The sequence below is a fragment of the Polypterus senegalus genome, chromosome 16 (genome assembly GCF_016835505.1).
Source record: "Polypterus senegalus isolate Bchr_013 chromosome 16, ASM1683550v1, whole genome shotgun sequence".
Lineage (NCBI taxonomy): Eukaryota > Metazoa > Chordata > Cladistia > Polypteriformes > Polypteridae > Polypterus > Polypterus senegalus.
The window spans coordinates 31732477-31855895 of record NC_053169.1 but is presented as its reverse complement, the minus strand read 5'-3'; the positions used below and the strand labels follow the sequence as shown (position 1 = coordinate 31855895).

The window sequence follows — 123419 nt, the reverse complement described above, 5'->3', positions numbered from 1 at the left end:
GGTATCCGGAAAGTATTCACAGCGCATCACTTTTTCCACATTTTGTTATGTTACAGCCTTATTCCAAAATGGATTAAATTCATTTTTTACCTCAGAATTCTACACACAACACCCCATAATGACAACATGAAAAAAATGTACTTGAGATTTTTTGCAAATTTATTAAAAATAAAAAAATTGAGAAAGCACATGTACATAAGTATTCACACCCTTTGCCATGAAGCTCCAAATTGAGCTCAGGTTCATCCTGTTTCCCATGATCATCCTTGAGATGTTTCTGCAGCTTCATTGGAGTCCACCTGTGGTAAATTCAGTTGATTGGACGTGATTTGGAAAGGCACACACCTGTCTATAGAAGGTCCCACAGTTGACAGTTCATGTCAGAGCACAAACCAAGCATGGAGTCAAAGGAATTGTCTAACAACAACAGTGTTTATTTATATAGCACATTTTCATACAAACAGTAGCTCAAAGTGCTTTACATAATGAAGAATAGAAAAATAAAAGACACAGTAAGAAAAATAAAATAAGTCAACATTAATTAGCATAGAATAAGAGTAAGGTCCGATGGCCAGGGTGGACAGAAAAAACAAAACTCCAGACGGCTGGAGAGAAAAAATAAAATCTGTAGGGATTCCAGACCATGAGACCGCCCAGTCCCCTCTGGGCATTCTACCTAACATAAATGAAACAGTCCTCTTTGGATTTAGGGTTCTCACGGAAGGACTTGATGATGATGATGGTCACGTAGACTTCTGCCTTTTAATCCATCCCATCATTGTTGGAGCATCATGATGCTTTGAGTAGACGGTGGTGGCAAAAAAAAAACGAGAGAGTAGGGGTCAGTACGGATTTTAGAGCCACCATGAATAGTTTTTATGATGAATTGAACATACAGAGTATCAGGATTAAGTTAAAGTGAAGTTATGAGAAGGCCATGTTAAAGTTATGTGTTTTCAGCAGTGTTTTAAAGTGCTCTACTGTATCAGCCTGGTGAATTCCTATTGGCAGGCTATTCCAGATTTTAGGTGCATAACAGCAGAAGGCCGCCTCACCACTTCTTTTAAGTTTTGTTCTTGGAATTCTAAGGAGACACTCATTTGAGGATCTGAGGTTACGATCTGGAATATAACGTGTCAGACATATAGATATTTAAGATGGGGCGAGATTATTTAAGGCCTTATAAACCATAAGCAGAATTTTAAAGTCAATCCTGAATGACACAGGTAACCAGTGTAGTGACAACAAAACTGGAGAGATGTGCTCGGATTTTCTTTTCCCAGTTAGGATTCTAGCAGCTGCATTCTGCACTCGCTGCAAACGATTTATATCTTTTTTGGGTAGTCCTGAGAGGAGTGCGTTACAGTAATCTAGTCGACTGAAAACAAACGCGTGATCTAATTTCTCAGCATCTTTCAGTGATATAAGAGGTCTAACTTTAGCTATGTTTCTTAAGTGAAAAAATGCTGTCCTAATGATCTGATTAATATGCGATTTAAAATTCAGATTACAGTCAACAAAATTATCTGGTCTGATGAAACAAAGATTGAACTCTTTGGTGTGAATGGCAGGCGTCACGTTTGGAGGAAACCAGGCACCGCTGATCACCAGGCCAATACCATCCCTAAAGTGAAGCATGGTGGTGGCAGCATCATGCTGTGGGGATGTTTTTCAGCGGCAGGAACTGGGAGACTAGTCAGGATAAAGGGAAAGATGACTGTAGCAATGTACAGAGACCTCCTGGATGAAAACCTGCTCCAGAGCGCTCTTGACCTCAGACTGGGGCGATGGTTCATCTTTCAGCAGGACAACGACCCTAAGCACACAGCCAAGATATCAAAGGAGTGGCTTCAGGACAACTCTGTGAATGTTCTTGAGTGGCCCAGCCAGAGCCCAGACTTGAATCCGATTGAACATCTCTGGAGAGATCTTAAAATGGCTGTGCACCGACGCTTCTCATCCAACCTGATGGATCTTGAGAGGTGCTGCAAAGAGGAATGGGCGAAACTGGCCAAGGATAGGTGTGCCAAGCTTGTGGCATCATATTCAAATAGACTTGAGGCTGTAATTGCTGCCAAAGGTGCATCGACAAAGTATTGAGCAAAGGCTGTGAATACTTATGTACATGTGATTTCTCAGTTTTTTTATTTTTAATAAATTTTCAAAAACCTCAAGCCTTTTCACGTTGTCATTATGGGGTGTTGTGTATAGAATTCTGAGGAAAAAAATGAATTTAATCCATTTTGGAATAAGGCTGTAACATAACAAAATGTGGAAAAAGTGATGCGCTGTATATGCAGTATATAAAAAAGAATGGATTCTGTTGCCATCTAGTGGTGAGACTAATTCAGTCAGCTGTAAGGTGAGGAAGCAAAACGTCTTTTCATATAGAGAGAGCAAAAAGAAGACATGATTTAAAAAAATTGCATTTAAATCTGATGTTGAAATCTGTTTGTTTACAATCTGCAGCATTTATAGTTTGGTTTACAACTGCAGTTTTTCTTTATTTTAGTGATAGTCTCATGACAGGATGCCATCAATCAAATAGTACCGGTACAAGGGCAGTGGGATCTCATTTAAATGAAACTCATGCATAGAGATGAAAATGTTGGGTGTATTTTGAGTTTTGCTCCATATTCGCTGTTAAAGGCCGCATTTAGTTTTATTTCCTGTTATGTTATTATTTTATTCTATTTTAACTGTTTTATAATATGAGAAAATTAGTTTACACAAACTTTCTGCTTGTTCAGTCAATAGCTGAAATGTTGCTGAATGAAATTGTGGGTGATAACTCCAACAATGAGGATTTGTGTGACAATGATGTTTAGTGTATGCTTTGTATGTGTGTGTGTGTGTTTGCACTGCAATGGACTGATGCCTTGTCCAGGGAATTTCTTTGCCCTGATCTCTTGCTTGTTCCCCACAACTCTGCTCAGGATAAATCAGTTAGATGGATGGTGATGTTTAGTGTGTACTTGTGAGTGTGTGTGTTCACCCTGTGATGGACTGTCTAGTGATTATTTCTTCCTTGATCCGTGATCTTTGTAGGATAGGCTCCAGTGTCCTTACAGCCTTGCTCAGGATAAATGAATTTTTAAAATGAATGGATGGATAGGTGGATGGCCTACCTGATCTGCAGAAAGGGTTGCTTCATCCTGGGTCATTTCAGGAAGGCCTGTCTTGTTTCATTTTCTCTTCCCAGGAGGCAGGTATAACTCGATGCTGGAAGTTATAGCCAAAGCAATAAATGGAGGTTTAGTTGTTACTCAATTAAGAGCTGGATTATACTCCTCTGAAGGCTAAACCTTTTTTCCTGCAGTAGAATGCATGGACTCTGTGAGCTCAACCGGTTCTCTCTTATAATTTCTGCGTTGTGCTGAGGATTAGTCATCTGCAGATAAAAGACTTAAGATTGTTCTCATTAGTAAACAATATACCAATGTTTCATGAAAAACTGTTTGAAGATCCAATGGGACAGGGGACATGGTACATTGTGTTGCATTGATTGTCCCATTATTAGTATATGAAGTATTGGGCCAATCATTTTTGTTTGGGCACCCCTAAGTGACGTTAAAACAAATGCATTTGTGCACAAAATTTCAGCAACATGTGCTCAATCAGACCTGCACTCGGTGGTCAACAGGCACAGTGAAACAATTAATTAATTTGTAATCCTTTAGTAAGGCACTGTATGAGATCATCAACAAAATGATTGCCTCTGTCTTAAGGAATCTAAACTGGAATCCCAAAGTGGGGAATGATTGATTTTAATAGTGTCTCTGCTACAGCAGCTCCATCATGTCTCCTTATGGGGCATTGCTTTCGCCCACCTAGAAGACATGTCCACTTCTCCCAGGACGTAAGAGAAAAACCCATGATGGGTGGCATTTGTGTAAAATTCAATATTCAGATGCCTTAAAGGGCATATAGGTGGAGAAGCAGATAGCCCCTTCTTTTGTTTATTCCCAGGATTTAAACCATTTGTAAAAGTGATGGCCTCAGACACATTGACATAGCTAACAAACCTTTTCCTTTCATAAAGTCCTTTAAATTATTTAAGTAATAATACATTTCCGCCTTATAAATAAAAGCTTTAAACAGTCTTTCAAATATTTTAGCAGGATATAAATGTATAGCAAATAAGCATAAAACCTTCCTGTATCTAACTTATGAAAAATGAACATTCCATTTTTATTATATCTACCCAAACACAACTGTAATTTTCCATAGTAACTGATTAGGATGGGCTCTTCCATACATCGAAATTATTTTGTTTCACATTATAAAAAAAAGTGACAAAAAGAGATGATGGAAAAAAGAAACCAATGTAACATCTTACATATATTTCAATATCTGGACAGTACACACCAACACACTGGAGTCCGTTCACCTAACCTGCATGTCTTTGGAATATGGAAGGAAACAAATGCAGACAAGGGAAAAACATGCAAACATGGGCACAGGTTGTGTGAACTAATGACTTTTGTCAGAAATATCTTTACAGTGAAGCACGGAAGGGATGATATTGTTATAAACAGATTAAGAACTGGTCACTGTGGGTTAAATGACAATCTAAAATGAATTAGGAAAATATCAGATGGGAACTGAGAGGAACGTTTACAACGGAATCTGTCGTATATATCTTATTGCAATCAAAAAACTATGAAATAAAGAGAACCTGGCTGAAAAAGCAGTTAATGTCTTCAGGTATCCAAGACCTAAGTTTAAAAAATATATTAGAAACATAAAAAAAGAGAAGAGTTATGCGATAGCAGCATTTTTAAATGGTCGGCATTATATGAACAGACAGAAGGCATATTAACACCTCCAGGACAGAAGATGGCAGTAATGCACCACAGAGTGTAAAGACTGCCAATGAAGAGGAGACGACGTAGTTGTTGTTGGATTTATTCCGGCAGCCGTGGACATGAAAAGCGCGTTTAAATGGAACGTGCGCGCCTCGTTAGTTTATGCCATAGGCATTTGGACAATGTTTGGATCAATGGTGTACCTTAATTACGGTAAAAAGTGGAATACCGATGAAGGGAAGAGATCACCATTTGGTAATTGTTTATTGTCATTTTGACTATGAGTAAATGGTTTTGTATTTTATTGCTAATGTTACGACTAACACTGTGTGGAGAAAATGACTGGGCAGAACTTCTTAAAGGCTCGTCTCGTTGTTTGTTTCAGTTCTTCACGCTTTACGAAAACTGAACTACAAAGCGTCTGTTGAGGTACAAATGCACAAGTCATTCCGCGGAAGCGTCGGGATTCAATGGGGATGACTTTTCAAATGTCTTGATCATTACCGCATGGCGGCCAAGGACAGGTTCACATTCTCTTATTAACCCCGATCGGAGAAAAGTGACGCCCGTTAGCGAACCGCCTGCTGATTAATGGTTGGGTCTTTGCTGCCCATTTTTCCACTGACCTTTTCATTAAAATGGTGTTCTTGGCAGCACGTAGCACAGGCTGCAATTTTATACTGATAAAATGGTTTTGGTTACGAAGTTATTTTTATTTGCATTCATAAAAACACCAAAAATAACGAGGGCGTTTCAATCATGTCACATTTAAGCACAAAATAAAAAAGTATATGTGGATGGCCCGTCGTGTGTACAGTTTTTGCGTCCATGTGAATTGTCCAGCAGTAGTCCGTCATCAGACTGACATCTCAACGTCCCAAGTGCCTTCCGTCCATGTCCTGATGGAATCCTTCACTCACCGCTCCGAGATTTTCATGGAAAAATTCCAAATGTAAATCAAAAAAGTTAACTTTGATACTCGTGTAGCAACCCAATTCCATAAATGTATCATTTTAGTTTTTCACAATTTCAAAATGTAATTTAGCCACAGACAAACCCAGAAACTTTCCGCACAAACCAGAGGGGCTCCCATCTTTTGATAAGGATTTGACAAACCGGTTGGTTAAACCAAGCCTTTTAGGTAGGGGTATTAGCAGCACTTTATCTGGGCCCATCAAGTTAGTTCTGAGGATATTTCTGGCACCAAGCTGTAGCGTTTTTACCAGCTAGTCATTCCTTCTGAACCCGATGTCAATTCTTGGTCCTCCTGCCACACTTGCACAGCAAACGTGGGATTTTCATACTGCATCTGCCCTGACTGCACATCACTGTGTTCAGTTCCTGCTGCATTCTGATATTATCAAATAAAATACAGTAACTGTATACTTTGATATTTTCTAATATTAAGGTATGTGTTTAAGTTCAAATTACCATTAAAATATTATTTAAATAATTACTGTGTGCAGACCTTAAAAAAGATATACTTGACAGGTAAAAAGTGTATTTGGTGAAAAAATGTTATATGATGGAGAAAAATGATTTTCATTTTTGAATTCCCCAAAGTATATAAAAATCACATGGAATAATGCAAACAGTTTTTCCAGTGTATAGCTGTGGTAGGGGAGTTAGGCAAGCACTGCTGCCTTGCAGTGCGGAGATCATGGAGTTGTGTCCTCAGTCCTCCCCATGTGGAGTGTGCAAAGTGCTTTGAGTAGTGAGGACATTACTATATAAATGTAAAGAATTATTATTATTAAGAGAGCCAGTCACAATCATTTGGAGTTGCTGATGTCAAATACAAAATTTATGCCATTTGTAACTGTAGCTCAACAGAAAATATCTGATGTGTTTAATCACATTTTAAAATGAGTGATGTTATAAGATACTAGCTGTCAACCCGCGACTCTGCCCGTGTCGTAGTGAAACAGGACAAACTTTAAAAATCAATAAACAAACAGGTATCGCTAGGTAAGCAGAGGTAAGGTACACTCCAAAACGTGGCGAGAGGTGGACCGACTCAAATGGAGGCTGGCTCATGAGTGAGGAGGGCCCTGACAGGCTCCCTACTCCTGATGTCGTGATTCACCTTCCCTCGGCCCGCAGCCTCTGTCTTTGATTAGCGCGAATACATCGCTCCTGCTAGCGAACTATGACACTTAGCGCAATGAGAGAAGTCGCAAAATCAACTGGAATGTTCAAGCAAATCTCTCTATTATATATAAAAAAAATGGATGGAGTCTAGGGAGACGAGATGTGATCTTATTGAAAGACAATTTGACGTCCCGCAAGACAAGGCAGTGAGACAACATTTAAAACAAGTTAACGGACATCTAACCTAGCAGTTGTTGGATTGCTTTTGGCAGACACGCATCATGTGCTCCCAGCTCTTAAAACAACGACAAGCAGAACACACACCTCGCCAGCAGCTGATCCAACGGCATCTCCTTAGCGTGCGTTCAGCCTCCCCCCCTTCACAACATATACGTCCTGCGAGAAAGAGATTTAACCACTCCCGGGGCAGGAAATAAAGGACAAGTATTGTTTTTACAAAAGTTTTAAAATAAAAGTGAAAATAATGCATATGTAATAATTCCCATGAAAGTAACAATCTCTTTAAATTGTATATCTGGTAAACCAAACCCGGGGGTGGGCAAGCGAAGCAAGCAGGGGGCAGAGCCCCCTAGTTATGGAAAAAAACCCAATCTAAATCTGTTAAGTAGTTCTCTCGTGAAAAGCGAACAGACCTACAGAAATTGGATTTTATATGTATATATATAGATTTTTAAATTGAGCATTATCTCATGATAGGACATAAAAATGTTTATAGGACATCTTAGTTGTATTAGGCTGAATGGTCTTGTCTTGTTTGTCAAATTTCTTATGTTTTTACATCTTACAGTAATCAATACATTTATGTTATAAATTTAAGTTGCCCAGTGCAGCATTTGAGGTGTTCGGAGTCTGTTCTGGCAGCAGTGGGCTCAAGGCAGAATTACATTCCTTGAAGTGCCATCCACTGCCACATTCACCTTCACCTTCATATATGTGCTGAGTTATTTTAGGACAGTTTTTAGAGTTGCACGTCAGCCTTATTTTTCAAGCTGTGAATAATAAATGACTGACAGTGCAGTGTAACAATACAGTCCTCCCTCATTGCACCTAATGAAATGATTTTATATAGCAACTTTAACAAATTATAAAGCATTTTTAAATCATGCAAGAATGAAATTTAAAGCAAGAATATAAAAGGTGCGTTGGATTTGTGAATTGGTATACTCGGATCCTAATAGAAAATATGTTTGTACAGTTGCAAAACATATTTTTTTTTTCACACATGTGCAAACAGATCAGAATTGCATGTGTACCCTGAGATGATTGCCAGCTACAATAAATGCACAGCATACATGTATATACTATATAAAATGTCAAATAAAGTACATTTTTCATCAATAAGCATCCTCTTTTTCAAAAGTGATTTTAGAAAGTTGTAATCCTTTATTTTGCCATTGGTACTTTAATACATTTCAGGATACTGACCCAGTTTTATATTGCACAGCTAGTGTTTTAAAAACAGGCATATTTTCTATCTCTTGGTGGATTACACTGCCTTATTTCAATAAAGGGAAATATGTTTGGGTCCTGTGGTGGACTGGTACCCTGGCACCTGGTGTGTGTTACCACACTCTAGAACCCTGAAATGGAGTAAGACTGTGTGAATGTGTTATTTTTCCTGTTGACTGATTTATTCTCTAAATGCATGAAATTACTGATTATTAAAATTACTGTCCATCTTCTTGTCACATTGCTTAATTGCTTAACATCACTTTTTTATATCTAGGAGAAGACAAAGAAAATCATTTCAGCAAAAATAAAAGTTGGCAGTAGATCAACTGTAGGCATTGGAATTGCATTGCAGTACAGTCTGTCTCGCTGTAAAGCTGAATTCAACATGTATGCAGTTGTTGTCCTGCAGTTATCTTTTTTTATATCACAGGTTAATGCCCAAAACCTCTGCCAGAAGATGCCCGACAGCAATCTGTCCAGTAATTATTTTCAAATAAAATGGGATAACTAGAGGCAGACTGAGTATTAACTGAGTTGCTATAACCAACGTTACATTACACAACTTGTAGTCAGAGGGGATGTTAAACTTGACAACAGCAGTTGCTGATCTCATCACCTGAGTATGTCAGATTACACAACAAAAAATTGCAGGGCAAGTCAAGTTGCACGACAAGGTGACCACTTTCCAGCACAGTTTCACATTTCAAAAGTGTCACTAGTTTGCCCCTTTTTTTGACAGCCAATGATGGTTAGTGTTAACACTTTACAAATATGGTGAGTTCAGCTGCAAACTCTGCCCTTTTTTTCTTTTTATCCATTCTGTCATATTAAGTGAAGCATACGACTTCAGACAGAAAAGTCTCAATCCTGTTTGCAAGGTCCAAAACCTCCACGTTCCTTATGCCTCATTGCTGCATTATATATACGGTACTTCTGGCTGAGTGCTTATTGGTTGGCAGCCCTCACATGCACAAATGTGTATAATTTAGAGGAAGCAAAAATATCTTTGTTGGATTAGCAAGTGGTTTATTTACAACACATTTCTGCCCTGGAACCAAATACAGTTTAATTTTATGAGCCTCTTCAGCATGAGTGCCCCATTCATAAATGAAAAAAATCTAACATCTGTCTGTGTGTGTGTGTGTGTGTGTATATATATATATATATATATATATATATATATACTGTGTATATATACAGTACAGGCCAAAAGTTTGGACACACCTCCTCATTCAATGTGTTTTCTTTATTTTCATGACCATTTACATTGGTAGATTCTCACTGAAGGCATCAAAACTATGAATGAACACATGTGGAGTTATGTACTTAACAAAAAGGCGAAATAACTGAAAACATGTTTTATATTCTAGTTTCTTCAAAATAGCCACCCTTTGCTCTGATTACTGCTTTGCACACTCTTGGCATTCTCTCGATGAGCTTCAACAGGTAGTCACCTGAAATGGTTTTCACTTCACAGGAGTGCCTTATAAGGGTTATTTAGTGGAATTTCTTGCTTTATCAATGGGGTTGGGACCAGCAGTTGTGTTGTGCAGAAGTCAGGTTATTTGGACGATCATTTATGTTTCAACAGGACAATGACCCCAAACACACCTCCAGGCTGTGTAAGGGCTATTTGACCAAGAAGGAGAGTGAAGGAGTGCTGTAAATGGTCATGAAAACAAAGAAAACACATTGAATGAGGAGGTGTGTCCAAACTTTTGGCCTGTAATGTATGTGTATATATATATATATATATATATATATATATATATATACTGTGTGTGTGTAATAATATAAATATATAATAATATAAATATATATATATATATATATATATATATACTGCATATATATATATATATGTATATGTATGTCCGCTTTTCACAAGAACAGTACTTAACGGATTTACATCGGGCTTTTTTGTATAATTTGCTTGAACATTACGTTTGATTTTGGGATTTCTGTCATCGCACTCAGTATCATAGTTTGCTTACAGGAGTGATTTATTTGCGTGAATCCGAGAGAGAGGCTGCAGGCTGAGGGTAGGGGGAAGCGTGATGTCAGGAGTGGGGAGCTAGTCTGGGCCCTCCTTACTCACGCGTCAGCCTTGGAGCATACCTTGCCTCCACCTAAGCTAGCGAAAGAGAGAATTACTTGACAGATTTAGATCAGGTTTCTTTTTCTATAATTTGCTTGAATATTCCAGTTGATTTTGTGACTTCTCTCATTGTACTGAGTATCATAGTTCGCTTGCAGGAGCGATATATTCGTGCTAATCCGAGACAGAGGCTGCGGGCTGAAGGGAGGGGGAAGTGTGACGTAAGGAGTCGGGAGCCGAGCAGGGCAGGGCAGGGCAGGACCGGGCCCTCCTAACTCACGTGCCAGCCTCCGTGCAAATTGGTCTATGTCTGGCCATGTTTTGGAGTGTACCTTGCCTCCGCAATACCTGTTTGTTTGTTGATTTTTAAAGTTTGTCCTGTTTCACTACTATGCGGGCGAAGCCGCGAGGGGCAGCTAGTATAAAATATAATATAAAATGGTACATGATAGGAACATTTAAAGGTGATTTTTATGATCAGCAGGCCAAAATCTATAAGACACATCCTAATCAGGTCCATAAGCAATTTCATGCTGGCTTTAATATGTTGAGCAGTAGTCATATGCCCTATAATAGCTATAACTTCTTTCTAGTTGTAGTGCTCTTACATGTTCTGATGTCTAAATGGAGCATTTTTATTTAGAGAAGTTTTTAAAGTGTGTCATTGTTGGCACCAAACAGGTCCACTAGGAAGAAGATGCAAATGTAAAGGGAAAGTCAGAAGCACATTCAGACAATATTTTAATAGTAATCTGGCTGTAAGGGTCTCAGCTTTAGCTACTTGGGTCAGTAGTTTCTTCCAGGTTATCATGACCCATTACATTGAGTGGCTCATCGATTTTAGTTTTGCTTGCACATCACCTTAATTTTTGTCAGTGTCTTGAATTACATTATTCACCATTTAAAAGATTTCTGGAAGACTAGCTCTTATTTATTTCTTTGTGATTTTTCAAGAGCAGGATTGGGTCCACATATGGCCTATGCTCATCAGGTGCTTAAGCCTCTTCTTTTTATCCCTTTAGATCTGATAAAACTGGATGCTGTTTACTGCACAATCTCTAGTGTTTGCTGCCTTTCAGTTCAATGACTACTGCAGATGTCTTTCTAAGATGCTGTCAAGTTTAGTTTGCTTGCCTGCATATTCATTCTGTTTTTACTAATCATGACTTTTTCTCATACTTTAGATATGGAAGCTGAAGATTCAGATAATGTGAAAGTGATGAAAATATCGCCTAACATTGTGGTGACCGCAACATACAAGGAAAATTCTGTACCATTTACAAGCAGAATTGCCAAGTACCTGAAATCATTTGGAAACAGTGCTGAAGACGATGTCTCTGAAAAGTGAAGACCTTTTCAAGTTGTACTGTATGTAAAGGAGCCAGACTCTATTGTGTTGTTCAATTATTTATGAATAATATTCAGATAAACTCACATTGTTGTATATAACAGTCCTTTCAGTTTGATCAGCTTTTTACAAAAGACAACTGCATATAATAAAACTATGAATTTTAAATGTTCTTTGCAGTTTAAGTCAGAAAGCTCATGGGGTCTTGTGGAGAGCAGCAGGACCTTGGCAGTACCAGCAGCTCAGTGGTGACATTGATGTTTATTCCTTCAGAAGAATTAATATGCAGAAGAGGTAATTCAGAACTGTGACCAATCAATGGGATTTTAATGACATGATGAATATGATTGACAGCTGTCACTTTTTGGAATCATTTGTATATTAGACACGCTCATTTACTTAAACCATCAGAACAAGGCATATGCACTTTAGGAATCTTTAGGCTTTATCTGTAGATGTACATTGCTTGGTGTAATGCCCAGAACCCTTGCAACAGTTTTAGCTTTTCAAAAAATGCTACAGCTGAATGTACACTACCAGCCAAAAGTATGGCCACATCCTGAAATTTTCCTGCTTTCTTTTCTTTTTATATCAAGATACCATTAAATTGGTTTAAAGATATAGGCAAGACAGTACTACTATGGCTAGAAATGACTGATCTTTAATCAATTATTCATATATGACTGCAAAGCCCATTTTTCAGGAGCCATTACATCTGTGTCGTAATGGTCAACTTCCTTAGCTTATCCTAAATTTATTAGTTTGACATGCTAAATTGGTTATTAGAGAAACCTATATAATTGCATTAGGACTGCCGAAACCTGTTATTCTGTTCACTTGCTTTTGAAGGTACTGCTATTCCTAAAGTTCAGTTCTGGGTTCAGAAATGGCCAAAATGAAACAGATTTATACAAAGGCGTAAGTTACTGCCTGGATCTAGCGAGTATAGAAAAAGGGGGGAACAGCTTATATGGACAATTGCACAAGTGTATAAGTACAGTACATCAGAGTCTGTAGTTTAAGAATCAGACACTTTACAGGTCCTCTGTTGGCTTCTTCCTTAAATACACGCCAAGTACCAGTGTCATCTGCAACAGAGCAAAGATAATTCCAGAATGCTGACCATAATATGCTTTTCCAGTCTTGTACTTGTTTAACCTTTACTTTTTTTAGTCGGTTTCGGAAATGGCTTTTTCTTTGAAGCTCTGCCTCTAAGGCCACTTTCTGCCCATTGTCTGTAGTCACTTTGACCAGGGGCCAGGATTTATCTAGTTAGGACCTGACCCTGAAGATTGAACGGATGACAAAGATATATTAACTCTACTTTGGCTGGGTCATCCTTTACCTAATTTAAGTTCCATGGATTCTTGCCGACAATGCCATTCACCTGGAATAATGATTGCAATTGTGTCACCCCTTTTTAAATGGATGCCATTTCCACATAAAACAGTTTATGTATAAATATCAGCCACTGCTTTTAGACTAGGTTCACTTCTAACAAATGTGATTCACTGCTGATGAACTGTAGTTTTGCTCATTTTTTTTATAGGCAGAAATAATTTGTTCCACCATAAGCCCTTATTGTAGACATTCCTTTTTATACATTATTTCTTTGAGGTTTTATGTTTTTTTTTTTAATAAGTTTATTTCTGATTCATCCAAGGCCTACTTCCTCTCTGTAGGAGACATTTCATTTAAACTTGAAATACATAAAATGCCCTTAACAAGTCTTAAAGAAAGCAGCAAAATTAACAGATACACTCAGACAAGAAACAAGTATATTCAGTGAAAAAAGGGTAACTGGATAAATGCATATTCAAGCAAATAATCAAAGAAATACTAAGGAATAAAAGTATTAAAAAATATACCTTTCTAATTCTTTTTTAAAACAGTAACATGGCACCTGATACAGAATTCAAGGCTGGTGTTTAATGTGGGAATCTTTTATTTTCAGTTTTTACAACTTCTGAAATGTTTACTGTCAAGTGCAATCCTAAAAAAAGGATTTTTAACTGAAGTTTTGACATGGTGTAAAATCACCAAGGAAAGACATAGAATTCTAGTTCCTTTTAAAACAGTAAATTATAAAAGTGCTGTACAATAATCCTTAACAGTAACAACTAATGGCAACAAAGAAATCAACCGTGCCTAGCACTGTGAAAAAGAATGAAACTTCCAGGAAATCGAGGATGCTGCTGTGGACCTGAGGAGCGGGGCACAACAAGATAAACTTTAACATAACCAGACGTTCCTCCAGTAAATTCTTTATAAAGGAGTTCAGTTTAGAAAAGGAAGGATTAGGTTTATTTTATAGGTTTATGGGGTCATTACTGTCACATGATGAGGAGGAGGAGGTTAGGAGCACACACTGAAGTGAAATTCCTACTTACATGTACATGCTTATGAACATGCAACACGTCACGACTCTACATTGGCATAATTAATTTTAAACAGTTATTAATGTAAGAGCCAAATCCTTCAATTTAATGTTAATGCTAAATTTACTTTAGTTTTTACTTAGTTTGAACTTGAATATAATGTAGCTCTAGCCATAAACAATGGAAGGTTCTGTTCCACTCCCTACAGCTTAAAGGTAACTGAATGTTCATAATGTTAGTGACACTAGTGTAACTCTTACAGTGAAGTTAGACAGCTAGAAAGAAACACGAACTGTCAGTCAGATAGGTATTAAGGGCATATAGTTTTCTGACTATACAGTATATGTATGTGCGTTAAATTAGATAACATTCAGATACCTTAAGGAGTGAAACATAGATACTTGAGCTTCAGGAGTAACAAAGACAAGAAGTTCCCTTTTTTGTGTGCATTACCAACTTTTTTGTTTGTTTCTAATTTCACTAAAATCTTTGAACAAAGATACTTTGAATGTGGAGTTTTTTCTTGAACAGCAAGTCATACTATTGCTGGAATACCTTTCTGGTAACTACATTTGAATTATTTTGAACTACTTGGAAATTCTCAACAAAAACAGTTACACTTAATATTAAAAAAATAATAATTTGTGAAGAATTGTTTCTTAATAACTGGAATAGATGCATTTACTTGACCTATTCACAATTTCCAGGTCACAACCCTGCTAAGTGTGCCTTTAGAAACAATATGTTGTGGTACGCCGGGAATGGGGCATTTTGAATGCTGCACTTCACAGCAGTAGTGAACTTAGTCCAGTTCTTAAAGCAGTGATCTGCAGCTCATATTCTAGTTCACCACACGAGGGCGTGTTTCTTCCAAAAATTTACAGATTTCGTTTCAAAGTCAAGAGCAGGAGTGCAATGGTATAAATATACGTTGCTTCTTCGACAGGCATCTAAACAAAGTTTTTTAGGGTTGTTTTTCACACATTGATAAAGCACAATTGAAATTCTCAACTAACTTGCAATATGTTGTCACCATGATTATGATTAGAATATACCGGCCTTGCCTCAAAACTGCAGTTGGTTACTTTACCTGGAATATCTCTTTAAAAGTCGTACTCACTGCTGTGAGCAAATGCAATGCTTAAAACATTCAATTATGCAGGATTACTTTTAATTATATGCAGAAGATACAATGAACAAAGAATAAAAATCCAAAGTAAATCTTTTTTACACAAGTTTACCTCCTGCTGATGTTTATCAAAGTGTTTCACAGTCAGGGATAGTTAAGAAATAATAACAATAAAAGCAAATGATTTAAGTTAGTTAAAGCTTGTATAGACTACACAGATAATACTTATTTGTCTTCTTTACCCATTTCAAATTACTTCAAAAGAATCTTGACCTAGGCTTATACTTCATACGGCCATTATAATGACATATACGGAGTGCAATGAAATTCTTACTTGCATGTGCTAATTCACATGCAACACATCGCCAATGTCTTGTTGTGCAATGATTAGCAAGTAAGATTACCTTACCTCAAAGGTTCTGTCTTGAATTAACATAATAAGGGTGTTAATCAATTTAATTTATGTTTTACGTTTAGAAAAGGAAAAAGCATGACAGCAGGAGAGTGGTGGCCAGAAGGGATGGCACAGGTTTTAAGTAACTGGCTCTCAGCTCTCATCAAGATGAGACTAAAGAAGAAAGTCTGTATTTCAAACCTCGCTGAGTCCAACCAAGCACCTAAAAACGTATCTTTTTAAAAAGACATTTTGTTAAAGTATTTCATTGATTCTTCTGTTTTATTATTATTATTATTTTTTTTTTTTACTCTGTAGCACTTTGAGATGGCTAAAATATAAAGTGCATTACAAATAAAATGTATTATTATTATTAAAATCGGGAAAAAGAACTGTTAGATGCTAACACAAAGGAGAGTTAAGCACTGGTAAGTACCTCTCAGGATCCCAGTAATCTGAAAGAGGTACTTATACAGTAAATCGAGACGGATCCTGCAATTAAAAGGGGGACACCAGTAGTTTGAAAGGCGTTAACAACCTTGATGGACATAAGAGGTTCATCTTAAGTTATATTTGCCAAAACAGGAGTAGTAGGGTGTTGTACCGTGTTAGCCGTAATAGATGCAATGATGAGTCAAGCAAAATGGCCCCTTTTATTGGCTAACTGATCAGATTACAATCTATAAGATTTCAAGGAAATTTAGGCCCCTTCATTCATGCAAAGTTGCCTGAAGAAGGCACCTAAGCTGCCTCGAAAACTTGCATATTGTAATCTATTCAGTTAGCCAATAAAAAGTATCATTTTGCTTGACTTCTCATTCCAATCCAGCAGGCACTTCAAGATGGATATGATATAAAAGGAAGGGATGCAAACCTGTCTCTCACACTGTCTTTGCTACAGGGGTCATAGCTTTTCTAGCAGAAGTGACAGTAAGGCTGAAATTGGGATATATTCAGATTTTCTACCCATCAAAAACTAGATTAGAGGATTTTCTCGCTTTCTTCAGAACTATCTGACAGTCAATGTAGGTCAGGAATTTCAGGGTCATTGGCCTGGGCGACGAGGTGTTCCTGTCAGGAGTTTAAACTCTGTGACACCTTTCTACCACTGTGAATATCAGAAAAACTGTGGATCACATTTTTTAAAGAAATTGGATGACATCTTCACCCTGTCTTCCCTGTTTAACCTTACTATGTGAAAAGTATTGCTACTTCTTCAGTGTTTGAAGTCCTTTATTTTTTCAGGTAGCGACTTCATTTTTTGGCTGAAGATCTTGGATTTTGCTAACATACGTTTTCTCCTGTTTCAGCAAGTTGATCAGTTCTTTGGTCCTTTTCCTCTGACCCTCTTTTAATTAAGTGCTAAATCTTGGAGGCTTTGAATCTAATGTGTTAAACTTTGTATTTCACTTTACCTAATCGGCCAAATTTTGAACCCCATGGCATCATTATGAAAGGATTACGAGTACAGGTCTGAAATGCTTATAAAAATGACATAGAATTATTTTCAAAACAGTATGTACAGTGCTTAAATTTGAATTCTTAACCTTTAATTAATTTGTGAGTCTTATATTTTATTTGTAACAACTTACCAAGTATTACACTACCATGTATCCCTATGAAGTTTTACAGTGAAATATAATTGTCCAGGAATGACGTTCCTTTTATAATCTATAGAGTGGATTCAAAGAGTATTCAGATCCCTTCACTTGCTGCACACTTTTATTGTGTTGTAGATTTAATTTTAAATGGGTAGATCTGTCATTTTTGCTCATCAGTTCAAACTCAGTAACCCATAATAACAATCTGAAAAGATGTTTCCAGAAAGGTTTGCAATTTTAATAAAAATCAAAAACTGAAATCTCTCATTCATATGAGTATTCAGACCTTTGATTCAGTACTTTGTTGAAGCCCTTTGGTAGCATTTACAGCTTTGAGTCTTCTTGGTTAAGTCTCTAAAAGCCTTACATACCTGGATTTGGGCAGTGTATCCCATTCTTCCGGGCAGGTCCTCTCAAGCTTTGTTAGACTGGATGGGAAGTGTCTGTAAATCTCTGCCATCTTCAGGTCGCTCCACAGATGTTCTAAAGGGATAAAGTCTGGGCCTTGGCTGAGCCACTCAAGACAGTCGGAGACGTGTCCCAAAGCCACTCCCGTGTTGTCTTGGCTGTATTCTTCGGGTCAAGATCCAAAGCAGACCCCCTCATCTGTTAAACAAGGTGGTGGGGGTGCGATGGCTTGGGCATGTATGGCTGCCACAGATACTGGCAAACTTGTCTTCATTGATGAAGGAACTGCTGACGGCGGTAGCACAGTGAATTCTGAAGTTTATAGAAACATCTGCTCAAGTTCCAGTAAAAGCTTCCAAGCTCACTGGATGGCACTTCACCCTACAAGAAGGTAATGATCCAAATATACTGCTAAGGCAACACAGGAGTTTTTCAAAGCTAAAAAACTGAAAAATCTTGAAAGGCCAAGTTGGTCACCTGAACACATCTTCCATATGTTGAAGAGAGAACTTAAGGGACAAGCCCCCAAAACAAGCAGGTGCTGAAGATGGCTGCATTAGAAGCTTGGCAGAGCATCACCAGAGAAGATCCTCAGCACTTGGTGAGGTCTAAGAATGGCAGACGTCAAGCAGACTTTGCATGCAAGGTATGTGTGACAAAGTCATAAATACGAAGGCTTTAATAGACATGCCATTATTGTGTCACAGACATTATGGTGCCCTGAAATTAGGAGGGGGGTGGGCATGTACAAAAAGTGTTGTCATTTCTACATGGTGATACCGCAAATACGTCTGCAGTTTGCACTTTAATCACATGTGAATTGTTTTGAGTTTTAGTTTTAAACTGTGGAGAAGAGTGTTAATTGTCTTTGTTCCAAACATTATGGAGGGCACTATAGATTTGAACTATTCATCAAGTATTCTTTCAAAAATTTGGTGTTTAAGAAACACGAACTGCAATTGGCCTTAAGACCTTGTCACTCACATGCACATTGGAGGTAGCACAGGGGCTCAAAAGATGGTAGCCCCATGTCAAACCAGTGGATGACAGAGTGCAGTAATCCTTTCTCTAGTCCCTGCAGACTAAACATGGGACATCCTGCCTGGACTCGATGACGTCACTTCCAGTCCCCAGCCTGATGACATCCCCTGTCTGACTTTAAAAACCGACATTTTCCTTCTGCCAATCAGTTCTGTTTTGGACTCGTATCTGTAAACAGCCTTGAATTTATATTTCTTTTGCCTTCAGGGCAGCCATACTTCAAGTATACAGGAAGCTGCCCCAAACCTTTTTCTGTGTCAAGGCGTATTCTTTCCACACCCTCTAAAACCATCAACTACCAATAATACAAAAAACGTTGCTTTTTCATGTGAATTAGAATCTAGTATCTGGGAAAATAATTTGAGCCACCAGAAGTTGTGATAGATGGTCCGCAGCTCAACCCGGCTGGGATGCCCACAGAGTGAAAGGATGCGGGAAGACCACCTCTTTGGGACACTATTTCCCCCAAGACGCTAGATGGCAGCTTCCCTGGACTGCAGCAGTGCCCTGGATTCCTGCAGGGCACTATGGGACATGTAGTTTAATACCACAGCCCTGCTGGGTACCATGGGTGCCACCAGGGGACGCTTCAAAAGAACCTGGAGAGTCACGTTTCACCTATAGCCTGGAAGTACTACCCAGTCACGGGGACGAAAGCCCAGATGTACTTCCAGGCAGAAGAAAACTTGAGTTCTCCTTCTGACCCGGAAGTGCTAGCAAGTCACATGAACGGAAGAACAGAAGCACTTCCAGGTCAATGACTATGAAAAGGACTGCTGAAGATCCAGCAAGCGAGCCTGAGTGGGGAGGAGAGGAGAGGAGAGGAGAGGAGATGAGAGATTTGTGTTTTGTACTTATTGCCTGTTTACTGTGGCTGTGGTGCTTGGGTAGTACTATTGGAGAAGAAAAGAATTAAAAATACTTCTTTGTGCTTTTAACCTGTGTCCTGTGTGTCTGTCTGTTGGGTTTAAAGGGGCAACTGCGACCCTTAGCGTTGACAAAGCCTATATGGGCATAGTTTGTGAACTACACCAGGGGTCCCCAGCTCCAGTCCTGGAAGGCCCCAATGGCTGCATGTTTTCATTCTAACCTTTTTCTTAATCAGTGAGCTGTTTTTGCTGCTAATTAACTTCTTTTGAATTATTTTAATTGACTTTTTATTTAAGATTTGTTCCCCTGAATGTTTTCATCATTCCTCTGAATTGCTTCATTTGTTTCCTTCAATGACACCCAAACAGAAATGAAATGTGAAGTGAGTGAGCCAACAGAAGACCACCTAAGTCAGGCCCTCAAACTCCTACCAATTTCAGTTGCTTAATGAGGCGCCGAGTCTTGTTGTTAATTAAACTCGTTCTTTAATCCCATGGCTTGTTGCTGCTCTTGTTGTGCAATAGCAGACATCTCTGACATTATGGATTTTCTCTTTCCTAAGAGCACTGTTAAAATGTTTTGTGGACCTCAGCAGATCACCATTCCTGAGACCTTGACCTTTCTTTATTTTCAGATATTGTATGATGGATACAGTTTGCTGGTCTTGTTTTGGCTCATTTTATATCTCATTATTGTTTGGCTACTAATTAAGGAAAATGAAACAATTATGGGGGCAGCACGTTGGCACAGTTGTAGCGCTGCTGCCTCGCAGTTAGGAGACCCGGGTTCGCTTCCTGGGTCCTCCCTGCGTGGAGTTTGCATGTTCTCCCTGTGTCTGCGTGGGTTTCCTCCGGGCGCTCCGGTTTTTTTCCCAAAGACCTGCAGATTAGGTGGATTGGTGATTCCAAATTGGCCCTAGTGTGTGCTTGGTGTGTGGGTGAGTTTGTGTGTGTCCTGCAGTGGGTTGGCACCCTACCCAGGATTGGTTCCTGCCTTGTGCCCTGTGTTGGCTGGGATTGGCTCCAGCAGAACCTGTGACCCTGTGTTCGGATTCAGCGGGTTGGAAAATGGATGGATGGAAACAATTAAGGGGTTTGAGTCTTCTAGAGCAAATCAAATAAAATTTGTAGCCACTGTGGCCCTCCAGAATCGGAGTTGGGGACCCCTGAACTACACAATACTGTAAAACGCTACTAAAATGCATGTATTTTATGCACTCTACTAATATGTATAATTGCATTCTATTATCACTGTGTGACTTGTTGCTGCAGTAAACAAAATGTGATATCTTTCATGAAATAAATAAACAAAAAAAAAAAAAAAAACAGTTAACCAAGTCCATAAACATGTTCCGCAATGCATGCATTTTCTACCTTGCACGGTAATGCCAAAATATCATAAGATATCATGAGTATTTCTGGCCTCTGAAAAGGTTACCAACACAGAATACACAAAGGAGAAGAAGAATAGAATTTTTAATTTGAATTTAGCCCCTGTTCTCTGATTCCTGTTCCTGTCATGTCTTAGGCATTTGTACCCTTTCAATATCTCAGGTAGTTTCCACTGGTGGAATGTAAGCCAGGACTTACTTAAATGCCAATGAGTTCAACATCAATAAATGGTGACATTTCCTAAAGTAAGAAATGTGCGATGATGTGGTGCAGATGAACTTAAGATAAGAATTGTTCCTCATGTTAAAAAAATAACTCTAAGTCCTTTGTTCAATAATTAGGAGGAAGAAAACAACAATTATAGAATGCACAATTTTTTGGCATTTTAAGTCTATCCATTCACCTTCCGCGACTCTAACAGGCAAATGCAGTTGTAGGAAATGGACAGACAGATGGATGTGTGGACAAGTCAAATCATACTGAAACATTTCTAAATTCTGTGCTTCCACTTCCAAGGCCACAGACGTTCCTCAGTTAATTTAAAAATATTCACACCACTTCACTTTCTACACCATTGGTTCTCAAACTGTGGGGCGGGCCCCCCTAGGGGTAACAAAAAGGGGGGCGCAAAGATGTGAAAAAAAGAAAACAAGAATTAAAGATATGAAAAACACATCTATTGAAACCTAAACAAATTAACTTAAACTACATTCTGTTAAGAGAAAAATAAATACAGAGTTAGATAAATGTCGATAATAAAATATATAAATGTAATAAAATATACATCTATGATATATTATTAATTAAAAAAGAACAAATAGATATTAGTGGGCTCCTTTCAAAAAAATGTTAGGGAGGCTCGATTAAAACTGTTATGAAAACTCGGGTCACAAATACTTAAAGGTTGAGAAACGCTGTTCGGCACACTTTTATTGATATACAACTTTATTAATCTCCAAGGGAAACTTGTCTTTTCATATAACCTTTGGGGGTCAGAGTGCAGGGTCAGCCACTGTACAGCGCCCCGGAGTAATCATCAGGTTAAAGGCCTTACTCAACAGAGTAGGATCCCTTTTGGCACTAATGGGATTTGAACAGGCATCCTTCCAGATACCAGTGCAGCTCCTTAGCCACAGAGCAGTGTGTTGTTGATTTCATTTTAAATTTATAAATATGCCATTTTTTTGCCCATTGGTCCACATTCAGTAACCCATAATGACAAAATGAGAACGTGCTTCCAGAAAACCTTACTAATTTATTAAAAATCAAAGACTGAAATCTCTCATTCATATAAGTATTCAGACTCTTTGCTGTGGCGTCCTGTTTGCTTTCATTCTCTCTGAGATATGACTAGAATGTGATTGTGGAGTCCACCTGTGGCAAGCCAGCTCGACTGGACATCAAATCCTGCTAGTGACACTGAGGGACCCTGAGTAAGTCACTTGACCTGTCTGTGCTCCAATTGGAAAACCAAAAGAAATGTAACCAATTGTATCATAAATGTTTTAATTCGCCTTGGATAAAGGCGGCATGCGAAATAAGGTAATGTAATTTCTCTACATGTGACATACCGACCCTATAAACCTAAACAATGATTTCCAAAATTCTAGGGTTCTTGATGCGGAACCAAATTACCGATGGCACTCTGTTTGATCAAAGTGCCCTGATACAATAATATTAGATTGTAAAGGGGCATGGGGGGGTCTTCATAAAACTTCAAGTGCTGTGCTACACTGCTACAGGAAAGGCTAGGTAGGTACCCCTTGAAACTTCAGGCACCGCGATACAATAACATTCGATCAAAGTGCAGTTGCCCCCCTGTGAAGTTTCAAGTGACACAGGTGTAGTACAGTATACTGGTACTCAACAATACGTTAAGATGAATACCGGCCCACCTCAAGTATTCAATTACAGCCAATTTTACAGATTATGGGTCATTCTCACTTCTAATTAATCTATTTTTTTAGCAATAAAGTAATGCACTGTAGCCAAAAAAAAACAAAACACTTCTTTAATGTACAAAAAGTTACTGGACCATATCAAATTAGGGTCTTCAATGGCTGGAAACAAACAAAATTGAGTTTGTAGATTGTAAGATACTGCAATTCTGTCAACATGTTTTGTATTTTTTCTTTTATATTGCCTGGTGGTAATAGATATTAACTCGAGCAAATTAAAGGAGGGATTGCTTTTAAGAACATTTGAACAATTTTGACAAAGTAAGTCCAACAAGCTTTTCAATCCCTATTCATTCAGCATGTATAAAATATCCCATGAATGAAGATCTGAAGGTCCCCAAAGTGCTGCTTTTTTAAATAACTCATGTAATATTTCAAATGTAATGTGTTCCTTTTGCAGAAGCTACAACAATTGTATTTGGACTTGTAGGTGTTCAAGTGATATTATAATACAAGCGAGAGTTCTGAACACTTCGTCAAAGGGGATGGGTAGCTGTGTAGTGGTGTACAGTCCGATTTTGGTACAGAAAGGTGTCACCACTCTCTGCTCTAATACTTATGGAGAACACTCTTTACAAACATCTAACATGTCAGAGGAGTCAATACAGAACGTGTCACAATGGAAACCCAAGAGGGTATGTCAACACTTCCTCCCCGTTACCACAGATGGTCTTTCCCTAGTGATATTTGTTGCGAAGGCTGATCAGCCATACATGTCATAAGTGACAGTTATGATGGTCACAGCTGACCATAGTCAGCTACACAACAGTGTACAACTGGGTGAACACAATGGCTTTACTGGTGAGTCGTGCTTCCCAAATTCTCAGGCTGACATAGAGAATGTTTGGTTTGTTTTCAGCTGAAACAAATGAATCGATGCAGTTGTTAGTTATATACTCAGCAAAAAAAGAAACGTCCTCTGACTTTCAACCGTTTTTACTTTCAGTAAACTTAATGTGTAAATATTTGTATGAACACTAAAAGAGTCAACACCATAAGACAAACTAAAAATGTTTCACAATGTGTCCCTGAATGAAGGGAGGCTCAAAATCAAAAGTACCAGTCAGTATGTGGTGTGGCCACCAGCTGCTTGAAGTACTGCAGTGCATCTCCTCCTCATGGACTGGACCAGATTTGTCAGTTCTTGCTGTGAGATGTTACCTCACTCTTCCACCAAGGCACCTGCAAGTTTCTGGACATTTCTGGGGGGAATGGCCCTAGCCATCGATCCAAATCGATCCCGCTCCAGGGTACAGGCCTCGGTGTAACGCTCATTCCTTCGACGATAAACACAATCCGTCCATCACCCTGGTGAGACAAAACCGTGACTCATCAGTGAAGAGCACTTTTTGCCACTCCTGTCTGCTCCAGCGAAGGTGGGTTTGTGCCCATAGGCGGCGTTGTTGCTGGTGATGTCTGGTAAGGACCTGCCTTACAACAGGCCTACAAGCCCTCAGTCCAGCCTCTCTCAGCCTATTGCGGACAGTCTGAGTACTGATTGAGGGATTGTGTGTTCTTGGTGTGACTCGGGCAGTTGTTGTGGCCATCCTGTACCTGTCACGCAGGTGTGATATTCGGATGTACCGATCCTGTGCAGGTGTTGTTATACGTGGTCCTCCACTGCGAGGATGATCAGCTGCCCTTCCTGTCTCCCTGTAGCGCTGTCTTAGGCGTCTCACAGTGCGGATATGGCAATTTATTGCCCTAGCCACATCAGCAGTCCTCATGCCTCCCTGCAGCATGCCTAATACACGTTCATGCAGATGAGGAGGGACCCTGGGCATCTTTCTTTGGGTGTTTTTCACAGTCGGTAGACAAGTCTCTTTAGTGTCCTGCGTTTTTAGAACGGTGACCTTAAATGCCTACTTTCTGTAAGCTGTTACGGTCTTAACGACCATTCCACAGGTACTGTACATGTTAATTAATTGATTATGGTTAATTGAACATGCATGGAAAACATTGTTTAAACTCTTTACAATGAAGATCTGTAAAGTTATTTGGATTTTTAAAACATTATTGTTAAAATACACAGTCCTGAAAAAGGAACGTTTCTTTTTTTTGCTGAGTATATTTATGTTCAAAAATATAATATTTAATGCTTTTTTTCCACTCTAATTTATATCAGGCTGATCATCTCTGTTTCTGCAGATTTTCATTAAAATGACATTCATTTTTAATGTTTTTCTTGCTGGTAATCAAATTCCTAATTGGACAAGAAGGCTCATTTTAGATTTCTTTCTACTGTCTCACAGTTAATAGTAAGACGTGACTTCAGTTCTTCCTGTAGTTGGAGTCTCTTACCTTCTGTACTTTGATTTTTGCGACTTTATAAAACTCATTTGTCAAGGCCTTTCTTTGTTCTTACTAACTAGAAGTCAATTACACAGAAATCACATTTAACAAGGGAGATAACAACTAACACCGCTCTGCAAAAAATATTTTTCTCTTTCCTATCAGAAATTTCAGTGTTCTTTGTAGATATTAGGGTGTTGAATCCAAATGTGGTAACATTTTTTGTATTATTGGTAGCTGATGGTTTTAGAGGGTGTGGATAGAATACGCCTTGACACAGAAAAAGGTTTGGGGAAAAGCTTCACATCCAGTTTTTGAGACCTGAAGGCTTAAAATGAAAAAAATAAACAAAACACTATTTTAGTGAAAAATATATTTTTAAAATGAATTATTTAGACTTGAAAAAATAATAATTGTTTTAAATATAAATAAAGCTTGAAAGAAATAGTCAGATGGTAGCTTTTCCCTCTTACAATCCTCTGAAGGGGTTCCATGGTGGAATGACCATTGGAAATCTGCTAAGCGCGACTCACTCCACCATCACTGTAACGTATCTACATTTGAGCAATGTCCTGGTGCAGCCCAAACTGTGCCCATGTTCATGGGAAAAAAATCCCAATGAGAGTGTAAGAAATTCATTTTTAAGGACATATTGCAACCAAGTGCTAGGTAAGAAGAGAGACGTCCCTCACTTCATTCCTTTTAGTTTTCTTTTACCTTTGCATTCAGCTTGGATTTTGTAATTTGTGTCCTTGAACAGCTTCCAGATTTGAGGTCCAGTGAAGATGCCTTCTTTTTTTGTCCGCACTTCCTTTTATTGTCTATCTACCCCTGGCTTTGTTAAAAAAAAAACCCCCAAAAACAAACAGTAACTTTTGTCTCAGTAAAGGAAGGCTGTGTGTCCTTTGCCTCTTTGCTTACCTGGTCAAGACAATGGCTGGATAAACCCGTCCTTGCCTATGTCTGTAAAAACCATTTATGCAACAAATCTGCCCCTTCTGGAAAATAAAAAGGCATCTTTCTAATCTTTTAAATATAAATTCCTGTCTGTTTTGAAGAAATAAAAAAAATTCTGATTTAGAGCAAACAAATTGTAACAAACGCTTTACTTTGGGTTGTATCCATCTACACTAACATTAAGAATGAATAGAACAGTCATTTTTCAGCTCAAAATATACTTTTAAAATATTATTAACAGTTAGTCAGTCATTATCCAACCCGCTATATCCTAACACAGGGGTCCGCTGGAGCCAATCCCAGCCAGCACATGGCGCAAGGCAGGAACAAATTCCCAGGCAGGGTGCCAGCCCACTGCAGGGCACACAAATACACACACCAGGGACAATTTCTGATCATCAATGCACCTAACCTGCATGTCTTTGGACTGTGGGAGGAAACCCACGCAGACACAGGAAGGACATGCAAACTCCACGCAGGGAGGACCTGGGAAGCGAACCAGAGTCTCCTAACTGCAAGGCAGCAGGGCTACCCAATGCACCACCGTGCCACCCCTATTATGAGCATGAGATATAATAATAATACATTTTATTTATATAGCCCCTTTCCCATGCTCAAGGCACTTACAGAATATAAGAAAGAACGGTAGGGTATACAGTATGTAATGGTACAAAACAAATCAAAAATAAAGAAGATCATGACAGTGTATTCAGAGAAAAAAAGCCTAACAGACAACAGAATTGATAGTCTAACACACACACACAGTTATATGAGCATCTTGACAGAGAGGTAAACTGAGAGAAGGGGAATGAAGTCAAGAAGAGCTAAAAGCCTTCCTGAACAGATGAGTTTTGAATTGTTTTTTAAAAGAATTCATGGAGTCGGCTGACCTGATTAATTTCGGTAGGTCATTCCAGAGTCTGGGCACTATACAGCTGAAGGCCCTGCTGTCACCCATGGAGTGTAGATTAGTGTGGGGCACAACAAGATTGTCAGAATCAGAGGACCTTAGTGAGCGGGCAGGCGGGCAGTGATGGAGAAGGTTACTGATGTAGTTTGGCATGAGGTTATTTAAGGCTTTGTAGGTTATTAGTAGGATTTTATATTTGATTCTGTAAGACACAGGGAGCCAGTGAAGACGGAGCAGGATGGGTGTGATGTGCTCGCTGCTGCTGGTCCGAGTAAGAACTCTTGCAGCTGAGTTTTGAATCAACTGGAGCTGTGATATAAGATTAGATAGGGCGCCTGCCAGCAGTGAGTTACAATAATCAATGCAGGATATGATAAAAGCATGGACAAGTTTCTCAGCATTAGAAAACGAGAGGAAGGAGCGAACACGGGATATGTTACGGAGGTGAAAGTGAGAAAGTTTCTTAATGTGATTTATGTGGGTGGAATAAGAAAGGGAGGAATCAAAAATGACACCAAGAATCTTTACAGTAGAGGGAGGTCTGATGAGACCACCGCCAAGATGGACTGGGAAGGAGCTCATTTTATTAAGCTGAACTTTAGTTCCAATTTGCAAGAGTTCGGTTTTGTGAATGTAACTTATTTTGAAAAAAACTGACAATTTTTTTTTTTCAAAATGTTGCTTTTCTCTATATCTAATATCTAACTGAAATGTTTTGTAGTAAAGAAATTTCAATTTTAAAATTGGATTCAGCCCACCTATATAAAGTCCACCAATTTGTTTTGCACGGGATGATTTTGGAGCAGACCAGCGTTAACCAGCCTCACTGATGCTTTCGTTTGTCTCCAGGTGTGTCCATCATTAGGTCTCAAAAAAATCCTTTGAAAAAAGTTGAGGGAATAAGGGGTTTAACTCCCTCGAACATTTTGTTCATTTTCTTTGTGAAACAGAAAATACGAGGGGGAGTCAAACTAAAGTTAGAAAATGGAATGAACCTTAACAAACTGATCATGTCATTTCTCAATGTAGTCTCCACACTTCTCAACGGACTTGAGACACCTGCCCGTGAAGTGCCAGGATTCCAGCAGAGTAAAAGGTTTTGTCTTGTCCTTGCCACCACTCGTGCATTGTTTTCTTCATGCCATCATCTGTCTTGAATTGACGTCCACCCAGATGTTCGTTTAGCGGTGCACAAAGGTGGAAATCACACAGTGCCAAATCTGGCGAATAAGGAGGATGTGGCAATACCTCAAAGTTCAGTTTCTCCAGAGAAGTCTTGGTTGTTCTTAGCAGATTGTGGGTGGGCGGACATTGTCCTGCAGCAAAAGGACTCCTTGAGACAGCAGTCCCCGCCGCTTGGATCGAATATCAGGCTTCACATTGGTCTCCTGCAAGTCACAGTAACATGCACTAGTGACCGTAGGACCCCTCAGCATGTAGTATTCGACAATAACTTGGGTGCACAAGTGGTTTGCGAGGACAAGACAAAACCTTTTATTCTCCTGGAATCCAGGCATTTCCAGGCAAGTGGCCCAAGTGCATTGAGAAGAGTGGAGACTACAAGGAGAAATGACATTTTCAGTTTTGTTAAGGTTTGTTCCATTTTCTAACTTTAGCTTGATTCCCACTCATATAAATATCTGATTATTAGCAAAACAAATTAGGAATATGATTGAAATGTCAACTTACACCCACTGCAGCCCTCCTAGAATGGAGCTGAGTACCCCTGAGCTACGCTGTTACCAAGTCTTCATTTCTAATATTAATGCTGCACAAGAAACATCACGTTAAAATGATCTGGATCTTATGTCCCGGCCTTTTTAAAGAAGCTCTGTATTTCTCTCTGTTTTTCTTTTCCTAAAAGCCAAATTTCCCCTGGGGACAAATAAAGTTGTATCTATCAATGTAAAAATAAAAATCCAACATCTGTGTTGTTTCTGTCTTGACAAAAAAAAAATCAGGTTTTATTTATTCCAATAAAATATTTTCTTAGAATGCTATTGATTTATTTTCTATTTTGCATGAACTGTACAAGTCCATATAATATTTGCAAGGAGAAACTGAATATAGCAGCTATAGCAGTTGAATGGAACTGGAAGTTTATTCTGAAAGTGATATTTTGTGCAGTGTATAGCAGGTCAGTATGCAGAACTGCAATTGCTCCCTTTTGACACCATGCACATACTTTTACTTTGTCACATTGGACAAACATTTATGACTCATATTAAAATGCCACCTCTTTTCTCCAACTCAGTCTGTTTTTTTCACCTGCAGAGAAAGTTGTTTCCAAGACAAGAGAAGAGAAATGATGAACATCCACCGGTAATGTGCTTTTTGTGCTTGTCCCTTATCAATTTATATTAACAGGTTAGTAATTTTGGCTAAATGGAGAATGAATGTGAAAGAAAAAGATTGAGTTCATTTTGCAAGAAATTCACACCTTCTGCAGTCCCTTGTGGTACTGCGTGTCAGAGGTCCATGGTGGGTCTGGCTTGGGGCAGGTTTTTAAAAATTGTGTGGCTCAGACATACTAGAGCAGGTGAACACGAGCAAGGAAAGACATGAGAGCTCTTAATAAGGGTATTGGCTGGTTGGTTATTCACATGCACAATCATCCCTCATTAACACTCTGCGGCTCACTCACAGAACTATAAAAGGTCTGAGTAGGTCAGGGAAAAGGGAGAAAGAAAAGAAGAGAGGAAATTGAGGAGAAGAGAGTGTGAGAGCAGAATCAGGTGGCCGATGCATTGAAAGGGAAAGGTGGAGTGAAGAGAATGGCATCCCAGGGGTGAACCGACCCGATTGTGGTCTCTGGGGGTCTTGTACAGAGTGAAAATGGTGGCAGGAAGAGGAAGCTGGGCTTGGTTAGGTCTCATTGAGTACTGAAAGAGGTGGCTGGTATGAAAGCCGGATTGAGGACTGAATCCGTCTGTGTCTCAGTCTGGCTGAGAGGCCTTAAGGATGAGCTGGGAAGACAAGAGTGTGAGAGAGAGAGACACACTGGGGACAAGAAAAGGGAATTGATTCTGACTCTGAACTGATTCCTGTTTTTAACTATCATGTTTATTTATTTATTTGTTTTTTAACTTCCTCATGACACTGTAGTTTTTTGGATCATTATTCACTGAAGATTTTTCTGAATGCACTGCACTTTTGGACACTAATTTTTGTTTTTTAATAAACACGCACTTTGCAGCTTTGTACATTTGAACTTGTTGCTGTGTCCTCACTTGCCTGAATCCATCTTTGACTGCCAACTAATGATGCTCCGGTAAACCAGTGATGTCCACGGATGTGGGCATTGACCATCACATCCCTCTGGGCTTCATGCCTGCTGCTTTTGTAGGATCTGTCACCTAAAAAACTCAATCTTATGTTGGTTAACTGGCAGGAGACAAACAGGATAAATAAGAGGAAAATGCGCCACACGGAGTGAGGTCATCAGTGTAGCCCCTCAGGGGTCCAATTGAGTCCAGCTGCATTCAGGACAGTTTTAGGCCTCGGACAGATTCAGTGACATGAGACATTCTGAGGCCTGTAATATGACGCCCCTGTCAGCTGCATCTCTTTTGACTCCACCCACTTTTCACGCCCCCATCCCCATATTAGCGATACACTTTTGTGCTACTATTATAGTAACGGTAGCAAACTGAACGTGTGTGCAAAAAATATTTATTATAAATAAAAAAAGCTTCACTGGAATAATCTGTCGTGCTAATGTGATAACCGACTCTTCATACCTGCTGCAATGTCGTCAGCCATCAACAAATGGGTACGCAAAGCCACCCAGCTAACAGAGAGGGTCTTAGCTGGTCGACTCAAACGACTATTTTATACCTCTTCATGCATCATTCCTCTGGACATAAACACTGCCACAATTAATGCATCGTTAATATAAATATTAAAATTGTGTACACCAATAATAATACAGTACTAATGATATAACACAGAGAGGAGGACCACAAAGGCAGTACTCTAAACAGCTCCTAAATGTCCGGCGCATATTATTACATATTTTGACTGTTTACACAAATTATATGATTCATTCAATTCAGGGTCTATAAGAATATGTTGTGCTAATCGTAGCTGAGTGCAGCATATAATTTATTCTTCTTCATCTTCTTCCTCCTTAGCATTTTCAATTTTTATATGGGGTCAGCCTTCTGATTACCAGTGTCGATCCTCAGCCACAGAGCCACTACTCCACTGAGTGCAGCATATAACTAACATATTAAAAGGTGTAGTCTATGAATGAGACATAGCAAATGAAGATATAAAACGTATACTATAAAATACAAAATGTTAAGATTTTTTGTTTCTAATATATGACATCAAAACAACTGCTACGGATGCAGAAATGAGAGGCCTTGATAGTTTAAAAGTTTAAGAAATGCTGAATACACGTTTGAGTGCAGGAACTAAAGGGAATTGAAGTCATCATGAGGGGTGTGCAGGTTAGGTGGTTTGGCGATTCTAAACTGGCCCTAGTGTGTGCTTGGTGTGTGGGTGTGTTTGTGTGTGTCCTGCGGTGGGTTGGCACCCTGCCCAGGATTGTTTCCTGCCTTGTGCCCTGTGTTGGCTGGGATTGGCTCCAGCAGACCCCCGTGACCCTATTCGGTTTCAGCGGGTTAGATAATGGATGGATGGATGGATGGATGAGGGGTGTTAAATATAGTCGTCAGTTCACCGGCAAAACAGGGGAAGGGGGCACCAATTTATGGACCTCATAGTGTCTGAAGTGCTCGGATCTGTCTGAGGCCTAAAACAGTCCTGACTGCAGCTGAACACTTCTCCAGGGGTCTTTTTTTTTTCTGATTTACATAATAACTAGGGGGCTCCGCCCCCTGCTTGCTTCACTCGCCCACCCCCGTGTTTGGTTTACTGGATATACAATTTAAAGAGATTGTTATTTTCATGGGAATTGTTACATATGCATTATTTTCACTTTTATTTTAAAAACTTTTGTAAAAACAATACTTGTCCCTTTATTTCCGGCCCCGGGTGGGGTTACATCTCTTTTATGCAGGACGTATAGCGCTGCTCGCGTTGTGAAGGAGGGGCGGCTGAACACACACTAAGGAGATGCCGTTGGATCATCTGCTGTCTTTCTGCTGCTGGCGAGCTGCCTGTTCTGCTTGTCGCATGTCGTTGTTTTAAGAGCTGGGAGCACGTGATGCTTGTGTGGCCAAAGCAATCCAAAAACTGCTAGGTTAAATGTCTGTGGACTTGTTTTAAATGATGGCTCACTGCCTTGTATTACGTGATGTCGTAAAAACAATGATTGTCCTTTATTTCCGGTCCCGGGCGTGGTTAAATGTCTTTCTCACAGGACGTAGAGTATAACGCTGCTTGTGTTGTGAAAGGTGGGCAGAGTCGATCATTTTAAAGCCTGTACAGCCGCTGCACTTTTTGCCACTTCGTGTCTCTGCTGCTCGCGTTATAATCGCTCCTCTGTGATCATAAATATACACCTGACCGAACTGTGTTTGTTTTGTAATGAAACTTGTCGTTGCTTTAACTGTTGCGGGACCTCTCATAGCGTATGGTCCATTATTGTGTAAATCTACGTTTTGTGAATTGAATGATGCGATGGCGAAAAGACTTTGCTTTCTGCTCTTTGCCTTTTATTTCTGGCCTCGCTTTGTCCTGCTATTTTTTCAATTACACACGGTCCTGATGATTAATTTCCTTTTGTTTGCGCTAATGCAATCTTTACTATCTTTTGTTTGATACTGTAGTGACTGACATAATAAAGTGTCACAAAAGTTTTATTTGAGCAGTCGCCGACTTCCTAACCCCAAACACAACTTTCTAGCACCCTCTCCAACCCCTCCTCCCCCAGGTCTCACCCCCCCTTACTGCATCAATCAATGCCCCGCTATCAGTCTTCCGTGCTGTACTCCTCCCTCCCTCAATCGGACCTAACAGTCACTTAAAACCAAAAAAGGCTTCAACCTGGCTGGGATGCTACAATACTTTCGAATTTTACTGCTTTCATATTCTTTACCTTTCTCTGCATGTGTATTGCGCCATTGTTTGTTTGAGTCTTTCAAATTCTACTGCCTTCATAATCTCTTATCTGCTTTTTTTTTCTCTACAACGCTTTTGGGTCTCTTTTCCCCGCGCTGCTCTTTCTTCTTTGCTTAGTCATTGATGTTTAATCTAGAACGTATTGTCCTTATATCAACAACAACAACATTTATTTATATAGCACATTTTCATACAAACAGTAGCTCAAAGTGCTTTAACATATTAAAGAATAGAAAAATGAAAGACACAATTATAAAACAAAATAAATCAACATTAATTAACATCGAATAAGAGTAAGGTTCAATGGCCAGGGGGGACAGAAAAACAAAAAACTCCAGACGGATGGAGAAAAAATAAAATCTGTAGGGATTCCAGACCATGAGACCGCCCAGTCATTCTACCTAACATAAATGAAACAGTCCTCTTTGGATTTAGGATTCTCACGGAAGGGCTTGATGATGATGATGGTCACATAGACTTCTGCCTTGTAATCCGTCCATCATTGTTGGAGCATCATGAAGCTTTGAGTAGGTGGTGGTGGTACAGGCCACCACCACAAAGAAACCGGAAAAAGAAACAGAAAAGAGAGTAGGGGTCAGTATGGATTTTAGAGCCACCATGAATAGTTATTTTGAGGAAATTGAACATATAGAGTATCAGGATTAAGTTAAATTAAGATTAAATTGAAGTTATAAAAAGGCCATGTTAAAGTAATGTGTTTTCAGCAGTGTTTTAAAGTGCTCTACTGTATCAGCCTGGCGAATTCCTATTGGCAGGCTATTCCAGATGCTTCATATGTGCTGAGAGCACAGGATCTGTGTGTGCTATGTGCTTTTACACGACTGAGTGTTTTGCTGGTTGTGCTCTCATGTTTGATATTGTTTGTGTCTCGCGGGTCTTTTAAGTGACTTCCGAGAAGATCACGTCTCGTTGCCCTGCTTTTCCTTTCCAGAATTTTTTTTTATAATAGAGACACATAGAAGTTGGTATAGTTAGTAAACTTGCAGATGACACTAAAATTGTAGGAATAGCAGACACTGAGAAGGTAGCTACAACAATTCTAATAGACTTGGGCAAGCTTTAGAACTGAGTGAACACTTAGAAAAAACAGTTTAACGTAGAAAAGTGCAAAGTGCTACGCATGTGCAAAATTAGCCTCAGTTATAAATAGAAGATGGGGGACACTGTCCTAAAGGAAACAACCTCTGAAAAGGATTCATGGGTTTATGTTAACATCCATCCATCCATTATCCAACCCGCTATATATCCTATCTACAGGGTCACGGGGGTCTGCTGGAGCCAATCCCAGCCAACACAGGGCACAAGGCAGGAAATAAACCCTGGGCAGGGCGCCAGCCCACCGCAGTTTATATTAACACAACATTTTTATCATCTGAGCAAAGTGCAAAGTGATTAAAAAGGCAAATAAAAGGTTATATAATAAAAACTACTGAATGTAGATCGGTTGCATTATGTTTAAACTATATAATGTACTAGAAAAGCCATTTCTGGAGTGTTGTGTGCAGTTCTGGTCTCCACGCTCCAAGAAAGTCATAGCAGCTGTGCAGAAAAGAACAACCATGTGCTCCCCAGAACTTTAGGGCATGTCATACTGTGACAGACTCAGAGAATTACACCTGTTTAGTCTCAAGCAGTGGAGACTGCATGGGGACTTCATACCAGGTCTTCAAATTTACCAAAGGCATCAATAAAGTAGATCAAGCAGAATTCTTTCAGCCTAAAGATGAATCACATATTCAAGGACACCAGTGGAAATTAGTGTGATGTGTATTTATGACTCAGGCCAGGAAGTACTTCCCTAGACAAAGAGCTGTGGAAATCTGGAACAAACTACCAAGACATGTATTTGGGGCAGCAATATTGACATCTTTTAAGAAATATTTGGAATAGATATTGCGACAGCTTAGCTATCAATTAACAAACAAGCCTTATGGACTGAATGGTCTCCTCTTGTTTGTCAAATTCCTTATCATCTTATGCTCCACTGGCACTGGAAGAGAGCTCATATAAATTTTCAATAGGTGCAGGAGGCATTTCCACAAGTTTTGAAAGTTAAGGTATTTAACTAATTAATTCTAGGTTATACTTCTTCTTAAATAGATAAACTAGCAAAATACCCGCGCTTTGCAGCGACGAAGTACTGCCTTAAAATTTTTATTAAGAAGAAAATTAAACCTTTTTAAACTGAGGGAAAATATACCAATAATTATTTGTTAAGGATCTCTTTGTATACCACATTGTGAGTTCGGCCCTCCGGTTGTAATATGACCAAGCTGTGCGCTGAGCTTACTCTTGAGCATGCAACGTACAGTTGGCCATGTGAACAGTAATCTTGTTTCAAATCTCACAGCTTGGATTGCTGCTGTCATAATCTGTTTGAGTTTCATGGTTTGTTTCAATTCCGACAGTATTTGTAGGACTTGTGTTGAAGTGACATTCGGCATCTGTCAAGTATATAACTGGTTTCATCGATAACTTCACATCCAGCTTTTGAGAGTTTAAACATTCATAAACATCAAAGTGTCCACTACTGAAATCGTCACCTGTGAGTCTAAGATGTTTAAGAGGCATTGGCGGTTGTCGAAAGGTGTAAAATATTTGGCCATTTCGGTACACTTGAAAGCGACAACCAAACAATTCAACGGCAGCCATCAACTCACATGCAGAACCATAGGTGAAGGGCTTAAGCATTTCACTCTTCTAGTGCTCCTGTGTGGTATAATTATCTCCTGTACCGTCATCAGTCCACATCTTGAACCTGTCCCAGTCATTCAATACATAAGACACAATGTTCCTCCGGATATCAAGAGTGAGCCTGATATGGCCGTGCAATATGTAACACAGAGAATGGAAAAGGCAGGCAGCATCTCCGGGCATGGAAACCACTCGGTAAAGTGACAGTTCTTTGATCGATGGTGATCACCTCGATAGACATGTTAATGGGGGTACGGTTGGAATGATAAAGGAAATGGGTACCTGAACAATGTAAAGTAAGTCTAAAATACCTACACAATAACTATAATCATAATAAATGAACTATAAAACAGCGGAGAAGCCGTGGATTAAATTAAAAGTCTGTAGTTATCAGCAGGGAGACGTGAATCCCGTGGCGAAGCAAGGAAGGGAATGTAGAGACTGGAGCGACGGATGGCCTTATATAGGCAGGCAGCCAACAACGTGGGTGGTGTTGGGATGGGGGACCCAAAGCCGCCTCACACGGTGGCCGAGCTGCAGGCTATGGACGTATATATGTACATAAGTAGGATTCAGTTAGCGTTGGGAACCCACATACCAAATTTCTTGAAGATGGGCCCATAAGTAACAAAGACCGTTGAAAAGTTCAATATGGCGGCCGACAGTGGCATCATACCACCGAAATAATTACCAAATTTCAGCCTTCTACCTACACGGGAAGTTGGAGAATTAGTGACATTGGAAACTTCAATATGGCGGCCGACCGTAGGCGTCATAACACCGAAATAAGTACGTTCATCGGTTTTGGTTAGCGCAAGGAAGCCGCCTACCAAATTTTGTGAAGATGAGGTCAGCCTTCTACCTACACGGGAAGTTGGAAAAATTAGTGACGTTGGAAAGTTCAATATGGCGGCCGACAGTGGCGTCAAAACATAGAAATAAGTATGTACATCGGTTTTGGTTAGCGCAGGGAAGCCGCCTACCAAATTTCATGAAGATGGGGCTATAAATAAGAAAGTTCACCATGGCGGACGTTGTCGACCGTTATGACCGTTATGTGTAGAATTTCGAAATGAAACCTCCTTAACTTTTGTAAGTAAGCTGTAAGGAATAAGCCTGCAAAATTTCAGCCTTCTACCTACACGGGAAGTTGGAGAATTAGTGATGAGTGAGTGAGTGAGTGAGTGAGTCAGTGAGGGCTTTGCCTTTTATTAGTATAGATAGATAGATAGATAGATAGATAGATACTTTATTAATCCCCAGGGGAAATTCACATAATCCAGCAGCACTATACTGATACAAAAACAATATTAAATTAAAGAGTAATAAAAATGCAGGTAAAACAGACAATAACTTTGAATAATGTTAGCATTTACACCCCCGGGTGGAACTGAAGAGTCGCATAGTGTGGGGGAGGAACGATCTCCTCAGTCTGTCAGTGGAGCAGGACAGTGACAAAAGTCTGTCACTGAAGCTACTCCTCTGCCTGGAGATGATACTGTTAAGTGGATGCATTGGATTCTCCATGATTGAGAGGAGCCTGCTCAGCGCCCATCGACTCTGCTACAGATTTTAAACTGTCCAGCTTCATTCCTACAATTGAGCCTGCCTTCCTAACAAGTTTGTCCAGGCGTGAGACATCCTTCTTCTTTATGCTGCCTTCCCAGCACACCACCGCGTAGAAGAGGGCACTCGCCACAACCGTCTGGTAAAACATCTGCAGCATCTTATTACAGTTGTTCAAGGACGCCAGTCTTCTAAGGAAGTATAGTCGGCTCTGACCTTTCTTACACAGAGCATCAGTATTGGCAGTCCAGTCCAGTTTATCATCCAGCTGCACTCCCAGGTATTTATAGGTCTGCACCCTCTGCACACAGTCTCCTCTGATGATCACAGGGTCCATGAGGGGCCTGGGTCTCCTAAAATCCACCACCAGTTCCTTGGTTTTGTTGGTTTTCAGATGTAGGTGGTTTGAATCACACCATTTAACAAACTCCTTGATTAGGTTCCTGTACTCCTTCTCCTGCCCACTCCTGATGCAGCCCACGATAGCAGTGTCGTCAGCGAACTTCTGCACGTGGCAGGACTCCAAATCGTATTGGAAGTCTGATGTATATAGGCTACAGGACCGGAGAAAGTACAGTCCACTTTGGCGCTCCTGTGTTGTTGACCACAATATCAGACCTGCAGTTCCAAAGACGCACATACTGAGGTCTTTCTGTAAGATAGTCCACGATCCGTGCCACTAGGTGTGAATCTACTCCCATCTCTGTCGGCTTGTCCCTAAGGAGCAGAGGTTGGATGGTGTTGAAGGCGCTAGAGAAATCCAAAGACATAATTCTTACAGCACCACTGCCCCTGTTCAAGTCGAAGAGGGATCGGTGTAGCATATAGATGATGGCCTCCTCCGTCCCCACCTTCTCCTGGTATGCGAACTGCAGAGGATCGAGGGTGCAGCGGACCTGTGGCCTCAGGTGGTGAAGCAGCAGTCGCTCCATGGTCTTCATCACATGTGACGTCAGAGCAACAGGTCTGAAGTCATTCAGCTCACTAGGACGTGATACCTTTGGGACTGGGATGATACAAGATGTTTTCCAAAGCCTCGGGACTCTCCCCTGTTCCAGGCTCAGGCTGTTAGGGACTCCCCACTTCCAGCACACAGGCCTTCAGCAGTCGTGGCGATACTCCACCTGGACCTGCTGCTTTGCTGGCACAAAGTCTCCTCAGCTCTCTGCTCACTTGCGCTGCTGTAATTGTGGGTGGGGATGTCTCTCCTATGCCGGTATCAGCAGAAGGGTGGTTGGAGGATGCAGTAATCCGAGGTGAGAGTGGGTTAGGGCGGTCAAACCTGTTAAAGAAGTTGTTCATTTGGTTTGCTCTCTCCACGTCTCTCTCGATGGTGGCACCCTGCTTCGAGCTGCAGCCAGTGATGATGTTCATCCCATCCCACACTTCCTTTATGCTGTTATTCTGCAACTTCTGCTCCAGCTTTCTCCTGTACTTGAACTTTATTATGGACCCCTTACTTCATACTGAAGTATTCTACCTCTCTGTAATAATATGAAAATATACGTAATACTTCTAATCACGATGCAATGACAGCACTGCTGCCTCTCAGTAAGGAGACCTGGATTTGTGTCTTGGGCCCTCCCTGCGTGGGCTCCCCCCGTGTCTGCGTGGGTTTCCTCTGTGTGCTCTGGTTTCCTCCCACAGTCCAAAGACATGCAGGTTAGGTGGACTGGTGGTCCTAAATTGGGCCTACTGTGTGTGTGTGTGAGTGTATGTGTGTGCGTTTCTCTATGTGTGTGTTTGTATGATTGCCCTCTGATGGACTGGCCAGGGTTTGTTCCTGCTTTGCACTCTTTGCTAACTGGGATAGGCTCCAGCACCCATGTGACCAGGACAAAGCGGTTTAGAAAATGACTGACTGAATATTTCTAATCAATAACATTTTGCAAATTCCCAGAAGGGTCAGGTTTTTCAAACTACCAGGTTTTTATATTTTATTTAAATTCTATCCTTTGAAATATATTCAGCTAAAAACAAATTGAGCCATATAAATACACAACAACAACAACAACAACAATTATTTATATTGCAGCACATTTTCATGCAAATGATGTAGCTCAAAGTGCTTTATAAGATGAAGAAAGAAAAGTTTATAAAAAATATAATAAGGAAAATAAGATTAGGCAATACTAAATAACAAAGAATAAAGTAAGGCCCAATGGCCGGGAGGACAGAAAAAACAAACAAACAAAAAAAAATAAAACTCCAGAGGACTGGAGAAAAAAAAAAAACAAAATCTGCAGGGGTTCAGAGGCCACGAGACCACCCTGTCCCCACTGGGTACATAGTGTTAAACATTATGTTTATTTTTGTTTCACATTTTTTATAACTTTGTTTCATACTTTTTCCTTGATTTTCTTTTCCATATTATGGTTTGGACTTGAGTAGAGAGTAGAATAGTGGTGCAGTGGTAGCACTACTGCCTCACAGTAAGGACTCCATGGATTGTGTCCCAGGTCCTCCCTGTGTGGGATTTGTATGTTCTTCCTGTGTCTCCATGGGTTTCTTCCAAGTGCTCTGACTTCTCCCACAGTCCAAAGACATGCAGGTCAGGTGAATTGATGTTATTAAATTGGCCCTAGTGTGTGTCGGATGTGTGTTTGTCCTCCGATGGTCTTGCTCCCTGTCCAGAGTTTGTTCCTGCCTTGGGCCCTCTGCTAGATGGGATAGGCACCAGCCCCTCCCATGAGCCTGGCCTGGATTAAGCAGGTTAGAAAATGATATGACTTGAGTAATATCTCATTTTGATAACAGATTTTCATCTAAATCTTTGTTTAATAATACAGTATTATAACATCTTCCTGTGATGCCATTTTGTTCCTGTTTCTACAATGTTGCTGAGAAGGGTCTAGCTGCAGACCTCTGCAGCTCTGTGATTGAGGAGCTCTACTGAACAGCCAATGGGATTGCACTTCTGTGTCACATGGTTTACACTGTAGACATAGTTCTAGTAGGCAACATGTCCACTACAAGACATGCCTACTTAATAGTTGTCATTGTACATCATGAGATAACCCTCCCAATGCCCAATTCTTAACCGGTGTATAAGGATATTTTATAATAATGAAGCGTGAGGTACTAATAAAAAGGATGTGTTGAGAAAAGCACAAATGACACAGCATGTTATTGACATGTAATGCAAATGCCGGTAAATGTCATCTGAAGTGCGCAATATGATTGACTCCTCAGTGGAGCAGCTCTGGAGGCCTGCAGCCTGATTCTACTGAAGTTGCTAAGCTGAGATACCAAGACGTGCATGACATCAGAGGTATATAGGTATAAAGATTAGCATCAGTACTTTACATCTACATTTCTTTCCTTAGTGGACACTTTTATCCAAAGTGACTTACAAAAGAGGTCAACACAATTGATTAAACATCAGTCTGGTGGATTGTGAGGGAACAAGTGTTACAGGACAAGGTTACAAAATTGATCTCCACAAGTGAAGAGCTCAGAACAACATACAACCAAGTTACAATCTCTAAGCTAGACAAAGCTAACAGATATAAATTCATGAAACATTCAGCCAGGAGCTACACATGAAAATAGTATGGACTGATACAGACTAACTGTGGCATCACCAGACACCATTCAACAGTAGACCTGAGTGGTCAAGAAAGAGCATGGAACCTCACAAGAGTCTCCATATATTCATAGGAGCTGACTAATTGACTACTCTGTAGGCAGGCATCAAGGATCTGGACTTAATACATGGTGCTACAAGGAGCCAATGTAGTGATCTAAAGAGAGGAGTGACGCGTATCCACCACATGGGTACTCCCATTTATCTGAGTTTGTGGACAGAATCCTTAACAGTGACGTGAGCATTTTATTTATAAGACTTTCTGGGTATGGCTTAAACCTTTGCTTTCCTTTGACTTTGATTTTGGAATCTACATTGGCTTGACGACAAACCAGTTTTGAGTTTTCTGGTCAACGAACCCTGCTAGGCTTTTACCTACGTTTCACCTCTGGATCCTTTCTCATTAAAGACTGGCTTATCTTGTCTGTAGCAGTGCACATTAAAATTATGAAGAAATGGTTTAAATACCCTGGAATAAATGAGCATCAGTTGCTGCAAGTACTTCCAAGCAGGTATGCATTGCCCATCTTATTGAAATTACAAATAAAGCAATGAAATGTTTACAGATGATTTGTTATTTGTTATTTCAGACAGAGTGTTTACCAATTTGCTTTGTCCCTTGCAGAAAGATAATGACTACATAGCCTAAGTTGTTTTATGGCAGCCACTTACAGTTTAGGGACGAATGATACAGAGGTGTTATGTGCCGAAAATATTTACCTTCCATCTAAAATTAGGAGATAATGACGTTTTTCTTCTTATTGCTTCCCAACTGAGATCGTTTGCTCATATATTGTCTGATGAGCTTCATACTTTCTCAAGCCCTTGCATCCATATTATACCCCTAAACCTGGCTCTCTCTAGAGTGACAAAACATTGATCTATGAGTGGAATTATGGTTAAAAGCAAATGGCACTGATTTTTCTGGTAAATCCATTTCAACAGCAGTAATCACAATAATTATACATCCCCTAAATTCAAGCATTTTCATATTTTGTAAAACAGAGAATAAAATAGTCATTAACATCCTTAAAACTCAATAGATGTTTTTGCAAATTCACGCATCTTTGATATTCTCCCGCTTTTGAAGTTAGTGGCCTTTCACAGGCATATTAGGAGCAGAATTTATAGTGATTACCAGAAGCTGAACTATAGCTTAGCTGACTATTTTTGCAAATGATTAAGAAAAGATTAATATTTTTTCTGGCAGTAGAACAGTATTCATAGAAACTAAGAATGCTTACATGGTTGGGTATGTTTCAGATTGCCACAGAGGACGATTGCTGTAAGCTGAGTCGCGTTCCCCAAGAGCAGATGGGCGATGTCACACACCCCTGCGAAGGCCAGCACCGTCACACTAGTGACAAGTCCACTGAAGATGAGCCCTGCAGGAAAGGTTAGGTTAGAATGCACAATTTCTGAACAAGCAATACAGAACAAAGTTAAAGGATGAATTTGGTATTTTTCAAGTTGAAGTAATTTCTTCACAGTCATGGTATATAGTAATTTGCCATATGAAACTGCATTCTAAAGTGAAGCATATTTTATAAATTTACAAAAATGACTAGCCTGCTCTTGCATTTCATAATGGAGCTAATATTACTGAGAAATGATCCGAGTGATTTTAAAAGGAAGAAAGCAAAAAAGCAAAACATGTTTGTGAGAGTCCGCCATTTTAATAGGGGACTGGTTGTGCACTTCACTGTTTGTCTTTGTGCCAGAATGTGTAAGGGGTCTATGGAAAGATTAGCGGGCCAGAGAAGGAGCAGGGTATTTTTAAAAACAGTACAGCTCAGATCTCGTGAGTGGGGGCATTGCCTGGTTAGTCATTCACATGCTGGAGAGCAATCAGCACAGCTATCCAGCATTGGTACTCCATAGACTGTTCAGTGTACCTACACTACTGGCCATTTTTGAACCCAAAACTGAACTTTCAGATTGCCAGTACCTTGCAACTCAAGTGAACAGAATAACAGGTTTCAGCAGTGCTAATGAAGTTACAAAGGGTTCTCTAATAACGGAGTAACGTGTAAACATGACTAATTAAGGATAAGCTAAAGAAGTTTACCATTAGGAGATGAAGGAGTTGCTCCTGAAAATGGGGCTTTGCATCCATATGCGAAGAATAAATTAAAAATTTGTCATTTTTAGCAGTAACCACTATTAGAAACACTAGTAATGCCTTGGCTATATTTTGTAATCAGTTTAATGGGATATTGATAATAAAAGGTATCAATTTCTATCAAAAATATGAAAATTAAATGGTGACCCCAAATTTTTGAATGGTAGTGTACAGCCACAGGAATAGTAAAGATCTGAGTTAGGAAAGGAAAGTGCAGATTCAGATTGTAAACGAATGGAAGAAAAAAATGAAACAGTGAAGAAAAGGGAGAGAATGAAAAAAGCTGAGGAGGAAAGAACTGAGTAGAAGAAAGCAGAATAGGGTTGGAGCCAGAGCTGATGGACAGAGGTGAGTAGTTGGGGAAGCCCCACAGAGGAACAGAGGCAGATGCATTCTAGGGACTCTTGGACACTCTTGGAGGTGGCAGGTTGAGGGAGTCCGTCTTGGAGCGTCCTGATTGGTTGGCTGGGACAGGAATCGTTAATGTGGTCTGTATTTGCCAATGTCTCTGCCCTGCTTAGCATGCCTGATGTGATGGGTGAGCAGGATGAGACGAGAAGAAGAAGCACAGGAAAACGAGCTGAAAGAATGGTGATGCTGGCTCTGATTTTACTCCTCTTTTAACTATTTATGGCAGTTTTCTTATTTATTGGATTTTAATTTACTCACCCCAATGCAATATTTTTATGCATTATTTATTAATGACTCTTGATGCACTGCATTTTATTTTTAGACATTGTGATTGTTTGCATAAAGGTAATTTGCACTCTTTGCACAATTAACTGTTGTGCCCTCATTCACCCTGGTTAATCCTCGGTTATGACTAGCAATGTCCTGGAAAATGGTCGAGGTCCATGGCTGCAGGCACCTGGGGAATCACAGCAAACCTTAGGACCAGGGGTGTGGATTCATTTCCAAATGTTATCACCAAGTGCCATCATTGACATATTCGAATGTTGAAGCCCAGATGTGAATTGATGTTCACGTTCTGTAGATAACTAGGCAATGATAATCAAAAAAAGTCAGACTTACTGTTGTTCACATTCTTTAACTATAAAGAAGCTTATTTTGTTATTTATCAAAGATATTGCCTGCTGCTATCGGTATTTTAATGTATGCTTGTGCTTCTGTGGCCTAGCAAGAGAAAAATTGACCATGTACCTAACATGCAATCAAGGGACAAGAACTGAACAAACGTTATAGGTACACATTTAGTGCTAATCTGGTTCACGCCTGGTAAGTGTAGCACAGATGTTTTAAGTAGTAATGCAGAGTTGTCATTCCTGCCTCACAATGCCAGGTTCTGCATGGAGTTTGTATGTTCTCTGTATATTAACAGATTGATTGGCTTTAGCGAGTGTCAGTGAGTTTACTCATTTATAAGTGTTGATCTCAGTTCTTTTATTACCATATTCTTGGCAAGAGCAACTCATCAGGCAATAAAAAATTTCATAGCCGTATTTGGCACTTGAATCTGCATCACACACGCTGGCCTTTTTTTCATTTTCAGAGTATTTTTTTTTATCATGCCATGGATTTTGTGACATGCAGGTCTAAGGCTTTTATTAAAAAAAGAGTGCAGTGTCATTAGTTCAGTTTAGATTTATTGCTGTTTGTACAAAGTACAATGAAACTCTTTACATGCAAGTGACTCTCATGTGTCTGTTGATCTGTAGGCTACATAAAATAACAACACAGAATGTAACAGGAGAAAAATAGGTGCTGTTTAGGTAAAAGTTATAATATCATTCGAATGCACATCTGTCTGTTGTTACGAGCCATGGCAGAACATAACAGCTCTAACCACAATAATAATAAGTTTTATTTATGTAGCACCTTTCATACAATCAAGGACACTTTACAATTCAACAAAAACACATTAACAAGACAGTAGAAGTTACATAAAAGAAAATGAATAATACTCAATGAAACGATGTGTTTTTAACAGGAATTTAAAATGAATAATAGAGTGAAGACTGCGAGGAAGAGCATTCCAAATTTTAGGGGTCATCATTCTGAAAGTTCTGCCACCCATAGTTGCTAACCTGTATTCACGTACAGTGAGTAAGTTAGTGTCAATACACGGGTAGGAGTGTAAGGAAGCAGTAGCTCAGAGAGATAATGAGGGGCTAAACCATGAAGAGCTTTAAAGGTGATGAGAATAATTTTATATTTGATTCTTGAAGAAACTGGTAACCAATGCAAATCATAGAGGACAGGAGTGATGTGAGCAGATTTTTTAGTGTGTGTAAGTAAATGAGCAGCAGAATTTGGAACGTACTGTAATTTATTGATATATTTAGTTGGGAGGCCATAAAACAATGCATTAAAATAGTCCAGACGGGTAGTGATGAAAAGATGAATTAGTGTTTCAATATCTTTCACACTGAGGAAAGAATGCAGATGAGCAATGCTGCGGAGATCAAAAAAAGTGGTCTGTACTATTGAGCTAATGTGTGGCTGGAAAGTAAGGTGCTAATCAAAGATGACACCCAAATTACAGATTGATGCTGAGGGTTCAACTAGGATGCCATCGACATCAATTTTTAGCCCAACAAGGGTAGAGAGGACAGATTTGGTACCAACCAATTAGACTTCTGTTTTATCAAGATCAAGCCGTAAAAAAATGACCTGCCATCCAATGATTGAGTTCCCAGATACAATCAGTCAGTACAACTAGTGCAGATGTTTCAGTTGGATAAACATTTATATAAAGCTGTGCGTCATCAGCATAGGGGTCGTTCAACAGAATTACAGAAGCAAAAGTAGGCTAATAAACAGAATACAGCTTGATGAAGTCTGGAGGATATTGTCATAACTGTACCCACAATGGCTGCTGTGAGCAGATAAGCATACTTCAGAAACACAGAAGGCACTTTTGAATGGCAACTTTTGCTATTTCTAAGTAGACGTATTCAGTAAAATTTAAGGCTTTGAGTGCGCTCCTTATTTTTTAAAATGAATAAAGTATGCTTCACTTTAGAATGTGGTTTCATGTGGCTGTTTAATATAATACCATGATTGTGAAGAAATAACTTCAAAAACACCAAACGTATTCTTGAAGCAATTAGTTGATCAAAGGTTTTTGTTGCTTTACAGAATACAGTAACTGGCTTTAGTAGATTCATTTTATCTGCTTTGAATATTGTTATGACTTATTTGTTTTATTTATTATTATTACATTATTTTTACAGTATGGCCACTGTGGCTTCTTGGAATCTTGTACTGGAATAAGTGGATTTAAGAAATGGATGAATAAATGAATGAAAGGAGTTTGTTATAATGATCAGTATGTATATTTGACACAATATGTCACAATGTATATTCTTCACAAAACTGTGAATAAATATATAAAATAACTGTATAAAAATCAAGATTTTATACTTGAAATATTTAGTAGTACTACTAAATACTACTACTTTTATAGTCACTTTTCTGCTGTTATGCCCGTGGACCATATATTTTAATGATGGATCTGGAAGTTGAATTCATATCAGCTACTATTCATTTTGCTACAGATTCCATATGTACAGTTGTAGCTCCTGTGGATGTCCTTCTGACAAGCAACCCATATTGTAAAGTCAAAAAGAGACAAGTGAGTAACTAATGGAGACTGTACCAGTCAGCAAACTTTATATGATGAAGTTTTCCTGATTTTCTGTCTGTCCTGCTTGTGATTCTTACAGTGTGTGAGTAAGGAGGGACCAGGTGAGCTCTCTTGGACTCGTCAACAGCCTCGGTTGTGTAAGCAGACATGGGGCTCAGGTGAAACAGAGCAGACTGGAGGGACGTCTCTTACTCTTGGAGAGCAGGCAGAAAATATCAAGGAGACTACTGTACAAGGTAAGCCTCACTTACAGAGGGGTAGAAAATTGCTAAAAAACATCCTGGAAGCATAATAATGCAGCTGGTTTTGCCCCCAGACAATTTGTTTATCGACTAGCTTATTCTAGTATCCTTTTTTCGTGACGCATACAATATCAGCTTCATATAAGGATCACCCTAGGAATCCAGCATAGCCATGGACAAGCCAACTGACTATTACAGTAATATTAGCAGTTGGATGTTGGGAAATCTCCTGTAACTCAGTAACAGCAAAGTGGAACTGTTTTTGCTGGCTTGCCACAACAACAAAAAAATCATGCATGAACTTGGCCTCCAAGGTTTTTGCCTATTTATTTATTTATTTACCTTTATTTAACCAGTCAAAACAGATTAAGAACATGTTTCTTATTTACAACTGTGGCCTGGAAGGCTCATTCAGAAATGAATGAACACATTGCAAACAGTTTAAATGCTTAAATGCAGTGTTAAGTGATCAAGCAACCAGAGCAAATTATTACTGCTCAAAGTACAGCAGCATAAATTGTTATTGAATAGTACATTACATATTATATATTGTATTACATGAGTATATTGCACATTACCAATATAGCTTATTGCACATGTTCAATTAAAAATGATCTCAGACTGAGGAGATTTAGAGTTCAGAAAGTTTATGGCAGATGGGAAAAAGCTATTTTTTAGTCTGTTTGTGCGTACATGGATTGACCTAAAGCATCTTCCTGACGGGAGGAGCTCAAAGAAAATTTCCAGGATGAGTTTTGTCCTTGAGAATGTTTTTAGCCCTTCTCACGCAGCGAGTCTTATACAAGATCTGAAACGTAGAAAAAAAACTAAACATTTCAAACTTGGCCATAAAGAAGGGCAATCATCACCTTGTCTCACAATCATAAATATTCTTTTTTTTTTTTGAACAGCCATCATGTTGAACTCTCTACTGATGCCCATTCAGTTTGAACATTCTAATGAACCATGAACACCTAATTCTGCTTTACTGTGTTGGAAATTTCCATTCATGCTTCCATTTATTATCTACACCTGCTTTGTCCCTTTCATTGCCACAGGGGCTGGGGCTTGTCACAGTTTTAGACCTTTTGCTCCCCCTTCAGAGGTCACACTCATTGAACAAACCCACACTTACTCACATTGGTCCACATTAATGTTGCAAATTAATCTGATATACATGTCTTTAGGATGTGAGGAGAAAATTTGAGTACCTGGAGAAAAATCACAAGACACAAGGAAATTGGGCAAACTCTGCAAATAAAAAAAACAGAAAGAGGGTTCAAACAAGGACCTCTGTCACTACGCTGCCCCACATTCTGAGCCTGGCTTTCACAATTGCTATGATACAAATTATGTTTTGTTGCGTCTTTGCTTAATTTTCTTTTTTGTTGGCTAATTATTTGCTGTATTATATGAACTCAATTCTGTGCTTAAAAAGCTTAGTTGCTCAATTCATTTTGATCTGAACATCTATATATTGTCTTTCACATTTTCTTATGATTAATATGATTACTGTATGAATACATACCATACAATACAATAAAGTGTCTTGTAATTTTGTTTGCATCAAGAGGTTGCTTGTTATGATGAAAAATGAAAATTATAAAAGACTGACTCACTTTGTAATTCTGTTATTTGCTTTTTTAAGGGGTTGTCCCTCGCTAAGAAATGCACTATATGACATTAAGATTGATTGATGGAGACATTCTTTCTAATCTATGTGTCAAGAATGAGAAATACTCAACAGTATGTGCATTATTTGTTAAAAATACAAAGACGTACATTGTTGTCTTGCTAAACAGAAATGGATTTGTTCTCCACATCTTCCATATTTATACATTATTACTGTATATGACTCAGTTTTCCCACTTGTTTCTTTAAATAATTAAGCAGCTGGTTAACAAAAGCTTTCAATTTAACAAAGACAGTAAAACCATAATATTTGTAATGTTGTGATGGTGTTATGATATATATGATGATGTTGTATATTGTTGTTTAATTGTGTTTACCTTCTTTTGTGTATGGATGTAACACCGAGAGGAATTCCTAGCAACTGCATTTCATGGAAATAAAGTTTAAGTTCATATGTGTTCAGAAATGTTAATTAAAACTGCCTTCATGATCCCAAAAGTAAATAATCTCAAATACCAGTGAGAGTTTTTTGTGATTACAGAAACTTCTCTATTGAAAAGTCACATGTAAAATGTTTTATCATTTCATTTTTAGATCAAAATTGGAATAATCCATACTGGATGAAGTGTTGGGGTCTCCAGGGAGATTCCCTTTAATTGCAATTATACAAATAAAACAAAAAATGCAACAGAAATTAACAAAATTGTTCCCTGGTTGTTAACAATCATGGACGAGTTGTTCCTCTGGGCAGTCATGCTCTCACATTCGTGTCTACATTCTTCTGATTGGTCTTTTTCTTTTATGCCCGACGACCTGTCATAATCAGGTTTCAGAGGGTTGCTTCTTCAGTCTATGACTAGAAGTGGTAGAGAGGTTAGCACTTTCTATTTGTCTCTCAGTTTATGCCATGAGCTGAGCCTTCTACATGATCCCGTAACGTGCTTGTGTGGGCAGCATTCATTATTACAATAATACATAATAAATATTGATTAGAAAGTTGCCAATGTAATGGTGCTATAAAGGTAAATTTCTTGTATTTGTTTTTTGAAATTTATAAAATAAAGCCACTATGCCACTGTAGTAGACATTGGGCTAGAAATGTTTGACTGTAAAACTTAAGGTTGTGAGTTCAATCACACCATAGCTGCTTTGCCTCAGCTCCAATGATACAAATGTACTGAAAACAATTTGACTACTGTGATTTGTTAAGATGCTTTGAGTAAATTCATACTTTCATTCATTTTCCATCCTCACGTAGTACCTTTCTGCACGGTGATGCAGTGATTAGTAGTGACACCTCACAGATCTATAATCCTGGGTTGGAATCTCATACCTGCTTGTTGTCTTGTGGATTTTCCTCTGTATATGCAGGTCTTTTACCCACATCCCCACAAATCTACCAGTTAGGTGATTTATTGATTCGAAACTGGCCCTTTTCAGGACTGCTTTCCTCCCTTCTGCCCAGTGCTGCTGAAAGAGGCCCCTGGCCCTCATGACCATTGATTGGATTAAGTGGATTTGAAAGTGTTATCCAGTTACTTAATGCTAAATATGCTATGCTTTTAATGGTATGTTATTTGATGTTATTTAATTTTCTGTTGGCTAAATCAATTCATGACCATAAATATATAGTGGCAAGCAAAAAAGTATTCAATCCCCTTGAATGTCATCATAATTTTCTGCATGACAAAAGATTTACACAAATTCACATTTACTAGATGATAGGAACTCACTTCAGAGTGGGAAAGCAGAAGGCCCTGATGGTTACCCTGCTGAATTTTATAAAAAAATTTTCAAATAAGTTAGGTCCCCTTTTAATAGCAACATTTACAGAAGCTAGAGACAATAAAATTCTACCTCAAACTTTTAGCCAAGCATTAATTACCCTGTTTCCGAAGCAAAAATATGGACTTATTACAATGTGCATCATACAGACCAATCTCACTTCTGTATAACGATGTTAAGATACTCTCCAAAGTCCTTGCAAGTAGGATTGAGAAAGTTCTTCCTTCGATAATATCACAAAACCAAACTGGATTTATTAAAGGTAGGCACTTAGCTTCCAGTATTCGTTGCCTGTTTAATATAATATATTCACCCACAAAGTCAAACACCCCGGAGATATTATTATCGTTGAACACAGAAACGCATTTGATATGGTTGAATGGAACTACCTTATCATCAAACTGGAAAAACTTGGGTTTGGCCCGAAAATATATACTTGGATTAAACTGCTATACACCAGTCGAAAAGCTTCAGTTTGTATTAACAAAATTATTTCAGACTAATTCAAACTAGAACATGGTACTATAAAAGGATGCCCCTTGTCACCACTGCTTTTAGCAATTGCCATAGAGCCACTGGCAGTTCACTGTCAAAATGCTTATGAGATAAAGGGGATTATCAGAGAAGGACTTGAACAGAAAATTTCACTATATGCAGATAATATGGTACTATATATATATATCAAATCCACAAAATACTGTGCCTGCAATCCTAACAGCACTAACATATTTTCAAAAGATTTCCAGTCACAGAATTAATTTGAATAAAAGTGTTCTCTTTCCGGTGAACTTTCCAGCACACAGTATTAGATTGAACACCTTCCCTTTTATCATTGCAGATCAGTTTAAATACCTAGGGGTAAACATCACAAGTAAACATAAAGCTCTTTATCAACAAAATTGATAAGCTTCTTTTTCTGTTTCAAAGCATTCCCATATAATGTACCTTAACAAATCATTTTTTAAGAAGTTAGATTCAATCATAACCTCATTTATTTGGAATTCAAAACATTCACGCATCCAAAGTAAACATAAAGCTCTTAATCAACAAAATGTTGCTGTCTGCTTGGAAAAAACATAAGCAAGATTTGCATAAATGGTCCACCCTTCGTCTCACTTTAGCTGGAACAATTAACATTGTCAAGAAAAATATCCTTCCTAAGCTTCTTTTTCTATTTCAAAGCATTCCAATATACATCAACAAATCATTTTTAAGAAGTTAGATTCAATCATAACTTAATTTATTTGGAATTCAAAACATCCAGGCATCCAAATGGCGACCCTACAAAGACCTAAGGCAGAAGGTTTTGTGGCTCTACCTAACTTTCAGTTTTATTATTGGGCGGCAAACATACAAGCCATAAAAACCTGGACAATGACACAAATAGATGAACACACACAGGCCTGGTCCACAATAGAAATAAAATCCTGCAGCACTTCTTTATTTTCCTTGCTTTGCACCCCACTAAATATGAGTTATCGTCAATATACTAATAACCCAATTGTGCTTCATTCACTCAGAATATAGAACCAATGTAGGAAGTACTTCAAGAAAGAGAAGTTTTTATCTGTAGCACCTCTGCACGATAACCACCTTTTTCTACCCTCTCAAACGTACACAGTTTTTAATGTTTGGAAAAAATACGGGATTAAAATCACTTAGAGATTTGTACATAGATAACATCTTTGCATCCTGTGAACAATTACACTCCAATTTTAACTTTCCATCAACACAATTCTTCCACTACTTCCAAATTAGAAACTTTGATAAACAAAATCTGCCCAAGTTTCCTCACTTCCCACCTACTTCTAAAAAATATTGATCAGTCTTGAGGATTCAGATAGCATTTCTGTAATAAATAAAATCATTTTAAAGTCCCTTCCTTTCAAAGATCTTAGAGCACAGTGGGAAAATGATCTCTTATCAACATTTCAGAAAAGGAGTGGAAGGCAGCCACAGAATTCATTTGAGCTCCATATGCGCAGAGCAAAAGTCATTCAACTTAAAATCTTTTATCAAGCACATCTGTCTCATTTAAAATTGTCCATGCTGTTTCCAGGGCAAGATCCAACCTGTGAACGTTGCAATTGAGTTCCAGCCTCACTGGGCCACATGTTTTGGGTGTTTTGGGGATTTTTTCTCCTTCAGTTAAATATCTACAGAAAATGGTCTGTTTTGACTTTGAAAATGTATTGTTACAGCACAAGAGTTTGCATTAATAATGCTGAATGGATAAATATGTGTACAAATCTTCTGTTCACACTGAAATGTATGATTACTTTCAAGGGGATTGCATACTTTTGCACGCCACTGTAAGTTCAACTAGAAACACGTGGACCTCTGGTCCTCCTAAGAACAAGGTTCCAGTCCCAGTAGCTTACGAGTACAGTAGGCTGCAGTCATGGGATTCTGAGGCTGTCATACTTCTTACTCTTATCACATAATTGGCTTCTGCAATATGCTTCACATTCAGAAGATATTGCTGCTTTCCTTTTCCTCTTTTCCGTGTCACCTTCTCAATCAGTTTGCCTATGCAGTTTGCTGTAACAAAGTCGCAAACCCCAACAACCTAATCTATTAAGGTTACACATTATTTGCTTTACTAGTGTGCTATCATGTCATTCATTTTCAATTAAGGCTATGATCAAGGTTCTAGCCCTGATGGTTTGCAAGTAACTGCATGAGAGACAGGCACAATCTCTTTAGCATTTTATATACTGTAAGTAGTTTAAGATCAGTTTGAGAATATTATTCTTGGTTATGATAAATTGATTAATACAAGTAGTTCTAAATAAATGTCTTCTAGAATGCAGTGTACAGGTGATGACCCCTTTGGAAGTGCTATCAGAATGCGGCGGCAACTCTGAAGGCAAACAACAGCAGGTATGAGCTGGAACAGGTGTTTTTAATATCTTTTTTCAATATAGGATAAACAAGTTCAGTATTAAAGTAATTAATTAGAATATCTTCAATTGTCAATTATAATGAAATAGCCAGTGCAGAAATGGAAAGTTATACAGAGTTGTACTATTCATTTATGAACATTACAGCATTGATATCTCTCTCAGGTTATTGAGGAGGAGTTATCTGAGCCCAAGAAGATTACTAACTACTGGCAAGACATGTGTGGAAGGTTGAAGAATGTTCTGCATCAGAAGGACAAACACATAGAGCGGTACTTTAATATTTCTAAATATATGCAAGCCCATGATACACATGATATGCATGCATTGCACGAGTCACATTCCCCCAAATACAATGTAAGTAGCGATTCGGTATATTAAAGTTAAAGTTGTATGTTTGGCAGTCTGCAGGTTCACACAGCCAGATTGCCTTCCTTGTGGAATTTACTTGTTCTCTTCCTTCCTCCTTGAATTTCCTCCCATAGCTCAAAGACACTCTTAGCTGTGCAGCCCCTTATAATGAATAGGCAACTCATGAATTCCAATATAGCGAAACTGAAAGAAATGTACATTTCATTTTATTTTATTTTTGTGCAGGCTTTATATTAAAAATGAAAGACTTGGAGCAAAACTGAGAAAGCAGGAATCGGAAATAAAACAGCTCCTGAGAGAAATTTCAAAATTTGCATCGGTAAGACCTAGTTGTTCATCCCATTAACTTTTTATATAGTGAACCTACAAATAAATAAAAAAATGTAGACTGGTAAAACCTGTCAATGTTGATTACAGCAATCTCAAAAAAATAAAATAAGAAATGATTGTGGAGGTTTTGGGTCCAAATTAATGAATGCTCTGTGTTATATGAATTTTGGTTTGGAGTTATTCAGTTGATTTATTCAAGTCCTACAAATTACCCTTTTCTGGTAGTTTTCAGTTTTGCACAAATAATCTGCAAATATGTTATGTGGAAGCTATAAAGAACATTTAGTAGTAATGGATATGTAGTGAAATTTATGAAAACAAAATAATCCTAGCACAACATAATCGTACACCTGCGATATTATTCAAAACTGTATGCTTCATTTTTAAGGTGACTGGATTTTCAGTGTATATTATAATAGGATTTTTCTGTCTACTTTTACTTCTACTTCAGTACATTTTAAAATACAAATAGTTACTTTAATTCTGGTAAGTGTTGCTAGACTTACAGTATCTACTACTTCAATAACTAGGACTCGGCAAGTTAACGTGTTATTATCGCGTTAACGCATTAATTAATTAACGCCGGCAATTATGTTATCACGTGTTAACGCAGCTTTTTTATTATTATTGTTATTATTATTATGAAAGCCTCAGTCTCGCTAGCAATTGATAGAGATCAGTCATCTTCTTGTTACAGCGCTTTTCAATACGTTTTGGCTAGAAGGAAAGTTAGCTTTGTTAATTGAAGGAAAGTTAGCTTTGTTAATTGAAGGAAAGTTAGCTTTGTTAATTTGACCTCGATTCCCTGCGTATGCATGAGTAGCAAAGAGCTTCTAAAATGGCATGTGGAGAAATACCAAAGTGAATGCTCAAAGCAAAATAATCCGTGGATGACTTTTTTCGTAATATCGGATTTGTCGGACTCCGATTTTGATGCAAATGATCTGGTAATTGTGGTGCTGAAGACGTTCATGTATCTGATGCACCTATGGCAACGTTTGCCTGGGAGGACAGACCATATTGGATCTCACTGCAATTGCCATCCCTGCGCACCTGAGTCACAAAGACAGCCAGGTAGCCAGCCCACTGTGCAAACAGACGTTTGTGAAACCTTTGCTTCGTGCACTTTTCAGGAAACTGAGTTTTTTAGAAAAAATATTAGCCCTCAAAGAGTTGCTACTGAACATAGACTGTTTATGCTGCTGCCTAATAAAAGAAAATGTTTCTGCTGGTATCTGTTCAGATAAAAAAGAAAACAGATTTAGAAATGTTATCCTGCTGTTGCTCGGAAGATGTTCCATAAAACATTCCCGTGGGTATCTCTGGCAAATGTTTATATGACCTCAAATTGCAAGGGTGGTTTAGCTGTGTTTGACGAAGGATTTCAAATGGTTAAAAAATATCTATCAGATAAATGTTACATATATTCTGACACTTGCCTGACTCGCCATGCAAAAAAATACTCCACGGTCCAAGTGTCTTCATTTTTAAAGATTTTAGTGAAATTCAAAGCAAACAGTTCACACGCAAAAAAGGGAAAAAAGTTGATAGTACACGCAAAAAAAAAAAAAAAGAGGAACTTATGATATTCTGCTTAAATATCTAGGTGCATATATATATATACATATATATATATATATATATATATATATATATATATATATATATATATATATATATATATATATATATATATATATATATATATATATATATATATATATGTAACAGAATAAGATGCTTCTCGCACCCTTACACCCTCAGACACCACGTCAGACACCAGATAAAAGTCCAATAATTATTTATTATAATAATAATTGTGCACAAAGCACGCTCCTCTCCACAATTCTCCAATAACAATGAACAATCCTCCACTCCCAGACGCTTAGCCACCCTGCCTCCCAACTCAGCTCATCGTCTGGGAGCTCCCATAGTCCTTTTATGTTCCCTGACCCGGAGGTGTCCTGCCCGGCGGGACACCCAGGAGGACCAGAGGAGGGCTTGTACCTCCTCCAGACCGTAAAATTTGTGCACGGGCTGAAGGGGCATCCGTCCTGGTTACGCTGGTGGCCTCAGGTAGGGGCATGGAAGCCCAGCCCTGTAGGGGCCCGTGGCCACCGCCAGTCCACAATAAATTTTTAAATTCAGGTCGGCGCCCCACTTCCAGACCATCATCTGCCACATCCGGCCGAGGCAGGAGCCCGGCTGGGATGCCCAGGAGGACCAGAGGAGGGCCTGTACCTCCACCAGACCACGAGCCCTGCTGGTCTTCTGGGGACCTCCATGGCAAGGAGGGCTGTCCGCCCTGGTTGCGTTGGTGGCCTCAGGTAGGGGGCATGGAAGCCCAGCCCTGTAGGGGCCCGTGGCCGCCACCAGGCGGCGCCCCGCTGCCTGAACAGCCCTGGAACCCAGCACTTCCGCCACACCAGGAAGTGCTGGGGAAGACGACAGGGGACACCCGGACGGCTTCCGGGTGCGCAGCCGGCACTTCCGCCACACAAGAGCGTGTCTGCGGAGGAGTGCCGGGAAGCAGCTGGAGCCCATCTGGGTTCCCATAAAAGGGGCTGCCTCCCAGCAGTCGGGGTGAGAGTCGGGAGGAAGGAAGACAAAGCTGGCGAGAGGACAGGAGGCGGCCAGAAAAGGACTGTGTGGCCTGGACTTTGGGGGATCGGTGCTGGAGGCACTGGGGTGTGACTGCACGGTAGACTATTGTAAATATTAGTGTAAATTAACAGTGTGTTGGGTGAAAATAAAGATGTCCGTCTGTCTGTGTCCAGGCCGGCATTCACAATATATATATATATTTTTATATATATCTGATCGTTCATGTTTCTTTCTAGTTGTCTAACTTCAATCTATGGGCTATTCTGTCACACAGAGTTAAGAATATGAACATTCCAAATCTTAACTTATAGAAACTATGACTGAATCTTCCATTATCTATGTTAAGCTATGTTATATTCAACTTCAAGCTAAGCAGACTAAAGAAAATGTACTATTAACATTAATTTAAAAGACCTGGCCCTTACAGGTACAATTCCAGCCATCCATCCATTATCCAACCCGCTATATCAGAACTACAGGGTCACGGGGGTCTGCTGGAGCCAATCCCAGCCAACACAGGGCGCAAGGCAAGAAATAAACCCTGGGCAAGGCACCAGCCCACCACAGGGCACACACACACACACCAGGGACAATTTGGAATCACCAATGCACCTAACCTGCATGTCTTTGGACTGTGGGAGGGAACCGGAGCACCCGGAGGAAACCCACACAGACACGGGGAGAACATGCAAACTCCACGCATGGAGGACCTGGGAAGTGAACACGGGTCTCCTAACTGCGAGGCAGCAGCGCTACCCACTGCGCCACCATGCCGCCCCAGGTACAATTCCATGATTTAAAATAATACTATGTCCAATTAAGGACGAATGACCCTTATAGCTGATAAAGTCTTGAAAGTGAAGGCTGACAATGTGAATGAAATTTCCTCAATGGCCGTTCCACAGAAACCGCTAAACTTTGCAATCAAAAATATAGTATTGCATATATTTATTTGTATTGTATGTTTCATTGTCAATATGGAATTATTATTTTTATATATTTTTATGTACTTTTTTATTATATTTTTGATTGTGTTCTGTGACTTTAAATGTGCCGCCATGTTCTGTGCTTTGTGGCTGGACTTCATTGCCACGGGGTCCTCCTCCTGGCTTTATACTGAGCCAAGAAGGAGAGATTCAGCAACAGAACACTGAAGTCGTTTGGAGTTTTTGTGATTATTGTCATTTCTTTGTTATTGCTGATTTTTTGATCTTTAAGCTCTATATATTGGATTCTGTTTACTGGATTTGTATGCTGGGCCTTGTTTATCTGGACTGCCTTTTGGCAGCTGCTTTTTTGTCTTTTGTATTTCTATTTTTTTTTTTTGGAAAATAAACCCACTCATTTATAATTTTCTTTTTGACCTTGCTATTCACAAGGTGGGGATTTCAGTCATCCTCCTCTTGTAGGGTTTTGGATACATTTTTGGGCTGGCGATTAAGCCTGTTGTGGTGAGACTGTTTCCAGGCAGGTTAACAAGGCCTGGCTAGGGAAGTCTTTTGGAGGCCTTACACCCATTTTTGTTACATTTTAGGCTCTATTTCATGACTCTGGTTGTCTCTCTTCTGACTTCCAGAAAGCCTCCATTCTCCTTAGGGACTATATAATGATGCCCCAAAATGTGCTAAAAGAGGAGACTGTCTCTCATTGAACTCCCCACGACCAAATGAATGGCTCCATGTCTACCGATCTATCATGGCCTTTTTTAAGCACTCCTCTTTATTGACCATTTTGGGACTGTTCAATGTTTCTAATCTGTTTTATCTCCTACTAGATATTGGCAGCTGTATGCATCCACTCATCTGTTCATTTATTTCAATTTTGTTGCAGTTCCAGTCTTCATCTAGAATTGAGACTACTTGTCATGTGCTCTATTTAACTCTTTCAGGGCTGATGTCAACTTCTGTCAAAAGGAGGAGTTGACGATGGTAATCGACTATAAACCAACTGTTATGTTTTAGTTGGACTCTCGTTGCTAGAAGTAAAGTTAGCTTCATTGGTTTGACCGAGATTTCCTGTACTTGTGTGAGTAGTAAGGCGCAAACAAGAGCAAACATGGCACTGACATAATGGCGAGAGATCAAAGCGAATGCGTAAAGCAAAACACTCCGTGGACGAAGCTTTGCCTATTATCTCTGATCTGGATTATATGACTTGTCGGATTCCAATTCTGATACAAGTGATCGAAAACGAGTGTGAGGTTCCAGCTTCAGCTGACTGGTCCCCAGCTAATCGTGGTGGTGCTAAACAGGTTCATGTAGCTTACACGCCTATGGCAATGTTCACCAGGAGGACTGCCACTTAACAATGGGAAGAGGTAGAAACCAGATTGCAATGCACTGCGACCGTGACCCCTGCTGCTGCTGCCCCAGCCACGCGAAGACAGCCTGGCAGTAAGCCTACTGCACATTCTTGGCAAACCGGCAGCCGCAGCATGCAGCAACAGATGTTTTATGTTGATTTCTGTGTGAAACCATTGCTTTTTTTTTTGGAAAAAATATTGAGCCCTCAAAGAGTTAACTGGTGCATTTTGCTTTTTAACAGTGTCATTTTCTGTATGTAAAGATTTCTGTGGTAGATTGCAATGGATAAAAGCATCTTCTAAATAAAAACATAAATATATTTTGATGAATTTCTTTTAAAAAGGAAAAGAGAGAGCTAGAAAGCAGATTACAGAGGATAATTGACCCAAAAGAATATTTGAAGAGCACAGTGGAAGACTTGTTTAAGAATAACAATGAAGTAATAAAGGAGGTAAGAAGTCATTTGTATTATTCTATGTGTGAGTGTACATTTCAGGGCTGTAATGTGAAGTCATGCGGGTCATGTCCAGCCCAGCCCAAAAATGATATCCTGGGGTCTTCAGATATTTAAATGAGCTCTCCTATGAATTCTAGCCACTGTTTAGTAACATGTATGAAGTTTGTTTTTAAGATTCCAACATTTTTACCTGTCTCATTAGGAGAACCATCAGCTTTCACACCAACTAACCTTTCTCATTCCAGTCCTAATTTTTGCATGCATGCACTGACTTCAGTAAATAAATCCTTAGCGGTTGTTTGTCCCTTTCACTGACTGCGTAAAAGTCTTTCGTTATTCCTTTTACAACAATCAGCAGCTGTGTTGTGTCACTGACATCACGACTCTCATCTAAGGGCAAGAAGAAGTCATCATTTTCCACCATGCATTTCAGCTGTAGTAGCAGATTTTCTGCAATTTCCTCAATCCGTCTTGTAGCCATTTGCTGTGAGAGGGACAGATGTTCAAAGAGGATTACCGCCCAGAGAACAATTTCACCATCAAAAAATTCTTAGCTTCATTTGGCAATTTTGTGAGCTGATATATATCTGGTTTTTACTGTTTGATTCTTTGCTGTATGAAGCTTTGTAAAATGTACTCACTGTTTTTGCTGTTTAGCTAACAAGTCCTCTTCAGACCTCACCTTCTCCTCTTCAGATATCTTTCCATATTTTTCGGTGTGCTTGTTCTCGATGTGATGGCTCAAGTTGTAGTCTTGAAATGCAGCAAGGTGCTCTTTGATTATGAAACAGATTGCTTTACCACTAACCTCTGTGAAAAAATACTTAGGAGTCCAGGATGTGTGGAATGATCTGTTTCCTGCATCAACTTTTCATTTTTTACCACTCATATCTTCCTTTATTCAATGTAACATGAACAATCATCCCTTTCGCTAATGCAATCTCCCGCATTTTCCCATACTTGTCAATTCTGAGTTGTGTCTGCACGGTCACATCTAGCTGTGATGCTGACTGACACAGCCAGGTAAGTATTACCATCTGCACCCTCTACGGGTCAGACAGAACTAGACCATGGACTATATTCGGCCCGCAGACCATACAATGCCCAAGTCTGCTGTATTGGCCTAAATTTTGTGGGCAACTACCTATTTCACCTATGTGAGGCTTTTGGTCATCCCATTTCTAAGCCATGGGCATTAATATGGAGTTGCTCCCAATTTGTAGCTTTAACAACTGTTCTGGTAGGGCTTTTCACAACATTCTGCAGTTTGTCTGTAAGAATTTGTGGCCGTTCGGCCAATAGAGCACCAGTGAGGTCTGATACTGATGTTGAATGAGAAGATTAGTTAGGCTGAGGTCAGTGCTCTGTGCAGGCCACCTGAGATCCTTCTTGGATTTTTGGACTTGGCTTTGTATACAGGGGTACAGTACTGCAGGAGCAAGCCTTCTCCAAACTGTTGCTACAAAGATGGGAGTGTACAATTGTCAAAAATGTCTTTTCCTGCTGTAGTATTAACAGTACCCTTCACTAGAACCAAGAAGCCTAGCCCAAATCTGGAAAATAGCCCTCGACTATTATCTCTCCTCCACCACACTTTACAGTGGGAACTATTCAGTTTGGAAGGTAGCATTCTCCTGGCATCCACCAAACTTTCAGACTTCCAAAAAGCAAAGTATGATCACTCCAGAGATCACATTTCCACTGCTCCAGAGTACAATGGTGACTGGTTTTAGCCTACTTCAGCCATACTCCACTTCAGCTGACTTTTGGCATTGCACATAATGATCTTAGGCGTATTTGCAGCTGCTTGGCCATGGAAAACCATCTCATGAATGTCCTGATGCAAAGTTCTTGTGCTGACGTTACTTCCAGATAACTCTTTTTGTGAGTGATATGACAGAGGATAGATGATTTTTACATACTTTGCATTTCAACACTTGGTGGTCTAACTCTGTGAGTTTGCATGGTCTGCCCCTTCGTGGCTGAGCTGTTGTTTCTTCTAGAAGCTTCCCTTTCACAAAGTAGCACTTATAGTTGACTAAGCAAATCTTGCAGAGTGGAAATTTCATGTACTATTTTGTTGCGAAGGTTGCATCTCAATGAGCTCATCATTTTGACTCAAATCTACTGCCAATGTTTGTCACTGGATATGTATTTCATGGCCATATGCTTGATTAAATGCACCTATTAACAAACATCTGAACTCAGTCATTTGAGGGGTGTCCACATTGTTTTGGCCATATAATGTACCTTTCTTGAGTGAGTGTTAACACTAGCATTACCAGAGCCTACGAAAAAACTCGTAGATCTGTCCCACCTTAAATCGCTACTTAAATCTGTCCGCACCTCTCCCAGCATCTTTTGTCCTGTTAATGTGCAGATTAAAGGGACTGTTTTTAAAGTGATCATCCATTTCAGGTTTTATTTTGTGCTATTTTTTGACTGATATAAGGGTGGATGTCTTAATAATAATAACAATACATTTATATGGTGCTGTATTACATATTCATCAGTGTGTCCCATGGTGGAGAGATATCTGTTTAGACTAAACAGGTTCAGAAAATAACACAACATAACAATAAATTACTGAATTTAAAATCTTTAGATATAAATTATATTAACTTTCGATGTTTCTCTTCTGTTATTCCAAACCATAATATCTATGGATTCTTGATGAAAGAAACCTGGCGTGCATAGTAGAAATATGATCTTAAACACCAAAGGCTGTAAGTGTTTATGGGAATGATAGTCAACTGTAGATGGAGTTTATATTTTTCAAAAAATTGCATTATCAAGACTAATTGATCTTTTCTGAATATTCCAGATTGTAGAGCAGAAGCTATTTGAGCAGAGGCAGCATCTTGACCAAATAGAAAAAAAGCATGGCTGCAAGTGTGCTGAAATAAAAAATATATTGGATCAGAAACACAGGTAGGTTACTTATCATCAGTTCTCCTGCCCATTGATATTCTATAGACTATGAATATAGTTGATTACTATGTTGATTTAAAATACTGTATATATCAGCAGCTTTAGCCAGACTTGAAGCTCGACCATACAATAATTTACTGAATTTAATGGCAAAATATTAAATGCAGGAGTAGCGGTCTGTCAGATGGGGACTCTTAAATCATGGGAAAAACAGCTTAAACCAGAATGAAACAAGAGGTTGTACTGCAGCCAGCCACTCTTCCATACAGCATTTAGTAGAATCAATAAACTTGATTCTGTTTAGTCAGTGAGTCAGTAAGACAAGAACATGACCTCCTCATCTCTCCATTAAAGAACAGTATGAGTGTAATGGCCCCAGTCAGCACCGAAATCGAACCAACAGAAAATCCCATTGAATTTCCCAAAACATTTTTATTTCAGGGTCACAACAAGAGCTTCAGACTCCACTCATAGAAAGTATCCGACAGAGACATACATTTCAAACTTATCCAAATTGATCTTTTCTCAGTAAATTAATATGTAAGTATATTCACTAACAAAAAATCTGTAGTCATTTTGCTTATTCTCACGACTCACGTCTCACGGCACCTTATTCAAAATTCTGCACAAAAGGATTTTATTCAGTCATTGTGTTAAGTCTTGTGGAATTTAAAAGCATTATAACTGTCTGTTGTACTGCAGTGAACAAGAGGTGTTTCTTACATACACCCGATTAAGTTATACAGAAGAAACATTGTATCTTAAACTTTATTTTTAGATAGATAGATAGATAGACACTATATAATAGATAGATAGATAGATAGATAGATAGATAGATAGATAGATAGACACTATATAATAGATAGATAGACAGATAGATGGATAGATAGATAGATAGATAGATAGATAGATAGATAGATAGACACTATATAATAGATATATAGACAGATAGATAGATAGATAGATAGATAGATAGATAGATATACTCAGCAAAAAAAGAAACGTCCTCTGACTTTCAACTGTTTTTACTTTCAGTAAACTTAATGTGTAAATATTTGTATGAACACTAAAAGAGTCAACACCATAAGACATAAACTAAAAATGTTTCACAATGTGTCCCTGAATGAAGGAAGGCTCAAAATCAAAAGTACCAGTCAGTATCTGGTGTGGCCACCAGCTGCTTGAAGTACTGCAGTGCATCTCCTCCTCATGGACTGGACCAGATTTGTCAGGTCTTGCTGTGAGATGTTACCCCACTCTTCCACCAAGGCACCTGCACGTTCCTGGACATTTCTGGGGAGAATGGCCCTAGCCCTCACCCTGCGATCCAACAGGTCCCAGATGTGCTCAATGAGATTGAGATCCGGGATCTTCCACTGCGAGGATGATCAGCTGTCCTTACTGTCTCCCTGTAGCGCTGTCTTAGGCGTCTCACAGTGCGGACATGGCAATTTATTGCCCTAGCCACATCAGCAGTCCTCATGCCTCCCTGCAGCATGCCTAATGCACGTTCACGCAGATAAGGAGGGACCCTGGACATCTTTCTTTGGGTGTTTTTCACAGTCGGTAGACAAGTCTCTTTAGTGTCCTGCGTTTTTAGAACTGTGACCTTAAATGGCTACTTTCTGTAAGCTGTTACGGTCTTAACGACCATTCCACAGGTGCATGTTAATTAATTGATTATGGTTAATTGAACATGCATGGAAAACATTGTTTAAACCCTTTACAATGAAGATCTGTCAAGTTATTTGGATTTTTAAAACATTATTGTTGAAATACACAGTCCTGAAAAAAGAATGTTTCTTTTTTTGCTGAGTATAGATAGATAGATAGATAGATAGATAGATAGATAGATAGATAGATAGATAGATAGATAGATAGATAGATAGATAGATACTTTATTAATCCCAAGGGAAAATTCACAAATTGAACTGGAAGTTTAGCAGTCTACCTGTATGAAAGTTGCAACAGTATGGAAAATGCTAATAAAACAAAAACGATTGATTTGTAAATTGTATTCACCCTTTACTATATTGAAAATCCTACACTTACACATTATTTAATGTTTTACCTTGGAAATTAAATTGTTATTTTCAAAATATACACTCATGTTAAATCTGATAACTGGAACATACTACAAAAAAGTTGGACGAGTCAAGTGCTTACCCCTGTTTCCACATTCTCAGTCAGAGACCGTCAGGACTATAGGCTGGCCAATCGAGTAGCCCACACACTCTCTGCTTACGCAGCCATGCACTTGTACTCTGGACAGAATGTGGTTTGCCATTGTCCTGCTGGAAAATACAGGTATGTCCCTGGAAAAGACTGAGTCTGGATGGAAGGATGGATATGTTGCGGCAAAGTTTATACATAACTTTCTGCATTAAAGGTTCCCTCACAGATTAGCAAGTTACCCAATGCCTGGACGCTAACACACCCCCATACTAATACGGCATACACAGCACAACTGGCTTTTTGACTTGATGCTGGTAACTGCTTAAATGGTCCTTTACCTCTTTATCCTGAAAAGCACAACTGCTGAAATACTATTTGAAATATTGACTCGTTGGGCCATAAAATGCGATTCTGCTGTGCTACTTTAAATTTTTTAGAAAATGTTGCAAGCATCAATTTCTGGATAAATGTACATAATCAAAAATACTGCAGTTATTAAGTTTAACATGAAATACCTTGTCTAAAAATCAAAGTCAGTTTACAAATCACTGCTTTTTTTGTTTTTATTAGCATTTTCCATAGTGTCCCAACCCTTTAATAACCGGGGTTGTTTAAACTGTATATAAATGAGACCCCCAAAAATCTGTTTAATTCATCATGTGGGATCATAAATATGGTGTAGAGTGGGGTCTTAATCTAAAATGCTGTCAGTTTGGTAAAGAATGATACAGTACATTTAAAATTCAATTTAACATTTCAGCATAGACCAAAACTATAAAACAAGCTGTATATCCTATTTGCAAGAGGAATATAAAGTACACATGTGGAATATTAAATAAGTATGTTTTGTTTGCAATGTTTGCATAAAGCTAATGTGCAATAACAAAGGACTTTTTAAGTCAACAATCATAACAAAACAAGTCCAAAAAGAAGTTTCATCATCCTCAAATTTGGATTTAGAGTTGGAAATGTTTTTGTGATTTCCTTTCTTCTTGTTTACAGACATCATATTAAATTAATTCATGAGAAGGACAAGGACATAAAACAACTTCATAAAAAAATACTGAGGCTCTCTTTGGTAAGACCTTTTTTTTCCTTTTGCAAATAAATTAAATATTACCCCTGAAAATGTTAGAATCTTTCAGACGTTTTATTGCATGTCATGCTTCAGTGGCCAGATTGCTAGATTATTTATTGTTTCTGCAGTACTAAAGTAAAAGGCTCATTCTGTGTGTTTGTTCCTAAAAGGTAACTAAAGAGTTACAATGCAAACTTCAGATGGCAAAGAAGTTGGCAAAATTCCATCACAAAAAGTTTAGAGAGGTACTCAAAAAGAACAAACAACTGATGAAAGAAGTAAGTAACCAGCCCCACACAGAACCTATATTGTTAAAAAATAATGTATACAGGCATACAGTGTATTTCAGCTATGACTCCATTATAATACAAAAAGCTGTATATACCAGGGTGCCAGCCAATTGCAGGGTGAGCACATATATACAGACTAGGGCCAACTTAACAACAGCAGGAGCAGTTTACCTAACCTGGATGTATTTGGACTGCGGGAGGAAACCACATAGACCTGGGGAGAACATGCAAGCTTTACAGAGGGAGCAGAGGGTTTTACAAAGGGTCATGGGGTCCAGTGGCTGTGGAGCACCTTTTGGTGAAGAAAGATTCACTGATCTTGACTTTGCTGATAATATTGGAGTCAGTGGAGGCTCAGATCAGGGCTCTCGAGAGACTGAGTGAGGAGTCTGAGTGACTGGGCTTGTGAGTGTCCTGGATAAAAACCGAGATCCAGGCTTTTAGTGACCTCTTGGGCATGGCCATCAGCAGTGTGTCTGTCTGCGGAGAGAGTGCCGACCAAGGTGAGAGGTTTACTTTGTAGCAACATTCAGTGCACTGATGACACTTCCTATGAAGTCAGTAGATGGATTGGCCAAGCATGGAGGGTCATGAGGTCACTGGAAAGGGGTGTGTGGCACTCCTGATATCTTTGCAAAAGAATGAAGGTCTAAGTCTTTAGAGTTCTACTGCTCCTCATTTTGCTTTATGGTTCTGAGACATGGATGCTATCCTGTGACCTGACACGAAGACTGGACTCTTTTGGTACTGTGTCTCTTTGGAGAATCCTTGGGTACTACTGGTTTGACTTTGTGTTGAATGAGCAGTTGCTTGTGGAGTCCCGAATGAGGCACATTACCTGCATTGTCAGGCAGTGTCAGTTATGGCACTATAGCCATGTAGCACGATTACCCAAGAGTGATCCGGCTTGCAGGATCCCCATTGTTGAGTACCCGAGTGACTGGACCAGGCCAAGGATATTCCCACGTATTACCTGGCAGTGGCAGATGGATGGTCATTTCCAGAGTCTGGGACTTTACTGTGTGTCTGCCTGGGGAGTTGCCAACCACAATCCTGAGCTGTTTCGTTGTGTGGCAACACGCTGTACAAGTTGATGCTCCCCAGACTGACCTGACCTTTCTGTAATACAATATAAAATATATTAATAGTAGGAGGAGCTTTAAAATACTGGAATAGCCATAAAGTAGTTACCAACTAAAATTTGTTAACTAGTTTTGGCATTCATAAATATTTACATTTAATGCAAAACCTGTATTTAATTTGATAGAAATGTGGATTTATCCAGTGTAGCAACAAATGGAGGGAATGTTATAATCTTGAGGGGATTTCAGCATAGGGTTTATAAAGGATGATATCACCATGGACTACGTGATCTACTGTATCTTAAAATGGGCATATTCCAAATTTTTGTCTTTGACATTTTTTCTCCAGTAACTGAAAAATACTGTTTAAAATCAACATTTAAAATAAATGTTGACACATTATTAGTACTGCCGAATTAGTGAATTCAAGATACAGTATTTTCTAATTTAAACAAACTTTCTGAAACTGTTTTCATAAGAACATGCTTTTAACATCTGTTTTGTCAGAGAATCCCTTTGTTAGGTTTGTAACATTTGCTGTTGTAATATTTATATTTGCATCATTATCTAGTAAAAAGTAATATTTAATGGACTATTCTAATTGATCCAATTTTTTTTTTTTTTTTCTTTATTTTATTAATTTTATTGCAATCCATACAAAGCAATCAAGTTTTTACAAAAAGAAAAATTGAGTTAAAGAACAGATCGATCCCCACCCCAAACAGTGTAAAATTTAAGGCTTGTAAACATACCTAAATTAATAAATTCTCTGTTCTTCATGAACTTATTTTAAAATATTACTGATTAGATCCTGCCATGTTTTGAAAAAAGTCTGTACAGATCCTCTAACTGAGTATTTCATTTTTTCCAACTTCAAATAATATAACACATCGGTTTCCCACTGACTTAAAAGAGGAGAGTTTGGGTTCTTCCAGTTTATCAGAATAAGTCTGCGTGCCAAAAGTGTAGTGAATGCAATCACAATTTGTTTGTCTTTCTCCACCTTAATTGATCCACTTTTTAAATGTCAGAAAACCCTGGTGCTTTCATTTTCCAAATCTTGCCCTCCTTTTTTTTGCATTTCCTTGACTGTTAATTTCCTGTCTGAAATCAAACATATTAGTTTTGCATTAATCAGTTGTTTCAGAACTGATATAAAACAGCCTTTGTGGTGCTGTTCTTAAGGTAACGTTTATGACTGCTCAGACTTTGTTATTGCAGCCTGTGTATTAATCCAGAATTAGAATTTTTTTTTTTGATCAATTTTTACAATAAATAGGATTGAGAACAAGTCGAACCCCACCCCTGAGAGAGAGAGAGAGCGCATGGCCAACGGTGTAAAACTTAAAGCTTGTAAGCCTACCTAAATTGATGAGTTTGACAGGCCAATAGAGATGAATGGAGAAGAAAAAGAAATGCGGAAATAATTGCTTCCTCGGTGCTTTGAGAGCTTATTCTAAAATATTATTAATTAGATCCTGCCATGTTTTGAAAAAAATCTGTACAGATCCTCTAACTGAGTATTTGATTTTTCCAATTTCAAATAGTATAAAACATCAGTTTCCCACTGACTTAAAATAGGAGAGTTAGGATTCTTCCAGTTTAGCAAAATAAGTCTGCGTGCCAAAAGTGTAGTGAATGCAATCACAGTTTGTTTGTCCTTCTCCACTTTACACCCATCTGGAAGAACCCCAAACACAGCTGTTAATGGGTTAGGAGGGATTGTGAGACCAAGGCTTGCAGAATTAGAATATTAATGTAGAACTCAATGGACTCTTCATCAGTCAGTTATTAGAATCTACACCGTATTCAATCCCCTTTACTTTTTTCACATTTTGGCACGCTGCAAACTTATGCTAAAATAATTTAAACTGATTTACTTCCTCAAACATCAAACAACAGTCATTACCCCAATATGAAAAAGCTAAAACAGTACTTTAGAAGTTTTAGCAAATTATTTCAAAATGAAAAACCTGAAATATCATATTGACACAAGTATTCAGATCTTCTGCTTAGTACTTCATTGAAGCCCCTTTTGGCAGCTATTACAGCATGTGTCTTCTTGGGTCTGACATGATTAAGTTTCACATACCTGGGTTTGTGGATTTTTTGCCGTTCTTCTCTGCAGATCCTCTCAAGCCCTGTCGGGTTGGAAGGAGACCGGTGTTGGACAACCATTTTCAGGTCCCACCAAAGATGTTTGATTGGATTCAAGTCTGGGCTCCAGCTGGGCAACTTAAGAACATTCCCAGAGTTGTCCCTAAGCCACTCCTGTGCGGTCTTTCCTTTGTGCCTAGGTTCATTGATTGCCCTGTTGGAAGGAAAACCTTTGGCCCAGCCTGAGGTTCAGAGCAATGTGGAACTTGTTTCCATTAAGGATATCTAAGTACTTTGCTCTGTTCAGCTTGACCTTGACTAGCAACCCAGTTCCTGCCTCTGAAAAGCAATGGCATAGTGTGATGCTGCCACCACCATGTGTCACTGCTGGAATGGTATTGCACATGAGCAATGCCTGGTTTTCTCCAAATACAACACTCTATATTTCTTGGTTTCATCACACCAGAGAATCTTGTTTGTCAAAGTCTGAAAGTCCTTAAGGTACCTTTTTTTAATTGAGCGTCCACATTTCTGTCATGTCACTCTTATCATAGAGCAAAGATTGATGGAGGGTTGCAGAGATGGTTGTCCTTCTGGAAGTTTCTCCCATTTTAACAAAGGTCCTCTGGAGCTCAGCCAGAGTGATTATCATTTTTTTTTGCTCATCTCTCTTACCAGGGCCCTTCCCCTACAATTACTCGGTTTGGCCAGCTCTAGGATGAGTCATGGTTCCAAAATGTCTTCAATTTAAGAATTGTGTTGGTCACTGTCCTCATAGGAACCTTTAATACTCCCAGATCTGCCCCTATGCTCTGCAGTCAGTTCCTTCAGCCTCATGTCTTGGTTTTTGCTCTGACACACATCGTCAGTTGTGGGGCCTCATATAGGCAGGCGTGTGCCTTTTCTATTCATGTTCAGTCAATTGAATTGACTACAGGTGAACTCCAAACAAGGGATAAAAGCATCTCAGCGATGACTAATAGAATGGGATACGCCTGAGCCAAATTTCAAGTGTCAAGGGTCTGTGTCAGTGTGAAATTTCAGTTTTAATTTAAATACATTTGCAAAAATGTCTAAAATCCTGTTTTTGCTTTGTCATTCTGATATTTGGAGTGCTGTTTGACGATGGGAAAATGAATGTAAATGGTTTTAGGACAAAGGCTGCAGCATGACAAAATGTAAAACAAAAGTGAAGGGGTGTGAATACTTTCTGAATATAATGTACACTTTAAAAGAAGTAAAGTGGTAAATATAAGCAAACACATTAAACTAAACTCAAAATTGTTGCCACATTTCTAAAAAAACAAATGGCTAATTTATTTCCAGTTGGTCTAATAAGAAATAGCTAAACACAGTAATTACATGTTTAATTAAGCTATAAATAAAGACAGCCGATTTATACATTGGTTGAAAGAAACACCAAAAGACATGTGAGTCTCTCAAACTTTATTCTGAAATCCCTTGTATTGTACTTTCAATATATCTAATCACATTATGATTAACCTAAAATTAAATATTATTGCCAGAAAGAAAAAGAAGCCATGGATGAGAAGAATAATGAAGAATCTTATTATCCTACTATTTCTGAGATGAAGGAAGACCCTGGTATGTCATGCCACCCTAACTTGACTAGAGGGCTGTTTAAATCAGTCTGCTGAGGTGATCATTTATGACTGGTTTTGTCTTTTAGACCTTAAGCTGGTGTGTGACAAATACAATCTTCTGGATATTTTTGGAGATGGGCGCTATAGTCAGGTTATGCGTGCTAACCGAAAGTCAGATGATGCTGCAGTAAGTGAATTCCTATTTTTTTCCAGTGCTGTTAATATTTAGCATGTTCATCTTTTTTGGAACATTGAATATCATGTACTGAGAAAATGTGTCATTTTATAGAGAGCTGACCAAGCCTAGTAAAGGTGAAACTTTCTGATCCTCCTTCAATTCTGTCTTTGCTGTAGGTTGCCATTAAAATGATTGCACTGCTTCCAGACAGCATGTGGTTAGAAGTGGTAAGTACATTTCAAGACATTTCATTGAATTTTTGTATTAGATCTTAAACTTTTACTAGGGATCTAGCCCATTATGGACCTCTAGAAGAGTGTGAAAAATGACACATTTCTATTACAACAGAGAATTTTTAGATTTTAATCATTTAAATTGAAGTCACATATATTAATATTTCAAATACTTGATGCAACTATTCTTGGTTTATTATGTACGTACCTCATGTAATAAATCTTTAAATTTCTTATGAATACACTGAATCAGGGCAGCATATGCTAATTTGGACTTCTTTTTGTTACCAAATTTTAATGAAGGAAAATGCGTATTACAGCAAATCAAACATAACCATGAAAATATCAACACATGCAATTCAAGATTAAGGCCCCTGGGTGACTTGGCTCCTTAACCGAGTGTTGCTCATACTTTTAACAATACAGCAGGAAGACACCACGTCATTTAACACAGCAGGGGATTTTATTTTATTTCATTACAAGGTTTGATGACTTCATTGGCATCGCCATGGGTTTGGGGGATGGGAGTCACCATGGCATTTTGGAGTTCACCCTTGGTCATTGCGACTTGTGGATACTCAACTGTTTCATCAAGTGGGGCGAGGGGATTGGTGAAAAGGCCCCTTGCCTTCACTGGCCCCAGAACGCCCTGATGGTATACATAAAAAAAACACCCTTCCCCATACCCCACTTCCCCTCATCCCCATAATCATAGAAGAAAAAAGACACAGCGGCTCACATAAAAAAAAAAATAAAAACAGAAAACAAAGCTATGTGGACATTAAGTCAACACTCTCATCCAAGAGATCTTAAACAACTTGTATATAGGATTGCCATTAGGAAGTATCTGAGCCAGGCGCACCATTGATGCTAGCAGCAGACAGCCCAAGAACCCATAGGGTTGCAGACATGGGATTTTCAGAAATAAAAAAATAGCGAGTCAGGAGATTTACAACTTATAGCTAAGGCTGAATTTCTAGAAATTTTACCAAAAAACAGTCTTGGCTGGTTAGAGCAAAATGAAAGACCAATGGGGAGTGAAATACAGGCATGCTGATAATTGGGATTTGTAGAAGAAAAATGGTCTTACAATGATCCCGAATTGACTGGATGGGCAAGGGCTTAAAGGCCTTTGTGTAAAAAAGTGTTATTAAAATAGAAACATTTCATCTTAGTGGATAGAGAAAGACAGGGAGTTAAATGAGGATGAGATGACAGCGGCTGCGGTGGGCTGGGGTTTGTTTCCTGCCTTGCGTCCTGTGTTGGCTGGGATTGGCTCCAGCAGACCCCCGTGACCCTGTAGTTAGGATATAGCTGCCGCCTCACAGTTAGGAGACCCAGGTTCGCTTCTCGGGTCCTCCCTGAGTGGAGTTTGCATGTTCTCCCCGTGTCTGCGTGGGTTTCCTCCTGGTGCTCCGGTTTCCTCCCACAGTCCAAAGACATGCAGGTTAGGTGCATTGGTGATTCTAAATTGTCCCTGGTGTGTGTGTGTGTGCCCTGCAGTGGGCTGGCACCCTGCCCTGGGGTTTGTTTCCTGCCTTGCGTCCTGTGTTGGCTCCAGCAGACCCCCGTGACCCTGTAGTTAGGATATAGCGGAATGGATGGATGTATGGATGACTGCAGAGAAGACAAAGAAATACCACAAGACGTGATTGAAAACTGCTGTGTTTATTTACATTTACATTTACTTATTTGGTTGACACCTCTATTCAAGGCAACTTACAAAATTTGCAATACAATTGGTTACATTACTTATGGTTTTCCAATTGGAGCACAGGCAGGTCAAGTGACTTGCTCAGGGTCTCACAGTACCAGTAGTGAGATTTGAACCCACAGCCTTAACAGTTTTGAGTCTGATTCCTAACCTGACTATTCCTTTTGTGTATTCCTCTTAAACTACTTTCATTTTCTAGTCATTTATAATTCATTTAGTTCATTTTGACTTTCAACATCACCAAACAACAATTCACAACATTATTGTGGTAAATGGTTTTGAGTTTTCCTCACATCAGCTTTTCTCATCTTTTGTTATCAGCCAAACGAAGAAAAGCAAGTTCCCTATGAGGTGGGCCTCCTGCTGCAGGTTTGTGCTGAACCAAAGTGCCAAAATATTGTTCAGATGTTGGACTACATCATAACAACCACATTCAGCTTCATTATAATGGAACGACCAGAGTCTTACATTAACTTGAGTGACTTCATGAGTGATGAAATGGGACCCATGAAAGAAGAACAAGTACGAGGTGTCATCCGTCAGGTTGTGGAGGCAGTTCTGCACTGTCATTCTCGGGGGGTATTTCACAATGACATTAGGCCAGGAAACATCCTTTATGAGCCTGTAACTGGCCAGATAAAACTGATTGATTTTGACTCTGGGGATGTACTACAGGAGAACATGCATTATACATTTCCTCCTGGTAAGTTATAGGGTGTTGTTAAGCAGATATGTTTGGCCATGGGTGCTTGGAGATACATCTGCAATGATTATCTTTATAACTGTAGGGGCACCTGAATGCTATCCCCCAGAGTGGAAATTCTACAAGAAATACAAAGCAGAACCAGCCACGGTGTGGTCACTGGGTAAAATGATGTTTCAGATGTTATCTGGGATTATAGAATTTGATGATGAAAAGGAATCTATCATGAATAGGTTGAACTCTATATCCCCAGTCTCCAAAGGTCAGAGTCCCATAAATAAGCATTTAAAGAACATTTTTACTACCACAAAATTTGTCAATCACTGCTTTTTCTTCTTTGAGCAGAAGCCATGGATCTAATTTTGAAATGTCTCAGCATACATCCCAAAGATCGCCCCTTTCTTAAGGACATCCAGATGCACTCCTGGCTCCAAGAGCCAGACAAGGCCATTAATTACTCATATTATGTGTAAGAGTTGGTAGGTATGTGCAGAACAGTGGAATCGGCGAGTGCCAATGCAGATATGCAGGTGGGTTCCAACACTAGCTATTCTTGGAGATTAATACAAAAATGAGTTCATCACCCTTTTAAAGACCATTGAATGTGGGCGATTGTATTTTTAAAGTCAGGTAAGAATTTTCAAATTTCAGTTATGCAAATTGATACAAGATGGAGGCAGATAACACCACATGGGTGTGGAGAATCCAAATATAATCTACGTTTAACTCCGTATGCCACCTTACTCACTGTTGTCCTGCTCAGGAGGTACTCAGTTAAAGAATCAGGTACCCTCTTCAAGTAAATAGTTGTAGTAGAACACTATTTATGTGGGATGAAATGGCTCTTCTGTAAATTGCTGATTAATAAGTAGGCTTTATTTAATGCAGAAATAGATTATTTTTTATTTTGACATTTTTGGTGTGCACCGAACAAAGCTAGGCAAAACTCTCAGAAAGCTAAACCTGAAAAAAGAATGCTGAATGAAAACACAAACACTTAAAATTGATTGTTCGTAAATTGTCCTGCTTGTAAATATTCCTTTGTAAGTTACCCGGTTTTTAATGGAGTAACCTAAGCTCATGTCAGGCGCTCAGATGATGGGAAGCCTAGAGTAGGGTTAAGGAAAACCCCTCCTGATGTGCCATAATGGCATGGTTTCATTTCAACCAGTTTTCTATTGGATTTGATGACTTGATCCTGGTTTTGTCCTGCCATGTAATAAATGACTGCCACAGTATATTTTAATTTCTTGGGAATATCAACCAGATGTTCTGTGGACCAGAGTGGATGGAATACTCTTAATCCACGACATTTCCCTCATTTGTTTGTAAAGAATGAAATAAGTTGTCTCATGATAAACAGAGGTGCACAAGGTACCAAGTTAGCTGTTTGGCTGTTAGTTATCTTTATGTTTACACCTCTGTTAGCAAAAAAAAAGCAAAAAGCTACCATTAAGGACTCAAAAGCTTTTTAAGATAGTGACTCAAAATGGAGCATAAACTGGAAAATACTTACCAACGTTATGAAAAACTAAGCTAAAAAATTCAGCTAACATCATAGACGGGCCTCATGTGAGTAAGTCAATTTGATTTTAAACCTTCAGCCACTGGGGTACTTTACAACTAAATTGCCTTCAGGAAGTATTCAGACCCTACACTTTTTTCCATTTTGTTTCATATCTTGCAGCCTTGTGCTAAATCATTTAAATTATTTTTTTCCCTCATCAAGCAACTTTAAAACTTGAGAATGACAATTTCAAAAACAAGGGAAAAAACAGAAGTTTGTGCAAATTTACTAAAAACAACAAAACTGAAATGGTGTCTTCTTGAATGTTAAGTGACATGCTCTGTACTCTTGGATTTAGGCATTTGAAACACCTTACTTATCTTGAAAGATACCCAGAGTTGTTTTATGTCCACTGATAGTCAGGACCCTGGTTTTACGTCTCGAAAATAGATAATGTTTTGCCATTCTATTCTGCAGATTATCCAAAGCTGTGTCAGGTTGGATGAAGTCTGTCAGTGGATGGCTATTTTCAGGTCCCACCAGAGATTTTTGATTAGGTTCAAGTCCGGGCTCTACCTGGGCAACTTAAGGACATTCCAAGAGTGGTCCCTAAGCCACTCCTGTGCTGTCTTTCCTTTGTGCTTAATTAAGTAATTGATCTCTGTACCTTCCTCAACTCTTGTCTAGTCTGCTATTCCTAAAAATACAATAGCATGATGCTGCCATTACTATGCTTGACAGATGGACATGATCTTGGTTTCATCAAACCAGAGAAACTTATTTTTCAGTCAGGGAGTCTTTTAGGTGCCTTTTTACAAACCCAAAGTGCATTTGAACTTATTATTTATCGAGGAGAAACTTCTGTCTAGTCATAGTCCAGATTGGTGGAATGTACTGGTCGTTGTCCTTGTGGAAGTTTCTCCCATCCATTCAGAGGATCTCTGGAATTCATCTAAAAGAACTTTTGGGTTCTTGGTCACCTCTCTTACCAAGGTCTTTCTTCCCCAATTTCTCAGTTTGGCCGTGAAGCCAGCTCTAGGAAGAGACAATTTTGATCCATACTTACTCCATTTAAGAATTATGGAAGCCACTATGCTCTTGGGAACCTTCAGTGCTGCAGGAATTTTGTATAGACGTCCTTAGGTTTCTGTCTTGAAATAATCCATATTGCCAGCTGTGGGACCTTCTAGAAACATGTGTACCTTTCCTAATAATCAATAATTCCTAATCATGTCCAATCAATTAAAGTGTAGATACATCTCAATCGTGGTCAACAGAATAAGATACAGTGGTGCCAAATTTCAAGTGTCATAACAAAGGGTCTGAATATTGGCGTCATTGTGATTTTTCAGTTTTTTAATACTTTTGCAAGAGTTCATACAATCCCATGTTTGCTTTTCACTCTGGTGTATTGAGTGTTTCTTGATGTTGGAAAAATGAAATGCAAATAATTTTACCACAAGGCTGCATATCAGTCATACATAGCAAAATGTAAAAAAGTGAAGGAGTCAGAATTTATTGTATACCTGGGCAAGAGAGTCCATTTTCCATTAATCTTATGGAATTTTCCAAATGCTAACAAAATCTTAAAATTGTTGTGAGCAGCATCATTGAGTTACAACTTAACTCTTTCTACCATGTCTATATTTTTTAAAAGAAATTTAGCATTGTGTACTTCTTAAACACTCTTAGATAGTGATTGTAAATTAAATCTATACAAAGTTAACAAAGGAAAAAAATGTAAAGATTATTCCTTGCTGAAAAAGAAGAGAAGGTAAGATACTTAATGTTTTGGCTGTGAAGCCTTCACAGATGTGCCATCTGTTGGAAAGTCAGAGGTAGATCTACTGGATGGACACACAAATGCACAGAAACACATATACTTGTCCTTTTATTAAGGTGGATAAGATGATTTCTGTCTGTTTGGCAGGTGCTCGATGTTGGATGTGTTCAGTGTTAGTGTTTGCAATGCTGTGTGTCCATCCGGTTGCTATGTCTCTGTTACATTCCATTTGGTACAGGATTCGTAAAAGCAGTGCCAATGTTTGTGATGCAACTTCTTTGGATAACAGAGACATAGCAACCAGACAAACTCAAAGACACTTATCCTTTTATTAAGGTGGATTATTTTTCTTGTTGACGCTACAAACCCTAATGCCTGTTCTTTCCCAACCCTTCCTTATTGTGTTCTGTGAGCATCTTGGCAGCAAATAGTAAGCTTATTTCATTTCTTGTTTCTATAAGCAACCTGTGTATCTGTGAAGATCTAAGCAGGTTCTAGTATCTATTGTTTATTTGTCTGACATCTTTATCTAAGACAACTTGAAATATCAGCATACATTTTAACTGTTTACAGATATATTTTGCAGTTGTAGAGCAGGCAGGTTATGCATAAGGTTCACAGTGAGGCAGAGACAAAAATTAATCATGTAGCCTTATTTAATAAAATCTTAATAGCGATTACACCACACTTCCTAGGAAGCAATCCATCCATCCATTTTCCAGACCTTTTGTGTTTCTCGCAGACAATGTACATGTGGGCTCAAGGTAGGAAAAAGCCCTTCATCATTAGAGACGCTCAGACTCCCCTCTCACTTGTTCATGCTGAGACTCTTTAGAATCTTCAGTGAATCTTGGATGCACATTGCATTGGACAAAAAAGATTTTGCTTCTTGAACACTCATGAGTATTTTATGGATATTGGCCTCCTGATCACAAGAATCACCATTACACTTTCCTATCACGTACTGCTCTGTTGCAATTCACCTGTACAGTGCAACAATTACAACTGTAACCTCTAAATGTAGGGGCACTGCAGCTGGGATATATAAAGTACTTCTGTTTCACTTACGAATGGACTGCTGAACTGCAGAGTCTCATTACATTTGAAAGAACTTGCTGGTTTGTAAGTGTTCAATACCAGCACTGTAAAATATGGCACATAAACCACTTGTTGATCCAACAAAGATAATTTTGCCTCCTCTTCATGTACTGTAAAACATGGACAGATAATAAACTTTGTGAAAGTTATGAACAAGGAAAGTGAAGGATTTTGATATCTGAGAGTCGTTTCCACAAATAACTGATGTCAAGATAAAGGAAGACATTATCTGTTAGTCCAAAGTCTGAGGCATCTTCAATGTCAAGCAGCTTGAAGATCTACTAGTAGGGAGAGAGGAAATTGCATGGAAGGCATTCAAAGATGATGGTGAGAATTTGTAACTACAGAGCACCAAACTACATCCATTTGGTTGGCAACATGCCTCAAGCTTATACGACCATGAAGTGCAACATGTTGCTGGAAATTCATTTTCTGCATTCACATTTGGACTTACTTCCTGTTAATCTTCATGCATTCAGTGACGAGAATGGAGAAAGCTTTCACCAGGACACTGCAACAATGGAAAAGTGGCACCAGGACAAGTGAAATCCATCAGTACTGGTAAACAATAAACTGTACGTACAAAAAATAAGCAAAACGATTTTAACTTAATTGAATGAATGAAATGTGCATGCATCATTTAGAGATGAAAACATGCTAACTTCAATAAAACTTCGTTCCATGTTTCCCCAAATTTAGATGTAATACAGCCAATCTGAGATGATATTGAATCACAAAAACCTTTTCCAGAAGAAACACTTTCAAAAAACTTTGTTGTCCAGTGGAAACTGAAGAAAAACAGAGTACTTAAAAAAAACTCTTGTAGATATCGGAAATGTGAAAAAACCCCACTGACACAGTAACCAAACTATAATTTAAACTTTGATTCTGGGATCAGTGAGGCAGCAGCACTACTGTATCTAAATAAATAATACACGTACATTGCTAATGATTTTGCCCATAGTTGTATCATGCAGTTCTTTCCAAGTAACATTACATTTAAAACTAAATATGTATTTGGCAATACAATCTACAATACTGTTTCTAATGTGTAACTAGTGTTATGAGAGAATGTGATCCACTTTTGGAGGAGGTTACATCTGCTGTTTTTTTATGGACCATAAAGGTGAGTTCCTGCTGTGACAGATAGTTTGATGATAGTCTGAACGCATTTCTTCATAATGTCAGTAACGAAGAAAGCAGCCGTAAAACAATAACTTATTTATTGTCATTTTGGGTGTGTACTTTATTCAAGATGACTTACGACATCAGGGCGTAGCATGATTTGTGTATATAGATTTTTTTTTTTTACAGTTAAGTATCTTACTTGGACACTACTTGAGTCAGGGGCCAGTACTGAATGACGACCTAGTCATTTAATGTTTAGTTTCGTAGTCACTAAGCAACACTGCCTTTCTTAGAATAATATTACTGATATTTTAATATCCTGTAATGTTTTCAAGCACCTAATATCATTTAACAATCATACAGTGCATCCAGAAAGTATTCACAGCGCATCACTTTTTCCACATTTTGTTATGTTACAGCCTTATTCCAAAATGGATTAAATTCATTTTTTTCCTCAGAATTCTACACACAACACCCCATAATGACAACGTGAAAAAAGTTTACTTGAGATTTTTGCAAATTTATTAAAAATAAAAAAACTGAGAAATCACATGTACATAAGTATTCACAGCCTTTGCTCAATACTTTGTCGACGCACCTTTGGCAGCAATTGCAGCCTTGAGTCTTTTTGAATATGATGCCACAAGCTTGGCACACCTATCCTTGGCCAGTTTCGCCCATTCCTCTTTGCAGCACCTCTCAAGCTCCATCAGGTTGGATGGGAAGCGTCGGTACACAGCCATTTTAAGATCTCTCCAGAGATGTTCAATCAGATTCAAGTCTGGGCTCTGGCTGGGCCACTCAAGGACATTCACAGAGTTGTCCTGAAGCCACTCCTTTGATATCTTGGCTGTGTGCTTAGGGTCGTTGTCCTGCTGAAAGATAAACCGTCGCCCCAGTCTGAGGTCAAGAGCGCTCTGGAGCAGGTTTTCATCCAGGATGTCTCTGTACATTGCTGCAGTCATCTTTCCGTTTATCCTAACTAGTCTCCCAGTTCCTGCCGCTGAAAAACATCCCCACAGCATGATGCTGCCACCACCATGCTTCACTGTAGGGATGGTATTGGCCTGGTGATGAGCGGTGCCTGGCTTCCTCCAAACGTGATGCCTGGCATTCACACCAAAGAGTTCAATCTTTGTCTCATCAGACCAGAGAATTTTGTTGCTCATGGTCTGAGAGTCCTTCAGGTGCCTTTTGGCAAACTCCAGACGGGCTGCCATGTGCCTTTTACTAAGGAGTGGCTTCCGTCTGGCCACTCTACCATACAAGCCTGATTGGTGGATTGCTGCAGAGATGGTTGTCCTTCTGGAAGGTTCTCCTCTCTCCACAGAGGACCTCTGACAGAGTGACCATCGGGTTCTTGGTCACCTCCCTGACTAAGGCCCTTCTCCCCCGATCGCTCAGTTTAGATGGCCGGCCAGCTCTAGGAAGGGTCCTGGTGGTTTCGAACTTCTTCCGCTTACGGATGATGAAGGCCAATGTGCTCATTGGGACCTTCAAAGCAGCAGAAATTTTTCTGTAACCTTCCCCAGATTTGTGCCTCGAGACAATCCTGTCTCGGAGGTCTACAGACAATTCCTTTGACTTCATGCTTGGTTTGGGCTCTGACATGAACTGTCAACTGTGGGACCTTCTATAGACAGGTGTGTGCCTTTCCAAATCATGTCCAATCAACTGAATTTACCACAGGTGGATCCAATGAAGCTGCAGAAACATCTCAAGGATGATCACGGGAAACAGGATGCACCTGAGCTCAATTTGGAGCTTCATGGCAAAGGCTGTGAATACTTATGTACATGTGCTTTCTCAATTTTTTTATTTTTAATAAATTTGCACAAATCTCAAGTAAACTTTTATCACATTGTCATTATGGGGTGTTGTGTGTAGAATTCTGAGGAAAAAAATGAATTAAATCCATTTTGGAATAAGGCTGTAACATAACAAAATGTGGAAAAAGTGATGCGCTGTGAATACGTTCCGAATGCACTATATATCTTACAAATACTAGTTTTCTTATTCAGTTTTACTAGTAAGTAGTAAAATAAATGTATTAACAAATGGTAGTACCCTATAGCCCTAAAGTTATAATGACCCCTCAAAATGAAAAAAAAAAAAACCAACAAATTACATGGAAATTAATATGCTAAAAATGTCAAGCTATTTAATCCTTTCAAGATTTTGTACAGAGATTTAAGTGTAAGGTACTTTAGCATGCTGTATTCTGAGAAGCCTGTAATTTAACACACAGTTTTTAGTACTTGAAGCTTTAATTATTTTTAGTAACGAACAAAGATGGCACAATAAAAACTTAAGTCCAAATGTAGATGCCAGTTGACCCTATTATGAGGTGATTTCTTCCACACCCATAATTACCAGAATAATATTTTTTTCATGCTATTCAACACTATCTAGTGCAATTCTCATTTTGTATATTTCATTTAATATGGACTAAATACGTCTATGGATTTACAAATGAATGATGGAACATCACACAAGTATATAGAAGTCAACTGAATGCAGAAATTGAGCACATATGAAGGTTCAGAACATGGCAGCCTGATGTGATGCATTCACTTGACAGCCCCATTGCTATAAGCCAACATAAATACATTATAAAAAGTTAAGTGGAGTTATATAAGAGGGGTTGTGGTTGCAGGTATGAAAACCCCATTTACAGTGGATACAGTAATTATGTAGACCCCTTCAACTTTCTGCACTCTTTATTATGTTGGAGATTTAATTTTAAATGGATAGAATTGTCATTTTTGTCCATCAATCTACACTCAGTACCCCATAATGGTAAAGTGAAAACATGTTTTCAGAAAGGATTACAAATTTATTAAATATCAAAAACTGAAATCTCTCTCTCATTTATATCTGTATTGAGACCCTTAATTCTGTACTTTGTAGAAGCTAAATTGACAGAAATTACAGCTTCATTATTAAATAGGAAATGTCTGTAAATTGCCACTTTCAGGGCTCTCCATGGATGTTCTATGAGGTTTAAGTGTGGGCCACTCAAGGACAGTGTGACGTGTGTCATGAAGCCACTCAAGCATTGTCTTGTCTGTATGCTTTGGGTCATTGTCCTGTTGAAAGTTGAACCATTGCCTCAATCTGAGGTCACATGCACTTTGAAGCAGATTTTCTTAAAGGAACTCTTTGTATTTGGCTTCATTCTTCCTCTCCTCAATTCTGACCAGTCTCTGTGTCTCTACCGCTGAGAAGCATCAAAGCCAAATCTGCGAGGCTGCAGGAGAGTTTTTATCCCCAAGCTGTTAGACTCCTTAACACCAGGCTGCCCCCTGGGACCTTCCACACGGCCTCAACCACCACTAAAAACAGAACTTTTATACATGAAAACCACTATCCAGCTAAGAACTGAAAATCTCATACTGACCTCTAAGGATTTATGAAACATTCTGACCTGTCATTGTTTACACACGTCTTAAACAACTATTATCATACACTGATAATTTCTGTATTATCTATATCTATTATTTATTATTTATTTACTTATTATATTACATATCTTACACATCAATATTGCTGCTACTTGTTTGTCCTATCTTTGCACAATGTCTTGTCTTGTTTGTGTTTTAATTATAAATTTAAAAATTTTTATTCTATTTTTAATTTACTATTTGCACATCATGTTGTTACACTGTGGACCCTGAGCTTCGCAATTTCGTCTATCTGTATACTTGTATATGGTTGAGATGACAATAAAGTTCACTTTGACTTTGACTTTGACTTGACTTGAACATGATGCAGCCACCATCATGCTTCACCATAGGGATAGTATTAGACAGGTGATGAGGAGTGCTTTGTCTTCACAAGACATAGTGCTTGGAGTCCTGCCAAAGGAGATACAATTTTTGTCTCTTCGGACCCAAGAATTGTTCTCCTCATGCCCTCAGATTTCTTGAAATTGTCTTATGCCTTTTACTGCAAACTAGCTTCCATTTAGCCACTCTATTATTAATGCTGGATTGATGGAGTGTTGCTGAGTTGGTTGTCCTTTCAGCAATTTTGTCTAAGCAGAGGACCTCTGAAGCCCTGTTAGAGTGACCACTGGGTTCTTGGTCACCTGTCTGACAAAGGACATTCTTGCCCAATAACTCAGCTTCGGCAGACAGCCAAATCTAAGAAGTCCTGGTGGTTCTGAACTCCCCACACTGCTCCTGGAGCACTTAAAGCTTTAGAAATGGTTTTGTTACCTTGCCCTGATCTATGCTATGCCTCACAGCAATTTGATCACAGAGGTCTACTGAGAGACTTTCATGGCTTTGCGTTTGTCCTCACATGGAGTATGAATTGTTGGTCCTTATATACACAGGTGTGTGTTTTTCTAAATGATGTCCAATCAGTTCATTTTGCCTCAGGTGGACTCAAGTGAAGTTCTTAGACACATCTCAAGGAGAGGTAAACAGGGTGTCTATGATTTGGAGCGCCATAGCAAAAATTCTGAATAGTTACATGAATAGGAAATTTCAATTTTTGGTTTTTAATAAACTTTGTAGATACTACAGGGGCTTGACAAGCATCCCAGCCAGAAGATGGGATGGTCCCTTACCCAGACGGGAGGCTTCTAATAGGCAAAACAGGCATCCTGGCTGGGGAAGTGAAAGGGATCAGACCCAAAAAGGATGGACGGACAGCCCACCAGAATGGGAAGGTGTCTCTGGGAACTGTTTACTCCCCCAGCACATTATATGGCAGCCACCCTGGATAGTGGTGTCCAGTATGAACCAGTAGGGTATGCTGGAAAGTGTTGTCCTGCAACACAGTCCTGCTGGAGGCCCTGGGTGCCACAACTGAGTGCCACAGGGAAATGTGTCACTTGAAATGGGATTTCTGTATGACCTGGAAGTACTTCCATCGGGCAGTGGCCCGATAATAAAAGAGTCTGATTGTTAATAATAGGGACTGCACTCCCTTTGTCCAGGTGAGTCAGAGCTGGGAGGAACAAAGGACACGCTCAACTGGAGGAGGGCAGTGCAGTGGTAAAGAGTTGGAAGGAAAGAGATTTTTGTGTGTTGGAGAGAGAAACCTGTGCTTTTGTACTACTTTTGTGGTACTGTGGAAGGAATATGGGTGAACAAACCATCCTTTATTTGCACCGGAACTCTTTGTATGTTCAAGTTTGGGGGTTTGGGCTGTTGACGCCCTGGTTTCCATCACAACTTGCACTTTTCACTTTTTCATTATGGGTAATTGAGTGTATACTGATTGGCAGAAATGGCAAATGTATTTATTTAAAAATAAATCCACAACACAATAAAGTGTGCAAAAGCTGAAGGGGTCTAAACAGTTTCTAAATCTACTGTATTCCTTTCAGTGTGAGTGTGTGGATATGCAGGCATGGTGCTGGTGATGCATGTTGCAGAAAAATATTTCAAAGAGTGAAGTGATGTTCCCATCAGGTTTGAAGACTGAGATAAAATGACTAGAGAAATCTTTTATACTCTTCAATGGGAAGGAGAAGGAGTGGATGTACTCAGGTTTGGATTTCTGTTTTTCTCAGTGGTTGGATCAGACATTCACCATTCTACTGTCGCCCATCATTTAGGCTTCCAAGGCTTCCTTTAATTTAGCCTCCATACTCTCAAAAGAGTGATCACACCCTGGACAACATTGAGCGTCTATAGAAAGTCGTCATACCCTTTACAACAACAACAACAACAACAACATTTATTTATATAGCATATTTTCATACAAAAAAAAATGTAGCTCAAAGTGCTTTACAAAATGAAGAATAGAAAAATAGAAGACACAATAAAAAATAAAAACAAGTCAACATTAATTAGCATAGTATAAGTAAGGTCCGATGGCCAGAGTGGACAGAAAAAACAAACAAAAAAAAAACTCCAGACGGCTGGAGAAAAAAATAAAATCTGCAGGGATTCCAGACCAAGAGACCGCCCAGTCCCCTCTGGGCAGAAATAGTTACTTTATATGGCATACAGCCTGAAATCAAAAACCATGCTCACAAGAACTTTACCAGTTTTATTTACAAATGTTGCCTTGCAAGATCAAACTATTGGAAAAAAAGTGACCTGCTCAGAAAATTAATTAAGAAATGAAAAACAAGAATGACGGGATTGGAAAAATCATCATTCCCCTGATTTACGTAATACTTAGTAGAGTCACCCTATGCTGTAATTACAGTCATCAGTCTTTTTGGATATGTATCTACTAGCTTTGCACATCTAGATTGGGGAATGTTTGTCCATTGTTCCTTGCACAATTGTTTGTGTTCAAGTCAAATCCCGTGATGAGTGGTGATGGACTGGTCTCTTCAAGTCCATCCACAGATTTGTTTTACTGGATTTAAGTCGGGGCTGTGATCTGGCCACTCATGGACATTCACCATCCCATCCTTAAGCCACTGTGTTGTTCTTTTGGTAGTATGTTTAGGATCATTGTCCTGCTGGAAGGGGAATGACCTACTCATTTTCAGCTGTATAGCAGAGGGATGAAGGTTTTTCTCAAGAATTTGGGTGCACTTGACAGCATCTATTTTCCCTTCCTGATCCTGAACAATCGCCCAGTCCCTGCTGAAGAGAACCACCCCAACAATATAATGCTGCCACCACCATACTTCACAGTAGGTATGGTGTGTTTTGGATGGTGTGCTGTTTTACTTTTCGCCAAACATAGCACTTGGAGTTCAATCCAAAAGGGTACATTTTTGCCTTCATCTGACCATAGCACCTTTTTCCACATGGCAGCAGAATTTCCCAGGTGTGTTTTGCATAGATTGTAGCAGTTTCTCAGAAAATATTTATTTGTTCATACAGCCTTGCTTTATGTAAAGATTAAGAGATTGTTGTCACATGCACAGATCAACCGGCCCCAGCCATGAAGCCTTGTAAGTCCTTCAATGTCACCTTTGGCCTCTTGGTAGCCTCTCTGCTTAATGCCCTTCTAGCTCAGTCATCCAGTTTGGAAGGATGACCTGACCTAGGCAACGTTTGGTGGAGCCATACACTTTCTACTACTTAATGATGCTCTGAACAGTACTCAGAATAATAGTTAAATCCTTTGAAATCTTTTGTTGCCTGCTCCGAACTTGTGTCTTTCTTACAACTTTACCTCGGATGCCTTTGGACAGCACTACTAGTAGTGAAATCTTCAAGAGACAGCTGGTTTTATTCTGAGGTAATCAAAACCACTACGAATGATATGAGGTGGGGCAGTTATCCTAGTGTGTGATCTGGCAGCTGATTGGTGGCATCTGATTAAGTTTAAAATGGTACATTCTAAGGGTATGATCACTTCACCAAACCAGGTGCTTCATTAATTGATTTTTAGTAATTGTTCAAAATGTTGGACTGTTATTGTCACTATTAATAGACCATGAGGATTATAATGTGTACATACAGCTAAAGAATTGAGACTTCATTTTTTTTTATTTTCCAGGGTGTATATATTTTCACAGGCTATGATGACTTTCTCTAGGTACTGTATACAGGCTGTGAAAAACATGTACTAAATTGTCATTTTTTTAGTTGAACCCAGCTACTTGGTCATTCTTCTATTTGCTTTTAGAAGAACCTGGATTTGTCATTTTTTTAGTTGAACCCAGCTACTTGGTCATTCTTCTATTTGCTTTTAGAAGAACCTGGATTCATCAGGACATTCTGGATTCATCACCAAGGTGTGGGACATGCTTCACAATCATACTGGGCCTCATTGAGACCAATGTGTCTCACAGTAGTTGCATGTTTGCTGATTGTGGATGTCTCACTATAATGACTTATTCTATTTCATCTCATGGAGGTTTCATTTAATTTGCATCTGACAAATGAGGAATACACTACATGATGGCAAATAGACAGACATGCTCTTGGAAACATTACAGGACTTTTCTGTCCAAGGAACATGCTGAGATACTATTGAAAGTGCCTTTTGCACATAGACTGTACCATGAAGGGGTGTACCTACTTATATTAAATAGACAAATGTGAGCCATAAAAACAGGGCTCACACCATTACACTGCCACCACCAGTCTGCATTGTTAACACTCATTTGGTTCCAACAGTGCATGGGGGGTTTCTTCATAATCTGGCCCTCCTTGTAATAAGACTCAGCAGAAAATACAAGGCATCTGACTGGATGATGTTTTTCTAATCCTCCATTGTCCAGTGTTTGTATTGCCTAATCCACTGATACTGCACCTTTCTTGTTTTGCACCAACTACGACTGCAAGTCAGTTGTTATGCACCATTTGGAAAATGTAAGACAAGCTGTGCATTCCAGCACGTCAATTTCAGCACTTCTTTTCCAAGTCTGTTGAAAGGCTGAGAGTAACACCTAAATTACTCCCATCTAAACCTCATGAGCCCCTTTCAGCACAATACATTTAATGGCTGCATTCTAGTATTGTGAATGTTGGATGAGCCTGTATTAGATTCAGTCCCATTCCTGAAACGGCTGGAAAACTCTTGTGCACAAAAATTCCAGAAGGGTGACTGCTTCTGCTGCTTCTGATACATTTATGCTGGTGCATCAGGTCATTACTGGTATGTAATGTTGTTCCAAGACACTAAAATCTTTACTCCACTCATTCTCCCTCTCATTTATACATACCTGTAATGTCTCTGTTTAACACACATTTGATTATGTGGCTGAACAATTAATGTCGTCAGAGAATTGGGGTACATAATATTGTGGCCCTTCATCCTAATCCTGTGCTTAGGATATTTTTATAACTCACAAAGTGCATGGTGTGATAAATTCAAACCACTGTCTCTGAAAATGTGAGAATAAACATGAAGTTGACATTAAATTTGACCCAAATATTTGGAATTTATAATACTACAAGGCAAATTTCTTAACTACTCAGCAGTATGGTGATTTGTAAAGTGGATGACAATTTTGTGCCAAAAATGTGAATGCAAATGACTGTAGCTCTGTACACAGGAGAATACATTTGGACTTGACCTTGAACGTTATGCAAATAATTGGGTATCATACTCTTTAAAACACATAATGTATTTCTCACTGATATGGCAATCTTTAAAGTGAAGGACAATTTTGTGCCCAAGGGGAAATGCAAACCACTGTACTCTATACACATGAGAATAAACTTGAACTTGACCTTGATACAACTTATTTTAGCTTCATACTTTGTAAAGCAAATTCTTTAATTCTTGGCAATACATTAATGTTTAAAGTGCCAAAGGTGTTAATGTGACAAAGTTGAAGAATGACTTAGTGTAAAATATTTTTCATGCTAGAAACACTAGATAAGAACTGCCTGTGAATAAATCCTTCAGAATTCTTTGGTTCGCCAATGACCCGTATTATTGACCTCCTAAGCATATGAACATGTAAGGCAAAAAACTTCCAAGTCAGTGCAAACTTCAAACAAAATGCTTATTTTCTCATTTTTTATTTTCTAATATTCTGCTGATACAGTATGTTATTTGCAGTAGTGTGTCTTATCTTTTTCTACACTAAACATAGGGGATTCATCCAGGAGGTCCCTGGTGCTTAAGCCATCTCAGGTAAGCAGATGTTAATTCTGATTCAAAAAATGAAAAGAAAGGCACAATTGTATACATTGTAGGCAATGCCTTTTCAATCAAGGTCCGAGTTTGACTGTGTCTAAAATATGCCTCTGCAATGCTGGTACAGTGTAGCATTATGGGCATTATGCTGAGTACTGCAGGATTAGCAAGTCAAACATGTTTCCTAAAGTATTGTTTGTAACATTGTCATCTGATGATATAAATCTTTTCTCAGCATATCTGAAAGGCTGTACATAAATTTATTAACATGGTGTCTTTGAAACAAAACTAATGAAATATAAATGTAAAATATATATATACATTTGTCTTTGTTATCTTGTAATAATAATATGTACTGACCATATGTTTTGATCACTTTGAACTGGTATATTAGAACCTTCTTTCTTTTGTTTGATTGGCTCATTAAAATCATCATTGAAGATTTCTGAAACACTCACTGGACACCACTGGATGCAGCAGGAAATTCACATTTACTATTTGTCAGCAGTTTTCTGCCACAAACTATGCCCTCCAGGTGAGAACAACACATTTGCCTTATAGTTGACTATCTGAAAGATTTCTGGTTCCTGTCCATTAAAGACCATAATGTGAATGCACAAGAGCTGCTGGCTTTACATCAACATTTATTTCTGTTGCACATTTTATACAAAGCATGTAGCTCAAAGTGCTTTACAAGATTTCAGAAAAAAAACCAATTTCAATTAGATAAAAAAATAAAAATAACATAGATTTTGAAGGTTTTAAATACTTGAATGGGATCATCTGCCTAGCATCCATATACAGTATCTGTCCATCGTTTCTTCTTCTAACTCACCATGCACTTTTGATAGTTGGGGTGTATCTGACTTGGACACATACTCCTTGGAACTGTATTCTTTTTGAATTGCAGCTCATAATTGAACCTGTACATACAGTATCCCTTCCTGATATATCTTCAGAGATATTAAAACAAGAAATATGGTACAAATGAAACTTTAAAGTGCAGCTTATACTCCTAAATATACTTACAGCGTAATATATACCCACATACATACAGCTGAAGTGAAGTCATTGGAACAAATCTCTTTGAAAGTCCGACAGGCTTTATACCCACACTTTCCACTGTCCAATACATGTATGGATAAGTACGAGTTAAGCACACTCAGTGAGCTAGTTGCAGGTTCTGCTGGCCAATGCTTTGTATAGATTAGGTTCTCTAGGACACCAATAGAGCACACGCCTTCATTATACACACCTGCTCTAATCAGTAAAAGCCTTTATGGTCCCCATCTGAAAGATATGTTTGCTTGGCTTCAGTAGCAAATGAATATATGTATGCTAAATAGCTTCACAAATCAGGGTATTGTATACAGTGCATCCGGAAAGTATTCACAGCGCATCACTTTTTCCACATTTTGTTATGTTACAGCCTTATTTCAAAATGGATTTAATTCATTTTTTTCCTCAGAATTCTACACACAACACCCCATAATGACAATGTGAAAAAAGTTTACTTGAGGTTTTTGCAAATTTATTAAGAATAAAAAAGCTGAGAAAGCACATGTACATAAGTATTCACAGCCTTTGCCATGAAGCTCAAAATTGAGCTCATGTACCTCCTGTTTCCCCTGATCATCCTTGAGATGTTTCTGCAGCTTCATTGGAGTCCACCTGTGGTAAATTCAGTTGATTGGACATGATTTGGAAAGGCACACACCTGTCTATAGAAGGTCCTACAGTTGACAGTTCATGTCAGAGCACAAACCAAGCATGAAGTCAAAGGAATTGTCTGTAGACCTCCGAGACAGGATTGTCTCGAGGCACAAATCTGGGAAAGGTTACAGAAAAATTTCTGCTGCTTTGAAGGTCCCAATGAGCATAGTGGCTTGGATCATCCGTAAGTGGAAGAAGTTCAAAACCAACAGGACTCTTCCTAGAGCAGGCTGGCCATCTAAACTGAGCGATCAGGGGAGAAGGGCCTTAGTCAGGGAGGTGACCAAGAACCCGATGGTCACTCTGTCAGAGCTCCAGAGGTCCTCTGTGGAGAGAGGAGAACCTTCCACAAGGACAACCATCTCTGCAGCAATCCACCAATCAGGCCTGTATGGTAGAGTGGCCAGACGGAAGCCACTCATTAGTAAAAGGCACAAGGCAGCCCACCTGGAGTTTGCCAAAAGGCACCTGAAGGACTCTCAGACCATGAGAAACAAAATTCTCTGATGAGACAAAGATTGAACACTTTGGTGTGAATGCCAGGTGTCACGTTTGGAGGAAACCAGGCCCCGCTCATCACCAGGCCAATACCATCCCTACAGTGAAGCATGGTGGTGGCAGCATCATGCTGTGGGGATGTTTTTCAGTGGCAGGAACTGGGAGACTAGTCAGGATAAAGGGAAAGATGACTGCAGCAATGTACAGAGACATCCTGGATGAAAACCTGCTCCAGAGCGCTCTTGACCTCAGACTGGGGCGACGGTTCATCTTTCAGCAGGACAATGACCCTAAGTACACAGCCAAGATATCAAAGGAGTGGCTTCAGGACAACTCTGTGAATGTCCTTGAATGGCCCAGCCAGAGCCCAGACTTGAATCTGATTGAACATCTCTGGAGAGATCTTAAAATGGCTGTGCACCGACGCTTCCCATCCAACCTGATGGAACTTGAGAGGTGCTGCAAAGAGAAATGGGCAAAACTGGCCAAGGATAGGTGTGCCAAGCTTGTGGCATCATATTCAAAAAACTTGAGGCTGTAATTGCTGCCAAAGGTGCATCGACAAAGTATTAAGCAAAGGCTGTGAATACGTATGTACATGGGATTTCTCTGTTTTTTTATTTTTAATAAATTTGCAAAAACCTCAAGTAAACTTTTTTCACGTTGTTATTATGGGGTGTTGTGTGTAGAATTCTGAGGAAAAAAATGAATTTCATCCATTTTGGAATAAGGCTGTAACATAACAAAATGTGGAAAAAGTGATGCGCTGTGAATACTTTCTGGATGCAGTGTAGTTATTTCATAAGTTTGGTTACAAGGGAGCTGGTGTTTATCTCTTCAGCACCATGCAGAAGGTGAGAATAAACCCAATGTAGGCCAGCAGCCCATTATTAAAGCACAGTCAACGGTTTAGATTTACCAAGTAACCTAAACTTTGCAGGGAGCACATGCTCCTTTTTATGTTGTAGACTAATGGTAGCCACAAGCACACCACACAAAACTTCAAAACTGGAGGTGGAGAAACAAAAGAACTGGAACATTAGAGGAAAATGGTACATCGCTAGACTTTTAGCGTTGGTTTAGCTTGGAACATGTAAGCAGCAGTATAGTTAAAAAGCATATTTTCAACCTACACCATCCAAAGAACTCTAGAAGTCTCTAGTCCAGTGGTTCTCAAACTGTGGGGCGGACCCCTCCCAGGGGGACGCAAAGTAACAAAAAGGGGGGGCACGAAGATTTGAAAAAAAGAAAACAAGAATCTGCTAAAACCAAAACAAATTAACAAGCTATATTCTGATACTAGAAAAATAAATATAGAGTTAGATAAATGTCGATAAAAGTTAAGTAGGTATATTAAAATATGCATCTATGATATATCATTAATTAAAAAAGAACAAATTGGTATTAGTGGGCTCCTTTCAAAAAAATGTTAGGGGGGCGCAATTAAAACTTATGAAAACTCAGGTCGCAAATAGGTTGAGAAATGCTGCTGTAGTCCAACAGGAACACAGCAAGTTTTTTTATCTTTGGTTGAAGGTCTTTCCTCTTCATCTGGACACAGGCAAAAGGTCCACAAGGGTGATGGCTTAAGGACTTCCAAAAAGAAAGCAAGGTGTGGTTGCTGGTCCTTTTATAATCTTATTTAAATATTACTTGAATATTTGTAATACAATTCAATTTACATCCCTTCCTTTCTCTCTCAGTTAGTAGAATATTCCAGGATGTTCTTGGCTATGTGAGAGACTCTATGCCTGATCTTTAGCTCTGATCTTGTTTTTCTCTTGATTGTTTAACTTCAAATTGAAGTATCAGGCGTGCTAATTGATAATGTTCTTGACATAGTAAATTCGTCACTAGATACTGGGGTCTTCCCAGACTGTCTTAAGACTGCTGTAGTTAAACCCCTACTTAAGAAACATAATCTTGACCCCTCGGCTCTTGAAAATTTTAGACCCATCTCTAACTTGCCCTTCTTAAGTAAAGTTCTAGAGAAGGCAGTCATTATGCAGTTAAATGACCACCTAAATAAACATGCTATTCTTGATAAATTTCAGTCAGGTTTTAGAACAAATCACAGCACAGAAACTGCACTCGTTAAAGTAGTAAATGACTTGCGGTAAATGCAGACAGAGGCCATTTATCTGTTCTCATCCTCTTAGATCTGAGTGCTGCATTTGACACCATTGATCACAACATTCTTAGAAATCGCCTTAGTCAATGGGTGGGCCTCTCTGGCAGTGTCTTAAATTGGTTTGAATCCTACCTGACAGGGAGAAAATATTTTGTTAGTTGTGGGAATTACAACTCAAGACACATGATATCCAATATGGTGTTCCACAAGGCTCTATCCTGGGTCCGCTGTTATTCTCAATCTACATGCTTCCGTTAGGTCAGATTATCTCAGTGCACAACGTGAGTTACCACAGCTATGCTGATGACACACAGCTGTACTTATCTATAGCACCTGATGACCCCGATTCTATTGATTCACTAACACAATGTCTGACTAGTATCTCAGAATGGATGAATAGTAACTTTCTCAAGTTAAATAAAGAGAAAACTGAAATTTTAGTGATCAGCAATAATGGATACAATGAGGCTATTAGAAATAAACTGGATACATTAGGATTAAAAGTCAAGACGGAGGTAAAAAGCTTAGGGGTGATTGTTGACTGTAATCTGAATTTTAAATCACATATTAATCAGATCATTAGGACAGCATTTTTCACTTAAGAAACATAAGTAAAGTTAGACCTCTTTATCACTGAAAGATGCTGAGAAATTAGTTCACGCGTTTGTTTTCAGTCGACTAGATTACTGTAACGCACTCCTCTCAGGACTACCCAAAAGATATAAATCGTTTGCAACGAGTGCAGAATGCAGCTGCTAGAATCCTAACTAGGAAAAGAAAATCAGAACACATTACTCCAGTTTTGATGTCACTACACTGGTTACCTGTGTCATTCAGGATTGACTTTAAAATTCTGCTTATGGTTTATAAAGCCTTAAATAATCTCCCCATCTTATATATCGGAATGTCTGACACCTTATATTCCAAATCGTAACCTCAGATCCTCAAATGAGTTTCTCCTTAGAATTCCAAGAACAAAACTTAAAAGAAGTGGTGAGGCGGCCTTCTGCTGTTATGCACTTAAAATCTGGAATAGCCTGCCAATAGGAATTCGCCAGGCTGATACAGTAGAGCACTTTAAAACACTGCTGAAAACACATTACTTTAACATGGCCTTTTTATAACTTCATTTTAATCGTAATTTAACTTAATCCTGATACTCTGTATGTTCAATTCATCATAACAACTATTCATGGTGGCTCTAAAATCGGTACTGACCCCTACTCTCTTCTGTTTCTTTTTCCGGTTTCTTTGTGGTGGTGGCCTGCGCCACCACCACCTACTCAAAGCATCATGATGCTCCAACAATGATGGACGGATTAAAAGGAAGAAGTCTACGTGACCATCATCATCATCAAGCCCTTCCGTGAGAACCCTAAATCCAAAGAGGACTGTTTCATTTATGTTAGGTAGAAGGACTGGGCGGTATCATGGTCTGGAATCCCTACAGATTTTATTTTTTCTCCAGCCGTCTGGAGTTTTTGTTTTTCTGTCCCCTGGCCATTGAACCTTACTCTTATTCGATGTTAATGTTGATTTATTTTTTATAATTATGTCTTTCATTTTTCTATTCTTTAATATGTAAAGCACTTTGAGCTACTGTTTGTATGAAAATGTGCTATATAAATAAATGTTGTTGTTGTTGTTGTTTGTTTCACAGACATATACTGTAATAGCTTATATTCTCAGTACAGGCTAAAATACTTTTGTACGATTATGTGTATGTAAACTAAATCTATGTGAAAATACATAAAAATAGCACAAAGCAATATGTATATGTTTAAACATGTGAAGCATAAATTGCAGTGTTATAACCAATAATTCTGGTTACTTTTGTTGCACAATTGATGTATTTGGGGTGGAGGAAAACCAGAATTCCTGGAGAAAAAATCATGCAGTTATGGGAAGAACAGTGAAACTCTGTCTTGACATGGATTAATGAGTGTTTATTTTTTATTTTATTGTTATTTTTGTTGTCTTTGTATTTATGTTTGTCAATTGTACTTATTATTTGCTTATTGTGTACCATTCCTTTAAATGTTTTTTATGCTCCTTGTGGACTGAACCCCAGGAGGTGGGGATACTCTGATATCATGACTCCCTCTGACTATAGTAGTCTGCTGGGAAGACTCCGAAGCCACAGATCATTCATTTATAGTGGAGTTTATGCAAGTATTGTGTTCTGTTTGAATTCACTAATTCATTGATTACTCTTCTAGTTTGTGGATCTGAACTTGTTTGCTGTGGATTGCCTTTTAGGTAAATCCTTTTTGCCTTTTTGCTCTGTTTAGCATTTTTACCTTATCGACTGTTTTATTTTTTTATTTGTTAATAAATTGTTCATTAGTAAAGATTCATTGTTTGCCCTTTTTTTATACAAGCTGAGGGTTTACAGCCATCCCTCCCATTGTGGGTTTTTTGTTAACATTTGTTCTTTTTTTTTTTTAACAATATTTTTTTATTTTAGAGGCGTAATCCATGTTTTGGGCCTGCAAAGCCTTAGGCACACCAGTAGAGCTAGGATTAAACCCACTGAGGGTGAAACATTTTCCAGGCAGGCAAAGGAGATCTGCCCTGGCCAGTGAAGCTTTTTGGAACCGTCATATACCTTTTGCCATGTGGAAGGGTCCACTTCATAACACACCTAGGTAGTGCCTGGGCTAGATTTTCAATCCAGGACTTTTCTGCCTAGCAATGGAGTCATATTAGCTTCTTGAGTTTCACCATTAATGTTACTTTAGAAGCACTGTGTGAAAAGGAATTAATTAGCTATGATTAGCTTAATGATTTTTTCTCTCCATCTTATCAGCTGGGATCACAAACCCTGCCAATCCTATATGTATTTTTTATTAGTCAAGCATTAACAATAAACACCTAACTCAAATGCTCCTGATAATCAAGCACTTTTCAACTCATCTACTCATCGTTTTATGACAATTAGTGCCAGCTTAGTGTATGCAATTAAATCTGACTAAATTTCTGCATTTGTTAAATACTCTTACATGCCCCTGGTAGAGATATTCTGCTTTTCTTTGCACAGATTAATTAAATGATAAATCTCTGCTCTTGAAACACACAACAAATATACTGCTATTAGTGAAAAACAATTATCCAATTACAATTAATTCCTCAGACCTAGAATTGACTTTAACAGGGTGAAGGTTTTGTGAATAGTTTTTTGTTACAATTCATTAAATACCGTTTAATTTGCAATGCAATAAGCACCTACTGCAGTAGCCATGTCTGTCTGTCTGTCTGTTTGAAACAATGCAGCTCCCAGTGGACCCATTTTGCTGAACTTTGGCTCACTTATTCTTCAAGGAAATTTGTCACGACTGCTCAATTTTCATTGATGTATCTTTAATACGGTACAAAGTACACATGATGTCCTATAGTAAGTTGACAGTTGCTCATGATGGTAGAACACTAAAACACCTGCAGTTGTGTGTGCTGAAACAAATACATCTCACTGCAGAACTCAGGCTGGGGTTAAATGTACAGTAGGTGTGGCTGGATGTTAGATGTTAATTTATTCAGTTTGCTAATAATGATTATTCAATATGGTAGTAGTGATATTGCTTAATTATTTATCACCTAAGGAGGAAATACTGTCACTTACTGCACCAGAACACAGCGGTTAGTCTCAGTATTTGCTAACAGTCTGCTTCTTCCTCTGCCCCATTCCATGCCCATCTCTGTAGCTATGCAGCATTTTACATGAACCTCAGCCATGGCAGGTCATTTCTCCTCTTCCTTGTAATCAAAAACAGTAAGTGACTGGATGCTCACATCTGTAAAAGTAAAAAAAAATAAAACAAACTTAACTTATGTTGAAACATGTGAAAAAATGCATAATGACACTCACCCTCCATCAACTAACATCAGCACATGTAGCAAACACAATAGTGATAACAAACTCTTTCACGAAGTGACTGGAAAATTTCAAATGCTCCAACTATCAAACCAGCTAACGCAGTCACTGAATACACCTGAATATGCCGTGCGTACAGTTTCCTACTTGCATCAGTTTGCTTAGTAACTAAATACACAATACACAAAGGAGCTGGGGACTGTCCTTACAGCATCTAAAGCATAGTAGGATCCACACCAGGGCATCACTAGAGGCCATTCTTGGAGACACTCGAGCACATATTCACCATCACTAATGCCATGTCAGTTTTTAAAGTTAGAAATGAACATACAGTAACATCAGTATTATTATTAATAATTGTTATGCTGTACATGCTACTGAAATTGTAATAATAACAGTATTTCATCTTCAGACCTGCTTAATCTAAATCAGGATTGCAGATGGCTGGTAGCACTGGTGTGCAAGACAAGAAACAACCCAGGACAGGTCAGTAATCCCTCAGGTGGGTCCTGGATCTGTTGCTCGGTCTCCGGCCAGTGGAATGTGCCCAGGGCAGTCTAGGGAGAGCCAATCGGGTGTATACATACAAGTATGTCATGTTGCCACAATGTTATTACGTTACAACTCAACTAGCTCCTGTTGGTTGTTGTAGCAATGACTCTACTCTGTGGCTCTCCCAAATCACTGAGCCTCACCATGTCGCAAAGTGTCGCCCCTGTCACCCTAAGAAGAAATCTCATTGCTCCTGCTTTTATTCACAATTCTGTTGTTTCGCTTATTGGGAAGTCTCTGTCATTTGTCAGTTGGTATGGGAGTAACAATTTGGATTCTTTCCCAGCTATGAAACAGTAGACAAGCTCTTCAACCTGCTGATGAATAGGTGTATGATTACCTAGTCTACATCCATCCATCCATCCATTATCCAACCCACTATATCCTAACACAGGGTCACAGGTGTCTGCTGGAGCCAATCCCAGCCAACACAGGGCGCAAGGCAGGAAACAAACCCCAGGCAGGCCACCAGGCCACTGCAGGGTGCACACACACACACACACACACACACACACGCACACACATGCACACACACACACACACACACACACACACACACACCCACGCACACACACACACTAGGGATAATTTAGAATCGCCAATCCACCTAACCTGCATGTCTTTGGACTGTGGGAGGAAACCGAAGCACTCGGAGGAAACCCATGCAGACACGGGGAGAACATGCAAACTCCACGCAGGGAGGACCCGGAAAGCGAACCCGGGTCTCCTAACTGCGAGGCAGAAGCGCTACCCACTGCCACCATTCCGCCCCCTAGTCTACATGTGTTTTGTATATTAGGAAAAAATATATGACCATGTCCCTCAGCTTGTGTTGTTGGAGGTGCTGCATGAATATGGGATAACAGGGTCACTCTGACGTGCTACTCATTCCCTATATAATTGCAGCACTTGGCTTTAAGTGCAATTTGTTCACTGTGGGTGTTGGGCTCCATTAAGGCTGTATCTTGTCTCCAGAACTCCTGTTTGTGGCTTACATGGATAGGTTATCAAGGTGAATCAAACTAAGGAGGTGAAGGTGTCTTGAATGGTGACTGAACACTGAGGATCTTTGGTGCAGCTGAAGTCAGTAACCAGTTTTTTGGTTTTGCTTATGTTAAGTTGCAGACAATTATCTTTGCCTCAAGAAAACAAAGTTCTCCCTCTGACAGATACCCCCTCTCTCATCTCCCTTGTCAATATACCTTATTAGTGCAGAATTATCATCAAATTTCAGCAATTGACATGACATGATGTTTTATTTATAATCCAAGATGTATAGGATGAAGAGAAAAAGTAGACAGAACTGTTCCTTGTGGTGCTGCAGCGTTGCACACATCCATAACAGAGACACAGTCCTTGAGCCTCACAATTTACAGTCTGGTATCCGGGACACCATAGGCTAATCCACCTGTATATCTCTGAACATACCCTTAAACAGAGATAGCTGGATGGTATTGAAGGCACTTGAGAAATCAAAAAACATAATCCTCACAATGCTGCTAGCTTTGTCCAGATGGGAATAAACCTTGTAGAGCTGGTAGATGATTGCATCTTCCAATCCAATCTTTGTCCTATTGGCAAACTGCATTAAATCCAAGTGGTCTTTCACGAGAGGACTCATATAGTTCAGGAAAAGCCTCTTGGAGCTCATTATGATCTGGGACATACTGGAAACCAAAAGGATATATGCACAAATATATGAGTAACTTATGAAAAATGAACTCTCATGTGCTGTATTTAGATTAAGAAAATTATTACCGTATATACTTACGTATAAGTCGGGTCTTGAAACCCAAAAAATTGATCATAAAATCAGACCCTAACTTGCCCGTTCAAAAATCTTTTTGCCTCCTCCAATCTCACATAAGTTTTTCAGATCCATTGAATTTTTTTGCAGCGGTGCAGTTGCCAATTTCTTTCGCTACTTCAACAATGTTTAATTTAAAACCAGCTTCATATTTTCTTTTGATCGAACGCTCCATCTTAGATAAGGGATGCTCTTACAATAAAGGTGTGTGAGGGTGTGAGATACAAAAAACACAAATCAGTGCAAACGTTGCATCGGAATAATTTGGGTATTACTGTGTGGTCACGTAGGCACAATACATAGAATAAAAAGGCAGTGTGCTCCGTGGTTACTCTCTCAGGTGGGCGTTAGCATATCATAATCTCCTGGACCAATAGCGTGAGTTTTCCTGCATTCGACTTATACGACCGACATTATAACATACCAGAAATCTTACGGTAAAATCAAGCCCTGACTTATCCGTGGGAGAACTTATCCGTGAGTGTATACGGTAATTCAGTGCAATATTTTATGTGGCTTTAAGTTAAGCAAACATTCAGCAGCATTTGTGCTAGTTCCTATATGACAGTTGTGTGCAGTGGTAATCTGTGGTACTACTTTTACCCCTGGCAGAAATAATTCATCCCCATAACATAAGATCACCACATACTCTTTCCACTTCTTAATGACTGATTTAACAGGACTTCAAGGAATAGTCAGTGACGTGGATATTTTCTACTATCCTTCCCGACTTGTGCCTTTTGATTTCCTTTTCAAGTAGATGCTTGCAATTTCTAAAATCAACTGAATAAACCAATGATTATTTAGTTTTGTCATAATAAGAAGGGTGAATTATCCGGGTTTTTTTTGTTTTATATTTGTAATTAATTTATTCCACTTTACAAAGATCTGCTTTCACTTTGGCGTTAAAGGCATTTTCTGTTGCTTTAGTTTCAAAAAGGAAGAGAAAAGCCAAGCAAAATGACGCCTTTTATTGGCTAACTAAAAAGATTACAATATGCAAGCTTTCAAGACAACTCAGGCCTCTTCTTCAGGCAATCTTGCATATAAAGCTTGCATATTGTAATCTTTTTAGTTAGCCAATAAAAGGCGTCATTTTGCTTGGCTTTTCTCTACATTCATAATGGCTAACACGGTACAACACCCTTGTATTTCAAAAAGGTTAAAGTAAATCTACTGTGATTCAATGTTTTAAATCAATAAAATATGAAGATTTCCAAGGTGTAAATATTTTTTATAGGCACTGGAGTAAGGTGCGAATATCAGACAATATTCACATATTAAAATACTACCTAATGTTTTTGAAAGTAAGAATTCTTAGTTTAGATTAGATGCTTCTAATTCTTGTATAAGATTATAAGCAGGCCAGCTGTGCAGAGGCGTTCTTTGAATATGCAGGCAGGTTGGTATACTCTGAAGGGATCTGGCCAAGTAGCCACACAGTTACCTCAGATGAGTGGTTGTGCTTTAAAATGATAAATCTCCAGGAAATCGGCTGTGTTAAGTAAAGAAATAGGAATGGAAACCAAACAAAGCATCTTTCAGTTGACCTCAATTCTTAATTATTGTATGATTAATATAAGACTGAATTCTGGATCAAGAAATTAAATACTAAATAAAAACAAATAACTAAAACTATTCAGAGCAATTCAAATATTTAAGTCTTGGTTATCAACCTAGAGTGATCTTAGGCACCCAAATAAAGCTGTCGAGATTATATTTTTTCCTTTGTTATACTGTACCTTGCCTTTTTTGTTATAGTTCTTTAAGAAAAATGAAAATTCTTGGTCTCTTTAATGAAAGTGCAAAAAATATTTTTATACTTTTTACAATTTGAACAGATGTTTACTAAAGTAACAGCAGATGGCACCAAATGCTAAGGTCATTGTGTTTTGCAATTTACAACCAAGTGAAAGTTGGAGACCTGTTTGTTTTATTTGCATAGGCACTCAGTAATCCAACCAGGAAACTCCTTCTAAATGAGGTAAATTGCATCCCACTCAGTGAAACACACAATGTGGCTGTCATTTTACAAGATGTCCTAACTGCAATATGTAGAATTTCATTCCATAAGTTTCAAATGTTAATTGACTGTACACTACTGTTGAGGAGATCTTTCCTTCTCAACCCGGCAGTGACTGTGTCAGCTTAAGGCAGCATTGCACTTACAATATGAGAACTTCAAGGAAGGTTCCTTTCAAATGTTGTCTTTGCACTCTTGAGCTCTTAACTTTCCATTTACTAAAATATACAAAATGATTTCCATCTTGCATAATTAGACTCCTGCAGGGAATGAGTAGCACGTCAGAGTGACCCTGTTATCCCATATTCATGCAGCACCTCCAACAACACAAGCTGAGGGACATGGTCATATATTTTTTCCTAATATACAAAACACATGTAGACTAGGGGGCGGAATGGTGGCAGTGGGTAGCGCTTCTGCCTCACAGTTAGGAGACCCGGGTTCGCTTTCCAGGTCCTCCCTGCGTGGAGTTTGCATGTTCTCCCCGTGTCTGCGTGGGTTTCCTCCCACAGTCCAAAGACACGCAGGTTAGGTGCACTGGCGATTCTAAATTGTCCCTAGTGTGTGTGTGTGTGCGTGTGTGTGTGCACCCTGCAGTGGCCTGGTGCCCTGCCTGGGGTTTGTTTCCTGCCTTGCACCCTGTGTTGACTGGGATTGGCTCCAGCAGACCCCTGCGACCCTGTAGTTAGGATTTAGCAGGTTGGATAATGGATGGGTGGATGGATAAATAGACTCTGGATACTACCACATACTGTGATATTCAGCATTCTCAGCTAAAAATGGACTAATTTTTGTTTGTTCTTGTTACTTTATATGAAGAAGGACTTATACATTCCACCATTTGACTGGGTAACTCCAGACTGGAGCCTGATCCACCAAAAGCCTTATTTTAAGAAAAAGGCTCTCTGCCAGATTAATCCACATTGGCCATATTATTAAGGTAGTATTGGCTTTGTAACTACACTTCAGGATGTCTGGTGGTCTCTCTACTGTTGTGGAGTTTCAACATAAGTGGGAACTCCAAGGCCGATATTTGTCTCAGTGGTAAAGAAGGTCCCGTCAGTGTAATTTTGCATTCCACAAAGGGAGTGTAGCTGTTATTGGCAGTTATACATCTTGCAATATAGAAAGTCTGCACATTGACAAAGGTGTATGGGACAAAAGTGGGCAGAGAAAAGTACATGATGACAAATGCATACATGGGAAAATTTGTATGGTGCCAAAGTGCTCAATAATGTTTCAGTATTTAAGATAAGGAAAACTCCCATTGGTCATAATGGTATCCTTCAATAAGGGCATGTAAATAAAGGCGAGCTTCAAAAGGGCGACCTCAATTGGGTGCAGTGAATAAAGGCAAACGCAACAAAATTATTACAGAAAATTTATTAGATAAAGGCAATGATTGAACGTATAAAAAGGCAAAAGCAAGAATATTAAAACATCCAGTTAATTAATGCATGAACTTCTAACAAACTATTTCTGGAACAAATCCAGTCCTATATTCAGTGCATTTCCAGATGTGTTTCCCGTTGATAGTTTTCTCCTTTCTGAATGTGTAGCCTTCGACTACGAGTAGATCTGCACCTTTGTTGCTCTTCACATATTCCAGAGCCATTTGAACTAAATTATCCACGAACGCCTTTATTCGCCGCGCCCAATTGAGGTCGCCCTTTTGAAGCTCGCCTTTTTGTGTGCACCCTTATTGAATAAAGCCGGTAAAAATATATATTTACGGTAAAGTAAACGTACCTTGAACACAATTTATCAATTACATATATAGTACACATGTAAATACCATTTCAGTCATTCTATATAAACCACTTGTGAATTGTGATTTAACTGCTGAAAATGTAAGATATTATTTTTCAAAAAAAAAAAATTTATATGAAAACAGATGATGTGGCAAAACAAAGTTTATAATTTGAGGAGAAACACTGTGCATATACAGAGATAAAACACAAAAGCATCAAAATAAAAGCTTTACTGTACTGTGCAATTTACTGCACCACTTTATGTGCAATTCATGGCAAAAAGTCAAAAAACGGCACCCATCCTCATTTCAGTTTTCACTGTTGCAGACAGTGATTAGGATGAAAATGTCTTAATTTGGACACCACTAGCTCTAGTGTGATGTCCCTACATTGATGGATTAAAGGCCAGAAGTCCACATGACCGTCATCATCAGATTCTTCCATGACAACCCTGAATACCATGAGGACTGATTGAGGTCATTTATGTTAGGTAGCATGCCTAGAGGGGGCTTGGCGGTCTCGTGGCCTGGAACCCCTGCAGATTTTATTTTTTCTCCAGCCATCGGAAGTTTTTGTTTGTTTTTCTGCCCTCCCTGGCCATCGGACATTACTTTTTTCTATGTTAATTAGTGTTCCCTTATCCTAATTTTTATTTACTTTGTCTTTTTTCTCTTTCTTCATCCTGTAAAGCACTTTGAGCTACATAATTTGTATGAAAATGCGCTATATAAATAAATGTTGTTGTTGTGGTGGCACGGTGACACAGTGGGTAGCACTGCTGCCTCGCAGTGGAGTTTGCATGTTCTCCCCGTGTCTGCATGGGTTTCCTCTCACAGTCCAAAGACAAGCAGGTTAGGTGCATTGCCGATTCTCAATTGTCCCTAGGGTGTGCTTGGTGTGTGTGTGCCCTGCGGTGGGTTGGTGCTCTACCCGGGTTTGTTTCCTGCTTTGTGCCCTGTGTTGGCTGGGATTGGCTCCAGCAGACTCCCACGACTCTGTAGTTAGGATATAGGGGGTTGGATAATGGATGGATGGATGTTGTTGTTGTTGTAGATAGTATCCACCAGCCCTTAGAAAACAGTTGGCACATCATCACAAGGTGAAAAACCTTTTTATTATTTTTGTATGTGTCCACTAAATTAAATTCCTGCATTATTCTCCGGAGTGCCTGTCCTAAAGGGAAAAACTAACACATTAGCTGCACCAATCAGAATACATTTGCATTCTGGCAAACATGAATTGTTAGTATCAAGCAGAAAAGCTGGTGTCACTGTGTGCTTTTTTCCTTAGTTATTTTGTCCCTCTGTGCTTTAGTAGTATCACCAAGAAATCTGTACATGGTTGGACCAGTACCACAGAAAAAATAATCATGAATTAAAACTTCCCTGTTACTAGAGTCTACGTGGGAGAATATGCCATGCTGTCAAATAACGTGGCATCTCAAAGAACTATTATACTCCTCAAACACATCTTTAAAAGCTATTTGAGCAATATAAGATTTAGAAGGCATTTTAAAAGGCTACTTTGGTGCATTACATTCCCAGAGCTTGAAACAGGTCCAAAGCCAAGTCCTATTTCTGAAATGTTTGAGTGGATCTCAACATGGCAAGTGCAGATGACTGGTGAGATAGCAGATCAGCAGCATTTGAAGGTGTGATAAAGTTTGGAGGAGTCATTCTTAAGTCAGTTTGTTACTTTGCAGGGAGCCACCACACCTTTGCAAAGCCACAGTTTAAGTCAAGTCAAGACAGACGCTACAACTTTCTGAAGTGTCTGAGGTTTTCTAGTAGGAAAAACTGATAAAGCACAAGGAGGTATTACAGTAGTTGAACCGTGAGAATGTAAAGGAATTAAGCAATTTTAACAATCGAAGGAGATGGGAATAGCCAGTGCTATAATACACAGATAAAGTTTTTAAGTAATACTTGGGGGACACCTAAACCAAAAATCTTAATGTAGTTAAAACGTAACACAAAGATAAAGAACTGTGGCTCCAGTGTAGACAACCACATTTAATTAGCTGTGGTATGGCTTAAGCTAAGTAACAGCAGACAACCATCAAAGTTGTTTTCTGATGCTCACTTTTTCCAATACATCATTTTTATTGGATTTTTACCAGGATAGGTGGAGCCGAAGGAGGAATTTGCTCCTGTTTTTCTTACGCCTCCCTCAGACTATGTGGGGGTGACCACCCTGGTTCCTTTGGTGGCCACGGGTGCAGGGCTTTGAAGCTCAACCCTGTAGGGGCCCATGGTCACCGCCAGGGGGCACCCCAATACCTTGAGGACCCTGAACCTCAGCACTTCTGCCACACCCAGAAGTACTGGGGGGGAAAGAAGAGCAGGGACACCCGGAGTGCTTCCGGGGATTCAGGCGGCACTTCCGCCACACTGGGGAGTGTTGGTGTGAGATTGCCGGAACACACCTGGAGCACATCCGGCTGCTTATTAAAGGGGCCGCCTCCCATCGTGTGAGGACTTGAGTTGAGTGGAAGCAGGACGAGGTCTCTGGAGGAGACAAGGAGGCGGTCTGAAGAAGTAAGGCGTTGTGTTTGTAGCCAGGTCTTTGGGGACTTTTGGGGACTGTGGAGCACTTTTGTAAATATGACTTTGTATAATAAACGTGTGTGGGGTGATTACAATGTGCCTGCCTGTCTGTGTCCAAGCCAAGCTCCACAGTCCCTACTGAGTACCCCACAAAGCCAGGATGGGCTACTTCAGAGCTGCTCTATCACATCCGGGGGAGTTACTGTATGTTTCAGCTAGAGTTGGTGCCCTGGCACTAGTTTAATTTTTCTTTCATCTGTTGTTGGTCCTCAAATATTGGATTCCACTTAGCATTTTTTCTTTGCTCTGGACTGCCCTTTTGGGCAAACAATGCTGTGTTATTTTTGCCTTTTTGCTCTATTTCCTTTACCAATAAATATTTCTTTATTTATAAAGATATTTGTATTGAACATATTACTCAAGTCAGAGGTGTTATTGTGGGACATTTTGGTGTTTTTTGGGACATTTAAAGCTATATTAGGAACTTTGATTTCACTGCTACATCTTAGGCCTTTGCAGGCCAAAGCCTGCCTGTGGAGGTTGGGGGATGGCTGCCTGCAGTTAGGCGGCATCTGGGGAAGTTGATGAAGATCCTGCCCTGCTTTGTGGGTCTTAAATAAGGCCTCACACCCTTTTGCCATGTTTGTGATGCTTTTCACAACAAATACATTGAATTGAATATTTAAGAGTTTTGTTTCTGCATTTTTTTTTCACTTTTTTTTGCTCTACTCATTGCTTTGTCACAATAAGTAGAAGAAAAGTTTTTTTATAACAATACAGTCCAGTTATACCTGGCTGTTTAGCAGATCAGGAAGTTCGCAACTGATCTCCTAAGGTGGTTGTCTGCTAGGTAAGTTGGAACAAGATCAGTGACCCATTTTGAATGTGTTTGTGTGAGTGTGTGTGTGTGTGTGTGTGTGTGTTTAATAATGTGTTTCCTACTCTCTGATGCAGTCAAACAGGCTGAAATAGCTAGTTGTAAATTTTAGGTGTTACTGTCATCCCTTTTATCCTGCCTCTTGAAACAGCTTTCAGTCGCTGTATGAAAGTGAAATTAAAGGGAACTGAAATTATGTTTTTCATTGATAATTAAACACTGGAAAAATGCATGAATGTGTTTTATAATTTACTACTTCATCTTCTTTTTCTGCTTCATTTTGAGAACATTCTTATTCAAATACAAACAGTCTTTAACAGGGCACAAGTCCCCATAGTTAAAATGAAGAGTATACATAAAGCACATATATTTTGATGTTTGAGACAACCAGTGCTCCTTTGAAGAAAGACAAAATCTAAGCACACATGTGACAAGGCCATTTCATTTTATGTGGAAAGGTTGGAAATTATTTTGTTAAACATTTTTCTTGTATTATCTTCTGATAGTTTCTCTTGAAGGTATTATTTAGTGCTATAGTTTATGTAAAATGTACAGCCATTTAAGGGCACCTTAGACTAAAAGTAATTCTTTATCAGGCTCCATGTAACAAATGTTGTTTGATGTTATCATTCCAACTGTTCAAATGCAATAATGTTCACATCAATTGGTATTGTCAAACTAAAGAGTGAAACATTTGTGTTATCTTCCATCCATCCATCATCCAACCCACCATATCCTAACTACAAGGTCATGGGGGTCTGCTGGAGCCAATCCCAGCCAACACAGGGCACAAGGCAGGAAACAAGCCCTGGGCTAGGCGCCAGTCCACTGCAGGGCACACACACACATCCACACTCTAGGGACAATTTAGAGTCGCCAACGCACCTAACCTGCATGTCTTTGGACTGTGGGAGGAAACCCGAGTACCTGGAGGAAGCCCACGCAGACACAAGGAGAACATGCAAACTCCACTCAGGGAGGACCTGGGATTGTGTTATCTTATTAGACTATTTAGCATAATCTTATATAATACCATAGAGTGCCCTGGTGGGATTGGACAGCCATCTGCAATTAGTCTCCAGTGCTGAGATTTTGCTTATCTTTGAGACATAACTGACTGTAGACCCTGAGAGGTTCATTTTCTCTAAGTGTGTTGTGGACTGCAGTTTATGTTTTCCTCTCCTCCATTATCAATTGGCCATATTTTAACTACAGTACATTAATAACGTACATGTATTTTTAGGATCCATTTATATTAATCAGTTAGAAATTGCTTTGTTTTACAGTATGTTAACTTATTATGTATGTCTACATGAGTTTTTGCTGAATTTGTAATTTAAATTGTAACTCTTATCTTGTGACAGCACTTTAAGCCTGTGCGTTATACATAAATATACCTTTTATTATTTCTGGTATCTATTCCATTGTTATTTGGGATCATTTATAGGAGTTTTTTTCTTCCAGAAATCTACAACACACGCCGACCCCACACACACATACAATATTTAAAACAGATATGCAGTATACTGTATACACAGTATTAACAAGCTCCTCCTCGAACCGCCACCTTATCGTGGTGGAGGGTTTTGCATGTCCCAATGATCCTAGGAACTCTGTTGTCCAGGGCTTTATGCCTCTGGTAGGGTCACCCAAGGCAAACTGGTCCTAGGTGAGGGATGAGACAAAGAGCGGTTCAACCAAACCGGTCACCGGGGCCCCCCTCTGGAGCCAGGCCTGGAGTAGGGGTTCGATAGTGAGCACCTGGTGGCTGGGCCTGCACCCATGGGGCTCGGCCGGGCACAGCCCAAAGAGGCAACGTGGGTCCCCCTTCCCATGGGCTCACCACCTGTAGGTGGGGCCAAGGAGGTCGGGTGCAGTGTGAGTTGGGTGGTGGCCGAAGGTAGGGACCTTAGCGGTCCGATCCTCGGCTACAGAACCTGGCTCTTGGGACGTGGACTGTCACTTCTCTGAAGGGTAAGGAGCCTGAGCTAGTGCACGAGGTAGAGAGGTTCTGGCTGGATATAGTCAGGCTCACCTCGACGCACAGCTTGGACTCTGGAACCAATCTCCTTGAGAGGGGCTGGACTTTCTACCACTCTGGAGTTGCCCCCAGTGAGAGGTGCTGAGCAGGTGTGGGCATACTTATTGCCCCCCGACTTGGAGCCTGTTCATTGGGGTTACCCCGGTGGACGAGAGGGTGGCCTCCCTCCACCTTCGAGTTGGGGGACGGCTCCTAACTGTTGTTTGTGCGTATGCGCCGAATGGCAGTTTGGAGCACCCACCCTTTTTAGAGTCCCTGGAGGGGGTGCTAGAGGGCATACCTTTTGGGGACTCCCTCGCACTGCTGGGAGACTTCAATGCTCACGTGGGCAATGACAGTGAGACCTGGAAGGGCGTGATTGGGAGGAATGGCCCCCCCGATCTGAACCTGAGCGGTGTTTTGTTATTGGACTTCTGTGCTCATCACGGATTGTCCATAACGAACACCATGTTCAAGCATAGGGGTGTTCATATGTGCACTTGGCACCAGGACACCCTAGGCCTTAGTTCGATGATCAACTTTGTGGTCGTGTCGTTGGACTTGTGGCCACATGCCTTGGACACTCGGGTGAAGAAAGGGGTGGAGCTGTCAACTGATCATCACAGTGTTGAGTTGGCTTCGATGGTGGGGGAGGATGTCGGTCAGGCCCAGTAGGCACAAACGTGTTTTGAGGGTCTGCTGGGAACGTCTAGCAGAGTCCCCTGTCAGAAGTAGCTTCAACTCACACCTCCGGCAGAACTTCGACCACGTCCCGAGAGAGGTGGGGGACATCGAGTCTGAATGGGCCATGTTCCATGCCTCTATTGTTGAGGCGGCTATCCGGAACTGTGGCCGTAAGGTGGTCGGTGCCTGTCATGGCGGCAAACCCCCAACCTGTTGGTGGACACCGGCGATGAGTAATGCCGTCAAGCTGAAGAAGGAGTCCTACCGGACCCTTTTGTCCTGTGGGACTCTAGAGGCAGCTAATAGGTACCAACAGGGCAAGCAGAATGCGGCTTTGGTGGTTGCTGAGGCAAAAACTCGGGCGTGGGAGGAGTTTGGGGAGGCCATGGAGAACGACTTTCGGACGGCTTCAAGGAGACTCTGGTCCACTGTCCGGCGTCTCAGGAGGGGGAAGCAGTGCAGTGTCAACACCGTATATGGAGCGGATGGTGCGCTGCTGACCTCAACTTGGGACATTGTGGGTCGGTGGGGGGAGTACTTCGAAGACCTCCTCAATCCCACTAACATGCCTTCCAATGAGGAAGCAGAGTCTGGGGACTCTGAGGTGGGCTCTCCCATCTCTGGGACTGAGGTCACCGAGTTGGTCAAAAAACTCTTTGGTGGTAGGGCCCCGAGGGTGGATGAGATACGCCCGGAGTTCTTCAAGGCTCTGGATGTTGTAGGACTGTCTTGGTTGACACGTCTCTGCAACATCGCATGGACATCGGGGATAGTGCCTCTGTAAAGGCCATGTCTCATTACACAACTTTTTCATCCGTTTTCAGTTGTTCCTGTCACTGTCTTCCATCCACCCCGATTTTGTCATAAGTCGGAGGGATGGACGTGTTTCATGTGAAAGCTGACAACCAATGAGCCTAAAATGCAACTAATGCAGCTACAAGGAATAAGGAACATGAGAGTTTTGGATCTCACAAACAGAAGAGAGACTTACTGTCTTGTAATCTGTGTCTTACGTACAGTATGTACCTCGACAGATAGGAGAAATAGAAAAAAGCCAACGCTTGCAGTACTTTGGAAATATAAAACTGTGCTTCAGAGTCATCACAGAGTTGTCTAATTTGACATACCCTGCAATTTGTAGTCATGTAATTTGATTGCTCACAAGATGAGATCAGCAACTGCAGTTGTGAAGCTTGACATCGCCTCCAACTAGAAATTTTGGAATTTCTAGTTTAACATCAATTTAAGGAATATATACGTTTTGAGTTAAGGTAACTCTTCTCACTAGTTGTGAGACATATTTTTGCAAGTTAATTAGAGCATTCAAATAAGAATTTTACTGAACATAACACATGTGACAATAACAGCAGTATAAACTTATTATTTCAATATCTCTTTGTTGTTCCATATTAAGTATACTGTATATTTGTATTTTATTCCAATATACAATATGGACTAAGCCCTGGACACAGACAGGAAGACATGGCAAATTCACCACCACACGTTTATTTACAATACTAATATTTACAGTTATTAAAGTGCACACAACCCACTTTCCCCAAAGTCCAGGCCCTTCTCACACTGCCTTTTCTCCTTCAGATCGCCTCCACTCTCTTCTCCTGCTTAGTCCTTTCCTCACCTGACTCCAGCCCTGAATGAAGGGAGGCGGCCCCTTTTATAATCACCCAGATGTGCTCCAGGTGGGTTCCGGCAATCTTCCACGGACACACCCCCGTGTGGCGGAAGTGCTGGCTGCATCCCCGGTAGCTCTCCGGGTATCCCTGCTCCTCTCCCCCCAGCACTTCCTGGTGTGGCGGAAGTGCTGAGGTCCAGGGCTCCAAAGGCATGGGGGCGCCCCCTGGCGGTGACCACGGGCCCCTACAGGGTTGAGCTTCAAAGCTCTGTACCTGTGGTCCCCATAGCAACCAGGGTGGCTGCCACCACGTGGTCTGAGATGGACGCACGCCCTCTTCCGGTCCTTCAAGGCGTCCCGGCCGGGTTGTCGCCCCAGGCATCTGCGACAACAAGCAGAGCAATTTCAGAAAATTTTCTCCATTAAGTTTATATTCTTTTTATCTTTTGGACATTGCAGTGTTTTCAGCTGTGAGAACCCTATTAAGATCATCAGGCTGTTTTGTTTAGGAAACTTGTGAATTGTCCCTATATAAGACAATTTCCAAGTAATTTTTACAGTTACATCAATGACAGGAATCAAACTGTACAGGAAGTCAGTCCATCTTAGGGCACTCACACCTGGCCAGTTTAGAAACAGAAGTGTACTTAAGACAAGCACAGAGATACAAAATAATAAAAAAAACTAAGTGAAAAAGCTAAAATAATGTAGCAAGATCACATTTTAATATGCAAGTAAAAAGTTGAGTCATATTAGGTTTATTCTCAATTGTGTGTCAGCTACAATGGAATTTGATCATTAGCATACTGTATTTACATATTCACCAACCACTTTATTATGTTTACCTTGCTAGTTAGACCCTTTTTTGCCTTCAGAACTGCCGTAATTCTTCATGGCATAGATTCATATTGACATGATAGCATCACGCAGTTGCTGCAGATTTGTTGGCTACACATCCATGATACAAATCTCCTTTTCCACCATGATACAAAGGTGCTCTATTGGATTGAAATCTGGTAACTGTGGACACCATTTGAATACAGTGAACTGATTGTTCTGTTCAACAAACCAGTTTGAGACGATTTGAGCTCTGTGACATGATGCGTTATTCTGCTGGAAATAGTCTTTAGAAGATGGGTGCACTGCAGTCATAAAGGGATGGACATGGTCAGAAACAATACTCAGGTAGGCTATGGTATTTAAACGATGCTCAATTGGTACCAAAGGGCTCAAGGTGCGGTAAGAAAATATCCTCTGCACCATCACACCACCACCACCAGCCTGAACTGTTGACGCCAAATTCTGACCCTACCATCTGAATGTCGTAGCTCAAATCAAGGCTTATCAGACTAGACAGTATTTTTCCAGTCTTCTTCAGCCTGCGTAAATTGTGGCATCAGTTGCCTCTTCTTAGCTGAAAGGAGTGGCACTCGGTATGGTCTCCTGCTGCTTTAGTACATTTGCTTCAAGGTTTGATGTGTTGTGCATTCAGAGATGCTCTTCTGCATACATCGGCTGTAATTAGTGGTTATTTGAGTTATTGTTGCCTTTTATCAGTTTGAACCAGTCTGGCCATTCTCCTCTGACCTCTTGCTTCAACAATGCATTTTCGCCTTGCAGACCATTCTCTGTAAACCCTAGAGATGGTTGTGTGTGAAAATCCCAATAGATCACCAGTTTCTGAAATACTCAGACCAGCCTGTCTGGCACCAGTAATGTTTAAAGTCACTTAAATCACCTTTTTTTCTCCATTCTGATTCTTGGTTTGAAATTTAGCAGGTTGTCCTTACAATGTTTACAGACTGAAATGCATTGAGCTGCTGCCATGTGATTGGCTGATTATATATTTGTGTACCTAATAAAGTGTCCTGCAAGTGTCTGTGTGTGTGTGTGTATGTATATATATATATACGTAACATGATTGTCAATGTAATTGTTTTGTCACTGTTGTGAGTGATGAGTGTTGCTGTCATATATATATATATATGTATATATATATATATATACACACACACACACATATAAACATATATATATACATATCCATACATATATACAAATACACATATACACACATACATATACATACAGACACATATATACACACAAATACATATATATATACACACACACACATATATATATAAACATATATATACATACATATTTGTGAATTTCCCCTTGGGATTAATAAAGTATCTATCTATCTATCTATCTATCTATATCTACATATATACACACACACACACATATATACAGTCTTTGGGGTGCGAGCAACTGTTGCAGGGGGGGCCAGAATCCATGAAGTAAGAAAAATGAAAAACATTATTTGTACAAAATCTTAATTTATTTATCCATTCCTAAATAATTAAATGGGCAGGCTATTTCGTATCAGTGCAATACGCTGTTTGTTAAAACGGATGACTCCCGCTCTTACGTGCAAGTCTGCGTGGATATTATGAACTATCGTTTCTGTTCAAGTTCTATTTAAATTTTAAATAGAAGGAGTTTTTATTTAGTCGAGAGAATATTATTCCGGAATAAATCAACTCAAACCTTAAATAACTTATAATATTTTGCTCTCCATAAAAATATATCCTGTCTAAATTATACAAGTTAGAAATAAAGTAAACGTCAAAAGAACAGACATTCAAATTTCATTACTCTTATATCCTGTCAAAATTATATAAATTCAAATATGAACATGGTGCATAACAAAACCTGGAAATATAAATAAAATGTGTTCTTTTCAGCAATAACAAATCAAATCATTCAGTTGTCTTTGCTCATATGTCATTTTAGAGCTGGACGCCTGGCATCTTTTTTTGGCCACAAGTTCGTTTCTGTTTGCTGTGAGGTTCTGTGTTGTGGAGATTCTCAAGATGGACAGCAGGTGCTCATCAGTGAGGCGACTCCTGTGTGCTGTTTTGTTTGTCTTCATGGCTGAGAAGAGCTTCCCACACAGATATGTGCTACCAAACATGCACAAGGTTCGAGCCGCATGTAGACGGAGCTGGAGCATTTCTGCGGGAATGGAGTGAATAAACTGTGCGGGCTGTGCAGTATCGTACTTTGCCTTCAGTGTGCCATTACACTGCAGCTCAATCATCTCCATCTGAATCTGCACAGGTGCAGTTTCCACATCGACGGCAAATGGGTTGCGAAACAACTCAAAATTCTTTTTTTGTTCTCCAAAGTGCCGTTTATCAGCAAAGCGCGTATTTGGGAACACCCTTGTGCCGATTTGGTTCAAGATTACTTGGCAAAAGGGAAAGTGGGGCAAGTTGCACTGGTGCATTTGTGTCTCCCATAAAAGTAGCTTCACTTGAAATCACTTTGTGCTTTTGCACGGGTAAAAACGTCTGCTGAAGTGTCAGATTCTTCTTTAACTCTTCTGCTTTCTGTATCTTGTGCATTGCATTCAGGTCTTTCAGGTTATCTTGATGTTTTGTCTCATAGTGCCGTCTTAGATTAAATTCTGTAATTACAGCCACATTAGCTCCACAAATGAGACATACGGGTTTACCGGCAATGTCAGTAAACATATACTCAGCCTCCCATCGGTTTTTAAAGGCTCTATGTTCAGAATCACCTTTTCTCTTCAGCATCATGTGGGCTAGCTTCGCAATAACTTGCAGCATCATAAGCTAGACTTGTTTAACGCGGTAAGTATTCGGCAAGGCAGCTGAAGTGCTGCATTATGAGATCTGTAGTTTATCGTGTTACCAGCGCTTCATATCCCCGGGCCATTAATAACAATAATGCAGTATATAAAATGATCTCGCGGGCCGGATATAATTACACGCCGGACCGGATGTGGCCCGTGGGCCTTGAGTTTGATACATATGGACTAAATAGAACTTGAAAAGAAATATTTTTTCGAATGTGATTGCGCAACTCAGAATGAGTTGACGCGCACTACAGTACATCAAGCCCGCGTGCTATTGTGGTTTTGCCTGTGTGCCTCAATAAGTTACATTCCCCTCGCTCTTACTTTTTTACCATTCATCTAATGAATACACTGAGTATGGCTTTACCAAAACAATCATTGATCGCGAATAAAGTATCCATTATTCATAAAGCTTCAATTGGTGATCTGTCTTTCTGCGTTATTTTTTCATACGTCTCAAAACAAGGGGATGCGAGGCTAAAATGTATCGGGAAGCGCGCGTACATACTCAGTGCATACCCTCTCAGGGATCGAACCTCGGAAGTCAGCGCTAGAGGCAAAGCCTCTACTATTGCGCCACGGCGTGTGGTTTGTCTATTTGAGCATAGCAGTGTAATTCTGTTTTTGTTCAGCACTCTTTGGAACTGTTGCTTTTTGTCTGCGCACTGTGTCAGTTCACGTGAGCCACTGAATATGGTTTTATATGTCACTCGTTTGCTTCTTATTGTTTCGCTGCCTTCTCAATTATATAATGCATGTTTTCTTAAGCACTTTTTGGAGCTCTTCCTGGTTTTCTACGTACTGCGTAATTACGTGGGAGGCGTGATGATGTCACACGAAACTCCGCTCCCATGGTTTTCGAACTCAGCTCCATTACAGTAAATGGAGAAAAATAGCTTCTAGTTATGACCATTATGCGTAGAATTTCGAAATGAAACCTGCCCAACTTTTGTAAGGAAGCTGTAAGGAATGAGCCTGCCAAATTTCAGCCTTCTACCTACACGGCAAGTTGGAGAATTAGTGATGAGTCAGTGAGTCAGTGAGGGCTTTGCCTTTTATTAGTATATATATATATATATATATATATATATATATATATATAAAATATATATTGTGGAGGACTGCCGGCTTCCCATGCCGGTCCCCACCCCCAGGCCGCCAGAAGGAGCTCTCCTGACAGCAGGATTGTGCCCCGAGGTCCAGTGTTTATACACAGCCCTGCTGGATACCTTGGGGACCACCAGGAGTCGCTGTGGGGGCTTATGGGCTCTGTAATGCCGTATGACCCGGGAGTACGTCACGGTCACGTGACGGGAAGAAATGTCGTGCTCCCGGGTTGAAGTGGTGGATTGATTGCCCTGACCCGGAAGGAATAAGGAACTGTGGGCTCCTGGGACAGGAACACCTCCGGGTCAGGGGCAATAAATTGATGATGCCTAAGTCCAGACACTGAGCTGAGCTAGGAGGTAGAGGAGCAAGTGTCTGGGCAAGGAGGAGTGTTTATTGTGTTGGAGTTAGTGATTTAATAGTTTATGAGTAGTGTGGAAGGTGCTTTGTGCACGGTGAAAAAGAATAAAAAGTCTTGGACTTTTACCCGGTGTCTGGAGTCATCCCTGAGGGTTCAAGGGAGTGCTAGCGACCCCTACTGCCACACCGGCGTAGCCGGCAGGATTCTCTGGCCGTCTGTTGGCAGGGGACCTGCATTAAAAATAAATTTTGTGTGGGCAGACAACCCTAGGGAAGACACTCATCAACACACGGAGGTGCAAACTCCACCCGCTACCGAGAAAGCTGCAACTGTGCGCGCCATCCCATTCTGCAGGACAATGGGCAAGAAGACCGGGAAAAAGAAGGTCAGTCCCAGCGGCTGCAGGGCCTGACGGACGCCGAAAGGACTTGGACCTACCTGACCGGGAGCGAGGAGGACAGAGCGCTAATTCGGGCCGAGCTAGCCCGTGTAGCGCATCCATCGGGAGATGGCCACCGTTTGAGTGCGTCAGACTCCCTAGGCGGTCAGGCGACACCGCTGCCTGCTACGGAGGTAGGTGCAGGTGAAACGCCTGGCGTTTCGGGTTTGTACATATCCTGTTTTGCAGATGCCCGCAGAGAGAATCGCAGCGGCGTCTGGGATGACTGCCTCATGCTTCGGCAAAATGGCCACAGCTCCCAGAAGGCAGGCCAGGATGAGAGATGGCTAGTGACGGCCCCGTACAAGGACAACAGACTGGTCACCCGCGGTGGATGCCGGGAAGGCGAAGGTAACCCGGAGTCCTCCGACAAGGTCGGTCGTCCCCTGACGGGTCCGAGACTCCTGGAAAGGGAGGAGAAGTCGAGCAAAGCATCGCCGAAACAAACAGCAGCCAACAAAGAGGGACGGGTTGTGGCTGAAGGGTCTGCCGTTGAAAAGAAAAAGGCAGATCCCAGCCGGTTTGGAGTAGCCAGCCGTTCCTTTGAGGACTCCAAGACCCAGGAGCCTTTGCGCTCCTCAGCTGAACACGTGCCAGGGAGGGACGTGCTCATTGGTTCCCGGCCAGAGGGTAAGCAAAACGTGGAAGCGAAAATACAGCTGGCCGTAAACATTAACCGTGTGGACTTACGGGGGCTCGAGGAATACCTCGAGCCCCTATGCCATTTCTTGCAGGGTTTGGATGAACTAAAGGAACGTGTGGAGGAATTGGGAGCGACGGCAGCAGCACCATTGGAGGCTCTGATGGGATTCGTGCAGCGGCTGCGCCGGGAAGCTCTGGAGATGATCGATGCGGGAGTGCAGGTGAGTCTGTCCCGTATCGTAGAATATAAGGGGACACAGTGCGATCCGACACCGCTGAGGATAAGTAGCGGGTGTCAAAGCACCGTGTGCCCGACAGCTGAGAGGGGCACAATGACCGAAGGGTTGGTGAAAGGAGTAAACGGTCCGGGGCATGCGTGTGACGTGGCTGCCCGGAGCCGTAAACGTCTCCAGGTCCCAATCGGTCTTAAGTGCGGGGTAGTGCTGGTGACAGGAGTGCCGGGGGAAGCGCAGCTCGTGCCGATGCAGCTGAATGGTGCTGTTCATCGGAGCGACACGGTGCTAATGACGCCGCCTCCGGGTAAGCGGAAGACAACGGGCGTGCAAACAGCAAAGAGGCTCTCTCTTTTCCATAGAGAGCCTCAAGCTGAGCACAGGCCCCAGGTGAAACAGGAGATCCCCAAAATAAAGCATGGGTCTCCAGACATATCAGAGCGAAGGCTAAAGGGCAGCCAAGCGGCCGTAATACCCTCCTTGGCAGATGAAGGGGCGAAGACGACACTGACGGAGTTCCCGAGATGTTTTTGGTCCCGCAGAGGGAAGCAACCAGGAGGACTTCGTCGGTGCTACAATTGCTGGCGACCGGGCCACGAGTGGCGCCATTGTCCCCAGGCAGACAGGAGGTACACCGTCCCCACAAGGTTCGCTCGAGGACAGGGGCAACGCAGCCAAGGCCCGGCTGATGCCCCAGAAGTCGTCGCTAAGGGGGGGGAACTGTGGAGGACTGCCGGCTTCCCATGTCGGTCCCCACCCCCAGGCCGCCAGGAGGAGCTCTCCTGACAGCAGGATCGTGCCTCGAGGTCCAGCAGGGCTGTACTTTGTAGTGTTTATACACAGCCCTGCTGGATACCTTGGGGACCACCAGGAGTCGCTGTGGGGGGGCTTATGGGCTCTGTGATGCCGTATGACCCGGGAGTACGTCACGGTCACGTGACGGGAAGAAATGTCGTGCTCCCGAGTTGAAGTGGTGGATTGATTGCCCTGACCTGGAAGGAATAAGGAACTGTGGACTGCTGGGACAGGAACACCTCTGGGTCAGGGGCTATAAAAGGACGATGCCTCAGTCCAGACACTGAGCTGAGCTGGGAGGTAGAGGAGCAAGTGTCTGGGCGAGGAGGAGTGTTTATTGTGTTGGAGTTAGTGATTTAATAGTTTATGAGTAGTGTGGAAGGTGCTTTGTGCATGGTGAAAAAAAATAAAAAGTCTTGGACTTTTACCCGTTGTCTGGAGTCATCCCTGAGGGTTCAAGGGAGTGTTAGCGCCCCCTACTGCCACAATATATATATATATGTATATATATATATATATATATATATATATATATATATATATATATATATATATATATGTGTGTGTCTGTTATAAAAAAAAATCTTGGGTCGAGATGTGATCATCTCGGAGAGACACTTTGAAGTCCCACTAGACAAGGAAGTGAGACAAAAGGAAAGCTTGCTGTACAGGATTTTAAATGATCGACGCACAGTGCGACATGCAGATTATGCAGCACAGCAGCAGCAGCTGGCTTAAAGGACAGCTGCTGTACAGGCTTTTAAATGATCATCGTGCAGCGTGACATGTAGAACACACATCACAGTAACAGCAGCTGCTGAACAGGCTTTTGAATGATCAACGCGCAGTGCAACATGCAGATCACACAGCACGGCTTCAGCAGCTGCTGTACAGGCTTTTAAATGATCGACGCACAGTGTGACATGCAGATCACGCAGCTCAGTAGCAGCTAGCAGACAGCCAGCAGTTGATCTGTCCACATCTCCTTAGTCCCCCCTTGATAAGGTAAGCGGCAGAGACGTGAAGTGGCTAGCATGAAGTGCGCCCCTGGTGGTGGACAAGCAAAGCGAGTAGGGGGCACAGCCCCCTAGTGTATATATATATATACACGTTTATTTACAGTCACTATTATTTACAGCAGTAAGTGCACAAAACTCCCAAGACTCCCCAAAGTCCAGGCCTCACACTACACAATGGCTCACTTCTTCAGGCCGCCTCCACTCCTCTCCACCAAGCTCTGTCCTTCTCCTCACCTGACTCCAGCCCTGAATGAAGGGAGGCATCACCTTTTATAGTCACTCGGATGTGCTCCAGGTGCTTCCTGGCAATCTTCCACCGGCACTCCCCAGTGTGGCGGAAGTGCCGCTGCGTACCTGGAAGCACTCCAGGTGTCCCCGATCCTTTTCCACCCAGCTCTTCCGGGTGTGGCGGAAGTGCTGAGATCCAGGGCTCTGTAGGCATTGGAGCGCCCCCTGGTGGTGACCATGGGCCCCTACAGGCCTGAGCTTCAATGCTGTCTACCCGTGGTCCCTATAGCAACCAGGGTGTTCGCCACCTTGTGGTCTGGAGGAGGTGCAAGCCCACCTCCGGTCCTCCTGGGCGTCCCAGCCGTGTGCCACAATATATATATATATATATATATATATATATATATATATACAGTATATATATAGACAGTATAATAGCAAATGCTGTCAGCTTTCTTTTTATTTAAGTTTATACATGTGAACAAATCAACAGTCTCTTAAAAGTAGGGACTAATAATGAAGTACTTAGTGAGTTGGTTAATGCAGAAGTAGAAGCACTATTTTGATTGAATAGGCTCAAAATTAGTAAATTATACTGTTTAAATATGTGGAAAGTATAAATGTTAGATTTGAGCAACACAATGGGAGGTCTGAAACTTGAAAGTTTCCCTAATGAGAACAATATACAGTATATGTCATAGTGAACTTATCACTATCTACAGACAGACAGTGGACAGAAGTGAAAGGTGTTAGGTTTTATATCATGATGTGTGAAGCATAGGTCAAAGGAGGTTATGCTTAAGTTATACAACACCCTAGTGAGGCCTCACATGGAGTACAGTGTGCAGTTTTGGACACCATATTACAAAAAAGACATAACAGCACTAGAGAGTTAAGAGTGACTAAGCTAATTCTGGGATTGGGAGGTATGAATTATGAGGAGTTGAACCTTTTCAGTTCAAGCAAATATAGATAAAGAAGTAACAGGTTACAGAATCGAAGTGTTTAAAATCATGAAGGGAAACAGTACAGTGGATCCTGGCTGTTATTTAAAAAATTCTTCAGTAATAATATGGGGACACAATTGTAAACTTATGAAATGCAGATTTTGGAATACATTTCCAAGTAGCTTGATACAGATAAGACATTACGGACCTTTATATCTCGACTGGATGCCATTTTGGACAATCTAGATGAATCCAGATGAATAGCATGGACAGGCTTGCTGCACTGAAGGGCCTTTTCTCATCACAATTGTTCTAATGTTCTAATCCTACCATATCATTGTAATTGCTTCTGTGCAATGGATGTGGACAATAATGAGTCCACAAAAACACCCAAGTCCATCTTCTATGCTGTTACTTTCAAGCTTTAGACTCTGCATTGTGTTATTATAAAGGGTTAGGTGAATAGAGATTGAAGAAATTGAATTGGCATTCCAATTAAATAATCTGTTAGTTCATGGGGCAGTTAACTGCTGCACAAAGGCATCTAACTCAGTGTTAGATGAGTGTCCTCATCTGTTTTTGGTGAGTGTCTTCTAGACATGTCTGTTGTGGTATCTTAGTGGTCGGAATTGAATGTTCATAATAATGAGCTCTGTGACTTGGATCACAAAAGATGCTGTCCAGTGTAGCTGAAAAAAACTGACAGACTGTGTAGCATATTGAAGGCAGCTATGTGTTCTCTCCAAAAAATCTTGGGTCGCAGGGGAGCAGATTGATTTTTTAGCCTAATATGTTCAGGGACATATCATGAGTGAGGTAGTTGGGATGGGGAAGAAACTAAAGGGGGCACAAGAATGCAAAACCTCAGCTGGTTCAGTCTCACCTAATTCTGTACATTTAGCTGAATAGAAAAAACAGAATGTGGAAGACAGGGGGCACTCTCGAACCCTAAACCCCAGACACAACTGACACACACACAGTCATGGTTTCAAATAATGGATTTTATTCCTCCAAATATCATCTAAACAATACAAAACCAAGATGGAAGATGAATTTTCTTTTGTCTCTTCTTCTTCCAACTCCTCTTCCTCTGGCAAGTGTTGTCCTCTGCCTTCTGACTCCAAACTACCTGGATAAGGTGGAGTGGCTCCTTTTATTTTTGGTCTGGGAGAACTTCCGGCTCAATCTGAAGTCCAATAAAGTAGGGAATGTAACTTCCTGCAACACCCTCTGCCAGCAACCACTGACCCCAGAAGGACTGCCACATTGCACTCCCAACATTCCCTGAAGATATCTGAATGGGTCTCAACGCCCAGGGATGCTGCCATCTAGCTGTTTGGGGGCGCATACAGTTTAGAAACAGAGCCTTCCCAATCTCTCTGTTAAATTGGCTTACTGGCCAGTTAAGGGGATGAAAGCAATCCCAGCAGGGACAACAGCCCATGTGTGCTGTCCTTTACAAGAAGAATAAATACGTTAATGAACTGTAATAGGTTTTAATACTAAATGTCCAAAACCTCCAATGTGAATGTTGCACTTCAGCTTAGTGATTTTCAGTACTGAAGAGAACAGCTTCTACCATCTGAACAGGACCCACCATTCCCCTCTTACATAAATTCTATGACAATGAGCCTAATGTGAAACGCCAGAAAGAAAACATACTGCATGTTAGATTTTGTTTGAAGTCAACTATTTTTAAACATAATTGTTCCTTTAATAATCTGCATATCAATCAACACTTTCAAAATTAGGAAATCCTAGCTCATAGTATTGAATGAAAATAAAATTGCTTTTCTGTAGATTTTCAAGGGACATAAAGGGTTTATAGCCACCATACGTTACCCTCCTGTTATCACAACTGCATTTGATAACTTGTGCGCTAATAAGATGTAGATTGTTTATGTTGAAACTTTCTATAGAGAAACACTGAAAAATAAAATAAGCAAAAATCCATTGTTGACTCATAGAGTTAGGCGAGAGTTGTGCAGCTGAAATGTGAATTAGCAGGATTAAAAAAATAAATCTTAGAAGACTGGCTCTGGACACCATATGTTGTTCACTGGCAAATTCTTACCAGGGACTTTTACTTTTTTATTAATTTAATGTAGAACTGTATAGAAATTTCCCTATACAAATTAAGTGTATGTATTAGTGGTCAAGCAAAACAAACATATATAGGCCTCTGTTGTGATGTCCGATAACAAAAGTGAATGCTGTATATCTTTCAAAAATTAAAACACATTTTGTACACAAATAATTATCTTTTAGGGCAGCGGGGTAGTGCAGTGGTTAGAAAAGCTGCCTTACAGATTCGACTTCCTGCGTCCTAATCCAGCGAATGATCATTGTCTATCAGAAGAAGGGGTGAGTAGAATAGCCAAGCAAGTGCTCTAGTAAATGACATTTACTGTTGAGAAATAGTATTCAATAAAAGTAAAAGTACCAATTGAAAAATGTACATGAGTAAAAGGTCGAAAAACCGCTCAGGTACTTGAGTTTCTTTGATTCAAATTAGGTTTTTAATATAGCTAAAACGATAACAATGTTATACTTTTCAATATTTCGAAAAACATTGTATTTCTTCTCTTCTACCTGGGTTGCCCTTTCTCACAGATCCTATTTAAAATGTTTACATACAGAATTACTAGGTGCTTTTTGAATTGCTCATATTGGCTTCGTTGTATGGTGACCTCAGGTGAACACTGGGGCAGTTTGATCCCAAGTGTGAATTGGTAAGGGTAAGGCTCAGCACCTCCAAGTCCGATGTCATATTTCTCAATTGGAAAAGGATGGAGTGTCATCTCCACATTGGGGAAGAGTTGCTACCTTGAACGGAGAAGTTTAAGTATCTTGGGGTCTTGTTCACAAGGGACGGTAGAAGAGATTGAGAGATTGATAGTCGGATTAAATCGCCATCCGCATTTATGTGGACAATGTTCCGGTCAGTCGCGGTGAAGAGAGAGCTGAGCCCAGAGACAGAGCTCTTAATTTACTGGATGATTTATGTTCAGTGCCGGATTTAGACTTGAATAGGCCCTAAGCTATTTGAGACATGGGGCCCTTTATAAGTATATATGACAATTGCTCACTCGGACAATTTGTTTTGGGAGCCCCCAAGAAGGCGGGGGCCCTAAGCTGTAGCTTGTGTAGCTTATACGTAAATCCTGCACTGTTTATGTTTCTACCCCACCTATATGGAGGAATATTTCGGACAAAAATAAATAAATAAATGCGCAAATAAATAAAAGTACTGTGAAATGTGAACATAAATAAATGTGTCATGAAATGAGAACCTAAATAAATAAATATGTCATGAAATGAGGGCATAAATAAATAAATGTGTCACGAAAT

The 123419-nt window shown here is 39.9% G+C and overlaps 2 protein-coding genes across 2 annotated transcripts; both read left to right on the top strand.

Annotated features, from left to right (window-relative positions):
* Positions 1-4872: 4872 nt before the first annotated feature.
* On the top strand, positions 4873-12112 carry LOC120516588 (small integral membrane protein 26-like). The gene is made up of 2 exons (XM_039738364.1): positions 4873-5063; positions 11655-12112. Exons 1-2 carry the CDS (start codon positions 4928-4930, stop codon positions 11816-11818), a joined length of 300 nt encoding a protein of 99 aa, XP_039594298.1. The 5' UTR covers positions 4873-4927; the 3' UTR covers positions 11819-12112.
* A 5818-nt stretch (positions 12113-17930) lies between these two features.
* LOC120516825 (serine/threonine-protein kinase PSK1-like) lies at positions 17931-74739 on the top strand. The gene is made up of 18 exons (XM_039738778.1): positions 17931-18374; positions 29422-29469; positions 42308-42440; positions 46685-46761; positions 46853-47009; positions 53239-53315; positions 53501-53607; positions 53933-54026; positions 59288-59395; positions 62226-62332; positions 65510-65585; positions 65756-65863; positions 70581-70659; positions 70745-70845; positions 71013-71063; positions 73105-73486; positions 73572-73748; positions 73832-74739. The coding sequence occupies exons 1-18, from the start codon at positions 18276-18278 to the stop codon at positions 73957-73959; spliced, it is 2109 nt and encodes a 702-aa protein (XP_039594712.1). The 5' UTR covers positions 17931-18275; the 3' UTR covers positions 73960-74739.
* Positions 74740-123419: the final 48680 nt, after the last annotated feature.

Coding starts and splice junctions, on each gene's coding strand:
- LOC120516588 (XM_039738364.1), top strand. CDS start 4,928: ATGAAAAGCGCGTTTAAATGGAACGTGCGCGCCTCGTTAGTTTATGCC. Junction 5,064..11,654: donor AGGGAAGAGATCACCATTTG/GTAATTGTTTAT, acceptor CTCATACTTTAG/ATATGGAAGCTGAAGATTCA.
- LOC120516825 (XM_039738778.1), top strand. CDS start 18,276: ATGGCTGCATTAGAAGCTTGGCAGAGCATCACCAGAGAAGATCCTCAG. Junction 46,762..46,852: donor GTAAAGTCAAAAAGAGACAA/GTGAGTAACTAA, acceptor TGATTCTTACAG/TGTGTGAGTAAGGAGGGACC. Junction 62,333..65,509: donor ATATTGGATCAGAAACACAG/GTAGGTTACTTA, acceptor TCTTGTTTACAG/ACATCATATTAAATTAATTC.